We start from the raw sequence: 133,646 nt of genomic DNA on the forward strand, positions 1-133,646 counted from the left end.
CACTGATTTCATAAATGCAAACACACTATAGTTTTTTTATACATAGCATAAAGGTAAAACACGATATATGCAGTGTTATCTTCATTTTAGATGTCAAAAGGGTTTTGTGGCTCCCGGTGTTTTCTTTTCTGTGGGAAAACGGTCCAAATGGCTCTTTGAGTGTTTAATGTTGCCAATCCCTGCCCTAGGCGATACTAATTCTCATTTTAAGTAGGTTTAATTGCTCAGTGCCCTCCCATGTGGAGATTTGAGCAACTCAAAATCTGCAATATTTAACTTACAATACTATTGAAAGAGTAAGTCACACAAGGAGCATAAAACGTTAATGCGACCTTTATTATACAGCACAACACTTCTGTGCATTCTATCGTCTATTAAAACAGACCTTCATTATGGCACTAAATGAAGTCTTGACTCACAGTCGCGTCTCTTAAAATACATATAATGGAGGGGGGTACTGAAGTAGAGAGGGAATTAGTATTACAGAATACAAGAGAAATATTCTTATTTGCATTTCCATGTTATTGCACTTTTCCTATACAGTTGGTAAGTTTGTTATCTTTGCCTTTAATACTAATATACATCAGGTTTTTTTAAGTAGTACAAACTCAATAGGCATTACAATGGAACTGTACAACTCTCTCATGTTTCTCCCTCCCCCAACAGCTAAGTGTAACAGTGGACCATCAGTTTAACAGAACCAAAACAAAGGAAGCATTAAGAAGTTTAAGAAATGCAGTGCTATGTATGACCCTGAGGGAGTTTCACATATAGATGTGCTCCTATTCTCCCCGGAGGAAAAAAATCATAATATTAAGAGTTTTAAAATAAGGATGACAACTAGGTAAGAGACCAGTGGATACAGAGGAAGCATTATGTACATCTCTATACATGAAAGGAGCTCAACCCAGAACCACATTAAATAAATAGGGATGCAGCACTGATGTTCCGCCCATTAATATGTCACCCTGCAAAAGCCAACATTCAAGCATCTCATGACCCTCCGAACAATGTCATTGGGAGTGGAGGGCAGGGCAGAGAGAAAGACTAACAAAACAGAAGTGCTAAAAGAAGTAAATGGAATAGCTTCCTACTTCATTAGGCTAACTAGACAAGCTTGTATTGTAAAGTCAAGTCACCATTAATAAAAGAAGTGGAAGAAAAAAACCTGTCAGTTGCCAAATAAAAACTTGTACAATCCACTTGACTAGGCAGCAATGTGATAGGCAACAGTAATGCACCAGTAAGCTGAAGGCAACACTCCAGCACCCACAACATGACAGTCGTACATTGCATTCAAGCCTTGCATTAGCAGCTAAAGTTTAGCTCATGCAGCTCCTATGTAGTGTTTGTCCAGAGCCAAAATGGCCAGTTTCCAAAGCAGAAATAAGCAGTACCCTGGTAATTGATCAATTTTGAACAACTCCATCTTTGAACTATCAGCTGCTAGCACCAACATGGACACTTTGATCCTTTCAGCTCTAATTTCTGCAGGTATACTTACTTTGTAAACAAGCTCAATTTATATTTCCAGCTCTAAGGAAACCTCTTTTGGAGCACCTGTTTCAGCCAACAATAGGTGGCAACATGTAAACCTTGAACAATTCAGTAAACAGTTTCCTTCTAGATATAAAACATAGTGGGTGATGAAGAATGAATTCTAGTAAACTGTGGTTCTGAGAGAAGGAAAAACTTGTATTTTAAAGTATAACATTTTACATGGACACAACAATAATTTTTAAAGAAATATCTGTTGTTATGCCTTCAACAGATCTCTTGGTTAATGCATTTGCAGTCACTAAATTAAGATGACAGCAGCGATAGTTGCTCTGCATTCACCGATGGCCATCATTTCCACCACAATATCTATGGTGACTCCTTAGCTTCTCCCTATAGCTTTATGTGAACGTATTTAGTGTGTTTACTTAAATGCTTCATTCTTAGGCCACAAGGGTAGTACTATTATAAGGAAAATATATAGCATTGCTAATATGGCATGGGTTTTATTTTAAGGAGTAGAACCTTTAAACAGCACAAAACTCACCTGTTCTTGTTGAGCATTTCAGGAGCTATGGATTCTGCTTTAGGATTGATCAAAGTAACAAAATGTATGTCCAACAAAGAAGTGCATGCATGGTTGTACACTGCAGGAGGTGTATGGAGCCAGTTTTGTGAAACTGAGGAATAACTTTTGACTCAGGTTTTTTGTTTTTGTGTTTTTTCAAAGGCACAGGGCAAAAGATGTAGGAAGTAGCTGCTTGGGAAAAGCTATACAACTCATTTTCAAATAGTTTTATTTATTTTATTTTACATAAACTATGTCTATACTTGCAAAAATACTGACCTAGACCCTAATTCTAAACAAGGTCATTAACCACTGTAACACAGAGTGAATGGATATGAAATGAATAATACTGTCAAGTGACTGGAATGGTGGTCCAGAATAATTTACATAAGTGACATTTCTATGACTTCCTAGTTGAGAATGTGTGCTTTTCAGTGAGGATAGTTGGCAGCTATTGCTGCTCATTTCAGTTCAAGATGCCAAATGCTACAATTTGTGGAAAGAAGTGCCGATACAGGTTAAACCACCATGTAACAATGAATGCCCATTCAGTAAAAGCAATCATTTTAAAATCATGATTTCAATTTTATTGCACACACAAAAAGGGTTTGTTTAGGCTAATGAGCAACTTTGCGGGGTTACTTTTGTCTCTAGTGATTTATGTAAACAGGCAAAAGGCTGCATTTCTGCTCTTTACAACAGAAGCAACCCCAGAAGCAAAGTATTATATGTTGTAGGTTTGATTGGCTTAGCAGAGTAGATTATCCTATGAATATGGAACTGGTGCATGTCTCATTGCATGAAAGATGGAGAATGTGGTTACACATCTCACTCTTCAAACATCTGAAGAAACATTCACAATTGGTCCTTTTCCTTACCCATGCCAGGTTCGTTCTCCATTTCAGACTACACCCCCATCAAAACTTTGTTATGCTAAGAAGCTAGTTCTTGCACTGGCAAATGCAAAGAATACTTATGAAGGGTATGTAGACTTCATTGGAAAGAGTCCTTCATTTAATATGTATCTGAACTTTCTTCTGCATGGGTTCCCTGCAATGTACTCCTAGATTAAATACAGCCATATGACAAACCCCAAGGAAGTAAATGATGGTCAGACATAGCAACCATGCATATCTATGGAATAAAGGCAAGTTTCTTAGATACTTTTCAAGGGAATGGCTTAAAAATAAACAGCTGAAGAAATCTTTTAAAATGACCTGTCAATATTAGAGTTTAAAACAGTCATTGCCTTTATACTTAGTACAAAACAAAAAAGAAATTCTGTAGTTAAAAACAGGATCTACTAATTTCCATTGGGTAGCAACAGTAGTTACTAATAACCTGTGTTTCTATTTCTGTATGTGCAAAGTCTTTTGGTGGAGTACCCATCTTGCTATAAGATTGTAATTAATACAAAATGTCATCTTCAGTTGGATGTCTGACGACTTGCTATTAAGCATTTACCAAAAAGAGCTTGGTTCACATGACAGATAGCTTATACCTTTGGGTATACCATTGCAGTGCGGCTTTCCCCTTATGAGTTTGGATGCTTTGATCCATCCATGTAAACATACCAAGTATTATCGGAAGTCAACATTAGCTCATTCCCCTCAGAGTCCATGTTGCTAAAATTAGCAGGATTGCCCTCTCTGTGAAAGGGATACAAACTTATTTCTTCCAAAAACCACATTCATGTGTGAGAAATTCAGGGAAGCCGATAAACAGACTGCTAGCAGACTGTAGCTGAAGATGCAAATGTGCTGGCTGCCAGAATTCTGAAACACACAGTGCTTTTTCCTTTAGTGCAACCTGAATGGGATAAGCAAAATTCCTTCCAGACAAAGAGGACTGAATTCCCCATCTTTTGATTTGCTTTTTAATAAAGGAAGGAAGCACTGGCAACTTGCATTAGTAGTGTGTACTGGGAATCAATGTCTCTGCCTGCTGTGTATGAGGTGGAATTATGATATTCTCTTGCATAAGAGCACAACTTTTTTTGGCTGGTCTCTTCCAAAGAGATACGTCTTGAGTTGCCAGTGGCAAGATGGGGAGCAGAGTTATCATCTAGTAAAACAGTTCCTACAAAACTTCATTTTCAAGTAGAATCATCTAACCCTTTGTTTAACTGTTCCGAGTTCAACTTGCAAAGTCTGTCCATTATACCCTGCAACATGGGCTGGACTATACCTAGGAGTGGGCGCTGGGAAGGATCCCCATCCCAGCAGGCTTCCATCAGCTGCCAACATTCCTCATCAAAAATGGGAAGGCGTTCAGGGCGTACTCCTGGGAAAAGAGAACAAGAACATTTATTTGATGAAAGGAGAAACATGTCTTGATCTCAACTTTTCCAGTTTTGCTCTTGCAATGATCCAAGTAGTTTCATCTGGCCACTGGGATATCTGTTCCAATTTGGACAAAGGCTCTGAGCAGCATTAGGAAACATCTCCAATATGCATGAGTAGTACTTGCATAAGTAATCTGTTCAGATGTAGTAGGAAGATAAGGCTCCCCCTACTTATAGAAGTTGCTGTTGACAGTAAGCTTTTCCAGCACTGTTCACATGAGCAGACCGTGAGCCTATTTTCATACATTAAGTATCAGCTCTTAGAAATACAAAAACTGCAGCCCTGAGCAAGTTCCAATGAAGTCAGTAGACATGCATAGGATGGTGCAGTAAATTGTTAAATTGCATATTTTTGCTAGTTTATCTATTACATCAGAGGAGGTCAACTTTGCTGCATTGGAGGCTCACATTCACCTCCCTGAAACCCTCCATGGTCCACAGCTTGTCCCAACTATTGGAAAAGGCTACACAATAAGATTCCTAGCAATTCTGCTATGAAACAAGGCATGTGGGGAGTGTGCATCCATTATCCCAGAAGAATCACATTCCCTACTGCTGCCAAACACATGTTCTGTAGGCTGGAAGAAGCATGTTTCTCCTGCAAAACAATCTGTGCATTTCCCATGCATCTGGTATTACAGTAGAATAGATAGGGATCCAACAGTGCGGTAGCAGAGGATTTAGTGGGGGGACAGACCATGATTTGCCCGCCCCTGCATTACATGTTATGTTCTGTAACTGATTTTCACAGCTGTGACTATCCATATGGTAGATTTCCTAGGAAAAGTGAAGAGATGGGAAATCATGGGAGATTAAAGCATGTAGAAACGATGAGTGATTAATACCATATTTTAATACCAGATGCTGCTATGCAGCAGGCCACAGTAATTCTGCGAACATCTAATATAATTTTCACACAGACCATATTGCAGTCCCAAATGATGTGCAGACTTTACATTTTATATTCTCCACTCCAAGCAACAAGTTCTTAAATACTTTAAAGGTGAATGAACATACTGCTGGATTTTTTAAAGGATCATTCAAACATTTTTTTCAAACTCATGCATGACTAAATTATCATTGCCTTGCTTCAAGTAAGCTTTAAGCTTGTTCTAACTAGCTTAAAAGTGGTATCCTATGTTCTTATAAAAGTGAAGTCTAATCCTAAACTCTGAAATCCTAGTTCTTAAAAGCTGTCATCTGAAAAGAGCAGATGGAATTAAATACAGGGGTGTTTGTTTATATTTTGAACTTATATCCTGCTTTTCCATCACAGCCATCAAAGCAACTTACAATTTAGTAGCAAGAACACACTAGCAGTTTTTTGTGCATAGCACAGCAGGACTACTGGAAAAACAGAAATGCTCACTGTGCTATAATGAAATTAAGTCACAAAAGCAATGGTTTAGAGTACAATTTTACTCAGAAATAAGTTTATTCATACTCAGTGGAACTTACTCTTAGGCTGTGTGTGTACAGGATTGCAGCCTCAGTTTTACAAGCTATAAGCCAGTGAGGTACGGAGCATGTTTTACCATTAGAGCCGTATTTCCAAGCAGGTTTCCTTCCAGGTGCAGCATACCAGTTACAGGGATATCAAAGGCATATACAATCCCCTCTCACATTCACACACACATTTAATCTTTATCCCTCCACTTTTTTACACACACTTCCCCTTTTCTCTCCCTCTGGAGCTAGTTTTATTTTTATTTTTTTATTTATATTGTGATTTATATCCTGCCTTTTTCCTACAAAGGGCTCAAGGCAGCTTACATCATTCTCCTCCTCCTTCTTATCCCCATAACAACAACCCTGTGAGGTAGCACTTACCTGAAAAAGACTAGACAAGAACCTCTTCCCCTTTGGGAAATCATACTTTAGTTTTGAGATGGGCAGGAAACAAAAGCGATTTGAGAGGAACAGGGATGAAGAGGAAATCAGAGCAAATCTTCACAAGGATAGAGCTACTGCAGCAGCAACTCTTGGACGGACAAAGAATCTGAGTGGCTTCTATTTGAACTCCAAGATGTTTACAAATTTCAGTCTCTCAATTTCAATTTCTATGTTGAAGCTGCTGCAGTATGACACAGCAAGCTAGCATAAAAGTGCCAAAAAGAAATAGATGTACAGAGTGGCAGAAGTTTGCAAAAGCCAAATTTGATATCTTGCCAGTGCTGCAGCACAGAATACCAGTCTCCTTATTCTTCAGCCAGCGTGAGTCCTGACTTCAGAGGAGTAGAAAGACCCAGCATTCTCCCTGCTCCACTTCGGCTCCCCTGACCCTCAAGTTGCTTAGCCACATTGAGTCTCAAACAAGAAGTCTCTATCATATTATAGGAGCATTTTTCTTTAGCTCCACAGTGCAGCTTTCACACAAGGGAAGGTGGCAAGCAGAAGCGAGATACACAAGGACAGAACGAGGTATATTTCACCGTTGAGGGGATGTGGCCTGTTGAAAGCACTGGCAGGTTGGTCTGAAAGGTCTTTTGTTCCTACTCTGGTGCAAAGGCTGGAGATCCCCCACTACAACTGTTAGCCTTCAAGAAAAGCCTGAAATTATATGTGAACACAGCAGAATATAGGAGCTATTCCTCTTCCTTCTGTTTCTCTCATCCACCATATCTGCTTCAGTTTTCGCAGCTATTCTGAACAGCAGCAGCAGCAGCAAGAGATGCAAGGACATTGCTACCACTTCCATACTACCTTATTTAGGTTCTTCTGAAAACTACCACAAAGCACTTCACCCATGGAAAGCCTCATTGCAATGGAAATCTGTGCTCCATCTTCAGTTTTGCAGAATTAGCACCCACTAACATGCCTTTAAGGTATAATCCTATGCATATTTGGACAGAAAAATGTCCTGCAATTCCCAGCGTATGCCAGTGAGCCATGCTGCCTGGGGCATACAAGGAATTGTAGAGCTTTTTCCATCTAAACAAGCATTGGATTGCTCCCCTAGCATATCACGGAATATGAGAAGATACTGGGTGCTTCCAAAGTTTTCTTCAGGAAGGGATACCATCTGTACTGCATTGAAGGAGGTGTTGGACATTGTCCTGAGTTTCAACAGCTGGCTCATCAAGCAGCACAGAGGACTGCAAGTCAAAAACTTTAGCCTCATCATCTGAGAACAACTTGAAATGGAGTCATTTTTCAATACCTCTCAACTTTATATCATGCCTTTGTGTTGCAGCCATGCCTACCTTTTCGTACATTGTTCCAAAGGTGGTCCTTGCTTGCACATCTCTCAAAGGCTTCTGGTAACTTTACATGTCCTGAACAGATGTACCAGAACAAGATGCCAAATGCATACACATCTACAGAGTTATCATATTTCCCTGTGACAAATGAACAACAAATATTGGTTGAATACTTTCATGGGCATCATTTCCATTATGTATTAGTCTGAAGTATGGAAATATTAACACACTACATAACTGGGACCTCTGGCAACAAGTGAAGGTCCAATTTACGCTCCTTTTTCAGGACTACTTCCCATTGAACACTATAGTCTGGGACCACATGAATTCTTAACTACCCTTCCCACAAGAGACCGATGGATCATGCTGTAAATGAGGTCAGTGATGCCCCTTCCTGGGAACTGATGGCATCAACCATTACTTTCCTATGATCTAGTGGATCTGCATGGAAAGAGTGCCTAAAATGTTCTGTGGTACATGTGGCACTCTGGAGCATAAAGCTAGAATAGACTTCTGTAACGCGCTTTACGTGGGGCTTCCCCTGAAGACGGTCCGAACACTTCAATTGGTGCAAAATAGAGCTGCCAGGTTGCTGACGGGGACGGAGTGTTATGCTCACATGACTCCAGTCCTCTGTCAGCTTCACTGGCTTCCCATTGAAGCCCGGGCCCAATTCAAGGTGTTGGTTATAACCTATAAAGCCCTAAACGGCTTGGGTCCTGGCTACCTGAACGAGCGCTTATGTCCATATATGCCCGACCGCCCCTTGAGATCTGCGGGAGAGTCCCTTCTCCGGGAACCCTCCATGAAAGAAATTAGGAGAGTAAGTACTCGGAGGAGGGCTTTCTCTGCAGTGGCACCCAACCTATGGAATTCACTCCCCAAAGAGGTCCGCCTGGCACCGTTGTTACTGGTTTTTCGGCGCCAGGTAAAGACCTTTTTATTTAAACATCATTTTAATTGTTAAAATATATGATCTGGCCAGGGCAACTTCTTCTTCCTTCTCTTTCCTCCTCCTATATTCTTTATTTACTTATTTTATACTGTTAATTTTAATTTTATATTATTGTATCTCAATGTATTTTTTGTATTTTTGTATTTATTGGTAATTTATTATGTTCTATTGTATTTCAATGTATCTCATTGTGTTGTAAGCCGCCCCGAGGCTTCAGCAAGGGGCGGCACAGAAATGTTATAATAATAATAATAATAATAATAATAATAATAATAATAATAATAATATTCAGAAGCATCAGCTAAGCAGAAAAGTGTTTGAATCAGGACTTTGCTACAGTTTGTACAAGGATGAAAGTGACTGCAGTTCCAAATTCAATATATTGCTTCCACTAAATTAAGTAATTTCTTAGAGTGCCCTAACACAATAACGAATTATCAACCAAGGGCACCTTCAATAACACCACTTTTCTGTCAGTTTCAGGCTGCAAGGACATGAAAAGGTAATTTCTGTGGCTGCCTCCACCAACTTCCCTTCCAATTTACCCAAGTCCATCTCCAAGCAGTTTTTGGAAAGTTTGCAAAACCCGCTTCTTAGAGCTGTTCTTTGGGTCTCATGATAGGGAACCTTTAATTTCATCAAGTGTGGTGTTGCCACAGAATTATGTTTCTTGTCCGTACCAACCCTGCATTTTCACATTGAGGCAAGCTATAGAATGAGGGCTCTGCTTAACCATTCTTTTAGTGAAAAATTATCTGGTAAAAGATATACTGCAGCAGTATCCATCTATTAAAGGAGCAATCCAAAGTTGTTTTTTATAAGGGAGATCCACAAGTTCACCTGTGAAGAGTTCAGGAGCCATATGGATAGGTGTTCCAACAATACTGCCAGACATCATTGCTTCAGGTTTGCAGAATCCCAGGTCTGTGATTTTAGCTCTATTGTTTTTATCAAGCTGTCAAGGATACAAAATAAATCTCATATCATACTCGAGAATTACCTTAGCAGCCTAACATATCATCACTTTCACTGTAATATCTTTTGCAAGCAATCCCAATTATAAAAACCTGTCATAAATGCCTTTGCCAAACCAAGTTGAAGGACATACATATGCTCCAAAAATTTATTGTCAGACACAAAAGGAACAGCTAACCCCCACTGGTTGGTCCTAGTATAATTTCAAATTAGAAGATGCTATCTTGGAAATTCAACTTTTAGCTACCCCAATAGTCACGAACATAGATGTCCTCCTTGATAATTGTTGTAATATCTGAACTAGCAGCCATCCCACTCCCAAACTGATGGTATGTTCTTTTGTCTATCCTGAACTTGTCAGTTTCATTCAATGGATCAGATTTCTGTTGTCAGACAGAATAGGATTGTCTCTATCTACCCCAGGCAATTTCAAGTTGCAGTGAACTACTTTTTAGATGTAAGCTCAGTTTAGGATCTTTTCTCTCGGTTTAGAAAAAAAATGTCAATTCCATGTAAATCTGATGTGATTCAGTTTATTTTTTTAAAAGACAACTAATCTAGTCATACAGAGACAAAATATTCCCCAGGTTCTTCTGAAATACTGTTCTCCCTAGTCTTGGGAAGTTCTGTCTCTGCTGTTCTTTAGTTTTCTATATACAGAAAAAGTCTCTGTTTTACGCTTCAGAATGGCAGAGACCACTATGCTCATGGTCTTCCTCTCACTTCCCAACATAGTGCTTTTTGTTTTATGTAATAGCATTTTCAGGAAATAGCTTGAACAATGCCACTATTTTATTGACTGATGTCTCACTCCATTTCAGCAAGGAGTACAAAGCTACAGGCAGAAAGCTATTCCTTACCAATACATTTTTAAGCTTGATGTCTCTGTGAACAAGCCCCTGGCTATGAAGAAATCGAATCCCTTCAACTACATCCAATGCAATCTGCAACCGTGTTTCCAGTGTCAACCCAGCCTGAAGAAAAAAGAAAAAAAAATCTTAGTACCATTTCCTTAATAGGATTGACCTCCCTAGTAATTATGCAGTGCTTCTTGCATTAGATGGGAGTCACTCTAATGAAAAGGATCCTTTAGGAAAATTGTTTCTTCCTAGAGTATTAGCTTAAAGGGGTCTGCTTGCGCTGTCCTACCTCATTTTACTGAAATGCACTGCTCTGCTCCCACATGGCTAGCCAGAACCAGATGCACTGCATTCATTCTTGTCAGCCCCCCTCTCCCACAACTGCAGCTGATTTAGATCTCTAGGCATGGGTGCCTCTGGTTGTAGGTTGAGAGAAAAGTGAAAGAGGAAAGATGAAGGAGCAGAGGGAAGAAGCGATAACCCTAGGGTTTCCCTTTACTGGCTTCATCTCCATCCACCATGAAGGTGTGACCTCCTACAGATCACCCTTGAGGAAATGCTAGAAAATGAATCACTGTGCTAGAATCGTCAAAGAGAGACAGAAGAATGTAGCAAGATGGAGCCAAGCCAATTATAAAATATATCATTGATGTGTTGTTTTACTTGAGATCCAAATATTAATATTAAATATTGTTTATTGCTGGTCAAAAATGTGCGCTCTCTCTCTCTCTCTCTCTGTGTGTGTGTGTGTGTGTGTGTGTGTGTGAGGGTGCAGGGGAGAAAGAGTAAGAACAACCTGAATAGATTGGCCTCGGTTATCTTAGCGAGTGCCTGCACTCATATGTGCCTACCCGGCCTTTGAGATCTACGCAGGTGACCCTCCTGTGTGAGCCATCTCCTAAGGAGGTGAAAGGGATGGCCGCTAGGAGGAGGGCCTTTTCTGCAGCTGCTTCCCATATTTGGAATGCTCTCCCCAAGGAGATTCGCCTGGCACCTTCCTTGCTTTCTTTTCGGTGTCAGGTGAAAACCATTTTTAAAAAAATACTTTTAAATAACTAATTGCCATAGACTCTTGTTTTGTATGTTTTGCTGTAGTTTATTGTTGTTTTTATGTGTAATGTGTTATGGTTTTTATTGTGTTTTTATTTCATTTTGTGAGCCATCCAGAGGTGCTGTGGCACAATTGGGCAGCATACAAGTGTGTGAGTGTGTGAGTATGTGAGAGAGAGAGAGAGAGAGAGAGAGAGGGAGGGAGGGAGGGAGGGAGGGAGGGAGGGAGGGGTGGGGGGAGGCGCACTTCAGAGTCACGTCATCATAAATTCTAATATAGAACTTAAGTTGGTCCTGGTGGTTATCAGTTTGTCAGTGTATGGCCTCATTTCACTACTCAGGAGATTCCAAGTTTGCTGAAGAATATGGTTTTGAAAGTTAAAAGAACTTTCACACACACACAGAGCAAGAGTGAGCACCCCATGAGGACTGAGCATGTTCAATTGGCTTTGGAAGCCATGGAATATAAAGGGTGTCAGCTGGGATAAAAATAAAGGGAACCGGTTTGTTTGAACACTGTAACAGATTATTGTGGCCTGAGGGAGAACAGGATCAGGGGATGTGCTCTTGGAGGTAAAACATTTTCTTCCCAGCACTACACAGAAGGTGATTTCAGAAGGGAAGGAAAGACATGGTGTCCCTTTTTCATTCCCAAGAAGCTTTCCCCACATCAGTTTATAGCAATAGTAATTCCAGAGCTGGTTGGCACCAACTGCCACATGGCGAGAGGGTTCAAGAAGTCAGAAAGGTCTAAAAAGCTGTTGTCTCCCCCACAACCTTCCACCATCCCCAGAGCCCTAAAGCAGCTTTACAAGGCTCCTAAATTCAGACTCACTGGAGTGCTGAAAAGGATATTGGAGATGTGAATGCTCACAGTTACACTTGAAACACACCTGTGAGTAATACATCTCTGGCTAGCAATGGTTACATGAATGTAAGAGCTACTGGAGCTGGTAAATATTTACACTGCCAAATTTCCTATTAAACATTTCTGTTCCTCACCTTTAATCCTGTATAGAGGTCTCTGTGCAATTGTTCCATTATCAGTAGAACAGCGATGCTGGAACCTCCCCCATATCCATAATCTATCACTGATCCGTGTAAGTCTACCAATCGCTCATGCTTTGGTAAAGACCTAGAGAAAGATGTAACACAAGTGTCAAGAACAAGAGTAATTCTGCCTGGTTTACCTCTTAGAGGAAAAAGAAGTAACAAAACAAGAGAATATAATATAAGCCATTTTTATTAATGTAAAGGTCCAAGATGATTTTCCTTTAGCTTTCAATTCTAGAAATACATATATAACAAAATCCATTTTTGGATGAATATTCTTTTTATCTTAGCATCCTAAGTAAGCATTCTAAGCTATGGCATATCAGTCAATTACAACATGCTGTCTCAAACTATAGCATAGAAAAATTCATAGTAGATTTACCATGAAGCCAAAGTTTTGTGGCCAAAGTTATTTCCAATTCTATCAGGATAGCAGTTTGTTCATTTGTCTATTAAACAGAATGAAGCTCCACTAGACTACCATTCATTTAGAGCCAAAGTTAGGGGCATTGCTTAACAGGCTGGGGCCTAATCCTGCCTGCAAAGGTTTGAGCACACTCTTGCCCTCCCTAAGTGCCTGCACCTTTGCAGCAAAGCAGGGAATCCCTTTGTTAGCTCCAGAGATTAGAGATAACCTGGGACATACTCATGCCACTCAGCCAGGGCTTGCTTCTTCCCACCCAATTATGCCCCAGTCAGTGCACTTCCTAACTTGAAATTAAGATGGAGCTGCTAGATCTACTGCAAATGCCAGCCAATTCCCTTGCCATTCTCCTAGCACTGCAGTTTGGTCATAAGCAGGGCTGGAAGGGGCAGGCTGACCCAACCATTACTTGCAGAAAACAACTCCTGTATGCACTAACAGAGCTTTTTTGTGTTTAGTCATGCTGGCCACATGACCATGGAGACTGTCCACAGACAAACGCTGGCTCCCTCAGCTAGGAAACGGAGATGAGCACCACCCCCTAGAGTCAGTCATGACTGGACTTTAATGTCAAGGGGAAACCTTTACCTTTTTATGCCTCTCTCTGCATAGAAAAAAGCAGGCCTGAATGCAGATGACATAGCAAGAGAGGGAGAGACTTTAAATGGGTCTCCATCCACCTGATGTCATTTGGCCTGATAGGATTGGACTGGGAAACAATCCAGCCCTTGGATAAAAGGGCCTCCCATTCCCATTTCTGTTCCCTTTCCCAAGGTCTATGAGCCTATTTCCTGCTCATTACAGAAGAGCGTTTAATACTACATACCTCATATAGTGAAACTCAAGTGCAAGATCATTCCAGTGCTTTTCATCTGGTGGAACAACAGATTTGAGTGCACATGGGAAGTGGCCACCCCAGGCATTACACAAATACACTACACCATACTGTCCTCGGCCCAGCTCATGACCTAGTTTTGGTTTACCTGAAACATAAAGAACTACATTATCAAATAGAGTATTTTCTATTTACCTCCTTAGTTGCATTCCTCAGATTTCATTCATTCAAGTGATGTGTGTCTGGAATAGTACCGAATCAGCATTTTGGGAAGTGTCTCAACACTTAGAGCAATAATAGCACTATGCCAAATCGGTAGTACTTGAATCTAATGTTAATTTTTGTTCCTTTCTGCCATGTTTATTAGCTTCTGATTTGACTTTTATGGATCCTACAATTCACTTCCGTTTTCATTTTTTAATCATGCTTTTACTGTTTTATTTAGACGGTTAGCCACTTTTAAACTTTGTACAAAGAAAGTACATAAATCCATAAATAAAATTTCAGTTCCTGTTCTATAAAATTTTCACTAGTGTTCTTTTTAGGAATGAATCTAAAGTTGGACTCCAACAAACAGAAGGGTTCCTTCAGTTTGCTAAATGGATTACAATGCAGCCATAGTTTCAGCTAGAATGAGAGAAAATGTTTTGCAGTCTACCTCCATACAGGTCCAGAGGGTCCTTAAGCCCTTTAGAACAGTTTCAGGGGAGACTGGATACATCAGGAGAGACCATAGCATGGAGGAACAGACCTAAAGTCACGCCACAGCCCTGATCTGTATAACTGTGTTTCCCCACTACTAGAGGTAGTCCCCAAATTACAAATGCCCAAGTTATAAACAACCCAACTTATGAATAAACTGCCACAAAACCTGTTAATTTTTTAAAATTACTACAGAAAATTATCATCAAAATAGAGAGAGAGGAAGGCCTCCAAAGCATGCCTTACTGCCCCACACATCTGGAGAGGGAAATCTCTCCAGCATTTCCTTGCTGCAAAGAGGCAGCACTGGTGAGTTGCGGTGTGGGAGCTAGAAATATTTGCAGTTTTCCACTATCATGAGGTCTTGTACCCCAAACCCCCATAAATGTGGAGGGCCAACTATATGTGATCCATACATGCAAGTTCATACATGCATCCTTACATACACATTCAACTTAAAGATACATTTCCATTTTCTCAAGAATGAAACTCATTTGTAACCCTGGGACTGCCTGTACCCCATTCCTGAGATGTTATTTGTATCAGTAGGGAAGTTCACATTGGTGCCAGCTGGAAGCTTCCATCCTGATGAGAATGGGAAGAATTATCCAGATTGAGGCAGTGGTGTAGGGTTAAAGCTGCCACTCCACCATATGCAATAGTTAATTGCATGAACAAGGGGTCTAAGTGCTGTTGTCTATACAATATAACCAAAATACAGCATCCATTTGTATTCTTACAAAAGTAAATTCAGGAGAAATTTCAGAAAAGCCATCACTGAGTGAGAGAAACAACCAGGGCAAAGCTCACCATGTAACAAAACATCTTGCAGGGACCTGCTTTCCAATGAGAGACGAGCAAGCCGAGGAGCATGGTCCTTTCGTACCTTCAACCAAAGATCTTCTGTTTTCTCCAGCCTCCCCGAATGGCCAGCCTCTAGCTAATGAGACATAAAATGTTAAGTACGGCTTTGCCATCAGGTTTTCTTTTTGATGGCAAATAGACTGAATAGGCAGACTTTGTCTTTCAAGTTATTTGAAAAATGTGAGAGAGTTTTCTATTCTTTTCAGTTCCCTTTATGTAACACTGACCTGTCGCAAGGAGGCTGCAAAAGCTTCATGAGAACTGTTTAATCTTGTCCGGAACTGGCTGCAGATATTCTTGGCCAGCCTGGATGCACTAAGACTCTCTATAGCATCCTGAGCTACTTTTCTTTTCCACTCCATAGTGATAGCTGGTGGGCTTACCCAGGTAATCCGTTGTATTATCTAAAGAAACAAAATACATTGTCTCAGAGTCAAAGCTTGACCTATTAAAAAGGACAGGTTGCTTACGTGTAACTGTATTTCTTGAAGGGGTAATCTATGTACTTGCATAGCTACAAAAACTCATTTAGAACATTCTAGTAGAAATGAACTTTTGGCAGACTTAATCTATCCCCTACGCAAGAGTGTTACTGCTGCTCTTTACGCTCAGTTCCGTGGACTGCCGCAGCAGAGAAATACTGAGCAAGACAGTAACATGTCAAGGATGAATGCCTGCAGTGGGGAAAGAGGACAGGTTGTGCAAATACAAAAACGGCCATCAAAGAAGAACTAGTTACAGGTAAGCAGTTCTGTAAAGTTCTTCATGGTTTCAGTGGCTCAGTGGGTTGTTAACTAGCCTGCCAGAGGCAGGGCAGGCACATCATATTAATCAGTGAAAACAGATCTCATACAAACACAGAATCTGTCCTGGTTTTCATATCTACTTTATAACAGTGGACAAATGGGGATGACCATCCTGAGCACCTGCTCTGTATAAAGCCATGCACCATCAGTAGTTTAAAAAAGAGCTTAGTCCCCTGTTGCCACATTAGGTGACAATGTAGAGCCAAAAGGGGATACTTAAGCAATTTGGTAATGCTCCAGTTCTGATATTGGGTGAAGAGCTTGGCTAAAGCAAGAATAGTGGTGTCTCTTGAGGATACCCTTGCAGATGCAAGCAATGTCAGATGCCAACAATTCCACCAATGCCAGAGCTTGGACGTGGTATATGAGAGGACTACTGCTGAATCCAGAGCCAAGTCAGTTGTTATAGCTGAGGGTGATCAGTATAAGAGCTGATACAATGACTGTCAGTTGAAGCAGTCAGGACTACAGCTACTATTGGAAACATCAGTACCAAGGACACTATTGGATCTGATATCAATGGTATTATAAGTAACAGCAAGAAGAGCAAAGGCAAAAGAAGCAGGAGACAACAAGGGAGAGAGAGAAGGAAGGGGGCAAATAATAAAGCAAGATAAGGCGGGACTCAGCCCAGTATCCAATTAAAAAATGCTTGAAAGAAGACTACTGACAATGGTGCAGCCATGGTGGCCAAAAAGCATCTGAGCAGGAGGAGCCACTGAGCATGCGTGCTGACCAGGGGAATGGGCACTCAGCTCTAGAATGTTTTCTATGAGGCTCTGCAAAGGCACAGAACTGTGTCTGAGTCACAGAGATTACGAAAAAGAAATGCTGTTTTCATATTAATCTGCACTGGAACTACAGTGTTGGCCAGGCATACAGCAATTAGGAGGATGGGGAGAGAAAGCGTACAAGAATGGAAGCAATCTTGCAATCGATCTGTCATATTTTAACAGTGACAACATACCTGCAATATTTTTAACAATGTGCCTTTCCACACAAACTAGCTTTTGTTCTACCATGGGATGTGTGTGGACGTTAGTAAATAAAGAAGTTTGCATTTGACAAAGTAGATTACTGTATACAGATTTGAATTAATGGATGATACACACTAAGGGCACAGTCCCATGGCCACTAGACACTGTCTAGAAGGCTACAGGTAAATTTAGAACCCTAGCTCTAACCTCAGAAAAGCATTATAAGGTTAAAGCTAGGGTTCGGGGTTCAGAGCACCCTTCCGCTGCCATCATGGCCTGCACAGTTCTTTCTGCAAATGTGACTTCTCAGTGGGGGGGGGGCTGCTCTGTGGGGTGGGGAGAAGCAAGGTTCCATCAGGATACGAAGTGGCTTAGTTCCTCCTTCTCATGAACTGGAATAAACACTTAGGTTTTGAAGGGCAAGGAACGCGCAGAGGCAATCCTCCTTTCGGTGTTCCTCCCACCCCACAAAGGAAATCCATAAACTTCTGAGTGCAAAGCATTATGGGCAGCCACACTAAGTTTAATTAAGGTTGCTATGGGTGAACTTTTATTAACAAAAGATTTAATACCTGCTTGATCTGTTCCCACAGCATTCTGGATACTGTTGAACCAGAGTGAAAGGTGACTTCAACATTGTAGGCTGCATTCAGTATCTGTGAGCAAATGTATGTGTTAATCATGCATTTCACAAACTGAAATTGCTGTTCTCATGGATGAAGGAACAAACTGAACACATTAGAAAGAGTCTTGTAATTTATCTAGAGGCAGAGTTGCCATGATCTTGGGTACATTCTTCCAAATATAAGTTAAGGAACCATCTGTTTAGACCCATATCATTCCAAAGAATTAAACAACCTTTCTCCAATTTACTTCAATATCTGTGAAAGTATAGCCAACCACCATCCTCAAAACAAATCTCTAAAATTACTTAGTGCTACTTTACCTGTTTTAAATAATTGCTTGTAATATGCACTGAAACATCTTGCTGAGATTTCTCCAAACTCTTCAGGCATCTTTCCAGAGTTCCAACAAAGCTATCACGCAGGTAGTCCACAGAACTTATCAACTTGTTGGCAACTGCTTGGTTTAACCGGGAAATTATCAATTCCTGGATTTGCTTAATGCAACATTTAATGTCTTTGGAACTAATGGGCTCACCATTCTCAGGAATTATGATATCTAGACAAGGTGGGAGAGAGAAGAACCAACACTGAAAGGGTAACATAATCCCAATACAAGTAGCCACACAGAACAAGTGGAACACTAAATTCAGTTAACCAAGTATGATGAAAAGCCCAGCTAGATTGGGTTATACCAAAACATCCTCCCACCTGAAAAGCCCATAATTCAGACACATTAAGTACTTTGCCACCAGGATATCATTGGGGAGTATTAAGCATTTGCTTGACTCATCCCTTTTATTTCAGTATTCCAACAGATCATTGGGTTCAATGGGGCTTGCTTCTAAGTAGATTAGTATGCAACCTTATTGTAAAACTGTATATAAGAAACTTTTATAGTCTCTACAATGTACAAATTTTGTTCACCTGGATATAAATATCCACAAAGCTTAACATTTCAGCTGAACCCATTAAGTCACTTGATGCTAACATTATTAAAAGATTGTGAAAAACAATCTGGTGCAGAATTTTACTGCATGAGAGTCAACAAACATGCACATAGCAGTTAGAAGCAGACCAGATTGGGAAAAGATAGCTGATTTGGAAGTACTGTACTACTTCATCTTTTAAGATACACTTTTTCTTAGAAAAGGTAATATATTACTGTTGCAAAATCACAAAAATATGTGATAAATCACTCCAGGCTGCAGTTTGCAAACAGAGCAGCAAGTCCCACTGAATTCAGCAGGGCTTATTTCTGTGTAAGTATGTTTGGCATCATGCTGTGTTTCTCTTTTGATGTTAATATCAGCTTTTCTAGTTAGCTTGCTGTATTGCAAACCTACCAGTATGTAAACAGGGAACTAATTTGTCTCATATTTGGAGGCACCTTAACCCTTCTGTAAAATCAGTGACTGGGGTTGCGCAATCACAGAGGAGGGAATAGGCACACATACATGTGCATGTCAGTTGAGTGCAGGGAAGATTTGGGTAAGTATCCTTGGCAGCAGAGTTTGTTATATTGCACAAACCTAACTAGAACTTTCTTGTTGCAATGGGTAACAAGAACCCACCCAGACCCCATGGGCTGTTTGAGGTGGTTTGTTAACCATGGCAACAAGCCATCCTGACCAGGTTCCCATGACAAACTGCTTCAGATAATTTGTGTCAATTATCCAAATCCCCCTGGTACATGACCACCTACATGGCAAAGAAAATAAGCTACCATGGCTGATTTTTCTTGCTACAATGAGGCAAACTGGCCCACTGTCTTTGCAGCTGCCTTATGTTTATAACTGCCTTGTGTTTAAAGAGCTGAACACAGAAGATAGGTCTCATCTTTGATTTCTTTTTCAAGAAAGGAATGAATCCAGAAACTCAAAAACCTGTTTGTAGCGCTACTGCTGAAAAATGGAATGCCCCATAAACTATTTAAGCCACTGCATGCAAATAACTGCTCCTCTCTTCCCCCAAGCAAAGTTATACCTGTATAGGATAACCTCTTTAAGAAACACAGAGAAATTTAGATTCTACCCAAAAATCTCTCTGCCAAGGCTCTTGTAGAAATAAATAGCTCATAAGACCTTGTTTAAAAAGATATACCTCTTAGATTCTTACACAACCTTCACATATACTAATATCTTTACTCAGCTCATTCAGATGGATACAAAGTTGTTACCCGTGTACTTCATTCTGCAGATACGTTCACTTGGTCCTTCTTAAATAATGCACCCAAGAACAAGTAGATTGCTTGCATGTGATATAAACATGTTACATAAACATATGTGGATGGATTATTTTCCTCCTGGATCATTGTGGGAACAACCATGAAGGAGGTGACAACCATGCAAGTATAAATAAGCACTGTAGCATTCCAAACTAATATTCCCTTTTCAGGTGAATTTTGTTTAGAAACATAACAGAAATTTTGGTACTTGTTAACCCTTTTTTGTCTGTCTGGAAATTACCTTTGAATTCCATATTAGCAGCATCTTCCAGTAGCTCTTCTTTCATGTTATTAAGAGTCTCAATGATCATCTCCTTCATTTCCTCTTGTTTCCGGTTGGCTATGTTCATCAGAGACTCATACAACTCATTCTCCTTTTTCCGGGTATACTCTAGACGCTTTGGAGTGATCTGTAGGTCTCGTTGCATGTCAAAGGCTTGGTTGATGAAGATGTCCAGGCAACGGCAGTGAACTATGTTCAAGATGGTGGCTGCATCCACCAAGCGCTTCTGCAGCACCTGTTTGGAGAAAGTGCTAAGCAGACGGATCTTGTCTGATTGTTCCACCAGCATGCTCTGGGCTTTGGCATCAGAGCTAGGAGCTCCACAGCTGCAGTGGTTGGTACTAAGATAGTCTAGATCAAGCAGCTGTCGATAAAGAGAGGACTTCTCATTCTCTGCATTCTGAGGAGATATTAGTTCATCTCCCAAATCTGGCACTTTGAAAAAGAAGACAGGCAGAGAGAATTTCTCTTTTATCTCTTGCAGTTCACTCACATCCAGTGCTGAGAGTTCTGCCTCACAGATGGCAAATGTGATGACTGGAAGGACACTGTTCATGTATTCTCCCAGAGTGACTTCTGCTGGCTGGAATCCTCGACAAGGAGCAACTACAATGTCCACTTCCTGAAAAAAGCAAAGCAAATTTTTTTAACATAAAGGTAAAATGATTTGATATAAGATTACAGTCAGCATGCTGCCTTCACCGCCACCTCCTCCTGCACAGCAAACCTAACACTCCTACATTCAATGGAAATCTGAGGATACAAACAAAAGTCAGAGATATGAAACTTGCTTCTGTGCAAGCATACACCTCTCCCCTATCTTTAACCTATTTTTCCTCCCCAAGAAGTCCCACTAGTGCAAATACAAAATGCTAAAGGTATACAAAGGGAACAAAAAACCAGCAACAAGGATGTGACCATATGCCAGCAAAATCAATAGGAGGTATGGCTTCTTAATCTATCCAGCAAAATAAAAGCTAATCTAGTGTTTAATAAGGTGAAATGTACATATGGTCCACAGATAAGGAATCCTAATGGGATGTTCCTTCTACAAAATATTCCTTAAAACTTCTACCATGCCACAGAGAACCATTCTCTCCAGCTATCTAAATTTCTATATGGAGCAGCATCAATTTGAGCTTCTAAACCTGTTGTCCAAATGATACTGAAATGGTAAGCCTGTCTCTGGGCTGTAAGAATTAGGCCTTTTACTCTCCTTGAATTCAAGCATTGACTCTCTACACCCACTGTTGACTAAATCTCTAACTTCTGAAAGCCACACCAATTACTCTTGTTCAATTAAAACTTATTATCTCATATACTGTATATTCTGAAAACTGCAATGTTCCTTTGATTGTTTTACAAGTATATGAACAATAGCATTGCTGTGATACTGTTAGAAGTGTCCTTCCTAAGTCAATATTAGCTTGAGCTTTTGATATTTACCAATTCATTTTATAATGTTCAGTGTTACAGTATTTTTAGCAAAATCTAAGAACACACTAGCTATTTTTCAACATTTACTTTACAATCACCATCCTAAATATTATCAGGAGGATTGAAATATAAAGTAATAATAAAATTGCTAAAAATAAAATCGATGTTAAGAATTACACAGCCATTCTTGATGTAAAATGCTAAGTACCCATGAGGTAGTATATGTTTTTAGAGAACTGACACTCTTGTGCCTTCATGTACTATACAGTGCAAGTTCAGGCTCAGATACCATCATTACTTCTTTGGCTGGCTTGCAGCCTCATATTACTCTTATGGAAACTAAATAGCAGGGGTATTGGCAAAGTCATTAGAATATTAACAGCTATTTTGGAGGAAAGCTTTTTTTCAGCACTTATTATTTGGAGAATTGATATTTCCACTAATTAACAAATACCTGGATTCCCTAGAAAACCCTTCAGCTGAAGCCAAAAACTTTCAACTGCTTGACAAAATTGCTCTGATCTAAGTTAAACTCAGTGAAATTAAAAGAATTCTAGCAGGTTTTAATGCTTTAACACTTCTCTAAGTTTTCCCAAAGTCCCTTTTCACAATTCCCAAAATATTACTGCAGCATTTTTTGGTAACTCAAGTATGGAAACACATGAAAAAGTTGTAGCTAGACAAGAGTGCAAGTTGAGAGTTGGATGTGCAACTCAACATTCACCATGAGAGATGACTCACACTGATGGCAGTAAGCAAAGGAGGAAGCCAATGATGTCTCCAAGAGACATAAAGAAAAAAGATTTAGAAAAAGATAACTTTTCGTATGAACAAGTAATCTTGCTTAGGCAATGATAGATCTGCTGCTGTTCTCACTAGATAGCTTTTATCAGTGGTTTCCTTCTAGTTTCTGCATCTCATCACAGAGGACAGCAGAGATGTTAAGCAAGAAGCTTCACCTTTAAGAACAAGTCCTCCCCTGTTGGAAATATGTTTTTGCAACTGGCCTTTGTGATTTTCTTCATTTCACTGAAGCAATATTCAGGTTTAAATATGGATTTTAGGAAAATTTCATATGCAATTCACTGTAACACACATTCACAGTGAATGAATTCTTCAAACCAACATATGCAAGTTTTAAGTACAAGGAGTTTTAATTAACTGTGAGCAAGCCCTTGATTAATAGAATAGCTTATTTTAGATACAACATTTATTCTATTAACAGCACACAGTATCTTGAGGAATTTCTCACTTTTCTATTACAAAAGTAGGCCTTTAATATAGTGCCTGCTGCGACATGTACACATCTAAAACAAAGTTTGAGCCTTGCATCAGAATACTGTTTTCAACCATATGCAAATATATATTAATTTGAAAGGTCATATTAGTTTTAAAGTCAGGCAGCAAGCCTACTATTTGCATTTTTAAGTGCTACATTTTTAGAAAGTCAAATGTATGGTATGGACATAACAACCTATCATTTTAAAAAATGATGAGTTGTCAGAGGAAAGAAGGAGCATTACCTGCAGTGCACCAGCTTCTTTTGCTTTGCTCACATCCCATGATGAGCTTCTTCATGGCTTCAGTATGATGTGCAAACCTGGACAGTTGGATTGGCTAACTGATGGTTTGTTTTGGGCTGACTACTACGTTTTTTTTAATTCCTGGACATCCTAGTGGTCCAAATTTGCACACCACATTGCAAACCTATGAAGTAGCCAATTATGGGTTGTGCGGTAAAATGGAAGAGGCAGCAAGCAGTGTGCCCCCAGCAACCTGTCCTGATGGGTTGCCATTATATAGCAACAGCTTTGCAATGTAATAAATGGTACTACTATGGTATGCTCTGAAAACAATTCTATATAAGTAGGAATAAACGATAACTGCAGAAGCAGGGAGGGTTATAGGAGATGATCATTCACCTGCCTCTTCACCTTCAACACACATACATGGATAGTCACATGAATTTTCACATACATTGGTTGATGAGTCGGATGGGGCAGAAGGAGGGAGTCCCTGTGCCTTTCTCAAATACTGATAGTCAGGGGAGGATGGTGACTCCTATGTCAGTGGGGTTCCTGATCTATTGCAGCTTTTATTTTAAGCTTTATTAATAAGCCCCACTGGCATAGGAGTCACCAGCCTCCCTGCCAATCGAAATACCCACCCTGACTATCAACTCCCTTTATTTTTTTTATTTTTTTGTTCTCCCTGTCCTTACCTTCCTAGCAGTCTCTCCAACATGTAAAAACAGAAATGTCAAAACCAGGAGATGGCACAGTTTTTTGATCCTTGAATCTCCCCTTACCCCAATATCAAAATTATTTGCTCTGCTAGAGTCTAGAATTAGAGAACTTTCTGGGTTCAAATAACAGTGGGTGTGCCCAATTTGGGTATTATCTTCAGGAAAAGTTTCTGATGCAGGGATTACTTTCTGCATGCATTGAGAAAGAATCCATTTAATAGTCAGCAAATTCTCTTTAAGAAATAGACTTGTAGTACAAGAAACTGTTTCCTTCTGTGCACATACCTTAGAGCATGTTTACAGACCTTCCAAATAACCTTGCAAAGAGTAGTTCAAACAAGCTATCTTTCCATTGTTCCTCTTCTTTCCAGAGAATTCTTACACAACACCTTGCAGGTGTGCTCTTTGCACCCAAATAACAGAAGCAGCACCCTAGCTTGCCAAGTGAAGTGAAATGGATGGCTCTAGTCTTAAAACAGAGCAGTTTGTCCATCTCCATAAGAATATTCTGTAAGACATTATTCAAGGTAGCTATCACAGGGAAGAAATATTCTCATTAGAAGAACTTAAGTTCTCTCTGTCAAGTAAGGTGCACTAAACTGGTGACTCCATTAGGTATGTAGTACATATTGTGCCAGCTGTCCCAAACATAAAGCTGCATCTTGCTTAATGTAGATTTTTAGTCCTCTGATGTTTAGATTTTGTGGTGTTATGTGCTGTTATCTCCACTCCACTGAAACCCTATAAATGAATGCCTTTCCAAATGTCCTGTCTTTGACAGACCTGCTTAGCTCTTCTAAATTTAGATTCTATAGAAATCATAAATAAACAGAGGCTAAAACAAGATCTGCCTTACTTGTCCTACCTATTTTGACTTGTCAGGTGAAGTTTATTACATTTCAGAAATCAACTGTTGCCCCAAAACACCCCAAGATTGTTTTTTTTTTTTAATCTGGAGGTTTACCAAAGATCTAGCACCTTCAGCACACTTGACAATAAAGATATGTTTCCTTGAAGCTAATCCAGTTTGCAGCAGCAATACTCAAAAGTCTATCATTATGTTTTGTTCTTCAAGCCTGCCAAAATATACCATTCTTCTGCTCAATGTTTCACTATGTCATCATATCCTGAGCAATTCACTTTAATTCAGATCTATCAAATTTTTCTACATAAGTATATCATACATGTAGGTGTACCCTGTCATGTCCGAATCTCATATAAACAGTTTTGCTTATGTATATGTTTGGAAGGAGCAACTGGATAGTCAGGCTCACAACATTACCCTTGTTAGTCAAAAATCTGGTTGCCAAGGAGGTCATACAAATTCTTAGTGGTTTGGCTAAACTGGTTCCCTTCTCTTCCACCCCCCCCCCTTTTCCTGGCAAGATTGTACAAACAAATGCACAATTGTTTAGAGGCCAGGCTACTTACCCATTTGATTTAACTCTGCTGAGAGCAGAAATGCAGAAGGGGAAAAGGGACTGACTCAGAAATTTCTGAGGAAGATGAGCAATTGCCTTCAGTGGGATGGAAGATGTCTCAAGGCTTTTCCTAAAAGTTGTGAAGTTGAGGCATGGCTTTTGGGGAGAATATCAAGGCCCTGGAAGGAGACCATAGCCTTTTCAGAAACCTATGTTAAAAGGTGCAGTGTATGTTCTGATTTCATTTTCTCTTGCAACTTGCAGCTTCCCCTTATTCCATTATACTGGGTTTGTGGGTTTTGGGTGTTGCTTTTTATCCCTTGAGTCACTAAACTCACTGCTAATGGGACTTGAGTAAATAAGGTCCAACCAGCTCAAGCTGCAAGGGGTGTCCTAACTCACTACAGAAACATTCACCCATTCTAATTCTTTGCAAGGGCCCTGAAAAGGATCCTGAAAAGAACCCCTGGATAGATTTTTTTTCCTTTTCCAGAGCAGCTAAAATCATAAGCTCAATGCCCAGATGAAAGCAAGTGAAGGCTATTATGGAAGAAAAGGAGGATGATGAAGGACTATTTGGAAATTCACTCTTTCCCACATGGATGTATGTATCAAGTGTCCCTTGGCTAAATTTAATTACACAAGGAACATGTAAACCTTAATGTACAAAAAACTGTGAAGTCACACAGGGCACGTGTATGTCTATAAGACTAAGTAGTGAACTATTATCTTCTTTTCTATTAACCAAAGCAGATCTAAAACAATTGGAGCTGTGCCAACAGTAAAAAAGAATCAACTATCTACAATAAAAGTCAAGAAAATTCAGTTTAGAGATAGCTGCTTATCATTTATAATAATTATTATCATGATAGGCAGCCTTAGAAGTTAGACCTGAACAGAAAAGAATGCATGTTTACTAAATAGTAGATTTTTAAAACAAGGTAGTAACTTTTAGTAAGATCTTCCAGTATAATATTAATAGGTTTTTTTTTTCAAATAATTATGCTCTTGCTACAAAGTATAAAAATCCATAAGGTGAAGAGGAAATTATCAAAATTTGAATACTTGCTTACTAAATGGACTGTGAAACACTTGCCTGGAGTGGTTACATATTAAAAGCATACCTGAACAAAAGACAGATAAAAAACCTGCAACAAGAGTTGAAGCTTAATTAGATATGCTTTAGGTTGCAATTTCACATAACAGTTCTCTGGCAGTATGTCCCACTGAACAGAGAAAACTATGCTTCCAAGTAGGCAAGGACAGAACTGCATTGTCAAACATACTACCATATGCTACAGAGAGTTGTGGACACATAAGTGATGACTCCAAATGGGGATGTGCATCTATTTGCTCAAAGATGAAACTACAGCCACTCAATATGTTGCAAAACATTTCCAAAATAATTGGCAAACACCCAAAATAGCAACAGCATGTATGTCAGTTGCACTGGAAAAAGACTGCTTCAAAACACTGGGTTTCCCAGCTGGATTAAGGGGAAGTATCTAAATATTTTAAAAGCAAAAATTTCAAAGAATTTCAAGGTGGTCACAGTAAAAACGGAGAAAGATACACTTTAAAATCAGGAAGCAAGGAAAGGCAAATATGGTAGGGTGTCTAATTATTAAAGTATTTTGAAAAATACTGTTAAAACATAGAAATGTTCTAATAATAATAATGCGATCATAGAATATAATATTTGCTACAGATAATATATATTTGCTATAAAGGTATTCTATTAATAACTATGGCTGCTAACTGGTAATGCAACAATGAAGTTGCAGAGAAAATTTTCGAACATGTTTTTGATGTCGAATAGAGGTGTGCATTCACTTTTATTAAGCAAATGAAAAACCATTCTCTCTCTCTCTACACACACACAGACATATATATAAACAACTTACTGACAAATAGGAGATGATATAAACAGAATATACATGTTTAGATTCTATGAAAACAATGTACTGCCTGGAAAAACATTTACTATTACCACTTGGAGGAGAACTGTGTAATTTTGGATAGTAACAATGTTAACTTTGTAAGAGCATTAGAGAGCACTAAAACTGGTTCAAAGCCAAGTAGTGTATTGCAAAAGAGTGAAAGGGTTAGCTGTCTGAGCTAGAAAAAAGAAAAATCATCTCCTTTGAGTATACAGTAAAACTCAAGTGGGCTAGCTTGTAAAATTTTTATTTGCTTCTTATATTGATATACATTAGATTTTTTTTTTTGTAGCTAGCTATTTTAACATTACTTCCCTTTTCAAAAAGTGCAGTATTCAAGAAGGAAAAAGGTACCAAAATGCAGGAACGGCCAGACCAGGTCTCTATACTTATACAGAAACCTTGTGACCTTGTGTAGCTGCCCTTCACTATTATTTAGTATTAATTTACTAGAAAAAAACTGTTATTTTATAGGTTCCAATACTTTGGTACAGGTGGATATGTAACAACTTACTGTCCTCTGAGTAGATTTGAAACAGCTGCATTAGATAATTCAACTTGGACAATACTAATGTTAACTGTTTATTACATTATGACCTGGGAGTTATCTTGCAATCTTGGGGCACTATCCTCTTGTGTTCATGTATGAGTAGAAGATACCTCCTGCATAACAGAGATTTTAGTGCTTCATACAGCAAACCAAAATGTACAGGCCTTGTTTTTTAGGACTAAAAATGAGTCTGAATACCATGGCAGGCAAAGGAAGATGGTAGCAGTTTTATCTTATCCATTAGACATACCAATGGCAATTTTCAGCAAAAACTACCCAATTTACTGGGGGAGTGGGAAAGTGTTTTTACTAGACAGTTATTTTTTAAATATTATATCGTGCAAAAAGGCTATCGGATGTGGAAATGAGAACTATCTGGTACAAACTAAATTTCCCTGGGTGTTTAGGAACTACAAGAAGACTAGTATTACTACAAAAAGTGTACTGCAGAAATTTACTTTAATCCATGTCTGTGTCACATAATAGAAATTCTTGGATCAAAATTGTGTTTTAAGAAGCACATTTGGCTCTTTTAGACATTCATTTAAGAATAAAGTCTTCTTTGTTAACTTACACATATAAACAATGAAGTTTGTAGTCTCAAATGTTATGCTTGCTTACAACTGAAGCTCCATAAACTCACACTTTACCATGTTTTTCAGCAAGGCAATCCTCTTTCTCTGCAAGCTGCAAGCAACACTAAAGATCAGGACTGCACAGGGGTAGTAGCCTGATTTTCTGGACTAGAATTCCCCACAGCACCAGTCAAAATGCCTAGAGATCAAGGTGAATGACAGTAGCAGTTCAAAACAGCTAGAGATCACCAGGATAACTACTCCTTGAATCAAGATCTCTGTAGAGTGAACTTAGTGGTTGCTATAGTGCTACATTAAAAAGCAGCAAAAAGAAGAATACATTGATAATGTGTCCTCATTCCTCATGAGCATTATTTGGGGAAAATAAAGGATAGCAGAAAACTTTGTGATCTACACTTCCGTTGCAGAAAATGGAAGATTCCAGAACCAAAAGGAGTAATCAAGAGTAAAGGTTATGAGATGTGTACTGACAGATAAGCCTAAGACCAAGGCTTTACCTGCATTAGTAAAGCAGGTGCACCATTTTCACTGCCATTTGCTTCCCAAACATTAAAGCTGCATACATTCCTGGCCCAAATCATTGTGCAAATATCCCCTACAGTTAATAAAAATCGCTCCTTTTTGGTGGTAGATTGGGATGGAAGAAATCAGGTCCCAACATAAGTGACACTTACACCCAGCTCCCAGTGTGTACCCAGTCAATTTGGCCTCCTTTCTAGGGCTTTTTGAAAGAATTGTCAGCAAACCACAGTACCTGGAGCAATTCCTGCTCCAAAAAGGAGATGAGAAAATTGTAGTGAAGGGAGTTAATATCTCCTCTTTCTGGAGCTGGGGAGTCAGGCAAGTATTCAAAAGGTAGAAAACAGTGATCAGTGTCAGTTCAGGACTTAAAAGTGAGATGATCACATCACCAAGGGGTGCACGCTTTTGGTTCCTCTAACCCCTTTGGTTCTTTCAGTCACTCACACACACACTTTTGTGTGCCTGACTTGTATTTCTAGGGCCCTCTTTTCCTTAATATTATTTACCTCTGGTTCTTTGCAACTAGTGCTTAAATTAGCAAGCAACCTCAAATTGTCAATTTCATATTCCACTTCAGTGCTACTTTTGACAGCTGCAACATACAAGGAAATTGACCAAGCATGATGGTCATTAAAAGCAAATTTGTGAAAGGCCTACAGAATGCTAATAAAAAGATCAACACCCAACTGCACATTGTTGAAGCTTTGAAAAATGAATTTTACAAAGCTGGGTAACAAATGAGGGTCTTTACAAACTACTGTTTTGCATCAGTGGAAGGGCAGCCTCAAAAATTAAAAGGGACAGGATTTTTTTGCCATCCCTGCCAAGCAGCTCAATAACTGATCATGGCAACCCACAATAAAATGGGTGAGGTAACATGCTGACTCATCATGGGTAAGAAGCACCCTACAACAAATCATAGATTCTTTGCATGACTTGTTCCCAATAAATAAGTAAACTCACAGAAAACATCATGGCTTGCTACCCCTGCTGGACTATCATGTAATCCTCTCTACTGCCTTCCTTATTCCATAAACCCCCTACAATCAACCTGGACACAGCCTCAAAGATGCAGCTTCACTCTTATTTGATAGTAATTTAATAGGACTAAATGACAATAGAATTTATTTCAAAATAGTCACTCATTTCTTTTAAAGCCTCCTGTCTTTTAATGTGAACATGTATGCAAACGCTTATGGAACTTTTATATGGCGTTTAGCTTTGTTGCCCTCAGATTATAAAAGAAGAGGATTGGTGCCAAAAGACTTGAACTACTTAGATGTTGTGCCTAACTTGTAAACTACCACATTGTGCAAAACTGTATAGTTTCTCAACATATGTGCCATGTAACTAGTTAAGAGAGGCTATAATTAACAATTTCAAAGCTTTTTTGAGAGTGGAAGTGAATCTGTACAAGTCTTGATGCTTTTCTTAAACAGATTTTTTAAAATTCTGTGTAGCATATGAATTTATTTTTAAAAAATATTTGCATCTTGCTTCTCCTTGCATTTTAAGTTGGCTTATAAATTCACCAAAGCCAGTTCTGAAATAGTGAGGTTCCCAGCACTACAACATTTTTTTTCACATATAAAAATGTAAAAAGTTAACTTCCATCATTTAAAATGCAGTTTGTAAGAAGAGGCTTCACAGTGTCTCCTAATTTGCCACTCCTTCTAAATTAATTTAAGTAGCTGTTTTCATTGAATTTGGTTCAGATGTTCCTAAAGACTAACAAAAAGATCTTTGTACAGGTTTGAAAAAAAATGTATGAAAGGACATATGAGCTGTCCTGTATTAGCTGACCTATATAAAGAAGATCAGACAGATACATTTAGACGAAGTACACAAAATTATTTTTAAAAACCTATACCAACTGCACTGCATATCAGAAACATTCAGAACAAAGATATACTCAAGGACAGACAGAGAAAGAGATTCTGTAGGAAAAGTGGTACCATGAACATGACATTCAGATAGGAGATGAGTATTCCAAGTGAAATGCATCCTTTATTAAATGTACCTATGGTATGTTAGCCTTCAATCAAAGAATATAGTAGTTAAACACTTTGACTTTGAAATGAAGGCTGAAGAAAAGAACACAGGAACCATTCTACATACTTTTATAAGGCTCCCTTCATGTTAATTAGAACACTTTATAAGATAGATTTTGGGTGAAGACAGAAGTAACTATGTAGGTTATGGTATGGTTCCATTCTTAGGCATATTTACAAATGGTCATATTTCTATTATGGTTTTACAGTAGATTTGCTCAACTACACTCAAAATGCAGAGGTACAGATATTAAACCGCTTCACTGAATTTCTCATAAAACTTCTCATTCAGTTAAGCAGGAAATGGCAAATACATACATACATGTTCTCATCAGTACCTGTAACAATGTGTGATTCAGTGTAACCTCCAGTTCCGCAATCTGGTGTGCCAGGTCCTCATTATCCCCATGGATTTCTAAGTCCACCTCTGGTATTGTTTCCCATCTACCTTGATGAGCTGCCAAGTTATGAACCAATTCATACTGTCCAGGTAGAGCTAAACTAATCCGCGTTTGTCTTCCATGGGTGAAGCGAATTCGACGCCTTTTACAGTTCTCTTCACTGCTAACTTTGGTGGTAGGTAGCAGTCTGTCTCCCAAGAGCATGTTGAGTAACTGGCACTTGGCATTACAGTTCTGACCAAAGATTAAAAGACATGGGTGACAGCTCACTGTCAGCTGCAGGTACTCTTCCTCATGTCGGGGAAAGGCAATTGAGCTCAGCTGCCCTAAAAAAAAAAAAGCACAAATATCTTGTTAGAATTGGAAATAGAAACAAATAGAATTGCTATTTCCATCCAACTATTCTATGGCTCTGTCAGTGCAGTTTAGCCACAGGAATGCTACTTGACCCTGAAATGGGTTCTTGGGTAGGGTATGGCAACTAGACCAGGAAGTATTACAAAGAAGACTGGATATGTCCTAGAGGGCACTGCTTCCAGACACTATGTTTTTTGCTTCCCCGGCCAGAAGACATGGAATTTAGGTAGCAGAGAGGAGGAGCAGCAGCTAGTAGTTGCTAACCCAGAATGTGCACTAGTAAAAGAAATTCAGCAAGTGTTCTGTGCACACATGCATATATGTGTACGTGTGCGTGCACACACACACGCACACACACAAAGAATGAGAATGGGCACACTGGAGTACTGCCGTATGAATTAATCCAATTACTTTGATAGTGAATTCAGAGGAGGAGAGGAAGCAACAGGCAAAAGCAACTGTACCCACTGTGCTGGGGCATAGCTGCAGCTGCAAGCCCACTTCCCTCCAGCTAGCAACTGTCATTGCCCAAGCCATTGGAAAGAAAATGCAGCACACTGCACTGTTTATTGATCCAGCTACATGATCAGCTGAAATACTCCTTCCCCACACTGCATATGTGAACTGAACAGAAAAGAAGAGAAAGCTGATATAGTCAAAACTATACCTGAATGAAAGTAATGTTCACATTTCAAAATCTTCCCACCACTAGAACAAAGTTTCACAGACTGATACATTAGGCTACCCAGAGAGGCAGCACAACAAAGGGTGAACCCACAAGGGCTGCAAACAACTCCGGTGGTTAGGCATGGCAAAATGGATCACAAGCATGTGAATAAAAGAGCCAAAGTCCTTAACTGGAAATGTTGCAAGTGGATTATATTATAAATCATATGAAAACATAAATTTCTTGATACATATGAGAAGCCATTTATCTTGCCTTTGCTACTTTGGAAGAGCTTTGCCATGAAATGCTTCATGTCAGTACTTGAAATTAAATTAAATTAAATTAAATTAAAAATTGCAGATTCTTCAACTGAGCACCCCAGCACCCAACTATGGATGCATTATCATGCACAAGTTCAGCTATTCAAAAAGTCAGGCAGTTGATCCCAAAGGAACCACTTTCCTCTTTCTTCAATAGCTATTTTTGATAGCTATTGCTTTCCTTCTTGCTATAAAAAGATATACTGGAAACATTAAAAAAGCAGCCTTTTTTTAAAAAAAAGTTTACTATACAACAGTACAACCTATATTGTTAACTGCAGCCATACCATCTGTATCTTGTTAGTTTCTCAATGCAGAAGAATTAAAATGTAGGCTACACTAAACAGCCACCTTGTATTTGCGGTTGCAGCTTCTCCCATAATAACACCTGTTGGGGGATCTGGTTCTACAAGCACACATTCTAGCACTTTGACACAGGAGAATCCAAATCTGTGAAATCCTTTATTGCAGAAAACCCCACAGGGTAAGTGCAACAGTAAAGAGCAAATTCCCTAAAAGGAAATGAAGTAAACTCTAGCTCTTGTAGAACGATGAGGCAAATTGCACAGCCAATATTCTGCCCACTTGTTCTATACAAAAAATGCTCTGTGCTGATCTTTCAAGTTTTTAGCCAATGAATGAAGTCATAGCAACATTTGGCACACCCATCCTTTGGACAGTGAACTTGCTGGTTCACTGTAAAGGCTTTTGAAGGGCTCCTTTTGGTGGGAAATGATTACTGTCTGAAAAAAAAAAAGCAATTTAGAAATTCAGGAATGTAGTGTAGTTCATATTGGGCAATAGTGTGTCTACCTGCAAAAAGCACAAAGACAGGAGTTTATGATCTTTCTAACTCAGATTTCCATAATAATATTTTTCCTGAGTTTGGAAACATTAAAAATACCCTAACAAAGCATATGGATAAACAAAACTTATTATATCTATATCACTTGAAACAGGACTCTGAATGAGAGTGTGTTTTATGCCAGTCAAGCAAAGCACAATTGATAAAGGTCTATAAAAGGGATTGTTAAAACGTATGTACATGTAGCTTTAGAAAAATACAGAAGTTTTAATTGTTACAGAAAGGCTGGCTGGGGGTATCTCCTTCTGTCTTTTAGTGCAGGCCTTGGAGCTGAGACAGTGTATCATATAGCATCACAGAAATTAGTGTTTTTGCATGTACTGTAATAATGAACCTGTTGTGAAGGTTCTTGGCTTTATTATGTTAAGTGGAAAGCAGAGCCTATGAATGGAGTGCAGGTGTGTCACTCACAGACACATAGACACACACACACATGGACACACACACAACAGAGAGAGAGCAAGAGTGTGAGAGCGAGAGCACACAACATTAACCATGACCAAGAGCCATTACATGGGTTAGGGGAGCCAAAGAAGAAATCGAGGGTTTCAAGTGGAAAGTGGAAAAACACTGCACCAGTTTGCATAATCACCATAGTCCATTGTAGCTTATTTAACTCATGCCATAAACCACAAGAGGCTATAGTGAACATGCAGGCCTAATCAAACTCTAGACATCAGGTCTATCTGCAAAGAAACAACAGAGGTCTCAAGAGGGAGATCTGCCATATGAATTACTACATGGCAAGTGTTGCCACTATCAGATTAAATCCAGCAATGCATTTTAGGAAGAAGCAAAAGCTGATTTGCTTTTCTAATAACTGGAAGGCTTCCCTCTTGCCTTTGGCAAAAAAACACAGGTTCCTGCAGCAGCATAAAGCCGAAGTGCACATTTTCTTCCTTATATTAACAAAGCCAGAAATTAATTCTACGTGGTGCACTAGGTAAAATAAGTCAATAGTCACTGGATTGTGAGCAGATCTAGTGGTTGGAAGGAATGAAACCTTTAGTGCATTTTTTTTCTTGAAGTGGTAGAGGAAATCTTCCATAGGTTCCAAGTTGTATCACTGACTAATTCAAATCCCCATTTTGAAACTAGGTCTATGTGAAAAGTGGACTTAATTGCAGGACAAAATTTTGGACTCTGTTTCTTGCCCCATCCTCAATTTTTCTAACATTTTGCCTGATGAACAGTTGTGAACAATATAAAGCTTGCACAATTGTAGGATTCTGACTTGTCCTAATAAAAGTATTGCCCAATTGTGAATTATGGATATTTTTCCTTGAACCATAATGAGTTTTTAAAATTTTCACTAACCTTAAGTGACAAATAACACTTTTTAAAGCTTTTAAATAATTAAAAAATTATTATCACAAGTAAATAGAGAAAAGAGTACTCGGGACATTTTTATTTATTCAAGATACATCTTAAAAGAGGAACTTGTGCAGTTTAACTGCAAAGATAGAGTGGTTTAGAAAGATACTGAATAGTCTGTATGTCTAAGCTGACTTGTATATTGGAAAGTAGGAGCAGATAACATTTATGGAAAATAGGCTGTTTATTAAATATTAAAATCTTAATTTTCAAGATAATGTTTCTCTGTACTCCTTGTTCTCCTGCCTTTAAATGTGGTATTTTCCCTCTAAGTGTGCAATTATATTGCTTTTGGATGGGGCATGAGGATTGTATTTTTAAGTCTGTATTTTAAAAAACCCATTCGGGTAATTTCAAGCTTAATGATCAGCCTTCTATTCGAAGTTTTTTTTTTCCTTGGACCATTAATAATATCACATAACCATTTATATATTTATTATTACATATCTGTATCACCCATTGGCCAAGGCTCTCTGGGCAGCTCAGAAAACAAATCTGTACACCATAAAATACAGTATCATAGTAAAAACACATTATAAAGCCATTATGTTAAAATAGAATAGAACCAAAATAGTAACCAAGTTAAAATCCTGCAGCAGTTCAAAGATGTAAAAACACATTACACATTTTACCGAACGTGTAAGATGCCTAGGAAAATAACAAGGTCTTCATCTGGCATGGGAAACACCACAATGTGGGCACCTGGTAAACTTCTCTAAGTCTGGGTTCCAATGCCATAGTTTACATAGCAATCATGGCTGTTATTCTAACTTGCATAATAGTAGTTTTACATTGATCCACTTCAGTAAGATGTCCTAAGTAAAAGCAGGTTGAGTGTCTTATCAATAGAGAGAGGTTTTCATCTGTGCTCCACTATTTTTCTGGTCAAACATAATTTTTTCCAAAAGGTGCAAGAAGTGTAAAAACATGCTATTGCACAGAAAACAGAACGTTTCTGTGTGTGAATTAATCCAGTGATCCAACACAGGTCAGTATGTTTTATACGTTTCTGTTTCAAACAAGTCTCCAAAGTGCTACATAGTGGAGTCTTTTATTTAGAGTATTAGAAAATGTTGTTTAATGGCAGAAAGTGTCCTGCTGAAAATAATTATGACAACACAGTTCAGTCATACCCACAGTTAGGTTAGAACTGTGCTTTCTGCAAAATACAATACCAATATTCAAAAAAAAAAAGAAAAGAAAACGCACTGAAATATAGCTTTAAAACCCTGCATATTCAAGTAGTACATGAACACTCTCTCTACACAGACCATGCCTAAAAGCACAGAGTATGCTTTTTCATTTATCTTTTTTCCTGTCTGGTATGTTAACTAATTGACCAAGTACTTCCAACTGATTGCCCATTTTCTTCTCAACAGATACAGTCAAATATGCTAGAAAACCAAGACTATACCTATTAGGTGGAATATCATCTTTATTTTTAATGGAGGGAAGTCATTTGTTAGCAAGGGCTACCTAGCCCTTGGCCCAGCAGCATTCATGGGCACACTGATGATGCAAATAGAAGTGAAAAACCAGGTGAAGTTGATCTAGGTAAACTGAAGAACTGCCCTACTGTCTACACACCTACCTTAAAAGTAGCCTTTTGGTTTTTAGGAATTACCAGTCATTGTGATTTTTTTCAAGTGTGTAGGCTGACACTGGTTTTCTAGGATAAAAGACAGAAAGAACTGTCCAGAGAACTGTTTGCATTAATAAAGAAACTTTAGCCAATGTTGCAGTTAAAAAATGTCCAAGAGTTGTTTCACAATTATTGTAACCAAATTGTTTTTGTAATTATTATTTAATCAGCAAAACACCCAATCCAGCTTCAGACAGAATTTCTGAACAACATTATGTCAGCATAGTATAACTAAGACATATTCAAGCATATATAACGTCTGGACATGTAGATTCTACATTACATAAAGAAACTATCCATGCTGCATCAAACAATCTAGTCTGCCTGCACAGCACTCTATCTTTGTACTGAATGCTTGTCTAACAGGAATGATAACACTGCCATCAAACAGGTCTCTAGACAGATGGTTGACGGAGACTAATTAATGCCCTTCATCAATATTTTAACTGCTTTTTATATATCTCTTAGCTCATCAACCTCAGACCTTAAGATCTACAGCACAGAAATAAAGTAATGCAATATGGCCCAAATGTTTACTAATGGAGTAAGATCTATTAGGATCTAATCTTATGTACATTTAGACAGGAAAAAAAATCCAAGAGTATGGCTGGGTGGGGAATGTTGGGAGTTGTACGGCTTTTTCTGTACAAAGATGCACAGGGTTATAACTTTATCTGTTTATTTCCGTTGACAAATTACTGAAAGGAACAACTAGTCCCACTATGGCAGCCAGGAAAAGGACCTATGTTGTGTTCAGCAGTCCAATAAACAAGAGTTCTTGTGCTAAACGGATGAGACGGAGAAACCATTTTGCATCAGTTGAAAAAACATGTGATCAACACTTCAAAAGAGAATATCCAAGCACGTGGGCCCCAGTTATGCTTTTCCCAAAAAGAAAAGACACTAACTGATCTCAAAATAACTTTATGATTAGAGCTACTCAATAGCTTACAATAACTCCCATTACAACAAACAGCAGCACATACAAATGTTTTTCAAAGTGCTTTACTATTCCATGTCTGTTTTCTCTGAAGGATGTATAAAATAATATCTTGCATAAATATGTTGTAAGTAAATATGGATATCTATTAAATGTTTGAATTCTGTAGGTATTAAAAAATTGTTCCTTACCCATCATGCTTTGATCTGTACATTTTTTTAAAGGGGAAAAGTCATGAACAAGGTTAAACCTAACAACAGTAATTATAATAATCTGAAGACCAATTTCTACCAAATCGGACACCATTTTTAATATCTCCACCAGCAAGCCACAAAACAATGTAACAGCATTAAATAGGTATTGGATCATCAATGCAAGAAAATTCCAGTTGTTACAAAGGGGATCATAATCTATAAGGTTGCTTTCTCTAACCCTGATGCCCTCCAGATGTGTTGACCAACATTCCCAGCTAGCCATTCTGGCTGGTGAATCCTAGGAGGTGTAGTTCAAGACATGGAGAAGGCACCAGATTGGGGAAGGCTGTTTTAAAGTATACTGAAGCCACTGGCATGCAACACAATTGAGCTGTAAACTTCTTCATCCTTATTTCCTAGCTGCACACCAAATATGTTTATATAAAAATGATGATGATAACCAAAGTATGCCCTACTTCAACTGTGCAACTTCACAGGTTTCTTTAATAATTCACCAATATATCTATTAAGAATTAACATTGCTAATACTGAACAACTCACACAGGCATGACCACAAGTATGCAGAGAATGTGCCTTAATGGCTCACACATCTAGCAGTGCATTCTTTAATAAGTTAAACAGCAAGGTTCAATTCATGTTCCAGTCCCCAAAGCAAAGGCTTTAAAAAAGAATGTTGAAATGGGAGGACTTTGCTAGGCAGAGTGAAATCAAAATATTTACAAGAGATATCTGAAACAACCATTTAGGTAAGTTACTTTTCTGAGAGGGTGGACTAGATTAATCAAACGGAGTAAAGAAAATCAGTGCATTCCAGAGGAATCTTGTGGTTTCTTTAAGATGTTTACACATTAAATTTAGGTGAGATTCCATAATTCAAATCCCATTTGACATCATTTGGGTTCATGACTTAATTATTCAGTGGCAAAGAAGCCTTTACTAGAGTGATACGAAAATTTAAGTATTTATTTATTTATTTATTTATTTATTAAAACGTGTATATGCCATCCTTTGCCACAGCCGCAGGACAGCTTGCAAAAATGTGTTATTAAAGTATACTCCAAAGTAAAATCCCACATACAGCAGTTATATCACTTTCAATTTCAATAGGAAATTCCAGTACAACGTCACTTCTTTGTTTTCTTCACCACATTATTTCATTTTACCAAGGGTGTGGACTACTAAGCATTGCCAAGATTTTCAGCCAGATGTCACAGGAGAGGCTGGGCTGTGCATCTGAGCTTGCGCAAGGCAGCAGCTCACAGCTAGTCTTGCAAGTACTCATTCTCTACAGTGACAGATATACTGGTATGAAGTTTTTTGTTCTGTATCCAGCACTGTCCTTTTACAAAAAGTCAGTTAAAAATAGAATATATAAAGCCACAGAGAGCACTTCATTTTGCGTATAGGCTCTGCACTGTGCAGGTCTGGACTAAGGCATATAGAGACCTAAGCTGTTTCAGACTGTGTAAATCAAAGAATACATGCACCCTAATCCAGAACCTAGAATCCTAATATAAAACACTCTCTATAACCTATATTCTATAACACTCTATAAAGAAATTTGCCAGGATGAGACAAATTCTGTTTGATTGCCTTTACAAGTCTCAAAGAAGTTAAACATATAGCATTGACTTTGATGTTGAATGTATAACCAAATACCATGACTGCAGGAGCAGGAATGTCCTGCTATTTCAGATTGGCCAGATATTTGGTGATGCTCCTTCTCTTGAAGTGTCTCTTGTTTAAGAAACCTTAACTTCATTTTATAACTTACTCATTGCTTTCACATTCTTTTTCTTATCAAATGACATTTTGACATGTACGTCCAGGAACATATCCTGCCTTAATGTTTAATTTGTAAGACGGGAAGATTAGTAAGATGTGTTTCTTACCTAGATGATAACCAGTAAATTATATTTTAATATATTTACTTCATCAGAATCTCATTTAACTTTAAGAACAAATTACTTCTTTTGTTCCCTTCTTCTTTCTCCCTCTCCATCCCCCTTTTTTTCCAAGTCACGTAAGCTTGGGAGCAGGGACTGCCTTTTTAAAATTGATCTGTAGCCTGCTCTGAGACTTTTTTGGCTTATGTGTGGGTTAAATGCTATAAATAAACCGAAGCCTTATTGCATTTGAAAAATACAAGGAAATACAGGAAAGTTTACAATTTAACTATGATGATTTTTCCTTTAGAAATCAATAACTTTTTTGCATAGCAACAAATGATTTGCTATTACATCTGAACTAAAATTGTGTAGTTAAGACAGCCCCCAAATATGGCACACCAATCTACTCAATCTTCCATATCATTATAGACCGTACTAAATATAGGCCATTAACAGAGTTTTCAATGTGACAACTGATATGGAAATAAGCATAAAGACATTTACCTTCTAGCTTTTCCCAGTCCAAGTGCAAAGAGTTCTACAGTAATCTATCTAGAAAGCCTCAAAATGGATTTTCTCCTGTTAATGGTTGAGATGAAGGTACTCCAAAACAATTTTCACTGCCAACAAAAATATTAATGGGTCTTTTATTTCCATTAACAGCACCAAATGCTCATAATGTTTTGCGGGGAAGGAAATTTGAGTCTCACAGAACTTTAAAAATTATGTTCTTAATAAAACAGATGTAAAACAGTCACAGTAGTACTAAAAATCTAGGTAGAGGGTTGTATATGAAAGGGGGAAATTTACTCATCAGATCAAAACCCACTTTCACTTTTCAGTCAACCCTGTCAAGTATGCACAAAGCAACCTGCATGTCCCCTCACTTGGTCAACATCTATGGACCGCAGACATTTGCCAGAGCATTGGCCAGGCATGCCCCCACATTACAATCCTTCACAGGCATGCACAAACAGAAGGATAGAAACACATAATTAAAACTTTACAAGCAAAATTGCACACATTAGTGTTGCCCCCCCCTTTTTTTTTTTTTAAGAAAAGGGCAGCATGTGCTACTTGAGAGGCACTGCAGCAGCCACCACTGGAGGTGGCACAGGCAATCACCAAGGAGCAGGGGTTTTGCCATTTTTACCAAACGCCTGACTCTCTGCTTTTTACAACCCATGATGGATGGATCTCTTGAGTTCAGATGACACAAGAATACAACATGGCTTCAACAACCCCTAGATCAAGTCATGGATTGTTGGGGCAGCTTGTTGCCCACAAACAGATCACCCTGGAGAGAACAGTCTGAGTTTAGATCTCACAACAACCTCTCTGGTTAGTTATCCACAATGGTTGCCATGTTATTTTTACCCAGCATCGAAACTTCATTTTATCATAAGAATATAAGAAATGTATTGCTGGATCAGACCAGTAGTCCATCCAGTCCAGCACTCTGTTCACACAGTGGCAAACTAGGTGTCTACAGGATTCCTCGAGCAGGTTGGGTACAAAAGCTCTGCCTGTCCAAGGTCCTGAGCAACGGGTGTATACGGGTATGCTGCCTCTGATAATGGATGCAGCTCATAGCCAGCAAGGCTAGTGGCTGCTGATAGCCTCCTCCATTGATTTGTCTAATCGCCATTTAAAGCCATCCAAACTGGTAGCAGCAATGAATTCCTTATGGGTTGGAATTCATGTGTGTTCATCATTTATTCTCACTGTCTGCCATATACTCATATTCATTAACCAGTTACTGATCCATAAGAAGATACCACTTTTTTATTCAAGGGTGGCCCGTAACATAAGGACTCACTAAACCACTAAACATTTTGAGTATTTATCAAACTCAAATCTGAAAAATAGTTGAACATATTAACTGTATGAATGCTGCCTCACCATCTTGTTCTCTGACTGTTATTTGAAATCTAAAGCTAGTAGTTCTTATCAAATGATAAGATGGTGACAGTGCTTTTTCTGGTGTCATACTCCAGTTGTAAACTTCCCAGAGGTTTGCCTAGTGCCTACAATGTACTGTTTTCAGGATGAGATGAAGACCTTTTACCAAGTATTTTACCAAGTATTTTAATCATTCATTTTCTGTTTTAAATCTGTTACTGTATTTTAAATCTTTGCACCACTGCCATTTTATTTTGTTTTTGTTTTTATTTTATGTTGTACTTCTAAACATTTAAATGTTTATATTTAATTTTATCATATTTTATTTTATGGTTTTAAGATCTGTGAACTGCCCAGAGAGTTTTGGCTATTGGGTGGCATAGAAAGATAATTAAATAAAATATTCTTCAGTCTTCTGGCTATGTGCTCATGATCAAACAGAGAAAGGACTGTAAGTACACCTGTGCATTTGATTATTGCTGTTCGCAAAAGTGCTACTTACAACCACAGGAATCATGCATTATAGTACAAGTCTGATTCATATTGTGTAATTGCAAATGCATAGAAACCATCATGTAAGACCTTTTTATTTAAATGTCATTTTAATTGTTAATATTATTTATTGATTTGACATCTTTGGCCAGGACATCTCCAATTATATTGTTTTTATATTGTTATTATGTTATTTATTTATTGTTGTGAGCCGCCCAGAGGCTTTGGCGAAAGGGGCGGCATAGAAGCTTCCTAAATAAATAAAGGACACCTAGCATTAGATGTGTGAACCAGTTTTGATTTTTTATAATAATTATAAAGCCAAAAGGAACCAAAGCTTCAGAAATCACCTACATTTGCACTATGATGCATATGCAAATCAAACATTTCAAGCATTATATATATTCAAATTGTTTAGCATAGAGCAGTGAGGCTGCTAACAGGCCACTGACAAGACCACATCACGCCAGTCCTCTATCAATTACATCAGTTACCAACTGAGCCATGTGGCTAATGGGGTGGGCTAGAAATCTAATGAATAAATAAGTCCTAACATCAACATTTGAGGCCCTAATTGGTTTGGGAACAGGTTATCTGAAGGAACACTTCCTTCCATACATGACTATCTGAACCCTGAACTCATCACTGGAGGTCCTTCACAGGGAGCGCTCTTCAAGGGAGACAAGGAGGGTGACTACTAAGAGAAGGGTGTTCTCAGTTACGGCACCCCATCTGTGAAATCATCTCCCCTTTGTTCCTTCTAGTACCAGGTGAAAACTTTTTTTTATTTTTGCAATATTTTAATAATTAGACTTCAATTTCATTTTTACTGTATTTTACTACTGTATTCTAGACTGATTTAGCTGCAGTTGTGGTGGATGGATCATTGTTTTTGTATTATTGTATTTTATACTAATTATATTACTGTGATTTTATAATGATTGTTACATATTAATTATCAAATCTTTTGATTTTGTGAGCCCAGGGAGCCTTCTGGCTGATGGGTGGTGCAGAAATAAATAAATAAATACAATCAGAACTTGCTAACTAGAATATGTCAAAGGAGCAAAAATATTTTAGCTTTAACTGGCTCACTAACAGGCTAATTCTATTAATTCTGTTCGATGGAATTCTTTTTAAAGATAGAGGAACAGCCTTATCTGAACCCTTCTTAGGTTCACACAAGCAGGACAGAAGGAAGGAAGTAGCAAGACTGCATCTCTGCCCCCTTACTTTCATAATTTTCTTCCATTGCTTGCAATGGAACATTATGTATATGGTAGAAGCCAAACCAGAAATATTTTTTTTTTTATCTCAGAAGGCAATGCAGGGGAATGGGAGGACTATGCCTCCTTCAGATACAATTCTTACCCCAGTATATCTCCACCCACAGTATGTCTCTGTTTGGCTTCTATGAGTATTGATCTCTAAGAGAGTGGAAAGGTCAGAAGAAATTTTCTTGTGCCTGGAGGAGTTTATGAAGCTGCATCTCTTTTTTAGAGGTTGAACCTCTCTATCCACCTTTGGCGAGGGAGATTCAAAACATTCTATGGCTATTGGGATGGCTTCTTGGAGACCACGACATTATAGACCTACATGTACGTTAGATTAGAACCTAACATTCACACTAGCTCCTTCCTAAACAATATTTTATTGCACATATGCTGCATTTTGTACAAAGCTTCCCAACAAAAAAGTGGCAGAACTTTCCTGTACCCTGAAATGTAACCTGTATGCTGAAGAGTTAGACAACCAAAACAACTCTTTTGTAAAGTATGCTTAAAAGCTAGGTCTTCTACTAGAACATCCTGATTTTAACTGGTTAATTAATTAAATGCTTATTAAGGTCACCATTTATTCCCTTAAGAGTCAGGCCATGTATTCTAGTCACACATCTATTCAGAACTGCATCCTATGATTTATCTTACATTATTTCATTCCTTTTTTTTACAAGTCTACATTGTGCATCTTGGCCATTACTATATCCATCTACACCAATGTCACTTCTAAAATCTTTAATTCACTGCTTCCCCCAACAGGGCTTCAAAATGTAATCTGACCGTCTGCTTTCTTCAGTCTCAGCAAACCTTTTCTTCCCATTACCACAGCATTCAATAAAGGTCAAAACTACTATGTTTCAGGGGGCAACAGGAAGGGAGGGGCAACAACTTCTGGCTACTTACAACTGCATTATCATATTAACATCACCACCAAGTCTCTGCCCTAAAGTACTGGAGTCTGCTGCCCACACAGAGCCATGCTGCAGAAAAACCACCTCAGTCAGTAGCAACACCTTTCATCTTCTCACTTACAAGCCTTCCTGTGTGTGTCTGTGTGTCTTTCTTTCTTCTCTTTTGGAGGGAGAAAGGAGAACGTCCTTACTAAAAATGATCACAAGATCTGTCCCAATTTTAAAGTGAAATCATAGTGCCTTGCTTTTATTTTATAAAGAAAAGCAGATATTACACTTTTCAAATAAAATGAGAGATCAGGTAGCAGTTCTATTTAGGACAGATATAACAGAAATATGCTGGTCATGCTTTTTCAAAGGTTAAAGCAAAGCACATATACATAAACACACAAAAACACTGTTGCCGTAACAAATGCCTAACTTGGCTGTAATCCAAATGAAGAACACAAAGAGAAACTCATGGCCTCTTAAAAAAATATATTATTGTTGTTGTTGTTCTGGTCAACTTCAAACAGCATTCACTTGTCAAAAATGCTATCCTTCCATCATCATGGAAACCTCCTATATGTTTTAAAATTCTGACCACCACCTTTCTCTTAATCTCCCACTTTGACTGGAAAGCCCAGACGATCTCCTCTTCCCAAGTATGGCAGCAAGACCTAGGTCAAAGGGCAATCTTTCCTCTCCTGGGCCCCTTCAAATGTATTGGAGGCAATTCTCATCATATCAAGCCAGGCTAATGAGATCATTCATTCATTACATTTCTATACCTCCTAATAGCCAAAGCATTCTGGATAGTTTACAGTGATTAGAATCCTTTAAAAAACAACATAATGTAAAACAAACAACATACAAAAATATAAAAACAATGGTGAACAACCCACAATAAAAAACCAGACCCCACTGAAAAGCCTTATCATATCCTGTCAAATGCTCCAGAGCAGAGGTAAATCTTAACCTGGTGCCCAAAAGATAATGTTGGTGCCAGGCAGACTTCATTGAAAGACCATTTTAAAATCTGGCGACTACCACCAAGAAGGCCCTCTGCCTTGCTGTCATTCTCTCAACCCCCCCTCTCACTTCCCTTCCCTCAGAAACAGGAAAGAGCCCTAGAGCACAGTGTAGTGTTTGTGGGTTCACAGCCAAACCAGATGTGCTGAAGTTTCAGTCTTGCACATGCAGCAGGTTCCAAATCAAGAAAGGCTGCCCTATGGATCTGGCTCCTATGTCAGATACGTAACCTCTCAAAAGACTCTCTCCCGTACCCTAAAACTATCCTTACACTTCCTTGGAGAGGAAGACTCATGAAATTCAGGGAGACTTGCTTCCTAAAAAAAACTACACAGCTTTGGGAACTGCATCTTGGAGAACTCCGCCAAGTGCGACCCTTTCTTTCACTAATCGATGAAAACCACGCATGGTGGGCTTCGCCTTCCATGCATAATACTTTAAAGAACTACATCTGTTAGGTCTTGGATCTAGAAGATATTTGAGAGAGATCCTCTTCTCCACCCTCCCGCCCCTCTGTTACCCATTTCCCCTGATATGGCCTCTCCACACACCCGAGTTCCTTACCGGCCTGCAGGAAAGCACCCCCACCAGTGGGGGCGCTATCGAGGACCGAGGGGGCGGGTTGTTGTTCAGGCGGCTCCTTCCCAACAGGCCCAGGAGGACTAGTGACGGGCAAAACAGCGGGCCCTTGCGAGTATCTGATGTCGCGGAAGAACTTCTTCGTCTCTCGCAGGTTGTGCTGTAACCGCGCCAGGTGCCGGTTGTAGTGGCCGAATGCGCGGCACAACTCGCGACATAATCCGCCGCCGCTGCCCCCCCGGGCTGAGGGCCCTCCCCATCCCCCAGACATCTCGTCTTCCGGGGCTTCCGTCTCAGAGTCGTCCTCCCCCCACCTCGGCGGAGATTCGGACGCTGCCAGGCTGTTAGCGGCGCCTGGCCCCACAGCTTTGGCCTCTTTCCCTGTCACCAGCGTCGCACCAAGCCGCACTGCGCACGGAACGGAACCTTTATCCCGACGCTCTGGCGGGGAGGGGGAGGCGGCCAGGGGCGGACCCCATTTGGTTCCCTTGGTCGCCATGCACTATGGGGAATGTAGTCAAACTAAGGTCCGTTCCCCGTCGTTGTGGAGTAGCGGAATTGCAACCCCTATGGGGCTCCAGAAAAACGCCTTTCCGAAATGAACTCTGGGACTTGAAGTCTTTTGGGAGAGGAATATTATGCCTCTCAGGACCTCAGGTTTTGGGGTTTTGGTGCAGAGTAGGATAGGGAAAGACCTCGAATTAAATCCAAACGAAATAATTGAAAAAACCTATATAGGAATATATATAGGAGGAGAGCACAAAAGTTGGCTTGAAACACAACATTAAGAAAACTAAGATCATGGCATCCGGTCCTCTCACTTCCTGCCAAATAGATGGGGAAGAAATGGAGGTATTAACAGACTTTATTTTCCTGGGCTCCAAGATCACCACAGACGGGGACTGCAGCCAAGAAATTAAAAGATGCTTGCTCCTGGGGAGGAAAGCTATGGCAAATCTAGATAGCATACTAAAAAGCAGAGACATCACCCTGCCAACCGAAGTGCGTATAGTCAAAGCTATGGTTTTCCCAGTTGCAACATATGGCTGTGAAAGTTGGACCATAAGGAAGGCTGAGTGCCAAAGAATTTGAATTGTGGTGCTGGCGGAGACTTCTGCGAGTCCCTTGGACAGCAAGGGGATCAAACTGGTCAGTCCTAGAGGAGATCAACCCTGACTGCTCCTTAGAAGACCAGATCCTGAAGATGAAACCCAAATACTTTGGCCACCTAATGAGAAGGAAGGACTCCCTGGAGAAGAGCTTAATGCTGGGAACAATAGATGGCAAAAGAAGAAGGGGACGGCAGAGGATGAGGTGGCTAGATGGAGTCACTGAAGCAGTTGGTGTGAGCTTGAATAGACTCCGGGGGATGGTGGAGGACAGGAAGTCCTGGAGGAATGTTGTCCATGGGGTCGCGATGGGTCAGACACGACTTCGGGACTAACAACAACAACATATAGGAATGTTTAAAGTGGCACTAGCTATTTAAGGAAATGACACCAAAGACTATTTTGGCTCTTTAAGCACTAACAAATGAGTTCTGTAATTAACTTTCGTGGATACTTTCCACTTCAGCAGAATATACGTCTCTGAAAGCTTGTACTAGAATAAATGCCTTAAATGTTAAGCTGTAGATTTTAAGCTACCGCAAGAATGCTGTCTTTGCTGCAAAAGAGTAACACGGCTGCCTGTTTGAGAATGGAGAAAATGAGAAATTATTGTGGGTGGAATGGGTTGCATTTTAAGCAGCTGGTTTATTCTTAAACCAAATGGATGTCTTTAAGGAGTTATCCTGTCTTTTTAGACAGGAAAAAGCCCTACAGCCCTCAATATAACTGGCTGGGATTTGTAGGACACTTCTGTCAGATCATGCATAAATTTGTGCCCACTGCACAGCTAATACGTTGACAGTTATCCTGCCTTTCCCTAGTTAATGAATTTTTGCATAAAAAGAAAAGATGGAGAAGTGATGGGAAGATTCAGGAAGATTACAAATAGAAGACAATGTCATCTGAGCCTCCTAAAATAATAACTCCATAATATAAGTCAGGGTAATAACAGCTTAAAAATCTAGTCAGAGGTTGTCTGACTAGAAACAGAAGTTGTCTGGTGGAACATCTGTAGAATTCCATAACTGAGGCAGGGCAACTGTAGGTTAACAACCTCGTGTGGGCTTCCTAGCACGACCCTTTGAATTGGAATTGTGCAGTTGTGCCAACTTTTCGTAACTTCCATGTGTGTTTATGTAGAAAGAAAAATGATGGAAAATCCAGCAGTAAAAGATAGGAAAGTTAGATGCTGCCAATGGGCATCCCATAAAATTAGGCAAATGAAGCAGATAATTGCATCAGAAATCATGCACACTTGCCTGAAAGCACCAAAACGGATACTTCTAGACAGAGGCTCCTAGTTATATCTATCTAAAAGCACTGATAAGCTATTCTGTCTTTTCCTTCTGAGCTGTTTTTTTCTAATAAGAAAAAAGATTAAACAAACCGTGGAAAAACACAGCAGGGTTACAAATGGAAGATCCACTAAATCTCCTAATATAATTCAGTAACTGAAGTAGGGCAGTTTCAGAATAAATGGCCCTTCTGGAAGCATTTGGTGCTTATTAGGATACAATCTAGTACATACTTAGACAAATTCCACAACACCTCGTGTCCCCCAACCAACACTTTTAATTGGTATTTTTAGGAGCCTAACATCTGGAAACATCTATATTGATCTATTCTGGCATAAGCTTTCCTGAGCTGGAAATCTTTCCTGTTATTTTTTGTTGCAAAAGTGGAATTATAAATGCCAATAAAGGTAAAGGTAAAGGTTTCTCCTTGACATTAAGTCCAGTCATGCCTGACTCTAGGGGGCGGTGCTCATCTCTGTTTCCTAGGAGCGTTTGTCCGCAGACAGTCTCCGTGGTCATGTAGCCGGCATGACTAAACACCAAAGTGCACGGAACGCTGTTATCTGCCCACCGAAGTGGTACCTTTTTATCTACTTGCAATTGCATGCTTTCAAACTGCAAGGTTGGCAGGAGCTGGGATGGAGCAACAGGAACTCATCCCATTGTGCAGATTCGAACCGGCGACCTTTCAATCAACCAGCCCAGCAGCAGAGCGGTTTAAACCACTGAGCCACCTGCAGTTCCAATATGTCAATACTCATAAATAAAACTGAATTCAATAGGTCTTATCCACAGGTTTCAACCTAACATAACAGACCCTCTGTGAAATTATTACAATAAGGATACTAGTTTATCAGCTATATATTTAAAATGTATTAACTATAATTTAAATCTCAAGATTAATTATTTTTCTGTTTTCCAGGAAACTCTGAAACACAGGTTTGTACATTCTATTCCATCTCTTGTATCTTATATCAAAATCTTATATCAAAAGTCTTCTTCTAACTATTTTAATTCATTTTCTGGGGTCAATTTGGCAACAGTTTTCAGTATCAAACTCAAGTATGAAGAACTTCCATTTTTTAGTCATTAAATAATGTTATTTGTGTTTCTAGTATTCTTTCTCTGCTTGATAACTCACATTAAACATCCAAAGAATTTTGAAAGGTCATTTAAAAGCTAGTCTGAGATATTTACTATTATATTGAATTGCTATTGTGAGGATGTCTTCCTTGCTCTATTTAGACGTGAATAAAGTCCAAAAGTGTATGGCAACTGATAGAGGAAAGAGGAAATGCATATGATTGATCTGCTTACATGACATGGCAGTCCTTCATGGGTTAATTTTCCCACAAAGAGCTCCGGCGTGTGCTGGCTGCCATTGTGAATATGTTAGCCCCAGGTAGGGGCTGCCATGGTTTACGTCATGTCATGCTAACCCAGCAAGTCAGAGTTATTTGAGGGTTGTCACATGGGTCTTTGTTATTTACACTTGATGCATCAGCCCATCAACTCATCTGTCAGAAAAATCACAACAGAGGAAGAAAGGTACAAAGGAAACTATAGAGCCAATAATTCAAAACAAGTTATTGATCTATGAGAGAAATTTTGGTGTCAAGAGAAACAGAAATCGGTTTGCAGGCATGCTGTTTTTTTCTTGCATTTGTATCACGCCCACAAAGGTGCTCAGATAGATTATTACAAACTAATAATCATAATTATTGTTGTGGTAATTTTGTATATCAGCAATGGTCCCAGAAATCACAGTAATTGATATGAACTGCACTGTTATTAATTGATGATATTCTTAAAACTAAGGAAGGTTGTGTGTGATTCTGATCCCTGAGTGTATACCCAGAACAATAACAGCAATATTATCTGCCTAGATGTATACTCATCTTCTGGTTTCTTGATGTGGATCTTAGCGTTTCCCATAAAATAAGAAATGTCCTTTAATTCCTGCTCCATTTTTAATGACCTTCTCCAATGCCTTTTGGCCATTATGATCTCAACAGAGCTGAAAGGATGATCTGTGTAAAAACTGACTACACCATTCAATTAGATTTTTATGCTCTGTTTTCTTTTTTCCTGCAGAAACCGCCATTTAGCTTCCAGCTCTCATATCTCCCATTTCATTAAAGTCATGAGATCAGCTCAACTGATTGGTTCAAATGCTGCAACCAATTCAAAAAGCAGTACCAAATCCTCAACACAGTTACTCAGAAGTAAGTCTCCCTGGTTTCAAGTAAGTGTGTGTAGGATTGTAATTTCACATCCCTAAAAGTGAATGATATTTAACAACAGTTGAAATAGTTGCCATTGCATACTGTGCTATATACCAGGAGTGAGAAATGCCTAAGGACTGAATTTAGTCTTCAAGAACCTCTCATGGAGAGACATTCCAGTGCAGATGGGGCTGAAGTCAAGGGGGCAAGACCAAAGGCAAAAGCAATAGAGCCATTTAAAAAAAATAATAAAGTGATGTAGATTAAAGCTGTCTTGAGATCCATTTCAGGAAAAGACAGGCTAAAATGTTAAAATAAAATTAAAAAAACAAAACAAAACAAGCTCATGCTGCCTCTAACTAAGCCATAGGAGAGCCATGCCAACCATTTAGAATGGGGGGAAAACTTCACAAAAGCTACTACCAGCTGAACAGTAGTTGGGAAGAAATAAAGTTGGCAAAGGGGCAGGGAGATGGACATCCAGGAAAACCCTGGAGCACCAGATTGGGACCCCAAGTGGGCTGGATTTGGCCCCCAAGACTAAATTTCCGCACCCCTACTATACCTACTACTTGTGAAACTAACATCCCAGCAAAGCATTATCACTCCAGAAGCTAAGAAGTAGCCCTGAACTCTGATTTCCCAGATACCCCAGCAAGTATTAACAAAGGTCTTCCCTTGCACAGTCACAGAATTTCTCAACAGGAGTGGTACTGTCATTGCTCGGCTCTTAAAAGATTTGGAATCCAGGTCCACAGGACTCAGACCTGTATAAAATTTTCATATGCTGAATGTAAAAGCTATAAATGAAAATTTAAAAATAATTAACATTATTCATTTACATTTCACAGAAGCAAAGCCACCTGGTTGTTCCTTTCCGTCTTCCTGGAGAAAAATTGCCCCACCTCATACAATTAAGCTTAGAAGAAAAGTTTTCATTAACACCAATAGACATTCCCTTTTTCTAAGCTTAATTGGCATGTGGTGGTGAGGGGGAGATGTTGAAGGTAGTTTCATCATGGAGGAAAGATTATCCTTTCCTCACTGTAACCACACTAGAAAATGTGCCTGCAAAGCAATTAAATTAAGAAAAAAATCTTTCAATGGGCACACAACACTCTTAGGAATGGTTCTGGTGCTATTGTTAAAAAAAAGTGAAGCCAGGCCTAGCAACACCCATGAAGATCAACATCAAGAATTAGCATCATGGTTGGGCACCTGCTGAGAGACGCCTGGATTTGTTCTCCTTCTTCACCAGTACAATCTGTTTATTCCTCTCTTCCCCAAACAGCATTGGCAGCAAGAAGATGGAGCTGTAAATGTCATTGCATGCTTGCTCAATGGCTCCCTCTCTGGCAAGCAAAGAAGTGGTGGCAATGATGAGAAGGATCATGAGGAGAAAAGGTGGTAGTGACAATAGCAATGGAAGGTGGACTCACTGAGGGAGAGGCCCATTGGCCAAACACCCACCAAAACCTGCAGCCAGCACTGATGATGCTTCTCTTGAAAGACTGCATTAAAATGTTTTGTAGGGTCTGTTTTTGAGGTTGAAAAGAAAATGTGATGGAAAGTGGCTTATTCATGCAGTAGCATCGGGGGGAGGGGGGGCTTGTCTTGTCTTGCTTGTGGGCTTACCAAAAAATATCTACATGGAGATAAGATGCTACATGAGACAGGCACTTTTTCTTGTCTAGGAATGATGTTATTCTTTCATACAGACTTTTAAAATACACCCAATGGAGCCTTCTTATCCCATTAAAAGTCTTATGAACATTCTATTTCAACATACATTTTTTCTGTATTCATGCTTACCAGATCATAGTAATGTTCAGGAACCTGAAAGGTGGTCTGCAAGTTTCATTGCCAGGCTATTTTTTGCACTGTAAAGTTTCATGCCCCAGGTGCGTTCTCACATTTTCTACATGACATGATGAAAACTCCTGTCCCCAGTACTGTGCATTCAGCTTGTACATCTAGAATCAGTTCAGATCACCTAATTCTCAATTTCTGAAGGCTTCTCCACAGAGGAAAAAAAGCTTCAATGGTTGTGATCTTCAAGTAGTTTCAAAGTTAAACTCGTGGACAGTAACCCCTGAAACAATTTCTGCCACTGTTTTCTTTATAGACTGTAGCTCTATGGATTGCATATATTATACTTTATAGACTACAGATACTATATAAACTGCAAGTCATCCTGCACCTACCAGAGATAAACCCTGCTATTGCTTAGGCAATCCAAGATGAAAGTGAGATAATACACATCTCTGATATTGCCAAAAATGTTGGAGGGTTTTTTTTTTTTTCAGTTCACTTTTTGTCCCTTATTCATTCTACCAATTTCTTAAAAATGAGAGAGTGGAGCAAGTTCAGAGATTGGTAGTCCAAGATAATTGGTTGTCTTGGTAACTGGTTGGTAACCCAAGGTTAGAGATCCTGTTTTGCTGTGCCCTTGTCCTTATATCGGTCCAGTCCAGTGAGTAGTTGGCATGGGAGTGAGCTAGTTGCAATTTGTTTCCATTTTTAGACCACGCTGTATGCCTTGCCATGTCCATCATTGGGTTTCTTATGCTCCTTTTTATCCTGCTGACAAGATGTTGCAGCATAAAAAAGGAAGTATCACTCTTCCATAACTTGGTGACCTCCAGATGTATTTGTCTGCAACTCCCATAATTTCCAGCTGTTGTTTTCTCCCAGTAGGCCCCTAGGCTGCTGACAACGTGAGAATATGTAACAACAACAAATCTCTTTAAAAGGCAGTTGTGAGTTATGAAGCCTTTGGAAGCAGGGGAAATAAAGGTGAAAAAGGTCTACTCTCCAAACCTTAGATCAGAGGTGGGCAACCTGTGGCCCTTCACATATTATTGGATGCAACTCCCATCAACCCTGGCCAGCGTAACCCTCTGCATGGCGAGAGTCATCATACCTCCTCAGTTGCAACAACACAAGTTGCCTATGCCATTCTTGCATGTTACCAAAGGTAGTTACTCATTGGCAACCAGCAGTACAGTCAATCAGACATGAGTCATGCCAGCCACTCCAGAAAAAAAAACAGGAGGCAAGAGGGTCTATGAAGCCTAGGGCTATTGTGATATGAGGTCCCCATTTTGTGTGGCGCTCAGGCGAACCAAGTGGTAGGACTGAGGTGGGAGCTCAGTGATATACACAGGAGGTGAGGCAGGGGCCTTGTGGCTTTGCAGGGGCAATTCGCCCTAGATGCTTCCCTCCCACACTCTTAACAGAACTGAAGCAACATATTATCTACAGTTGCCTGCACAATCACCCTAGACCCCATATGTCACAAAATCTATTCTAAGGGGCTCCAAGCCAAGACCACTTGTGTTCAGTTTAATGCAGTGAAAGTCCCCTAGGTCCTTTCACTGGAAGTTATCTTTGTCAATCTGGTAAAGTCTCCTGCTGTCTGAAGGCCATAAATTTAAAAGTGAATTATGCAGCAGAATCATTAAAGCTTTAGCCCACATGCAGACTAATGAATATGCTTATAAAGCTGCATTATAGTCATGTGGTGTCTTGTTTTTTAAAACCTCTTTACAGAAGTATTCCAATCATTGAGACCACCTACTGGAACACATCTGCTCTGTGCTGACATAACACGTACCCCTCAGCAATGGAAAATGCTTTCAAATTAGATAAGTCTATGTATTCATCTTGATCTAGTTTCATCGCTGCAATTTCCTTTGGAGGAAACAGGTCATCTGAGGTATCTTGACATAGTTTTGCCTAAATGAAACAAATCTATTTATTTGAAAACATTCGTATTATTGGTAAAGGGCTATGGTATGAGGCCCTGAATTCATTTTCCCCAGATCAAGTTGCTGCCAAAAGCATGACTTATACAGCAGAAGAAAATTAAGATAAACTGATAATCTTATAATCTGGCTGGAAACAGTTCATGCCAAGCTCTGGTGAGAAGGTAGATTATGTTGTAGCTTATTATAATTCAGAGTGCTAGAAAAACCTTGTGTATTTCAGTATCTAAAATCCTTAAAATATAAGAACTCAACACAAAACACCAACCTTATGGTTCTGTTTGCCTATCTTATAGTAAGGGCATATTTTTATATTCCAGGGTTTATGGACCTGTTTTCACGTAATGGTAGCTTTTGATGGAAAAATCAGGGTTAATTGATCTATAAATTGTAGTGATGCATGATGGACTTCGACTGCTTCCAGTTGCAATAACCTACAAATGCCTTGGACATAGCTTGTTATTGTGATGTCCAAATCCAGAACATGGTTAATTTTGGGTTGTTAGCACGTGAACAACCCAAAGTGCCTGAATTCAGAAGTCAAAGTACTAAACCATCAATGGGCCATTAATAGGTTTGTTCTTAGATTATCTTTGGTTTGTTTAACCCATGAACAACCTGAAGTTCCTGAGTTTGGACATCACAGTAGGAACCTATGAAAAAGACACTCATACATTGTTGCTGGAAACTAGAAGTATCTCACATCCAGTCTGTGTCCCCACAATTCATGGGTTAATTAACCCAGTATTTGCTGCTAAAGGCCACTGTTATGTGTGAACAAGTTTTATAAAGGTGAAATATAATCCAGATGCCCACAACCCTATGAACTTGAATGATTACCTGCATCCAATGCAACGAGGAAGAAATACAGAGATGAAGGTCACCTTGGAGATCCTCCTGCCCTGCAAATCACTTTGCCAATTTTGGCCATCTAAATGTTGCATCTCAAAGCATGAGAGAAGAAGGCTGAGGCATTACTAGGATACTTCCTGTTGTGGTTGTGGTTGTCTTCTCCCCTCCCCATCCCCAGAGCGCCCATTCAACTCCATTTCCAAGGTCTTTCTTCAACCTCCAGAATGAAACCTTTGTGACTTTTTCAATGCTGGGTGCATAGGAGCCATGCCTGGAGACCCAAGGATGATATCAACTTGTAGCCAGGCCTTCACAAAAATCGTATGGCTGTCTAGACTTTGTCCAGCAGCCATGGGTTTGTGCCACCCATTAATTAACGTTCAGTCAATTATGCTCTTCTGCAACCGCTCAGTTAAAATGAGATTATAGTTAAACAGGATAAAAGAGTGAGTGTAAGTAACATGATACCATTTATTTGGATCAGTTTTCACAGTCATATTTTCAAGCTTTACATTGCTCTTCTTGGATAGAAAGCAAGACCAGAAAAAAAACTGTGATGTTTAGAAGCTTCTGTCCTTTCACTGCAGAATTTAGCCTATTGGTATATCAAATTCACAAGGCATTTTGTTGTCTAACGAAGCAACAGCTGTTGTCCTAACACAATGCTAAACATTTAAGGCTGCAATCCTGCACCACTTATTTGGGAGTAAACCCTACTGAATTTAATGTTTTTTGTTAAATGTATGTAGGATTTTGTCATAAGGCGCATGCCCCATAAGGCACATGTCATAAGGCACATGTGTTCAATTAAAAAAAAAAGATTTTTAATTGATTTTTCTGGATAAAAGCAGGGGGATTGTTTTGTTCTTGTTTTCTGGTTTTCAATTCTAGATGGACATACTGCAAAGTCCTCTAGGACTGCACCATCTGTATTTCTAATAAAGTCTCTAGGCCTCATGTGGGGTCCCACAGGCGTTCTTGCAAAAGAAAAATGCACTAAATTGTTTTTGTGTTTTTATTATTGTAAACCATCTTTAGATTTTCTGAGAAAATGAGAGGGGGGGCTGTGACTCAGAACTTTGTTTTGACGAGTGCCCAACCTACAGAAAATGAAGAGAAGAGATGAGACGAGAAGAGACTTGGATGGTAGAGTATTTTGAGGTATAAAGAACTGGAGCATTCTTCATGGAGATGAAGGGTAGTGGGGAGTAATGGGGTATATTTTGTTTGCTTTTCTATCTGTGATGTGCATGTTTGTGCACGTGTATCTGTTGGGGTTACTTGTATATGCGTGTTTAAGTGGTCTGTGTATTACCTAGTTGCTTGTTGTGCTGTGGTGTGTATTTCACTTTGGTTATGTGTCTCTGTGTGATGTGTTTGCCTGGGTTTTGTTTCTATCGTTAGCCTGTTGTTTCTGAATGGTTTGCGTGGGTGCATGTCCATGCATGTGCATATTGCCGGACTTGGGATTTGTTGGGGAGGCGGATGTTTTGCCTGTATGCATGTTTATTTGAGTATTACTAGTTTGTCTTTGGTGAACCTGGTATTGTGATGTGATTCAGCATTTGGGATTCATATCTCACCTAACTTTCTAGTCAGGTTCTTGACTATGTTAGTAATCTTTCAGCCCCAGTTTTGTGTGTTGAAGTAGAAAGCTGTGGGCTCAAAAGAATAGTGTAATTTTTTGAAAAGTTGCCTGGGTTTGTGTGGGAATTTCTCTGAGCGTCACCCCACTTCTCCCTTTTAATAAGGTTCTTGGGCAAAGTTATTTCAGGCTTCTTTTGCCTTTTGGAAAATGCCATTTTGTGAATGGGCAAGACACTCTCCATGACAAATATTTTGTGATTGCATCTACAACACATTCTAAACATACAGGACCCTTGAAGGCCAGGCCCGATTCAGTCACTTACACACTTTGTCATCTGAAGACTGATTAAATAGCTTCCAGTGATTTTTGTGGGAGCAACCTGGCTTACATAAAAGCAACCTGGTTTAAATTATTTGTGCCTTTGCCTTTCTATGTGAGACCAATATGGCATAGTAACATATGTTGCTTTTAATCCCTCACCTGCGAACCAATTACATGTGTGAGGATGGCACGGGGGCCAGATTTGGCCCGCCATGCCCATTTGGACTCGCTGTGCGCACGCCCACCACCACCCACCTCATCCCGCACAGGAGGCAGCGGTTTGCTCACTCGGAGAAAGCGATCTCCAGGCAAGCAAGCAGCTGTCTTGTGCGCCCACCTCACGGCGCGTGCCCACCAGCACCTTGTCTCCCCTCGTCACATGCCCCGGCCCACTTCAGCCCGAGCGCCTGCACATGCCGCTCCCACCCTGCCCCCTCGCCGGCCCACACACACTGCTTTCCGGCCCATGCCCAGCACCAGCACCTTTCCACTGGCCCCCTGGTCAAAAAAGACCCCTGCTGTAAAGTATATTATTCTCAGAATCCCCTAACTCTTACTTTCAAAACTGTTTAATTCTAAGTCTATGGATACAGTTCTGTAGCCCATTTAAAAACAACAACAACCAAGTTGGGATTTATTTATTTATTTATTTATTTATTTATTTATTTATTAAAACATTTTTATGCCGCCCCATTCGCTGAAGCCTCGGGGCGGCTTACAACAATAAAATATATATAACATCAAATAAATAAACAAATAAATTCAGCTAGCATTATACAGATAAATATAACGTTGTTGCTGTTGTTAGTCACGAAGTCGTGTCCGACCCATTGCGACCCCATGGACAACATTCCTCCAGGTCTTCATGTATAGCCTCAAAAACAAAAAATGAGCATTTTGTTGCATCTTTGTTGTGATTAACTTGACAAATCATGTATCAAATAGGCACCAAATGTGTTTTGACCTTAAATATATTCTAAGAATGCCACAATTACCTTGCCTCAGACAAATTTACCAAATAAAATGAAGTATTAGTATAACAGTGGCATTCCCAAAACATTTGTTTCATTTGTAAACTACCCAGAGAGCCCTGTGGACTATGGGGTGGTATAAAAAGTATTCCCAACTAAAAACTACTCTCATAATTTGGATGACTTGTAGAGGACTGTCCTCTGTAGACATCTTGAATCTGCATGGTGGTCCAGTCCAACTCCAATAAAAAAATAAAGAATATCAGAAGAAGCAGGTCTTGAAGTTGCCCATCCACAGCATCTGAACAGAGCCAAAGCAAGGCACACAGGTCCCATGGTAACAGCCTTTCACAGTATGATGAGATATACTGTATTTTTATTGAAATTATGATAATTTCTAAATTTACCTGTATACATATAAATTAGCACATGCAAATGTGTTTGCACCTCTTTTTTAACCAATGCATGTCCTCTGTTCTGTTGGTGTACAAGTGACTGCCCTACTTGTGGACAAAGGTAACGGACATACCTACAGTTGCAGTGAGCATCACTGAGAGCTCCTGTTCTGCTTCTTCACAAGTGCCTCTTGTCAGCGTAGCTGCAGCACTGAATTACTGCAGAAAAGTGATGGCCCAGGAGGGTTCATTACACCAGTTACAAATTACGATTAGTCACAGTTCTGTAAGGAAGTGGCAGTTATTGCCACATCACAAAAGTCTCTTTTCCTGCGAGTGGCTCATAGGATCACATTGCTTCAAGGCTGTCACCTTCAAACTATTTGCTCTAAATGGATTCCATTACTTTTTGCTGTACCTTTTTTTAACCAGGTAGGCTCAGCCAATGTGACAGCACAACAGAGGACAGGGGAAGGGAATGTGTGATTCTCCAGTTATTAGACTGCAACTCTCATCCTATCTTACCGCTGCTATATTGTTTAAGGGTGATGGGAGTTGCAATCCATCAATATCTAAAGGATAGCACATCTCTTATGTTACTTCTAACATAGGAAGAAGTAAGCACTGGCCTTAATCTTCCATTTTGGGAGTCACTCCTGAGACTGAATATATGTACTCCTGAGATCTATTATCTATATCAGGACTACATATAGACTTAACATATCTATCTATAGCACTGTGTGGTACAGTGGATGTTGAGGAAATAGCAAATGGCTCCATCATAATTACTGCAGGTTTGGCAAAAAATAGAAATAAAATACATATATGCATTCAAAATATATCCACCAATAAACACTGTTATATGGCAGGTGACAAAAAGGCAATCCAAAGAGCTGTTCCAAGGGGCTGTTACAGACCGAATGCTGAGTCACATGATACAGCAGTGGTCAGCTTTTTTCTTATTTTAGCACTTCTTGCAAAACTATGCATTGGTTTTAAAATAATCAAAATGAGACTGTATCAAAGAGAAGGTGTAAAAATGTAGGAAGTAGTCAAAATTGGACAAAATCAGAGACTGTCCAGACCTCAAAGCAAAGGGGACATGCACCTCTTGGGATTCTTGCCAATTAGTTATAGCTGAGATAGTGATTAAAATGTCATGTTTAATTTGAAGATCCATTTTTGTTCTAGTGAAATAGACTAGTTATTTAATTTTGAAAGAGGAGAAAAATTTAGCAGAGTGAGATTCTTCTCTCTTGAAGAGCAATAGTTTGGAAAGAAAGCCTTTTTCTTTGGCTGAACTGAAAAAGTTATTTTTTTTCTTAACCAAAAACAGCTAATAATCCTATTTCACTTTTCTAGGGTAAGCTTCATTATATTCAATGGCACTGACTTTTGAGTAGATTGTGCTGTAAGATTGTGCAAAAAAGATCTTGGACTTTAGTCCAATACACCAGGCTTGGGGACCGGCTGGCTCTGTTGGGGCTCAACTTACTAATGCTTAGCCAGTATGTCCAGTGTTTAGGGTTGCCAGGAGCTGTAGTTAAATAACATCTGGACGGACACAGGCTTCCCAACCCTGATATACACACTTGCCCAGGAGTAACCCAACCTACCTTTCCTACTGGAGTTGATGAGAAGATAAAATGGGAGTAAATGCATGTAGGCCATCCTGAATATTCTGGAGGCTGTGTTTTTTATAGGATTAACTGGACATATATGTTTTTCTGAAATATACTGAAGGGCAATCAAATCGCTAAAGCCGCAACATATTCCTTTGGTAACGTTTTATCGCAAATAAATAAGGCAAAGCCAGCCTCGGTCAGCAGCTAGCCAGCTGGTTCCCATGGCGATCCGGAGGGATGGCATCCGTCTGACCAGCCAAGTCCCACGACCTGGGCTCCTGCGACGGGTCCAAGGCGAGAGGGGCCCTGGCCCCTGCTCCACGTCGCGCCGCCTTCGCGCCGCCGCCGCCCGCACTGCAAAGCCGCAGCCCAGTGCAGCACCATCCCCCTATTGACAGCTCCCGGGAAGCGGGCGGCCGCGGAGGCGGAGGCGGGAAGGCTGGGAGCCACGGGCCAACCAAGCCTGGAAAGCGCTCGAGGACAGGCCCTCCTCTTGCTCTCCAGATCGGGCGTCCACGAGGATTGGCCGGGCCTGGCTGTCAGTCAGACTAGGAACCCGGCTCGCGAGGTGGGTGGGTTAGGCTGGAAGGTTTGCTCTTGAGCTTCGGAAGGAGCGCCGGAAAGCGGGCTCTTTTTTGCAGGGGGAAGACGGAGCAACGGACGGAGCACAGTCGCCTGTCCATCATATTCAAAGAAAGAGAGAGAGAGAGAAAGCACGAAAGGGAAGAAAGACATGCACTCGCCGGAAGGGAATTTGCAGCCATGCAAGGCACCGAGGTCCGCATCGCTCGTTTGCTTTCCTAAACAGTGAGTAGTAGCATTACTTGCAGGGGGAGGGGGCTATTAGCAAATGCATCAGCATGCCATTTGTCCACGCATCTCCCCACACCGTCAAATTCCAGCCAGTTGCAATTGCAACTCATATAGCCAAAGTTTGGGAGGGGGCAGCGGTAGTGGTACCAGCCCTACTACCCAATGTTAGGAGTTGGGATGGAGGCATCTTCTCTTCAGCTCCTCCCTACGGCCTGCCTGCTCCCTTGCATCTCACAGGTGAAATGAACTTCAACCTTCTGGGTTAATCCAGCTGTTCTGATCCTCTCCTAACTGTCTCCCCTCCCGATTTTCATTTGTAATGTTTTCAAGAAGCAAGAGGCCGACCTCTCATCCAGCATGAAGAGGTGCAAATCGGATGAGCTGCAGCAGACAGACGACGATTCCCCTGCTGGGACTGAAGATGCTCCCATCCTGCCTACCATGGATTCCAAGCCTGTGGATTCAGCTGCTGCCCTGTCGGATTTGGGTGCTTCCAATCAAAATCCAGCATCCCATCCTGTTACCCGGAGTAAACCTCCTGATTTAAAGGTGAGCTTCTGAGGCTCTCTGTTGTGTAATGTGCAGCTTGAATTGTTTTTTTTTTTTTTTTTTGTTGCTGCCTGTAACTAGCAGCCCAGTTGTCAACTGGAAAATGTTGGCATTATTGTCAGTTGCAAAAATGATAGTTGCCACATTTATTGGCTGTTATTTTGAGGATATAGCAGTTAATCCAATATTTACCAAATGGTAACACAAACCAATTTGCACAACAAGTTATTTTTGTTAGGATTCATGCATTTACATATTGAATAATATTCCAATATTCCATCTTTTATTTACTGTCTTTATTGATATCTTCTGCACTCATAAAATACAGTCTCTAGCACTGGTACAAATCAACAGCATTTGGGGAATCTGATTCAATGATCTTTAAAACAATTCTTTCACAGTGCCATTGCCCCCACTGAACTCAGAGAGATTTTAACTAGATACGTGCAGAATTGTGCAGTTAGTTGAAAGCTGCCAATTAGAGTTGCCGGTTATAAGTGGTCCTAAATTCTGTCTAGGACAAAGTGATGCTCCGGTTAGGCAGAGTCAGGTAATCTCTTTGGACAGCAGATATTGGGGAGCAGCAGTGGCAGCCCACCCCCTCTTTTCCTCCCAGGCCATTTTTTTGTTTTGAAGGATGGAGCTATATATATCATGTGGTCTAAGCTGGGCTTCCTAAACTAAGCTTGGTATGGTGGAAGATGCTGTTCTCTGGAAGTAAGATCAAACTCCCAGTCTACTTGGCTTCTGTACATTGAATGGGTAGAAGTTTCCATGTTGTCCTTAGCTTCAGGAAGCAAAATCATTAAGGCTAGTCCTGATGATTGACTGCTCTGTGTGGAAATATAATGCCTCAGGTTGTTTGCCACGAGATAGTCAAAGCTAGTAGTAGAAGGGGATTTAATGAATAATTAGACAAATTTCACATGACTGATAGCCAAGATGGTTCAGAAATGTAGCTTTGTCCTCAGGTTTGCTAGGAGCTGGAAGACAATGTCAGGAGAAAATTCATTCTGTTTCAGTGGTTACATATATTATTCCTTCAAAGTCCCAAACATTAGATATGGTTACAGATAGGATACCAGAGCTTTCTTTTCCTATATACTCTACAAATATAGTCATGTAAAGAGTTCCCAAAGAATGCTTCATCAGTCACAAAACTTAATCAATGTTGACAATTCCAGTGGGTTTGTGATTCAGATTTGGGCAATCCTGAGCCATATCTCTTTATGTAATGATTACCAATAAAATCCAAAAAACAGTTTACCATTGGTGTCCTGTGTGCTGTATAGCTTGACAACTGCAAAAACCAGGGGATATAGCCTCAGGCCCATCAGCCAAATCTGGGCATCTGGAGTTTCCCAGAAGGCCTCAGTTAGGGAGATACGGGCATTGCAAACTCTTATTCTATCTATATTTCATGGATGGTCAGGCATCCTCTGTTCTATTGTCCATTCATTGACAAAATTGGATTGCATATGTATCCGTATACATTTGCGAAAATTCATACTTCCAAAAACGCTTGAATCCTCTCCTCAAAAACACAAACCCCAATTGAATGGGCATTTTCATGCTCTATCCTAGGGGGGAAATGCTCATTTTTGGTGGGTGCTTAAAGGTTTTTTTTTTTTTTTTTTGCAATGGTCTGCAAGTCGGAAGAATTCATTCACTTGGGAAAAGCTGATCCATGGCAGAATCTGTAGGATGGATTCTTAGATATCTGAACTCATTTGAGTTCAGTGCAGATTTCTTCAACATCCCCAGGCACAACTATTTATCCCAACTATTTGTCATTTTGTGTTTTTCTGAGTTTTGTGCAGTTATTTCCCCCCAATCTGAATGGTTGAAATGGTTCTTCCAGGGTTTAGTTACTGCCAGTAAGAGCTTTAAGCTAAAGGATGCTGGTATTTTTGATGTTTTGGCCTCTGTCTGTTTTGTCCTGTCAACCAGTGGAATCCAGTTCCTGAGAATTAATCTGACATTGTATTTGTCCTTTCGGCTGAATGGAGTTCAAACGTCCTGTTTTAAAGAGAAACATCATTAATCAGGTAACCTGAAATAATGGGGAGCTCTCGAAAAACAAATGTATTGCATTCAGAAGGTCCCAGGATCTATCCATAACATCTGCATCTAAAAGGATCCGGGAGCAGCTGATACAGAAGTCTCTCTACCTGAACCCTAGAGAGATGGGTCTGGTCTGGCACAGTGGCTTCTTGCTGTCCATCATGCTGTCTGAATCCTGCTGCGGTATTTTGGCATGCTATGTTTGGTTTTTAGAAAGCACGATAAGAAACAATGGTTTTTTTCTATGTTTTCTATGCTTCACTATGGTTTTTTGATCATCAAACCTGAGGTTGTGCTTCTATGGTGCTACCACAGAGTCCCCTGGTAAGAGTGAAAGTTAAACTTCAGGCATAGTGGCTGATGAGATACACGGCAAGAGGACTGAACAAGGAGGATGGAAACCATTGCTAGCATAGAAACCACTTTATCATCTGTCAGGCACATGTGGACAAAAAAACCACACACCATGGAAACCACAGAGGGCTGTTTGTCGTGATGTGTGCAGCCAACCATTGTCCATCAGAACAGACAGTACTGGGCGAGGTGGGCAAATTGTTTGACTTAAGATGCAATTCTGTGCATGTTTAGATAGGAAAAAGTTTTACAATACTCACTATTCCTTAGCCAGCTGTGCTGCTGTGAGAGTGCAGGGAATTTTAGGACTTTTCCCATCTAAACATGCATAGGATTGTTCTTTTAGTGTACTAAGAAATATAAAAAGATACTGGGTGCTTCTACACTTTTCTTCCAGAAGGAACACCATCTGCACTGCAGTGAAGGTGGTTTTGACCCCAGTCCTGATTTTCAACAGCTGGCAGATCAGGTAGTATAGAGGATAGCAAGTCAAATGAAATTTCAGCCTCATTGTGGACCACAGTTTGATATACAGTCATTTAAATCAGGAGCTTTAGTGTGCTCTCCATACCTCCACAATGTTACATCATGCCCTTTCATGCTGAGGCCATGTTTACCTCATTGTACATTGTTTCAAAGGTGATCCTTCCTCACACATCTCCCAACAGCTTCTGATAAGTTAACATGTCCAGAACAGAAGTACCAGAACTAGATGCCAAATGCATACCTATCTACAAAGTTATTATAGTCCCCATGACAGATGAACAACAAATATTGCCTTAAGACTAGTCATAGGCATCCATTTCCAGCTAGCTTGGTTGGCTGGGGCATGCTGGGAGCTGGAGGAATCTTTTCTGTCAACACACACACACAGGCCTGTGTCTTTCTCGTGACTAATAATACATTCTGCACCTATTCCATCTTTCTTTGCTTAATGGGTTTTCTTCAGTAAGGAAAAGTGGTGGGAAAACACAGGAAAGTAACAAGTGGATGACAGTGTCATCTGAAAACCTGTATGGGACCTCCCCTGAATGGGAGAATATGATGATATGTTGTTATTATTACATCCCACCTTTCTTCCTTTTGCAAGGAACACAAGGCGGCTTACAGATTTTTCTTCCTTTTGATTTTAGCCTCACAGCAACAACCCTGTAAAGAAAGTTAGACTGAGAGTGTATGACTGGCCCAAGGTAATCCTGTGAGCTTCATGGCTGAGCAGGGACTAGAACCTCAGTCAGACACCATACTACTTTGGCTTTGCATACCATATAAACCTCTTGCAGTGGATTCTCTGTAAAATTATGTATTCGTGGCTGGCCAACTCCAGAATAAAGGATCTGGATGAGGATCTGGAAGCATCTAGGAAATCTCTTAAGGAGGACGAGATGAAATGAGACCCTGGAGAAGTATCTATGGGGGCACACTTGGAGTTATGGGACTTTTATGGTCTGAACAGTCATAGGATTGCATCTTTAGCATAAGGCAACTTTCTGTGTCCCTGCTAATGTAAGTCATACTTAACAGAAATCTGCATGGAGCATAATTTGTTGAGTATCATACTACTTTCCAACCAGAAAAGTCTTCTGTTATCTGTTCCTAACAGAGGCTGCAGTGAGTCTTCCATGAAATGTGAAGGCACATTGAAGCAAGATCTATCCCCTGAGCATAACCTGTTGAACACCCTGTAGTAAGCTATTACAGCAGTCACTAAGGAGATCAACAAGGAATGTTTATCTTCTCTGATAGGATTAACTTCGTATGCAACCAGAAAACAACCCCTTTCTCACTCCCACAAGATGCTTTTGCGTGACTGCATAAGAACAAGTGAAAAGCTGATTCTCAAAAGCACCCGAAACAGTTATTCTGCCTAATGTATTTTGGAAATACAATTCCTTCTACAGGTGCTTTTGTTTTCCCACAAATCTGCAGCAGTGTGTTTTGGCTAATGAAGAAAAAGAAGGGCTTGTTGCTGCAGATTTGTGGCAAGGCAAAAAAGCCCCTGAAGAATTGTATTGCCAAAATGTGTTGTGTGGAATACACATCTCAGGAACTTTGACAATCACCTCTCCCTTGTTTTTGTCCAGCCTCACATTCCTTTCCCTTTTGTTGGCTTTCTGCTGGAAGAAGTATATCCACACATGCGGTGTGCATGTGCGTAAAGAAAAATATGCCATTTTAGAAGAGGCAATTTAGTTAGTTCTCCTACAGATCTTCCTTTGCTTCTAGGAAAGAGTGGTACAACATTCAGGAGACAGGAAATTTCAGTGGTGCACTAGATGTACTATCCTAGAAATACAAATAATTTCAGTGGCCTAAAAGAAAAGGAACAGCTTGCAATTTCAATTAACTGGAATGCTGAGCAAAGTGTGACCGGAAGGAAAATAGAATGCTAATGCTTTATTATCTCCTTCCTGAAAATAATAAGAGAAAAACCACAACTGGTGGTTTTCAAAAACTCATTATATGCTAAAATATGCAAAATGTTCTTCTCTGTTGTTGATGACACAATGGTCAGTAATAATAAGTAGCACTTAGCAATAACAACACTTAAGCATGTGTGCGTGTGTTTTCACTTTGATGCACCATTTTTCTCTTTTTCTTTTTGCCACACTTTGCAAAAACAAGGAGCATCTGTGAGTTCTATTTTATAGTATGAAACAGTAGTGTAGCAAAGTAAGATGGTTTAACTCATTGCTTTCAGAAGAACTATATTAATTTCTAGTAGCTAAAAGGTGAAGTGAAATAGCAAGGTCCCAGCTGCTTATTCCTAGAACTGCTTGTTAATGCTGAAGGTTAGCCTTGAAATAATGGTACATAAGAGCGTGCCTCCAAACGAATAGAGTGCTTTGTTTCACAGCTCTGGAGTGAGGAAAGCATTGCCTCTGGTCTATGTAGAGAGGAAGACTGGAGTCAAGAAAACACTGACTAGATGGTTAAAGTCAGAAAACAGCTACAGTTAAACAATAAGTTTCTCAGGCTGAGGAGCTCAGCAAAAATCTGAGGTTTTAGAGGGGCAGGTGTAAACCTACTGGTCCCTGCTATTTCCTGATTCTTGCTGAGCTATTGCCTGCAACACTGCTGGAACCGATGTGCAGTAGAAAGCAGGCAGGTTTCCCCTTTGCAGTAAGTTACCACAGTGGCACACGGAATTAGGGGCCTGGGCTGCCAGAGTCTTCAGCGTGAGACCCTGATTCCTTACAAAGTCAGACTTGAATCCTGCTTCCTTCATGTTTAGAAATTAACCTGTAGATCTCTGTCCACTGCCATTTCCTGATCTACTAATGCATTAGTTAATTTGTTTATACTTACAATATTCAGATGCCATCCAATTGCCAATGTTCTTTGAATGGATTACAGTTAAAAAAAACTTATCAAAGGAAGTACCCGTCATGAGCTGCATTTCTCCCCCCGCCCCGACAATCACCAGCCCTGAGACATTCTCAGCAAAACTCTCTTTGTTGTTTCTATACATAATCATCCAGTCAAGTCTCTGTGCATGTGCAAAGCAGCTTGTTGAACCCAACCAAGTGGTTATTTCCCAATCCTCTCCTTATGAACATACTTGTGATCCAACCCTTAGGGATGCTGTGAAAGCAAGAGTGCCTTTGTTCCGCACACTTCTGAACCAGTTGGGCCTCTCATCATGGCTACTGCCTAGCTTTGAGGAGAGTGGCTGATCTCCATTTAAAGATTCCGCGGTCTCAATGGCTACTCCTGCTTCCTGTACCTTAATACTGTTCCCAGGGTTGGTCTCTGCGTCTTCCCCCTCCTCTACCCTTCTGCTAATCTCTGGCATCTCCACTCCCTGAGCAAAGTCCTGCTCTGCAATCCCACTGACATGATCCTCTTCTGAATCAGCAAAATCGGTGTGGCCCACGTCTGGTGGGAATGCTTGCTTGAGCCAGCCATCATGCTCCTAATAGCACCAAAGGAAAATGCAGTGCACCCAAATGAGCATCTAGGCCCTAAATGTTTTCTCCTCCATTCCTTCCAGTCTGTCAAAGTTGGCAATCTGTGGAAACTTGTATATTGAATTTGCTTCTGCTTTGCTTAAGCGCTACCTATGCTGTAGGTCAGCTATTGGTCCAACAGCTGTCAGATGACACAAAGGGGGAAGTCAGCTTCCACCTGGCCCTTTGGATCTCCAGTGCTGGACTAAACTCCTCATCCCTGAGCAAATCAAGACTGAGTGCTGTCTGATTGTGCAGGCTCCCTTACTGTTTTCCTTGCCTCTGGATTGCCAAATCTCTGACTGCAAAACTTTTTTCTGTAGTCCCTAATAGATTTACATTGGCTTGACATGCACCTGTCACTACTCCTCGATAAAGGCCAATGGATGGTTCTGTAGAGAGCTATTTACAAAGTGCAGTATGCTGAAAGGAAATCTATATGTCTCCTGGGTACTGAATTGAGGAGGAGATTGGGGGTGTTGAGGGGGGAATTAGGGTGGACGCTTATACTCCACAAAAATAGGATGTACGTAGTGCAAACTCTTGCAGTGGTCGCAGCCTTCTTGGGTACACCATTGTGCAGTGGTTGGGCTTGGGTGGATGGCTGTGGCATATACCAGATGCAGGCTAGTCTTCTATGGGAAGTGTGCAAGTTCTCTTGAATTCCAGAACGTGTGACTCTCAAAATGGGAGCTCTCTTTTTCATTTGCTACAACTAACGGTGGAAAGAAATGTAGGCTCATTTGCTTTTCTTCTTCCAGGTGCAAGGTGCTAAGCAGCCTTGAGTCAATTCTACAACTAGAACTCACATTCTTTCTTTTATTTCCAAACTTTCGCCACCATGAACAAGTCACTTACATTACCCTCTAGTTATTTGGATAATGTCAGCTTAAAACATTCTGTCTGCTCACTGCAGATGCACCTTTTCCTCCTGTACTGCTCACTTTTTCTCCACCCATGATTCATGGAAAGGGGGAAAAAACCCTCCTAGACTCCATGGAAGGGCTCCACCTTATTACCTTACTGTGATTGGTTCTCCCAAACCAGTAAGGATACAGCAGTTTGTCTAAGTGGGACATTTCTTAGGAAAGCCCCCAACCAATCACATTAATTGTTGTTGATTTAGTCATCCATACCTTGAGGCTAGAGATGTGATCACAGGTGTATTGCAAGAGCAGATATTTGAGAACAGACCAAAGGGAAGCAGCAGGTACATTGCTTTGTGAAAGTTGTTATTTTAGTAATAGGGATAGTCTTTTTCCTCCTCCTCCTCTGTTTACTTTGTCCATTTCTTTCTGTCTCCCTTTCTATTTTTTCTTGTTCTGCACCCTTTTCTACCTTCCCTCTTGCTTTTTGTTTTTTTCGTTTTTATCCTTCTTTTTTACAGCCCCAGATGTTAGCTATAACAAGGTTGGAGTAATTGAGAGGACATAAGTATGTAGGTAAAAGAGGTATAGATGGGGTTGCAAAACAAGCCTGTGTTGAACAACTCAGGTGTAACTCACACCAAATTCTGTGGACTTGCTCCTATTTCAATGCCCATAGATGGCAACCTTAGGAAGGACGACACACAGATTAACAAAGGAATTAGGGTGTGTGAATGGGGAGAGAGAGAGAGAGAGAGGACAGTCAGATGAAAAGCAGGAAAGGGCTCTGCATCTTTAATACAGTATAGAAGTGGGAATTTCAGCAGGTATAACTTCCCATGCCTTGCTGCCTGCTTTTGCATCTGGACATCCTAGGAAGAAGTTTTCACGAATCTTGAGATTTTGTTAGGAGCCAATTTTATATTTGGTTAGCATGCCAAACTTCTGCATGCATTATTTCCCTTAGAGCCTCCTATAACTCATTTTAAAATGATGAGCTGAAAGCAAAAATGATAAAGCATTGTGGTGCAACAGTGTGATACTTTTAAATAGGCTGCAGTACTTACTGTCTGAATCAGAAAGTCCATTCACTCTGCCTTTCTGAGAAGTGGGTTTCTGTTTGAGCAGAAAAATGTGGGTTCAGAAAAGTGATCAAACCTCTCTGGATTGTACTCAGGATTGTGATCAAGTTACTTGTCATTTAAGCTTTCGTTGCCTTTCTATTAAATGGGTTTCTGTTACAGTGGGAGCCTTTGGGTTCAAAGGAGTTGTGCTCCGTTCAGCCCTTACCTCTGCTTATTGCTCCTGACAGAGCATACTGATAGCTCTGCCTGTTACCTCTGACTCCACCACCATTCACTGCCCTACCCTACCAGCAACAGTGCGTCTTTCTTACTCTTTCCAACTAACTGAAAACAGGTCAAGAACTCAGCAATCTAAGATGATCTCTTTTACTATCAATATTAAGGATTGAACCCTGACCCTCATACATAGTTGTAAGTCATCTGTAACTCAATTTATTAAAGCTGGATTGTCTGTTAAACTAATAACAGAAGGTGTTATTGTAAAGAGATGCAGCTTAGCATGCAGTCCCTTTTCTTGCAGAACGTTTAAGCTTTAACGGAGGTGAAGAAACTGTTCTTTCAGTGGGTGAGCAGGAAGGAGCACAATGGTGTGATTTATAAAGTGTGTCATGCTAGCTGGCTTTATGGGAAGCTGTTTGGGGTGCACATAAGTCTTTTCATGCAGAAAGTCCCAAAATCAAGTCTCAGTACTACCAGGTAGGGCTGAGAAAGACATACATGTGTCACCTCACACTGCAAGTTGGGTCTAAGCAAAACTTTTTACTACTTTGCTCTCTATAAAGGAAGCAGATTAACCTTACTTCCTTGGACAATGTTCTCTCCTCTTGGTCACTGCTCAGCAGCAATGACCTTTTACTTCTCATAGGAACCTAATCTCACCTACCTGCCCATCTATCTCAGGATTATGTCTCTCTCATCACCTGCTGCTTGATTTTGACCTGCTGTTGAGGTGTGAACCTTTCCTGAAGGCATGACTCTTCTGTTTGCATGGACATGTCTGGGTGCTTGTGTACTCATATACTGGAACACCAATTCTGGAGCTCCCCCTCCCTAGCCTCCAGTGTACACATAATTTTCTTTATAAGGTGTAGTCTTCATAAAGGTGTAGATCTTTGTAGACTTCTGAAGGAAAATGTAGTAAATTATAGCCTTGGATCTCATTTTGCTTTTTCTTGTATTTATGTAGGTTCTACCGTTGTAATAAATGAAGACCTGAATGCTTAAGCAGGCAAAATGTTTTCATTTGGGGGCATACTTCTCCAACATATTCTGTCCAGTGCAGTAAAATATAACATTGTCCTTGGTGAAGTCCAAACTGGATCCCTTACAAGCTTGAAATCCAGTGGGAACAGTCTTGCTAACCTTATCTAAGCTCAGTTGTGCAAAGGTCCTGTTCTTTTACATAACAGTGAACAGTATGTGACTGTTGTGTTTTGTAATATGCTGCCATAATTCTCTCCAAGCTGAGCCCTTAGACTTTGTGCTGGGGAGAAAAAATCTTTTCTACAGTTAAATCAAAGAATGAGATGTTTCCTTAGTATTGTAACAGTAAGGTCATTGATCCTATTTCCTATCACAGTTGAGGTGAGGTCTTAAGACCAAACTGGACAAGATGCTGAATGTGACATTAGGAAGTGAATCAGTTAGGTGTTTCTCAGAAACAACAACAAAAAATAGCCAAAAGTTTTGGGCTAGAGTTACATTGGGGAAAAAAGGGCTTTCAGTAACAATGGGAACATTTTTCCAGGGGCTAATATTGTGGCAGGATGGGGTGATTTTCAGTGGGGCTACAACAGAATATAGATAAGCCCTCACTCATGTGCCCTTGTTCCAGGGAAAATTGCCCTTCCACATGCCTACTGTTGTGAAGAGCAACAAGAAGGACAAGCTGAGTTTCATCCTGAGCATTTAATGTGATATATTCAGCCACAAGGAAGCAAATCCTTCTCTTGTTTATTTTTACTTAGCCACAGAAACACAAAATTCCTGTGTGGAAATCTCTGTTTCAAGCATGTAGAAAGGACCTAAAGATTGTCCAAATGTGGCAGTGTCACTGTATTTTTTCTACTCAGGTTAGACTGCATTGTCGGAAACAGGTGTTAGTGACTAAGGAACAGCCTTGTGAGGATCTAGTGGGTAGTTAGAGTCAGACTTGGATTTGTATGCATGACTTTCACAGAGTCACTCTTGGCCTGAATTCCCCATTTGTAAAAATGGAACAAGTGTTATACTTCATACATTTGATGTGATGTGGGAGTAAAGGTTAGATTTGGAGGGCTCAAAAGCTAATTTACTGGGTTTGACGCATGTGCGTGCACATGCGCACATGCATGCACACGTGAGCCAACCCAAATTTTGCCTAGTCTCTCCTGCAATCTAAGTACTCCTGCAGGCCATTGCATCATCTTCCTAAACTTTGTGGTGGTATCAGGAAAGACTTGTGACAGGTCCTCTGTGAGATCCTAGATGCTGGAATGGGCTTGGGTCCAGGGCTCTCAGAAGTTGTAACAAATGTAATTTCCATGGTTTTCCACATTGATTTATTTATTTTATTTATTAAAACATTTTTATGCCGCCCCATTCGCCGAAGCCTGGGGCGGCTCACATCATCAAGTTAAAATAATTATAATATAAATTAAAAATATAAATATTAAATTAAAATACAACAATACAGTATAAAATAAGCCGCCCTGGCCAAATAAAACCAATAATGTTAACAGTTAAAATGCCACTTGAATAAAAAGGTCTTTGCCTGGCGCCGAAAAACAAATAACGACGGCTCCAGGCGGACCTCTCTGGGGAGCGCGTTCCATAACTTAGGCGCCACCGCAGAGAAAGCCCTCCTCCGAGTACCCACCCTCCTAATTTCTTTCACAGAGGGTTCCCGGAGAAGGGCCTCCCCCGCCGATCTCAAGGGGCGGCTGGGCATATATGGATGCAAGTGCTCCATTTCTACTGCTGGGTTGATCAGTAACCATAAGAACATCATTTCCCATTATTCCTGGAAGTTCTGAAGAAAGTCACATGTAAGGAGAGCCTTGCTGGATCAGACCAAAGACCTTTCTAGTGTCACTTTCTGTTTCCCACAGTAGCCAAAAGAAGGCCAAGGCCTATGGAAAACCTACAAGCAGGATATGATGGCAGTGCCTCTCTCCCAGTATTCTTCCTCAGCAACTGGTATTCAGAGACAGGTTGGCACTGATGCTGAAGGTATATGTAGCCATCATGTCTAGTAGACTTCGATAGCCGTCTCCTCCATGGATTTGTCTGATTGCTTCCCATAGCTGTCCACATTGGTGATCATCCCCAGATCTTGTGGTAACACATCCCATAGTTCCACTTATGCACTGTGTAAAAAGCTGTGAACTGTCTATCCCAAATCTCACAGCATTCAGCTTGATTGGATAATCCTGTTTGCCAGCTTTATAAAAGAGGCTTTATACCCTATGCAGTTTCCTCATGTCATATATAATTCTATTTACTTAGGTCTAATCCCTCACCATTACTTGTCTTTTCTAAGACAAATAGCTCAAATTATAGGGGAGTTGCTCCAGCTTCTTTCCAAATCTTACATCTTTCATCTTTGCACATCTTCCAGCTCTGCAATACCATTTATGATATTCTGCTACTCAGAACTGTGCAGTTTTCCACACTCTCTCAGGGTTAACACAGATGCTGTGCCTGTTCAGTTTTGGAGGGGGCAGAGGATGGTAGGAATCCTGTGGGCACCAGGGGTTTCTGAGGTCATGATCCAGCATGCATCAGTGCCCAGGAATGAAATAAACATCATTTAGAATAATTTAATTTCAGGCACTTAGTGACTTCTTAGCAAATTGCATCATGCTACCTGAGGCCATTGTGAATCAGGGTGGGAGGAGTTTACACATAAGTACTATAAGGTTTTTGGAGCAATTAACATGCCATACAAGAGATGCTTGAAGGTCAGGGAGTGCCCTGTTTAACACAGTTCCTGATAATCTGAGTGAGAAATTTTATTTATTTATTTATTTATTTATTTATTTATTTATTTATTTATTTATAGTATTTTTACGCTGCCCCCATCGCAGAAAGCCTCAGGGCGGCTTACCAAAAAAGATAAACAACATAAGATAGAATAATCTTATGTTGCCCTGAAAGAAAAACGCTTGCAGTCCTCACATCATCTGAACAGGTAGAAATAGTCTCCATTCCTTAGAAAATAAGATCATTTGTGGGGGCCTTCATGCCTCTTTCAAAATTCTGTGTATTTCCATGAATATAAGTGGTTTGTTCCCCACAGACTCTTTCCTGAAGCTAACTTTACTGGGAAACTAAAGAAGCAAGTTTCTACTTCTCATGTTGCAGTGAGAAGCATTGCAAACCAGATAATGAAACATGCACAAAGACTTGAAGTAGATAAAAAGGAAGTGGGTTTTAAAAAAAAGTTTTCAGCTTCCACAATCTATGTATAAAGATTTTGCAGAGGCTGACTCACATTTTCGCAAATTTGAATGTTAATGTTTTAAAATAGAAGATTATACAAGTGCAGCATTTTCACCATCTGTAATTTGGCAGCTGCCCTGTGAGAATTATGTTAATTATCAGCAATCCTCGCAACTCATGCCACTTTCAGAATGTATTGCAACAATCTCCCACCATTTTTTATGAGAAGGGTGAACACTCCACCCTACCTTCTTCAAAATCTGAACAATGATGGAGGGAAATCCTTCCTAGGAGGCCATTCATAAAGCTCTAAATGTATTTATTTCATAAATTTTAAATTGCACACTTATGAGTGATACATTTATACATTAAAGTGTGGCATGGAATACCCATTGTTAACTGTGTGCACCTCAGTTTTAAAACCACATCTTTTTCTTTCTGTGGTCATTATAAAGAAACTTTTCCAGGGTTTTGTGTTGCAAAAGAATAAAAATCTATTTCTGTCAGCAGCCATTCATGTCTTGCCTTGTAAAATAGCTGGAATGGGTGGATGTGATACATTGCCTTTTTTTCCCTTTTGCCCACGAAGATTATAATATCCAGTGTCAGAGCTCTTGCATAGTATGGTTAAAATGTATGCCCCAAGGGAGAATAATCTCTTGCTTTTCCATCTCAAAAGGTCATTGTCAAGGTGAGCGAAGTTCCCTATGGGTTACCTGAATATATTTCCTTCAGGCTGTATGAGCAGTACCAGCTTGGGCTCTGGAATGGCATGATTAGTGACTACCCTGTAAAATCATTTATCAACACTGTCTGGCTTGTAGCAATGGATTTTGTCCCTTCTCTTGCATGCACATTTAGAGATTTGGTGCACAGAGGTATGTGCTGCATAGCTTCCTCAAAATGTTAACCCAATCCTCCAGGCATCATCAGGATAACATACGGCTTGGGAGCAGGCCTGCCGTGACAATTCACATTTGCTAGATATTGGAACCAGGCAGTGGTTCCAGTGTAAGCAAAGTTGCATTTTGACAGCTACTGTATTATGCCATTTTGGATAGAATAAGAGAAGAATGGTATCAGTATTGTAAATGAGTAAATTGAATAATGGTGTGCTAGATAGTTCTAGGACTGCAGATGGCGCAGTGGTTTAAACAGCTGTGCTGCTGGGCTGGTAGATCGAAAGGTCGCCGGTTCGAATCTGCACAACGGGGTGAGTTCCCGTTGCTCCATCCCAGCTCCTGCCAACCTTGCAGTTGGAAAGCATGCAAATGCAAGTAGATGAAAAGGTACCACTTTGGTGGGCAGGTAACAGCATTCTGTGCACTTCGGTGTTTAGTCATGCCGGCCACATGACCACAGAGACTGTCTGCGGACAAACGCTGGATTCCTCGGCTAGGAAATGGAGATGAGCACTGCCCCCTAGAGTCAGGCATGACTGGACTTAATGTCAAGGAAAAACCTTTACCTTTATATAGTTCTAACAGTTGTTTCTGAAAGCCAAAGGACTCATTGCTTACCACTCATAGTAACACAAGATTTCACCAGTGTTGGGAAGCTTTCTGTAGGGAGTCATGTGCAAAACACATTCATAGTGTTTTGTAAGGATTCCTAGTATATGGCAGCATTTTGCCACAGGTAGGCAGTGGTATAAGCATCCGTTGCAAACTGCTTATTTATATTATTTATCTTTAGCCAAACTTATTTGAAATTCAGATAAGATTACAAGAATTAGCATGCCGGTGGCTTGATGATCACATACATGCTGCAGGAACAAACGCGTGGTTCATATGTTCCCCCCTGCTTCATACAAATCATGTAAATCAGGGGGGTTCCCAACCTTCTTGGCCAGAAAGAATATATCTTATGCCAGATGGGAGACTGGAGGCTGCATCTCTCATTTATGCATGCACGCATAAACACATACTTTTATCCACACCCTTCCTGCACACATACATGCTGTTCATATGCACATGCACACTCTCTTCCTCCATAGACCCCTCCCCATGACTGCGGGGGCAGAACTTCCCTTGCCAGAAGGAATTTGAGGTTCCTTTCTTAGTGCTAGCAAGGGCAGCCTTTGCCTTATGGCTGATGTCTCATCTGAAGTCAGAGATGAGGGAAGGTTTTCCCTTGCATGTGTTAGCAGGAGAAATCACACAGATTGCAAATAAGAGGGGCTTCCTTGCCGTGCTTTTCTCCTTTCTCTGGGTGATATCCCCATGACTCTGTGGGCTGCATTAGGAATGGCTATGAGCCAGAAATAGGTGCTCATGTGAGATACTGGGCCATTGGCAGTCTAATATTGCTTAGATAGGAAGTCACAGGCCACTGAGATCAGAACCTGATGGGAATCTTGAAGCCCAGGAGAAAAACAGCCAGAGATAGGTGTCCACGTTGATTCTTGTCCAGGCAAAGCTTTGTAGTTTTACAAAGAACAAAGAACTGCCAGAATGGATAGAGTAATCCTGGAGCTGGAAAAGACTTCATAGCCCTTGCCTGAGAAGATTTCAGTTTTCAGGCCTGTGTTGCTGTCCATAAGGAGCAGAATTTGCAAAGATCTCGTTTTAACCACGACAGAGTCAAAACTCATCATGCATATATCTACATGCATAGGCCCATTAGCAATATTGATCCTGCAGCATTCTTTATGTAGTTGTAGTAGTGCATGCATGAGCCTAAGACTTACCCATGTGCCCTACAACTTATAAGTTATATCTACTGCAGGTTGAGTGAAGCAGACTCTTAAGCACTTCTGAATACCCCGTGTTTGGTGTTCTAGCTTAGTTCTCTAAATCTGTCAGTGCACGATCCCAATTTGAGTGACCTTCCAAATGAAATAAGCATCGCAACTATTTCTGCAACACGGTTGATTAATTGGTCAACTTTTACAGTGCAATCCTATAGCTATCTACCCTGAACTCACTGAGTTCAATAGGGCTTACTCCCAGGGAAGTCAATACAGTGTTGTGCTGCTAGTCAATTAATCTAGTTGTTGTTGTTACATTACATTTATATCCTGTCTTTCTTCCACTTGCAAAGAACCCAAGGTGGCTTACAAGGTTCTCCTCTTTTCCACTTTATCTTTTATTGGAATATCCCTGTGAGGTATGTTAAGGTAGGTTAGGTTGAAAGTCCAGGACTGACCCAAAGTGTTTCATGACTGTGTGGGGACTAGAACCCAAAAGTCCTGAGTCCCAGTTCAGTACTCTTAACCACTATATCCACTGCATTAAATTGTATAAATATGCACAGAAGTGTAGGCAATATTTTTGAAGCATGATTCATATTTTCTTTGCATTTAGATAATACAGTCATGTGATAGCAGACACCTTCACAAAGGAGGAATCTCTTCCTAAAAAGGGGCATTGCCCTGATTAAGATGGTGCTTGCCATCTGCAGATTGTAATTGTTTTTGCATTAAAATCATAAGTTGGACTTTTAATCAGGGCCACTTGTCTAGGACTTAATATTAATTGAACATTTAAAAATTGAATAATCTAACTGCTGATTGATTTATATGTTACAGCTTCTTTCATGGCAGGAATGTTATGGTGACTTTTGAAGCAAAACCATGTCATCCTTGTAGTTATGATGGTAATTGCTTTAAGTGGCAATGCATGGGGAATTATGAAAACCTGGCAGTGCCAAGTAAGGTCCCACTTAGATGGTGCCAAAAATGCATTGCCAAGAAAGGACGCAAGAGAACACAGACTTGCATATATTTCCGTGTGCACATACAAATGTATACTGGCCTTATGTGGCAGTTCAGTCCATTATCAAGGTGTTGCTGAGCAGCTCCAAGGCTCCTGCTGTCCAGGCTTTTTTTTTTTTTTTTTTTTGGTTCTTTATCTTCAACAAATCTTGGGCTGGACAACCCTTCAAATCAAAAGGGCAGATATATACAAGTTCTTGGTTAGTTTTGTGCACGTGCCAGACTAGATCACACAGTTCCCACAGTACTTTTTCACACTGTTTTAGGCTTTGTTTTAGGAGTTACCAGATCACAGAAACCTGTATACTGCACACTCCTTTCAGTTTTACCCAGGGTGATGTAACAGCTGTCTGGATAATGCCCTTCTAGGACAAGAACCCTGATTTCTCAAGACATACCCATTTCACCTTTTCCCCTCACCTGCTGCTTAAGCAAGAAAGAAACACATGTTTTTCTTGCTTAGTGGTTTCCTCCTTCAGAATAAAAAGAAAAAACTAGGGCAATGTCCTGCACCCTTGTGACAGAAAAGATCCAGATAGATAGATGTATAAACTGTGTTGCAGCCAAATTTTTCAAGGCTGGCATGTTTATTTGGCATTCACTTGCATAGGTTTATTTGGCATTCACTTGCATAGATTGCACCTTGGCAAATGAGGCATTTGATGGAGTGTGCTCAGGTTCATAAAACTTTGTGCACCAATATGTTTCTTGTTGTTTTTAAAAAATCTTTAAAGTTAATCCTTAAACAATATTTTTGCATTAAAAGTGAAAGATTTCAACTATTCGGTAATACTCAGCAAACGTTCAGGGGATTGGCATGCAGCGTTTCATCAAAACCACTTTTTCGAAGGGTGTTCATGTGGGTTTAGGATGTTCATGTAAATTAAACAAGGAAGCTAATTGCGTCGTGATTTTTCAGGATTTTAGGTGACAGATCTTACGTGCAATCTTTAAAAATCTTTGTCAGAGCCAACATTTAGAAAGGGTAAAAGAAAGCAATCTCCGGCCAGATTTGATTATGCTTTAGAAATATCTAGCCAACTTCCTGGGTTGGGTTTGGTTTGGTTTGGGGGATTTGTGTTTTTGTTTCTGGTGTTGAGTTGCTACTGTTATGAATAACTAACTCTGCAATTTAATCTTGAATGTATTCTAAGAACAGGTGGAAATCATAGCCATGTGTTCATCAGCAGCATTTCCTACCAGTCATTGCCAACTGACAAAGCAGTACTTAAACTCTGAGGGTGTGTGCGTGTGTTTCAGAACAATTTCCTGTAAGGTCAAAGGAAACAGATGCTGAATGTAGACTAATGAATAAACTTAAATGGATTCACATTGCCATCTGGGTGTGCATAACTGATTTCCTGGATTGCCCCATTTGCTCTTAATTGTATTTGTCACAGTCTAGCACATTGGTTCCACTCATAGTAAAAGATCTATATATGCAGAAAGTCTTCTTACTGGTGTTAAATCCTCATAAGTCCATGTTAGGACATCAGGAACAAGTTTCTGTGCGTGAAAGCTGCTCAGGCAAAAATGGCTTTTTTGAACCCCCTTCTCTGTATTTCCAAAGAATGCTGCCCATTTTCTCAATTGGCAGTTCTCATATGCCTGCTGCCAAGGAGACATATGAGAATTAAGCTGGAAAGTGCAAGAGAAAGGGCCTTTTTAGCAGTGCCCCCACACCTCTGGAATCTGCTTCCATCAGGGGTTTGTCAGGCATATTCTTTACAGGTCTTCAGGAAGGGGCACCTGTTTTTGCTGGCTTTCACACAATCTATGGGTTGCAGTGTTTTATAGTATTTTATTCTCCATATGTTTGCCTATTTTATACTTTTGTATGCTTATTTTTGTCCTGAATACTGCCTTGAAAGGTTTTTATCCTTAAAGGCAGCTTAATAATAATTTAAAATAATAAATAATGCTTTCCTACTCCTAATTTATTATGCTCCTCAAAGTGCAGAATGTTTCCTGCATCCAAGGTTCTCTGGGTTGCAGCCATAATGGGATACATCCTCTTCTCAGGATATGACAATACATCCAACTGTTTTTTCCAAGACCAGCTATATTCACAGTCTAGTGGCAATGTCAATACAGTCCTTTACATCATTACTCTTAAGTTCTGTTCATGTGTTTAATTTTAAGCAATTGTAATTCCATACCACTCAAATAAGTAGAGAATGTAGGTACACAAAATAGATAGCATGAGGCTGTTTGCTTCTTGTTGTTGCTTTGGTTAATTGCCACTGAGTCATCTCTGACTTATGGCAGCCCTATGAATGAAGCCCTTCAAAATGTCCTGTGACAGCTCTGTTCAGTTCTCCCAAGTTCAGGGCTGTGATTTCCATTAAAGAACTAATCCATCTCATATTCTGTCTTCCCTTTCATTTCTGCCTTTGACTTTCCTTAACATTATTGTCTTCTCCAGTGAGTCTTGCCTTCTCATGATGTGTCCAAAGTATGACAGCAAGGCATGTTCTGACTTGATTTGATCTAGGATCCACTTGTTCATCCTTCTGTTTGGCCAGGGTGTTTGCAAAGTAAACCCAGGGCTGTTTACATAGGGTTAGTAAACAAATGTATCTTTTAGCTTTTAGGACTAGCCCACAATACCTTCCTTAGTTTGTCTTGGGCATAATGTCATCTACATACTTCCCTCAAGCAGAGAACATTTTGTCATAATGACCTTTTCACTCTGGGTTGGTTGGTTGAGCTGGAAAATAGCAGGGCTGAGATTTTTAAAATTTAGCTTCCATACTAAGTCGTGCCTGCAGTACAGTTAAAGTTAAACACTCCCTCTTATTGGTATGAGTGACCATGAATACTGAACCTTGTATAGCCAAAATGACCCAACACACACAAGAGTGATGTATCAGCAAGCTCAAGAGAACCCCAAGGTTTGTGGAAATGCAAAAATGTTTATAGGGCGGGAGAAACCTATAATGGGACAAAACTCCAAACAAAATCACAGACAGCCCAGTGACAAGTGAACATGCTCAGGGGGCGTTTGGTGAGCTGGATGGGATGGACACATCAGGAAATGAAGTGGGGTGGAATGGAGTATCTTGGAAGAAGTGAAGGTTGGCTGGCATGAACAGGAACATTCTGCACTGCAACAGTTTGTTGCAGGTTCCCACTTCTGATAAATCACACTGAAAGCACTGGTTCTCAAATTACTTGCAACTCATTTGTTCCACCATCTTCAGTGGGATTTGATATCTTAGATTTCAGCCCATACCTTTTCTTCTTCGGCCTCCCCTTTTTGCAGAAACGGAAATGCTTTCCCTCCTTCAAAACAAGTTATTTGGGAATGGGGGGCAGGTTACTAATCAAGTTTGCATCCATGGCCAGCATTTCACTTTGGATGTAGCATGTTTTATTAATTTGTTTGCTTATTTATTTGCCAATTTCAGTTTTCTGCATTGAATTTTGCTTGCCTGACCCCCAGTGGTGAGAGGTGCTACTTGTATTTACTGTATCAGGTCAAATCCTGGATTGCTCTGCCATCATAAAAACTGGCTGTGGTATATGTGAGGGCTCATGTACATACACAATGGGTGAAAGTACTGTAATGAACACACTTCATTATGAGGATTTTATTATGTCAAAATGTATTGTGAACTACTTTTTAGATTTGCCTATTGGTTTGCTGCTGGTTTTGTTTTATTGCTCATTAGTTGCTTTATTCTGTTTATTTACTCCTGTTGTATTTATATGGTTGTATTTATATTGTATTTTTATTTTAATCTGTATTTTTATGATTGTGCTGTGAGCTGTCCAGAGAGCCTCTGGCTATGGGGCAGCATACAAATGCAATAAATAAATAAATAAATACGAGCACGTGCCTCAGCATTGGGAGGTTTTCTGCCCTGAAAAGAGCCTTGAAATAATAAATAAATGAATAGCTTGAGTTGTTGCCATTAAAATGTACCCATGTACCTTGAGATTAATCTTGGTTATTATTTTTAATTTGATTAGTTGGTTATGTGGGCTTTGTAATCCATTAAGAATTCTACTTCCAATTGCACCTGTTTGAGTAGAACTCTTTTATAGATGCTGCCAATATGATGTGGCAAGTTCTGACCTGAGCGGGTCAGGTCCAACATGCTTAAAGTTGTAGGGGCAGGGCCAACAAATGGGGGGGCCTAAATGGGAGAGCTGAAATACCTAGTGCAGGGGTCGGCAACCTTCAACACTCAAAGAGCCATTTGGACCCGTTTCCCACACAAAAGAAAACACTGGGAGCCGCAAAACCCTTTTGACAGCTAAAATGAAGATTACACTGCATATATCTTTTTTTACCTTAATGTTATGTATATTTTCATTATGATTTAGCGGCAGCTCTTGTTCAGTCACTAAAAACTGTTATTTTTAATCTTACATTATAAACTAGTAGGACTCCTACCATCTATTTTGAATAGGAGAACAGCTTCCTGAAGAGTCAAAGCCAGTGCTAAAGGGCTGCATGCGTTAAGCAGCAAACCCCATAAGTTCGTCAGAGTAAAAGCAAATGAATCTACCCACATATCATTAAATGTTTGGTTTGCTTCAGAAACTTTTCTTTTCTTCAGTTTATCCATGGTTGGCCTACCGGGGGAAGTCGTAGATATAGATGTGTTTAGTGACTGATTAGCAGATGAACAGTCAAGTGATGTGAATTGTGACAGGTCCAAAGTGCAGCTTTTATCATTCAGAGGAAGGAGATTAAATTTGGACAAAGAGAATCTTTTCAGCAGTGTTTTGTATAACATGAGAGCCTGCAGGAAGCTTGTTCCACTCTTTCCCTGCAGTGTCGCAATTTACTTAACCTGCTAGCTCAGCGTTCCTGAGTGGATGCCTCATCATCACCTACTGGTATTCTGTAGCTCGGAGCCTTGGTCGTAGATCAGCGGCTGTGAGGCATATTTTGGGTGACGGAGCCGCAGCGGAGGGATTCAAGAGCCACCTGCAGCTCCGGAGCCGTGGGTTGCCGACCCCTGGCCTAGTGATAAAGGAGAGACTAGATTTCTTGGGCCTTACAGAAATGTGGTAGGGTGGAGTTAACCAATGGGATACAGTCAAATCTCAGTATAAACTATATAGGAAAGACAGGAAAGGGTGTATAGGAGGAGGTATTGCCCTGTATGTTGAAGAAGGCCTAGATTCCAGCAGACTTGATAATCTAAAGTGTGAAGACTCCTTCACAGAAGCACTATGGGTGAAAATCTCTGGCTCCAAACCTAATTTAGTCATAGGAGTATGCTATTGTCTTCCAGACCAGAATGCTCAGGCTGATCTTGAGGTGTGGAAAATGAAATCAGGAAGGCCTCCAACAAAGGAGGTACTGTAATAATGAATGACTTCAGCTACCCACACATTGACTGAATAAATGTATTTTCCAGTTCTGACAGAGAAGTTAAATTTCTTGATGTTCTAAATGACTGTTCTCTAGAGGAGTTGGTCATGGAACCATCCTGAAGGGAGGCATTTGGAATTGCTTGGAGATTCCTTAAAAACACTAAAATAGAGGAACACATAGTATTCATACCACAAATGAGGAAAGTCAGCACAAAGTTCAGGAAATAATGCATAGAGTCAAGGAAGCTTTTAGAGAGAAGAAGTCTTCCTTCAAAAAACGGAAGCCTTGCCCAAATGAAAACAAAACAAAGAACGGAAGGGACAACAAGTTTGTAGATGGAAGATGGATACAGAGAAGGAAGGAAACAGTTTGAGAAGCCCATTGCTAACAGTATCAAGGCTAACCATAAAGAATTCTTTAAACATATCAAAAGAAAGTAAGTAGCTAAGGAAGCAGTTGGGCCTTTGGATGATAATGGAGTTAAAGGAGTACTAAAGGGGGATGAGACTGCAGAGAAGCTGAATTAATTCTTTTTATCATTCTGATTAGCCGAGGATGCAGAGCAGATACCTGTTCCTGAACTTAAGTATTCTGGGAGGGAACCAGAGGAATTAAGGCAGGTAGTAATGACCAAAGATGAAATTCTCAACTTTATTGACAAACTGAAATAAATCACCTGGCTCAGATGCTATCCATCCTAAAGTTCTTAAAGAACTCAAATTTGAAATTGCTGACCTTCTTACCAAAATATTTAATATGTCCCTAAAATCAGCCTTTGCACCAGAGGATTGGAAAACAACCAATGTAACACCAATTTTAAAAAAGAGATCCAGGAGGATCTGGATCCTGCCCTACACATCAGGTAACCTATCTTCTATTCTGGGTAAACTGCTTGAAAGCATTTTTAATAATAGAATCTGTAAGCATATAGACAGACAAGCCCTGCTGAAAAAAAAAATCAGCATGGCTTCCACAAAGGGAAGTCTTGTCTCATTAACCTATTGGAGTTCTTTGAGAGTGTCAGTAAGCAGGGGACATTAATAATAATAATAATAATAATAATAATAATAATAATAATAATAATAATATTTTACATAGCCAGAGCTCTCTGGGTGGTTAGGCAGGATCAGGCAAGTAAGGGGTGACATGACAAGAGATGCTTCAAACTATACGTGGTGTAGAGAAAATAGAGAGGGAGACATTTTCTTCTCCCATAACACTCAAACCTGGGGGCATCCTATGAAGCGGATCAGTGGGAGGTTTAGGACAGATAAAAGAAAGTACTTCTTCACACAACATTTGGTTAAACTATATGACTAGTAATCATTGGTTGCCTTATCTTTCATGGCAGAAATGTCATCCATTTTCAGCCTGAGGGCCAAGTTCAGTTTGCAGAAAGCTCTCAAGAGGCTTTGTGTCTGTGGTGGGTTGGGGTCAAAGATAAAAGAGTTGTGGCCAAAACACAACGATATTTTTAGTGTGAAGCACTTGTTGCTAGTAAATAAGCCTTAGACGGGGCATGCCAGTTTTTTAGAATGGGGCTAGAGGCTGCATTAGAACTGGCAACCACCAGCAGTGGTTTGGACAAAGGGATCTGGGAGAAGAGACAGGCATTGCCTTCTGGAGTCTCCTAGAGTTCATGGCTGAGGCTCCAGGATGGCCCAATTTGTCCCTTGGTCTGAGTTCTCCCTCCTCTGCCTTACATTTTGGCTTATAATAGGACCTGTTTCAGCCAAAAGGATATATTCCATTTTGGAGATGTGGTGGGCGACTTTGTTGAGTAGGGTCAGATGGGGAGGGACAAAAATATCAGCACATTTTCAGCTTAAAGTTGTTGCTGTCTGTAATTTAACCTTTGGAGAGGTATTGCAGTCTTAGAATGAAACAGAAAGATGCACAAAAGCCAGGAAAGAAGCAAAGAATTGATCATTTAGAGAAACATTCAGGCCAGGGGAAAGGGTTTTGGTCTCCAGACTTCACGCTTGCAGGAACAAAGCAAACTAATTTATATGAGCACAGGAGAGCCAGTGTGATGTAGTGGTTAAGTGTGCAGGACTGGGACTCAGATGACCTGGGTTCAAGTCCCTGCTCAGCCATGAAGCCAACTGGGTGATTTTGGACCAGTCACATACTCTCAGCCCAACCTAAATCACAGGCTTGTTGTTGTGGGAATAAGATTGAGAGTAGGAGGAGATGTCAGGCACTTTGAGTTCATAAGAAACTCAAGCGGGATATAACTCAAATAAATAAATAAGCAAGCAAGCAAGCCAGCCAGCCTATCAAATCCACTAACATTTTCTCTGCTTGGCAGCTTCCCCCTAAAATGTTAGCCAGGGAATGGCTTTTCCATCATCTGCTACCTTGTCCTTCTGAGTGGAGAGACCAAAGAGTAAATGTAGAACCTTCTGTATGCAGAATCGATGCTCCAACACAGTGGAGCTCCCAAGGGTCTTCTCTTTCAGGGTCTTATCCCTCTCTGGACCTTTCAGGTCTTCCACAATATATGTAGCAGCCTGTGCCCAGAGTTAGAGATACACTGCTCTACAGAGTATCGTATTAGGAACAGAAACATTTCCCGAGTGTGAAAGCAGCCATCACATTTATCTCATGGTTCAAAGCATCATGCATTAGAATTCCAGGATTTAAGTATAAACAAAGAAAATTTTACTCTGCAGCAATTATCTGTGTGAGCTATCCTCAAGTCATTCTAGTCCCACTAGGACACCAATTGCTAGTCTTCCCTTCTTCTCATTAAAAATAATTTACCAGCCCCTAAAGTTGCACTGAAGAAAGGCAAATGAACTCACTTTTTCCCATTAGACAGATTAAGATTCAAAGCAGTCTAGGGGCCCATACCTGTCAAAAATATTATCAGAGAACCCCCCCACCCCTCCTGTATTGAATTGCGTCGTCGTGCCATCGTGATTTAAAGTTTATTCTATTTATAGAGTCTCTATGGAAACAGTAGATGTAAGATAGGTAAGAACTACAAAACCAACAGATTTCTGCCATCAGGGTACAGGACAGATTTATATTCTCCGTTTGCCCTTTAAAAAGACTCATGGGAATCAAAATCATGGTTCCCACATTTTAAAAATAACTAAAATAAAACATATGAAAGGAGGCTGGGGACAGGGAAGGAAAAATAGGTTATTTTGACAGTATGAGGGTTTGTTTTTTCTCAGTGCTTCTATTTGGGGCAGGGACAGGGAGGGACAGCAAACAACCAAGTAACAAGGCCATGCAAATGTAAACTAGCTGACAATTGTCATCTGTAGATTCTCCAGCACAAGATAAGCAGAGCCCCATTCAATTAGACCAAATATCTATTTAGCTCAGCATCCCTGTTTCCCCACATTGGCCAAAGTGCTATTACTGGGAAGCCTACAAACAAGCAGCAGGGCAGTAATCCTCCCCTATTTATAGTTTCCAGTAAGTGGTATTCAGTGGCATGCTGCCTGAACATGGAGGAAGGAGAGCTGTTGAAAACTCTACCTGCATCAATCCTGGCTTGCACCCTGAGATCCTGCGTGCAAGCCAGGGGTAAATTTCACACCGTGCCTTGGAGAAGGGGTGTCAAACATCAGGCCTGGAGGCCAGTCCTGGCCTGCTTTGGAACCCAAGGAAAGAGCTGAGGTTCTCAGAGGATCATGCATCTTCCCCCTGGCCCCAGTTTCCTCCCTGACTGCATGGTGGCTCCCTAGCTTTTATATTCCCAATCTGCCTTCCCAGTTCCAGAAGATCCGGCTACTTTGCCTAAGGCTTAACTGCAGTTAGATGAGCTTTAAACTAGAAAATGCTGGTATTTTGGCTCCACTGACCAGTGGAATGTAGCTCCCTGAAAGCTTTCCCAAAATCGAACTTGCACCCCAAGTTGTAGTTGGTCTTCCACACTACAGTAAAAAGTACTGTATTTGTATTTAAATTAAAATAATTTCTAAATTTGCATCTTAGCCTATTAAACTGTACCTGTCAGTTTTACGCAAAGTTGTGCCCTCTTTGCTCTTTTTTTCTGGTTTCCTCTTTTTTTTTTTTTTTTTAGCAATGCATTAGTGGTCATCCTAATCTGGAGGGTTCTTGGAATAGCACTTAAACTTTTTGTATGTCCTTCAGAGTTGGAAGCAGGCAGAAGATCATTGGGTCCAGCGAATGTCCAGTTGCAGACTACCTGCCTTCATGCTAGTAGTCTATGCTTCCTGAGCTCTAGTAATTTAAGTAGCCCTTTATCTTGAGTCCCTCTACCTCTTCCTGTTCATGTTTGTCCCTGTGTCTCTTTCTGAAGAAAGTCGGTCTAACTTGTCCATTGGTTCTGGGCCTCATGCTGTGTTTCTCAGCATCTGCCTGTTTCCTGCTCTGTTTCCTGCCTTGGCTTTGACCCTGCTCGACTTATTTTCCTTCCTGCTCTTATGCTTGGCTTAGTGCTTGGACAGAATACATGATTTATTAGATAATGTGAGCTTGTTTCAGCTTAACATATTCAGGCAAATACAATTTTTAAGGAAGCCCTGATCATGCAAGGACACATCGGTCTCATCCACTGTCAGATCTGAATGCCCCTTCTTGCACTATCAGTGGACTCTTAAATCCTCCGATCTGTTCCTTGAGACAGATTCATGAATTCAATTAGAAGCGAGTGCTGGTGCAGGATTCTTGGCAGAGGGCTGCTTAGGTCAGATTTCCCTGAATTCTCTTCAGACTACAGCTCCTATTGTGTCACCATTTGTCAGATTCTTTCAGGAGAGCTCAGCATTGTTAGGGCTGTTACGTATTAATGACTCTATATAACCAGGGTCAATATGGCTTATTAATAATGAAACAGTATTACAGGTTAATCTTTCTACAGCGAAGAAACAAAAATGAGAAGTAACCCATTGTCAAATACCTTTAGCCCTTTGGAGAAACACATGTGCTAAATTTCCTTTGTCATCACTCTTCAAAGGAACTGATCCAAATGCGTATAAGGCAATTTGAATCCTTATCCCACAGCTTAGTTAATTCATGAGGAAATTACTTTACTTCTGTGTTAGCTAAATACTTTCTTTTTGTCCATGGGGAACATTTAGCATCTGAATTAGAAAGGACTTACAGTAACTGACTGTGATCCTGGGTGGAATTATCCTTTGATCCAGATTCCACGACTACCCAAAGCATGCTCAGAAACACCACAGATTGATGACCCGATTATGGCAACCCAGAGTTCACAACATACTGTAGCTTGGAAGTGACAAATTATGAGAATTACGGGGTGGGAACAACTATCTGAGTAGGTTGTCTGTCTCTCTTGAAGAAATCACTGTATGCTTCAAGTAGAGGCCCAGAGTGAACAAGATAGATCTTAGTAAGAGCTATGTGAAGGAGACACAGGTATGGGATAAATTTGTTCTTATTTTCAAATATCATTAGCAATTTAATTACCATTTCAACTAGCATGATAAGTTCCCCCAGTGTGGTGATTCTGCTGGAGCAATCATTTGTTTAACTGCTTTGATATATCACCTGATATGGCAGGACGAACAATTTGGGTGTTTCCAGGCTTCTATCATGAAATCTCTTTTAATCATTCACAGATTTTTCCTGGGGCTCCAAGCATTATTTTTCATGCATTTCTATTTTTCTACTTTCTGTAAAAATCCATCTGGTAGTTCCAAAAGGAAGCTTATTTTGGTTATAAGTAGCATATATAAAATTAAGAGCAGGAGAAGGGCCATGCTGAATCAAACCAAGGTTCATCTAATCTAGCATTCTGTTCGCAGAAAACCCACAAACAAGATACAATTGCAAAAGTGCCTTCCTGCCCATGTTCCCTAGCAACAACCATACATAGGCATATTGCTTCTGATACTGGAAATAATATAGCCATCAGGACTAGTAGCTATTGATAGCTTCATCCTCCCTTAATTTCCCTAATCTTTTAAAATCATCCAGATTGGTGGCTATCACTACAGCTTGTGGAATTGAATCCCATAGTTTAATTGTGTGATCTGTGAAGAAATGCTTCCTTTTATCTGTTCTGAATCCTCCACCAGTCAGCTTCATGGGATGACCCTGGCTTCTCATAGTATGAGAGAGGGAGAAAAATATTTCCCTACCTGCTTTATCTGCACCTTGCATAGTTTTGTACATCTCTATCATGTCTCCTTACTCAGCATTTTTTCTAAGCTAAAGATTCCCAGCAGTTGTAGTCTTTCCTTATACAGAAGTTGCTCTAGCGCCATGATATTAAGTGTCCTTTTCTATACTTTTCCTGACTCTGTGTCATGCTTTTTTAGGTGCAGTGACCAGAACTGTACACATTATTCCAAGTATGGTTACACCATATATTGATATATGGTATTATTATTTTGACAGGTTTACATTCAGTTCTTCCCCTAATTATCCCTAACATGGAATTTGCCATTTTCAGATCAGCTGTACACTGCATCTACCTTTTCATTAGGCTGTCTACAACAACCCAGATATCACCTTCTTGGCCATTCACTGCTAGCTCAGATCCTATCACCTTACACATTTATGCCTGCTTACTCTGAACCCACATTTGCCATTTTGATGCTCATTCTTTTAGTCTGGAATTATTCTTTTAGAGCTCCTCTCAATCCCTTTTTGTTTTAACCATCCAAAATAATTCAGCATCTTCAGCAAATTGGAAAACTTTACTCCTAATTCCACATCATTTATGAAAAGCATTAGTCCCAGTGCAGATCCTCATGGGACCCCACTGTTAAATTCTTTCATTGGGAGAATTTACCATTTATTCCCAGTCTCAGTTCTTACATGTATTAAATTTTTAGATGCCTGGGAGATAAATACTCAAGATTTTTGCACCTTATCCTATTCAACATTGTAAGACCACCATGCTCAGCATTTTTTCTGTAATTCTAGCAATTCTGCATGCCCCATATTACTTGGGGTGTGAGGTAATTGGCCTTAAAACATTTAACCTTTAAGATCCAGAAGAAAGGAAAATCTCCTGCTTCTCTGCTAAACCCTTTTAAACAATGTCTTTTGTAAAGTTAGTGATGGCCTGCTTATGTACTTGGCATTGGATTGGCTTACATTCCCCTTGCCTTGTATAAGTTGCATCCCAGTTAAGTTTGCCTTGAGTTTGTGTAACCTTAGCTTGTTTTGTAGTTCAGCAGAAGCAGCAGAACATGCTGCTGTTCTTTAGCCTAAGATGAAAGAAAAGCTAGTGAACCCCTAGCTTTAGCAAAGGTGTGTCCCTGGTAGAGCAAGGAGTACCTAGAGCTTGCAAGTTCAGTTTTGGGGGAATAGCTCTTCTTTAAACATATTTAAAGGAGGGATTTCTCCTATTTTGGGGAACACTATTGCAAATTGAACAGTTACCTGCAAAAAGTGAACATGGCTGAGTTCCCAAATCAGTTGCACTTTATTTATTTAATATCTACACCACTCAGTAGCCAAAGCTTTCTGGGTATTTCCCAACAATTCATAAAACACAGTACAGAAATATAAGAAAAACAGCATAAAATAGCTTTTTTCCCAATATGCAAAATTTAAAAAAAATAATTTTACAGAAGCAGCTGATATAAATGCCCCATCATTTGAGCGACCTTAAATGCCGTTAAATGCTTTGGAGAGAAGGCAGCTTTAACCTGGTGCTGAAAAGATGGCTGAGCTGGCAGCAGGCAAGTTTCAGTAGGGTGATCATTCCTTAAAAGGCAGGGTACCATTGAGAAGGCCCTTTTTCTTGATGGCACCCTCTTAGCTTCCCTTGGCTATGGCACTTGAAGGACGGCCAGCCTCAGATATGCACTGTTACGTTGGTCAACTTACACTTGGTGATTCTATGACGAGCTGCAGTGGTCACCTTTAGAGTAATGAGTCATGACAGTGGAGATTGCTTATAAGCTCATGTATTGAATAATACATCAGAATGATCTATATGCATCATTGCTATCCTGTAAGAAATGTGGCTCTGTAGAGGACAAACTATGGTATACATTGCAATAGTCCCTATGGTGTTAAGAGGCTGCACAATTAATCCCAGCTCTTCTAGTCATTAGGAGTTTTAAAACCATTATGATCCAAAGCCACAAGCCTTCCTCCCTGCCCTCATCAGTGGAGGTGCCCTTACAAAAGGCTAATTAAAGTAGGTGGTCTTAAGAGGATGGCTGAATAATAATACTTTTGCAGACAGAGCAATCCAGGCCTTCTTCAGTGTGAAGATGTGGCATAGTCCCAAGCTTCATGGTCTTCACATTTCAAATGTATACCAGATTGTAATGTGTGGGTGAGCCTGGACTTCAAAAGAGCTACACCAGTTGGCCTGCACAGAAAATGTGGTTGCAGGATTATGATGTTCTTACAAGCTCCTTTTTCCATCTGTGTTATGTGTTGCCTGCGTTCTTCAAGATAAACCTTGTGTAGCCCCTGCTGTAACACTTTTTTCCCAATATTTTGGTCTCTCTTCTTTCACGCAGAAGATACAACAGTTGTCTGAAGGATCTATGTTTGGCCATGGCCTCAAGCATCTTTTCCATAGCCGCAGACGTTCTCGAGAACGGGAGCACCAGAACTCCCAGGAGTCATCACAGCAGCACCATGGCATGTCTGACCATGACTCCCCTGATGAAAAAGAACGCTCTCCTGAGATGCACCGTGTCTCCTATGCCATGTCTCTCCATGATCTCCCAGCTCGACCCACTGCCTTCAACAGGGTGTTACAGCAGATCCGCTCCCGTCCTTCCATCAAGAGGGGAACCAGTTTGCACAGTGGCAGCCGACGAACCAAGAGTGGGTCCTTGGAACCCCAGAAAAGCAGCCCACATCTTGTCCGTAAGGCCCCTCAGGATAGTAGCCTGACAGCAATACTGCATCAGCACCAAGGCCGGCCAAGATCTTCATCCACCACGGACACTGCTATCCTTATGGCTGAAGGTGGGACCGTGTACCTCCTATCAGAAGAATCGGAATGTCTCAGTGACAAGGTAAGACTGAATGGTGAATCAGTCAAATCTGGAAGTGTCAAGTTCACTCTAACAGGGGAAACAATTTCACAGCACAGTATTCTATACAATGGTGATCCTCACCTTTGCTAAGAGACATAATCTTGGAATCCTATGGGTTCGAGCATCCTAGTTTTAGAGCGCAAGTAAGAGTGCTGAAGCAATTTGGCCAGATTGTGTAACCTGTGAGCAGTGCATTTATGCTAATGACAGAAACAGCTTCTTTCAGATGCACCTAAAACTGTAGTTCCTGTTGGGAAGTCAAGGCTCAGCTAGCCAGGGTTGTTCAACAACACTACAAAGCAATCTTCTGAAATAATCATTGGAAATGATCTACATAAGTCTACATGCATGGCCTTCTATTAATAGGTTACAGCTAGTCCACTTGTTCCAGGTCTGTGATTGTAAAGATTTGGATTCTACATGGACTGAAAATCATCTCTCCCCCCTCTCAGAATTCCTGCTCTCCCATCCATTTTGACTACATCATTTTAGAATTTAATTTAGGGTTCCATTCTGTGCACACTTACCTGGAAATAAGCCAGTTGAATAGAGTGGGAATTGCATAAACATTCACAGAATTATTCTTCTAATAGCCCATTAAGAGATATTTTTCAGGAGAGTCTCCCTGGAAGTACCCTTGTGATCTTCTTTTATATTTGTCTCTTCCATAAAAATGCAGGGCTGTGACATACTATGTTGCATGGCTGCATTCTCCTCATTTAGTTTTAAGTTTTATCTTCGTCAGTACAACTTAACGGTGGACAAGGTTGCTTCCCCCCGCCTCCATCCTAACTTGTTAACTTTCTTGGATTCTGAGCCCCATCCTAGGACTCCCTGAAGTGGTAAGTGGTGGATGCATGTCTAGGCCTTCTTTGTCTTCTTAATGAGGATTAGGCTGAAATGTCTATGTGTAAGTACGTGGTCTGAATCAGGAAAGTTTAATGTACCATAGATTTCCCATTCTCTTAGCACATTGTGGCCACATTTTTAATGTTACACAGCAGGCAGTTAACTGCTGGGTGCACATCTGCTTGGCGATGAAAGTAGTATCACATGCCCTGCATTGTTTCCTCCTTGCTAGTTTTCATGAAGTCTATTTTTAATGGTATGCCTCTTCATCTGCTCACAATGAGTTTGCTTTAAGGACTTCATTGGCTGGCACTATGGCCAGTTGTGGTGCCATTTAATGAGTTCTTCTGAATCATCTTCTTTATGATTTGCTGAGCGGAACTGTGCTAGGTTTTTATAACTAGGTTATAGGAGGAATCCATGAAAATGTATGACAAGACCAACATGTGAGTCTTAGCAGTGACTTTTATAGTTGATTTCCATACTCCAAAGAGGGTTAGCTGTAGATAGTGCAGAATCTGACACCCTCTCACCCGCTCAGTTCTCTGGAATAAAAGCTCAGGAGAAATAATAATGCACTTGCTTTACCACAGAGTCTGTATCTGTAACTAGATGCATTTATATATTCCTGCATGTGATCCTACTCCTTATTATAGAGAACTTAGAGGAGTTAGTCATTTTACTGTTCATTTTTTAAAAAGAGGCCAAGAGGAAGAACATTTCAAAGGAGGATAAAGAAGCAACTATTGTCTTCATTTCTCTCTTTGTCCTTCCTTTTAAGGAGAACAAAGTTCACAGATTGTGCTTCAACTGGTTTAACTGATGAACGGTTTCAAATTTGCTTGTGGTCTGTGCTGTGATTCTGAAACAAGTCACAGGAAAAAAGTAAACCAGAAAAACCTAGACCTTTGTCATCCTCTTTTATAATTATAAATGGCAATGAAAAATAAATGACATCCCTCACATTTCTGGTATAATGAAAGAGTGTTTCAGTTTGGTGCACAGGGAAATCTGAAGGATTTCTTTCTTCTTCCAACAGGAATAAATGCTGCCCGTCGTTATATCTCTTTGGTAATTGCAGTATTAAATGAAACTACAAATGTGCCTGATTGAGAAGCTGGTTAGTTCAGGCAAAGTTTGCTGGTGTTCAGGCCTCCGAGCTGAATCCCTGCAATGGATTTGGTCAGGATAGACAACTGTCTTCTTTTGCAGATGTCTATCTTCTCTTTAAGTGGCTGCCAAGGGATTGTACTTTATGTTGAAGGTCTCCTCTATTTGAGGGGCTGCCCAGACAAAGTCTGGTTTAATTTTTTGAAAAAAAATAGTAAGAGATGGACCCTGGAAATTGCCCACCAGTCACCCAGTCACCTGGACAGCTGACTGGGTAAGAAAAACAAGTAATCTGGTCACAGTCTTCCACTTGATGTTGTACTCTGTTTTTAAATTATAATAATATCAACATCTGTACCTAGATGGATAAATTAGCCTATGCAGAATTTATGCAGATTGGTATCTTTTGTCGAACACCTTTTCAGTGCATTTCCTTTCTTTTGGAAATTCATAAGTGGCCACCCTATTTGGAAGCTTCCAAAGGAACAAGCCTAATTGATAAAACTGAGCCATTCAGAGCAAAGTACATCTTAGCAAAGTACATCTTTTGGATGAAATAAGGCAGTTGCCTGAACTTGTGGGCTGAATTTTAATGCTAAATAAGTAGCCTATTGAACAAGCATGTCATTTTTGGTGACTGGAGAACTGTCTTTGGGTCGAATGAGGGTGGCTGTCATGAGCATGTCTCTCCCCTTTTTGCTTTCTAGCAGATCAAGGCAAAAGGCTTCAAACCACAGTGCTTTGCCATAGAGCATGAATAATGCAAAAGTCGTTAGCAGGAAGCATCTATCAAGTTAATGATTCCTCTAATTTATAGAGTTCTTGCCCATGTCAGAAGTTGATTCTGAACTGAATTCCTCTCCTCCCTTCCCCTCCAAACAAAGCTGGTAGGATCATGGAACCTGGATGGCAGAAATCCCAGGTGTTACAGAATTGATCCACTTGTTTAACTTGACAATGAACCATTGTGCTGATAAATTCACCCCCCTCTGACCTTCCCTGTTCTCCAGGGTCTCCTCCCAGATTAGAGGTAGTCTGGTTTTCACCAGTTACTTGGCTTCCTCCCTCCCCCATCTCATTAACCTTGCCACTTCTGCTACACATTCCCACCCCACCTCTTTCTCTAGCTTAGATTAAGAGTTTGACATCTCTATCTGGAAGTAAGTGAGCCCAGTCTCTGCTGTGATGAATGTGCCTTTGAATATCCCATATAAGGGGATCTGGAGTGAACTTCTGAGGAGCCTTGCAAATCTTGAGTAAGGGCTTTCACAGCTGCTGAAATCTTCCCGATAGGGAATGAGATATTGCCTGGTTCCTTTGGGGTCAGAAAGATCAGGCTAATTCTGTCCTAGAGCCCTGGCATTTTCTCTGTGTTCTGTAAGGGCACTGTTTGTAGTTCTGTGGGAAAGATTGCCTATCAAGTAACTGCCCTGCTCGAGGTAGAGGTCATGGATACTTCTTGTGCTTCTCACAGGAGAAAAATTTGAACATTTCTTGGTAGATAATCCAAACATTTCCTCTACAACATGAGTGAATTCCTGGATGGAGAACACAGACATTGAAGAAGTGCTGGGAAAGTGGTGCCAGGTGTCCCTTAACCAGATGTGGAACAGTTCTGGCTAAAATTAATGATTTTTTCCAAACTTGGAAAACTAGCTCACAATACTTTTGAGTCCATCCTATGACATAATCCTATGTCCTATGATACGAGGGTGGCAAAGTTTCTCTCCTAGATCTATTCTTCTGTCTTCCAGAACATTCCCTTCTCTTCCCCCAAATTTGCCTGGTACTGGTTGTGACAGCTTAAGGGAATTTGTGGCAAGGAGGACTTGTGCTGGGCCCCCCATTATATTGAAAAACAGTGCAACAGCTTTACAGGAATGAGGCCCCTGGAGCATAGTGCTTTCTGGGGTTTCTGAACATCTTTATAGCACCAGGATCCCTGGAAAATGCAGCCTCCCAGGACTCTTGGACCTGTGATAAGGACTTAGGTGCCATGGGAAGCTACTCATTGTTGCAGATGCAGCTGCCACCCAATAATTTTTTGTGTGAAAGGGAAGATGTGATGGTGGTGGTAGGAGGGTTGATTCTAAAGGTGGAGGCTATTGCAACATAGGCCCTTAACATGCTAGGGTCCAGGGATTCCAGTTCTCAAAATTGCCACTATCATGTATCAAGATCTAGATTACCAGGAATTAGTTACCTTGGTGCAACGTAAGGTGTGGGCTGGAAGCCTATTGAACTTGAATTGACATGCCATGTAATGCTGATTCATGCTGTACCTGTGCTGTCTTTCTCAATGCTCTGTATAAAATAGTAGCATATTAGGAAAGGGGCTGCTTCTTTCTTTAGGCTATGGCTGCATTTAAGATATTCTGATTATACTTGTGCATTCATTTTCTTTGCATTGCTCACAACTCATGTCTTATGCCATCCTCATACTATCTTCCTGTAACACACAATTTCTATCATTTATGTATGTGTGTCACATTGGTGTATGCTATGATAACTGACTGTTCTTTGAAAGGTTGTGTTGCATATATATGTCTATCATATTTTTAGATCCTATTATTATTTTGAACACATCAAAATAATTGCACTACTTTGGAATACCTGCACAGCTTAAAAGAGACACAGTGATACACATCCTGATATGTATACAAGCACATGCAGTTAAAGAAAACATTCCATAGGTGACAAGGGAACTGCATGTTTGTCAATAAGCCAATAAACGGCTTTGCAAAATAACACTGTATTACGCTGCCATAAGCACTTCACTGTGATTTATTACCTAAAGACAGTTTGCGACATGGTTCTGAGTTTTATCTTCTAGTCTGCCTATAGGATTGGATCACTGGAGAAGGTTTTATACCAAGCAGTACAGTTCTGAAATTTTCTTTTCTTTTTTATCTGACTTTGGCCCGCAGGCTGTTCAGCTTCCATGCAACCAGCTAGTCATCAGTTTCTCTCTTCAGTAGCCCCTTGCACTCCATACACCTTGGCTATGGCTGCTGTCCTTCCTTCATAAGAGACAATATATTTTGTAATATCTTGATGAATGACAAGTGAGCCCTATGGATGTCTCTTTCAATAACTGCCAGTGTTCTTCAAACACCACAAAATCCTGAACTGTTTGTGGGCTTGGCTGTGAGCTTGGGAAAGATCCTGAAGCAAGGTTTGCCGGCAACAGAGGAAAAAACAGCTCACTAACACAGGGGAAGTCTGCTCACTGTTCTGACTGCAGGTGTTGTTTCTGACTGCAACCTATTTTAAAGGGGTCTTTTAATGCAACCTGCTTTACAAATGCAAGTGCCTGCAATGAGGAATAGTCCACAAACATTTTGCCTTATATTGCTGGTTCTACAAGGGTTAGACATTTGCTTGACTTTGTTTCTGGGCCATCTGAAGGTGCAAACTGGCACTAGATAGAGATCAGGTAACCCCTAATTCCTGTGAGTGGCAAAAGTAGTTTGAATTGCTGAAGACTTGTTGTTGTTTTAGTCCCAAGGGGGAAAAGGCAAATTCTGTAAACAAATGTAGAGGCAATGAAACCAGAAAGGAATACTACTTCTCATTTTGAGCTTGGCTGACTTCAGAACTCTTGTAAGAGTGATTTGCCCCTTCCACACACCACTGAAGAAAAGATTTCCCAACAGCAAATTGTGCTTGGGATATGATTTGATTGTTCATATAGAAAAGCTCTAAGTTGCCAAGCAGGTTTTTCTCATTTCATTTCCCTTTTCTAGTAAGTCAGCTCCACTTTTCCACTAGAACCTGAGTGACCAAACCAATTCACCACAGCTCTGCACTTGGGACTCTGTCCTTCTAGTATGGATTCCATGTTTCAATTCTTCTGGTTTGAAGACAACATGCTCCAAATACTTTAGCAGACAGATCTTGATTATTTTTTCTCCTGTTTCAGCGTGCCAAAAAGCATATCCCCCCTCCATGTCAGAAATAGACCTGTGAAGTCTTGAACCCCCAATTCTCTCTTGAATCTCTTTGAATCTCACAAAACCAACAGCTGTTTCTCCCAGCGAAAGGGGAGAGTGAGTTTGGGGACTGGAAAGCTGCAGACTCCTGCCAAAATGAATCTGTGCTTGGAAAGACATCAAGGGCAGCAGCTTGCTCATTTGACTGGGAGAGATAGAGCTAAGTGGGCGCCACAATTTTAGCTGATTGTTTTAAAGATGGAAAGCCAGTTGCCTGGCAGAGAGACAGACAGATACCTACTGACCCACACCCATAGGAGGAAAAATATACATTTGTTAAAGCAGTTAGGCATTTCTGTCAGAAACAGAGTGATTTATTTATTTGTTGTACTTACATCCCACATTTCTTACAAACAAACAAACAAACAAACAAACCAATCAATCAATGGAACACATGCCATTTTGTATGGTCCATCTCCTCTCCATTGCATTCTCACAACAACCCTTTGGGATAGATTAGTTTGAGAGAGAGTGAGCCAAGGTCATCCAGTGAACCTGGATCTCTCATTAAACCTGGATCTCTGCAGTCCAAGTCCAATAGTCTAAGCATTACACTGGCTATCTTCTGGTGTGATACAGTTTCTCAGGAGTCCATTCTCATTGCCATCTGTTTCTTTCTGGTTTATAGGCGTATGGTTGGTATACTCTCTTCCCCTCAGTGATTTATGGTTCACCTCATGTCCAGGCGTGTTTTGGAAGGAACTTATTGGCATTCATCCAAATATCAAACTACCCATTTTGGACAGAAGCAGGTGCCATAGTAGCAATCAGGCATAATTTACTCCTGTCCCTCAGAATTTATTTATCTGTATACAGTCAGAGTTCAGTATATATGTTTAAATGCCAAAAAGAAACTGCTCTCCTTGGAATAAAGTCTCTACCTAATCCAATCTAGCATTTGCCTAATGAGCATACAAAGGAATGGAGTCATCAAAAAGAAAAGCCAAGCCTGTCTTGACATCCCAGAGCAGCCCCAAATAAGAGAACATTTATTTCCTTGAGACCCTCCCACCATCACAATTTCAGTTATGGGGCTGGTTCCTATATCTGTTTCATCCCTTAGAGGAAACTGGTAATTTATTTATTATATCAGTTTCCCATGGGGTCATTGTGCTCCAAGGTCTCAGGTGGAGATATTTCAGCATAATTTGCTTATATATTTTTAACTCTATATTGGATGGTATAAACATGAAATAAATAATATTACCAGATTCTTTTGTCTTGCTGTCATTCTTGCAATTGTAGCTCAACAGTGGCTTTGAGTGCTCTTAGCCAAGGTTCTTCATCAGTGTTCAGCTTTTGCAAAGTAGATGGGCAGGCAGGCTAGAGGCTGCAGTGCAGAAATTACTATGAACCAGAGTGAATTGCTAAATTACTTTGCATGTGGCCAGTGAAGAGACTGAAATTCACCCAGCCTTATGGTGGACTGGTTTCCATGTCTGATTCCTCTACATGATACAGTGGCATGAGAGCAAATTAGTGTATGCTGAACTGCACAAGTGGCTGTGTTATGATTTATTGTTATGTTGTTGGATTGAAATCCATATTTAGTGAACTGCCTGAACACCGATTCTGCTAGGTAGTAAATAATGAATGAGGAAACTAACTCTGTGGCTTCCCAGCAACCACCCAGGGTTGCAGGCTGCCTTCCTTCCTTCAGCCTAGTTTGCATACTAGACTTTCTCTACATGGTTAAGTATTGGAATCTGGCAGCGTCCAGCAAGGTGGTATGCTGGGAAACAGTGGCTGTTGCAGAGAGCATTGGCTGAGGAAGAAGGGCCCTGACCCCTGCCTGAGAGGATGCTGTAAGGTGGCAGCTGAGGCATTAGAGGGACACTGTGCAGCTGCTGAGTGCAAGCGTGTCAGCAAAGTCCGGCACAGCCATCCGCAACTTGGTGCCCTTGAGATACGTTGAAGAGCAACTCCTGTCATTCGCAGCCGACTGTTATCTCACCTGAGTCAAAAGGTTCATGGTGAATAATGAAAGAGAACCAATTTAGCCAGTGGAGTGCATGCTGCCAACCTAACACAGGAGAATTCAAGAGCATCAGACCAGGGATGTAGAACCTCTTTCATGCTGAGGGCCAAATTTCATTGCAAAGAGGTTGTGGTAGCGGGGGGTGCATCCCAGTGGGGGTTAAAGCCAGAGAGGCAGGGGAAAATACCAGGATATTTCAGTTTAACATTCTTCTTGCCAGTAACTAAGCTTTAAAAGAGGCATTTTAATCTTTTAGGATAGGAAAGAAACTGTACAAAAGTCAGCAAATCAACAAACTGTGGATGGATGGAGGAAAGGGGTGATGCCAGGTGAAGGGGTAGGGCCTTTGCAGGACCCTGGAGGGTCAGATTGGGAATCCAGGAAGGCTGGATTTTGCCTCCAGGAGCTGAGGTTCTGCATTCCTGCCTTAGGCATTGAAATGAACCACAAGGGAGGAGATGTCCCTTCTGTTTAGGCAAACTTTTCTTTCTGTTTAGGCAAACTTTTCAGGGTGTGGGTAGTTTTTTTTAATAGTTGGGTTCATGTGTATCAATGTATATTGTGCTCACTTTATGATTTGATTGTGTAGTTTAATTTAGGTCTGACATTGTATTGCAAAGTTTTTTTCTTAACCACCTTGAATTATTTAAAGGATAAGGAAGGATATAAATGTGCTAAATGGATGTAATAATCAGCTTCAAACAACTGTCCATTAGAAAATATGCCAATGTGCAGCCTCTGGACAGTAATCAAAGGAAGATGCAGGAGAGTACATTACCATAATTTATCTAAGGGTATCTTCATGTTTTTGTATTTTAGGTGTGCAGCTGATTCTCCCCACTTTTATGTTTTTAAATACTCCGTTGTAGCAATATTTTAACTACAGTCACATATAGAACCTTAGTCATACCTCTGTAAATAATACAATTAGAATATAATGTCTGCTGTTAATTAGTTCTCTTGTAAGTAAAATAGAATGAGCTATTCAAGAAATCAAGCTGATTAAGCTTTATCATTCTGTTCCAGAGAATGTATTTTCTTAGTGTGTTTTCTTGTTTTTTATAGCATAATTTATTCTAGTATGTACTTTTCTTGCAAATTATTTCTCTTTCCTTAAACTTGATCCTCTGCTATACATCTCTCTTTCAAATGTGCTGTAATATTGCAGTTTGTACTGTATCCCATAATACTTTGCTTCATTTCATAAAATAATACCATTTTCATTCTTCCAATAACTTGCAAATTCATGAGCAAATTAGTACTTAAGCTTCCAGGTAGCTATTAGCCCATTATACTTTTATTGGCATATGATCAGATACTAAAATGGGGGAAAATTTATCCAAGACAATAGCAGTATGAGCAATTCTGAAACAAATATATGACTTATATTTGTGCTTGTTGAATATTTCTTTGAAAAAGAAGTATAATCTCTAGTATTAGGACGCGAAATGTCTGTCCATCCTTTAAAGCTTTTTGTAAAATCAGTCTTTTGACTCTTATACCTTGGATTTTTTTATCCACTTTTACATTTAAAACATAATTGGTATCTCCTCCTAAAATTATTCCTCCCCATACATATTGCCTAAACTTAACCAAGAGTTCTTGCATAAATTCATCTTGAGCCACATTAGGTACATAATAAGATTCAAATGGTTAATAATCTTTCTCCTTTTATTATTTTATACCTACCATCTCAGCCCTTCTCTTGGATGTACACTCTGATGTGGTGAGGGGGTTGAGGGGAAGAAATTAAAAAATAACAAAATTTTTCACCTTCAGACTCTGAAATTGTGAATTGTGTTTGAGATGAAGGCACATTCTAAACAGTATAATGGGGTTTTGGGAGGGGACTGCCTGGGTGCTTAAAATAAAAATGTGCATGTGCATACACAAACACAAACACATGAAAGCACCACTTACACATATCATTTTTTGTAAACTAGTCCAAATTTGGTGTTTAGAACAAGCTTTGAAGAATGAGCTGGAGAACACTGCCTCTGTTTAATAAATCTTTACCCCTTTCCTAAATTCACCTGAGCAATAGCTTGTTAGGACACGGAAAACAAGGAGGGAAATGGTAGTTTACTTCAGGCTCCCAGTGCTTTTGTGCCTCCGTGGCCTAATTGCCTTGGATGATGGACACCAACAGAGCTTTTCTTGCTTGAAAGGAAATGGACTCGGATGACAGGCTCCTGTTCCGCACTGATACCGTTCAGTAGCACCGTGACCTCTTAGCAACTTGATTTATACATTTGGAAGAAAAGGATCCAGAGGAGAGACACAGATGGATCATGACAGGCTGTAATTGTACTTTGAGTGCTTGAAATGAATTCTTTTCCACATTATGCCCAAGGTTGAAATGTGATCTTGCTCTTTTTGTTGCCTGATGAGGCAATGAAAACAATACTCCCAGCATTATTCCTCTCTGCACATGGCAGAGTTGCACACAGCAGACTCGCGCTAAAATGCAATACATGCAACCATAAGAATAAGAAAAAACCATACAGTTTTTATAAAACAACTGTTTTGCCCAGGGATGGGGAGCCTCCATCCTGTGCACATTCCCCATTGAGCTTGTGAGCATTTCTCACAGACCCTGTTCTTCCTCCAGCCCAGTGCAAGAGCCCCTGTTCTTATCTCCCGTCATGGATTGTGCATTGGTATTTCCCTGATAAGCACTGCAGAAAGGTTGTCTATCTTAAGCACAGGAACCCCTGCTAATATATATGATAAGTAACCAGAAATAAAAGAGAACTTAAAGCTGCCTGCAAGATCTGCAAAGATATGGTATGCAATGTTTTAACATTTTAATTAGAAATTGTAAGAGGTCATTATAAACAATTTTATATGATTTGTTTATTGTTATTTGGTCTTTTAATAGTTGGAATATTTTAATCTATGGTGTTATTTGTAAACTGTTTATTAAGAACTAGCTGGTCACTGACCATAATTTGTTGTTGTTGTTGTTGAATAGTTGAGCTGGAAGGGGCCTGTAAAATCAAGTTCAACCCTTGAAAGACTCTAAATTAAAGCATCCTGACAGAGGGCTTTGCAACTGCCTCTTGAATGCCTCCAATATGGCAGAGCCCAAGGCCTCCTTATGTGATTGGTTCCGTTGCCATGCTGCTCTAACAGTCAGGAAACTTTTCCTGATGCCCAGCCAGAATCTGGCTTTCTGTAACTTGAGCCCATTATTCTGTGTTTTCACTCTGGCATGACTGAAATAGATCCTGGCCCTCCTCTGTGTGACAGCTTTTCAAGTATTTCAAAAGCACTATCACATCTCCATGGCTAAACATGCCCAGTCCTTTCAATCTATCCGCAAAGGGCTTTGTTTTCAGTCCCCTGATCATCTTTGTTGCCTTCTTCTGACCCTTTCCAGTTTGTCAGCATCTTTCCTGAGGTCTGATGATCAGAACTGGGGCACCCTAACTACTACTGAAAAGAGGGGAACCAGTACCTCACAGGATTTGGCAGCTGTACTTCTGCTGATACAGTCCAAAATAATAGATGCAGACCAGGCCTACTCTGCTCTCAACCCGAGGGCAAGATGTCAGTAGAGGCGGGAGGCCCAACTTGTTGAGCAGTTTGCTGAGAGGAGGTGTGCTTACCCTCAGAAAGCACCTCCCAAGGGGTGGGTCCCAGACATGTTCATAAGGAAAGTTCCTGGAGGTAAACACTAGATTGTGTTCAACAAACTGCTTTGTGCATGCGCAGAGATCCATTCAAGGTGATTTGCACTTGGGAACAATGAAGAATGCGTTGCAAGGAAAACTGTGTGTGTTTTTTGACTGTTCAAAGGAGGAACCTTGGCTCATGACAATGGCTTTGTCTCTGAGATCTCTTTGTTGTGAGTGGAATCTGTATTGTGTTAGAGATTTGCAAGCAGCAGAAATTCTGTACAAGCAAGAACCTATCAGCATGATTAAAATGATTTGTTCTCTTCAACAAAGAAAAATTGATCATGAAACTACACTCTGCACTTTTTTTCTTAAAAAGCAACTAGTCTTGCTTTCTAAACTTAGAATCACAAATAAACATCTGTTCCCACAGGTTGATTGTCTTTAGTTAAAAGCCTACCTAAATGTGCTTTGTAGGGCTGACTGAATGAAACCAGTTTCTAGTACACAATGGCTAATGCACCTGGTGCATCACAGTGGGATTCTTTCCTTGTGGCACTGATGATCTACCAAAGGATGCGTTCTGACTCAGCAATGAATTCACTCATTATTAATGAATGCTCATTGTATACCACTTTGGTGACCTTTAGATAAGGAAGTCAAGAGAAAGAACTCAGATGAAGGCTACATGGAGAATTGCTGGAAGATGTGCTAAGACTGATCCATGTATCATGGAAATGTTGCAGATGAACTTCAAGGCTGTCAGCATTAGATAACAATAAGGGGATTCAGATTTTTATACATTTAAAGAATGTACAATGTGTGTTGCAAGGACACAAAGACTGGCTTTTCCTTAGTTTATCATGTTCCTCATGGCCACTCCCACCATGTGTTTGGAGTACATAAGAAAAGGCTCTCTGTTCATGCCAAGATGTATATGTTGAGTTCTTTCATGTACGAAAAGGCCATCCTGACTGGCTAAGGACCACATTGGTTGGTATGAATTCATTCTTTCTTATGGATGTGCAACTGGCAAGGGAAGTTGGAATTGGTTTGTGTGACTGTCCTTGAATGTCCTCAGGAAGGATGTCTGAATCCCCTACCAACAATGGAGCACCAAGGACTAATGGCTGGGTATGTCTCATGTCACCGGACAGTACTGAGAAGAGTTCTGGTCAAACCTAGAGCAGGTCAGACAGAGCTTCATCCTCTTTTATTTGTAACAACCCCCCTTGACCCAATTTTTGAAGAACCCAAGTGGACATGATTTAACTAAAGGTAGGGGGAGGCAGGATTAGGGCAATTAGTGTAAAAAATTGGGGGATGGGGAGAGTCATCACAATACACAGACATCAAAACTGGGTGACATATTTAATTCCAGAGAATGGCAGATTAAGATTAATCACTTATAGATGGTGTCTATGTGTGATAAACTAACAAAATCTATTTGACAACAGAGAAGAAATGTTGGAGGTGTAAGGGCCCTGATGGTAATTATTAGTGTATGTGGACAGCCTATCTACAGCTTTAAAATTCCAAGAGGATATTTTAAAGGCTGTTCCAGCCTACTAAGGACAAATGAATGGGTGTACAGAGAGGGCCAACACATGTTCATTTGAATATCTACATAGATTCTGTGAGTATGAGAGTGTATGCATTACTGATCATTCTCATGCCAAGTCTCTTGCTTTTACTGGTCGTGCTGAGAATTCTATGAGTATACAGAAACATAGAAACATAGAAGTAGAGCTGGTCAGAAGGGGTCTCCTGGGCCATCTAGTCTGACCCCCGGCTCCAGCCGGCTCTGCTCATGCCTCTGCTCATCTTCAGTATCTGACCTTCAAAACTGATTCCCTTTAATCATCCTTGCAATTGCATTCTTGCAATGAGAATCCAAGCAACCACTTGGATTCCACCCAACCTGACCTAGGACAGAAACAGGGTCTGGCCTGCAAGAGAGTGTTGCACACTATATTAGCAAAGGTAAAGTGCAAGGAAAGCGACTGCGGGCTTGCAGGGCATCTAGAAGGAACAGCTTCCTGCTGAAGTCGCCAAGGAGCAGAGCAAGCAGAGGGCTTCTACCCGAGGACCTGAGGAGCATCTTCCAGTCCTGCTTCAGGACAGAGCACCATTTGCCTGAATCAGCATGGGCAGTTTCTGAGTGGTGTCCCCAGTAGAGACAGATGTTCAGGGTTTGACCACATTCAGCCAGTGGTGTAGTGGTAGATTCTGAACTGCAAGTGTTCATTCATACAGTCCCCAACGCCATATCCCATTGCCAAAAGTCCAAATATTTAAGCAGCTCTATTGATCCATAGCAAAGGGATGCGGTGGCGCAGTGGTTTAAACTGCTGAGCTGCTGGGCTGGTTGATCAAAAAGTTGACAGTTCGAATCAGCATACCGGGTGAGCTCCCATGCTTTGTCTCAGCTCCTGCCAGCCTTGCAGTGCAAAAGCATACAAATGCAAGTAGATAAAAAGGTACCACTTTGGTGGGCAGGTAACAGCGTTCTGTGCACTTCGGTGTTTAGTGCTGGCCACATGACCACAGAAGCTATCTGCAGACAGATGCTGGCTCCTTCAACTAGGAAACGGAGATGAGCACCACCACCAAGGCTCAGACATGACTGGACTTTAATGTCTTGGGGAAACCTTTACCTTTACCTTTATTGATCCATATCAGCAAACCAGTTCTAACAGTTTTTGTTGTGTTTTCTATTGCCTATTCAAGATTAAGCCACCAAAATACATTACAGCAAGGAATAATACATAGTATCTGGAAAATTAATTTCTCTGCCAGTTACTGTGAGGATTGGAGTTAGGCTCAGAGGAAATGGGGGATTGGGAAGGGGAGTGGCAGATTATATTAATCTCCCAGCCAGTAAGAAACTGCTACTACTGCATTCCTCTAAGCTCTGGCTCTGCTATGCCACTGTGTTCAATTTAAATGTGCTCAGATTTGTGGTCAGTCTTGCTGCTGCAATCCTGCTTCCCTTTCTACATGTGCTTACTCCATCAGGATCTAGTCTGAGAATATGGCTCTTTTCACTGGAGATGCTAGCTAGCAATAGGACAATTCATGTGTTCACCTTCAATCTGTTGGGTGAATGGGTGAGGGTGAAGCAGGGTTCTGCCTGCTTGCTCCAAAGGAAGTGTCAAGGGCTGGCCCACTAAGGGTGAAGCTCCAAATCTTTCATTTGACACCCAGATCTCTAGGAGGCCATCTGCCCTACTGCTTTGCTGTCCATGGACACCTGATGATATAAAGGTTCATCTCTTTTGCATCTGATCCCTCTGAAGTAGCTCATTTTTGTTTTGTTTTTTGCCCACATGTGTTTGACCTTCTTGAATCTTTCTGCTTGTTTTCCCCCCCGAAATCCTCCTCCTCTGCCTATACATCCTTTTTGTAAATGAGGTTTTCTTTAGGAGATGGAGACCATTAAAGATGCACACACAATAATTAGGGCATAGATAAATGAACACATGTGAATATGTGGGCCCTTTCCATGTTAATACTAAGCATTCAGATCTTGAAGGTGAGTATGATCTTGCTCCACCTTTAAGTGATTAATATATGCACAGTGGAAATATCTGTGTAGGATTTGCATCAAGATGCTTGAGCAGTCCAGTAAACATAATTTGTATGGAATTGATCATAAATCTAATAATTATAACAAGAATTGAGATTGTATAAAAAGGGGAAGAAATGGAAGAATGTACAACTCTAGTTGACACTGAGGGGATACACTTTCACTTGGGCTCATGGCTGCTAAAAACCTCTTCATCCCAAGCCACCATAGTTTGCCTCCAGTTCTGTGAATAAAACACTCCCTCTGCTGGTAGCAAACAAAACACAACAAAAACACAACACCAACCCTATATAAAGTTACATTTGTACATTAATTCACTGAGAATCATACTGGACAGGCAGTTGGAGGAAAAACATGATTTGGCCTAATATTTGTTCTGGCAGGATTGTGTGTAGGATTTTAAAATTTTTAAGCCGAGATGCACTGGGTTTTAATATTTTTATTGTATAACTTTGTTTTTGTATAACTTTGTATAACTTTGTTTTTGTTGTAAGCCGCCCCGAGGCTTTGTTGCGATGGGGGCGGCATAAAAACGTTTTAAATAAATAAATAATAATAAACTAGTTTAATCAAGAACCTAATCAGAACTGTGTTGGATTACACTAATAGTCTAGACTAGTGTTCTGTTTACACAGTAGCCATCCAGCTTCCTGCAAGGAAACCAGCAAGAAAAACATGATCACAACAGCACCCTCACACCCATGTGCCCCAGAAACTGGTATACAAATGCATAGTACTGCAAGTGGCATATTGTCATCAGAGCTAGCAACTTTTAGTTACTAGCGTTACTGCCCATGAGTTTTTCCAGTCCCCTTTAAAGCCATCCAAATGGATGCCCATCCCTACGTCCTGTGCAAATGAATTCCAGAGTTTATGTGTTATATGAAGAAGTACATTTATCTGACCCGGATCTTCCATCAGTCAACTTTAAGGGATTACTCCAGATTTTAGTATTATGAGAGAAGAAGAAAAACATTTCACTCTCCTTTTTCTGTACACCATAAATCATTGTTATACACCGCTGCCATCATCTCTACAATCTTGTTTTATTCTTTGCAATAACAGGGTGAAATTAAGGAGTATGGGAGTTCTGTTGCAGCCTATGTTTTGGGGCCACACGAGATCATCCAAGAGTATCCTGGACAGGAAAGCACAAACACATTAAGCTTCATTCTGTAACATGGTTTTCCTCCAGCATATTAATTAATGTATTATTTGTTAATTCGTTCAGCATATTAATGTATTATTAGAAGAAAGGGGCAGGGTACAAATTTTGTCTCCCATGCTACCAAAAGTGTTCAAAATCAGATGTCAGATTATTAGATAGTAAGGTTCAGAGCCATTTCCCCTCTTGTTTTGCCTAGAGGGTCTTGGGTGAGGAACATTCAGTTTCCCAGCTTCAAGACCTCTTGGCCTGAAATTCAGAGCTGCAAGCCAGATGGAAAAGGGCAATCCTTCAGTCCTTTCTCATTCTGCTATCCCTTAGTACTTCCCAACCTTTGGCCTCCAGAAGTTAGACTATAGCTTCCATCATTCCCAGCCAGCATGGTTAATGGTGTGGGATGATGGAAGTAGTAGCATAACCATTCCTGAAGTTGGGAGCCACTGATCCAGTTTTTTCCAAGCTTTTATTTCCCTCCATCCCAGTAGGAAATGGGAACAGAACAGCTTAACAGAACACCTTATTTCCACTATTGGGTTCTTTGGCTGTGATCCTGTGTGTAGTTACTTGGGAGTTAGTCCTAGAATAGAATGGGAACATGAATGATCATGAAGGACTGTGATTCATGTCTAACAGGACTGTCAGAATCTTATACCCTGGTGTGCTTTGTCTTTGCTGATAATTGCCACATATTTAACATTCTGTCCTAATTCAAGCTCAAGATAGAATTGGTTAACATGAGAAATTCAATGACTGCTGGAATAGCTACAACTACTTCAATTACAGTATATTTGGAAGAGGTTCTGTGCCAAGCCTGTAGCATAAGTGAAATTAAAGAGAAGGGTTGAATCAAAGGGTTTCTGGATAAAGTGTATTATTCAATCTGGCTTCAGGCCTAGTTATGGGACAGAGACTGTTTTGGTCACCTTGGTGAATGCCTAGGACTAGCTGGGAAAATTTGTCTCTGTTGGTTCTGCCAGATCTCCTGGCTGCTTTTAATAGAACTGATCGTGGTATCCCTTTGAGGTGTCTGTCTGAGATGGGACTGGGAGATATTGTTGTATGGTGGTGTTTATACTTCATGCAAGAGTGATTTCAGAAGGTGGTGCTAGAAATGTATATTTCCTGCCATGACTCAGCCTGTGGTATTTCTCAGGGTCCTATGCTATGTAACATATACATGAAATAGCTGGGAGAGCTTTAAGGCAAGTGATGCTTAATTCTGACAAGATAGAGGTGGACCTTTTAGTTGCCTTCACTGTGTAGGGCTTCAGTGGTTGCCTTAATGTAAGATAACTGAGAGGTATGTGTGCACTATTTATTTTACTCCTTTCTGTCCTTTGAATCTCTCCTGCTTGTACAGTTTTCTGAAAAGACCCCTCTAGGAGTTAAGGAGGACTTCCTCCTATGGAATTTTCTAGTGCTGCTACCTGCCGAGTGCCTGAAAATTGAGCAAGAAGTTGAACTCCTCCTGGTTAAAAGGGCTTTGAGGAACAACCAAACCGTCCTTTCAGTATAATAGCTTTCCATACCCTGATGCCCTCCAGAGGTGTTATGCCATAACTCTGAGTTTCATCTAATGAATTAATGCTGGGTGAGGGTTCCTGGGATTTGTTGTCCAACAACTCCAGGTGCAACAGGTTGGAGAAGACTGCACAACAAACAACACAATGGGTGAATGCGCCATGTCACCCTAAGAACAAGCCACAGTGGATTGGTGGTTGTTTTATGAATTCTGATACACAATTGGTTGCTTTGTGCCTTGCAATGGCTTATTTCCTGCACAGTCCTTCTACTCATTCCTGGCAAATACAGTGGAACCTCGGCTCACAAACACCTTGGTTCACGAACAAATCGGGTCACGAACAAAAATTTCTGAAAAATTTTGACTTGGGTCACGAACACTGCTTTGAGCGGCGACCAAGATCACAGCCATCTTCCCCTCACTCCCGAGTGGGAAGATGGCCATGATGGCAGTTCCGTTAGTGCAGGGAACGCGTGCGTGATCAGAGGCGCACTGCTGCTGGAAAGACAGGAGCGGCAAAGCAGAGCTGCAGGGGAGATGGCCGAGCTTCCGCCTGTCTTTCCTGCAGGAGCACGCCTCTGATCAGGCATGCCTTCCCTGCACGAATGGAACTGCGATTGTGACCATCTCCCCATCCCCACCTCCCAAGTGGGGAGCTGGCCATGATTGCAGTGCTTTCGTGCAGGGAAGGCGTGCCTGATCAGAGGTGCACTCCTGCAGGAAAGACAGGCTCGATCTCGGCCATCTCCCCCTCCCCGCAACCAGCACTATCGCAGCCATCTCCCCACCCCACCCCTGAGTGGGGAGATGGCCATGATCGCTCTTGGGGTGGGGGGGAGATGGCCGAGATCACGCCCATCTCTTCCTCCTCCAGTGTGCCCGCGCTCACGCCCATCTCCCCCCCCCACCCCCCAGCGTGCCAGGATGATGGGCGCGTGCCGGGACGACGGTCACCTGCTAGGATGACGGGTGCGTGAAGGGATGACAGGTGCAATCTCAGTCGTGCTGGGGGGTGGGTGGGGAGCTGGCCATGCTTGTGCTTGGGGTTGAAGGGAGGAGATGGCCGTGATCTTTGTTGTTGTCACTTTGCTTCACATTTTTCTGATTTAAGAAATGGTTACAGAACGGATTAACCTTATTTACATTGAACCTGATGGGGAAATTTAACTTGGCTCACAACCAATTTGGGTCACGACCAGAGTCCTGGAACGGATTAAGTTCGTGAGCCAACATACCACTGTATCAGAGGTGTCTTCGTGGTACAAATAATAGCTTCCCAATTCACTGTGGCAGCACCTTTTCCGCAGTTGATTCTCTGTTGTTACTGTCTCATGAAGGGAACTTCTGCCTCATTTTGTATCAGATCACCAAATGCATAGAATTTTCTGAGCTCCTGTGAATGTGGTGACATGTGTGCAAACTTTTTTGAGGTCTTGGCAAGTGCACAGGAGCATGAGAATGCCTCTTTGTTAGTTAGGTCAGGATATCAACATTCCCTCTTGTCATTGGCCATGTCAATTTCATCCTCCACTTCAGGCCTGCTTTGCTAGCAAACATCTTTAAATTTAGTTGTTTTAGAGGTTGCTTCTGAATGTTTTAGATGTGCTACTGAAGTAATTACACTTGCTGGTAAAGCCCCTTTTCTGCTTTCACGTCCCCCACCTTCCACTTTGTACTTGTCGCTTCCCTCTGCAGGTCTTCATTGCTAGGTGTCAGATAGAGGTATAATTTACACTGCAGAGATCTGTAAATACATGCAAATTTTAGTGACCTGCATCAGTAAAGATACAATAATATCAAAGCATAGCAAAGATAGAAATAAGGTATGCAAATTTGACTGCAGAACAGTGACATGGATCAGTAGATTTCAAGGCAGAGCAATGAGTGGGATCAGTAACGATATACAAATATCATGGCAGAGCAGTAAAGCAATAAATTGTACCAGTGTTGTAACAATAGACTGCCAAATGTCAAGAGCAAAAATAAAATGGTTTCTGAACATAGTGTCTGGTATCCTTTCTTATCAGTTTTTAGGAGCAAGGGTTAAATGGATGAAGGCAGTTGCATTAGAAAGATTGTGAGGAGCAAGAAAGACTTTTGCTGCTCTTGCTGGATAGATTTGTAGTCATTCCAAACAACCCATGATATCATCCTGTGGGTTTGGACATCACAGGAAGCCACCCTACATAACCCAACAACAAATTGTATCAGGGCGTTACAACATGACAACCCATCATGGGTTGTTACCCATGATCTGTTGTTGTGCTATGCAAATCCTGACTGATTTCTGCCGGATAGCTTGTTCTTTGGCTACAAAGAGTGTGATGTAGTGATTAAGAGTGTAGGATTGGGACTCAGGTGATCTCAGCCATGGAGCTAACTGGGTGATTTTGGGCTAGTCACAGGCTCTCAGACCAACCTACCACATAGATTTGTTGCTGTGAGGATGAAACTGAGACCAGCAGGAGGAGAATGATGTAAGCCACTTTGATTTCTTTAAAAGAAAAAAGGCAGGATATAAATCTAAGAAATAAATAAAAGAACAAGCCAGCCTGACAACCCATGGGTTGTTCTACAGGTTGGTGTGCCTTTGATAGGTTGTCATGTTGTTTGCATCCAGGATTGACTAGTGAGCAGCTTAGCTAGTCTGACAAAGATCCCTTAGCACTCCTGTCAAACTTGTCTAGGCACCCAGCTTTGCCAGTCATGATTCAAGTGCTGAAGTAACACATGTAGGTGGCTGGCATTGGCCTGCTGCCTTCCATCTTGCTATTGTGATCCATTTGGGGCTTTCCATAGCTTTTTAACATCTTTTCTTTTTTTAAAGAGATTGCAAAAACAGTTTTATGATCCTTGCTTTGAAAGCAATGAGACTCCCTTCAGTGTGTCAATAGCATTTTGAAGACTGGCAAACCATTATGTTAAAGCAAAAAAGTGTATTATTTAATTCTTGTTTTAGCCACACTTGTGTAACTGTGGAGGCCTATTGTTCCTCTGCTGTGGAAAGTGAAAGCTTGGGTGGGTAAATATCCTAAGGGGGTGAACCTGACAAAGTCCATAGACCCAAACAGATTCCACACAGGGTTTTTTTAAAATTCCTTTTTTGTCTTTTGACAGCTGTTGAAAGACAAACTGTTAAGGGAAAGCAAAGGTGCAAAAAGGGAGTGGTGGGATATAAGCCCTGTTTGTGCTGAGGGCCTCTGGTTTTTGTTTTTTTTTAAATGGGGGTTTGCCCTGATGGTCCTCAGCGTGACACACATTTTATACATTTTCCCAAGAATCTGTCTGCTTGGAGATGTGCAACAGTGCAGCACATCCCATTTTTCTAGGAGAAAGCTGTTTTGACAGCTAGCGAGATATGTTCCTTACACTGATGTGTAAGTGGGACATAGTACATAAGAGAGCTGGTGGTATAGTGGTTAAGTGTGCAGGATTGGGAACTAAGAAATCTGGGTTCTAGTCCCCACTTGGCCATGGAGCTAACTGGATGACTTTGGGCCAGGCACAAACTGTCAGTCCAACCTTCCTCTCAGGGTTATTGTTAGAAGGACAAGATTGGGGGGAGGGGGGAGAATTATATAAGCCACTTTGAGTTTCTTGAAAGGAGAAAAGGTGGGATATAAATCTAATAAATGAGGTCAACCCACAGCCTCTCTGATTTCTAGTCAGTAGAACTGTATAGCTTGTATCTTAGAGCGTCCGGTAAGTAGACTTGGAGAATAAAGCATAAATCCACTGTTAATACATTCCAGCATTTGTGTTTCATAGCACATAGGGAGGGCTTTTAGATGTGTGTAGAATTCGCTGCAAGAGGAGGAGCAGGAGGCGGGAGGGAGGCTGGGTTTCATCAGTAACAGCTGTCTTGTCGATGGCGCTCTTTTCTTTGACGAGAGGGGTTGTGCCGCATTCCTGTCTGAGACCACCAGGTGATGCTGCAGCTCACAAGAAAAATTTGCATAGTGGTGTTGAGGAATATAGATTTCCCTTCGGTACATCATCAGACCATTGCAGGATGACCGAAGCATCTCCCTCGCATGGAGAGGGTGGCGCTGTGCAGACCCCAGCGATGGCAGCCTGCCCACTCTGAGGGTGGGGGGGCATTTTCATGATCTCACTAATCTCCCCTTTGGTGACCTGCCAGGCTTTCCTGGAAGGGAGTGACAGTCGGGGATTACTGAGACCGAATCGCCCATCTCTCTGGGTAGCAGCAGGGGGAGCTGGGCGGGAGGAGAATGATTGGTGTTCCACTCTCAGGCCTTAATCCCCACTGGCTGTCACTCAGGCAGCATGGCTTGCAGGCACGGTCGGATTAATGCAGAATGGAAGCATCCTGTCCTCTGGGGCTGGAGAAGCCTGTTTGTATGGCTGAAGTAGTATTTTCCCTTCCAACCCTCTGCCTTCCTGAGAAGGTCTGCTGCACGCTGGGACCCCAAGCAGGATTTGTACATGGTGCTACAGGAGGGACAAAGACAGAAGGTCACCTGAGATCATATGCCCTGCCTGATTCCACGAGATGGTTCATACCCAGGTGAGCATTCATTCTGGACTGCCACGCTGTCCTCCAGGTTGAAGTACATTGTTCTAGGTTTCAAATGTGGATGATGAAGGGTGCGGGAGGGCTATGAAATAGGCAACAATAGATCAGGGGGCTGAAAAGTGGAACAAAGAAGTGAGAGAGTATAATCTGTGAAATCAGTATAGAATACTTGGCAAGCAGGGTAAGAAGTTTGTGGCATTTTTCAAAACAGCATTTTAAAAATTAATTTTACAGAGTACTTGTGCTACTTCAAAAGTACAAGGTTTTCAGTGGTATTTGCTGGAGAATAGACAGTTATGGAGATGATGGGACAATTGAGCTGGAGGCAGATTGGCCCCTTGCTGCGATTTCAGCAGCTCATTGAAAGTGTGGGCAGAGTGATGTTGGCTGTGATTTGGGCTTGTTGGAGTGTAGGATGGTTGCACCTGTGATGAAGCAGGCTGACTATGCTCTCATGGGGGTGGAGGAGGCAGAGCAGCTGTGCTGATCTATTTACAGTATCTGGCTGGTTCTATCAGGAGAGCTGTGGCTTCATGTCCTAGATTAAAAAACACCACAAACCAAAGACAGCACCTTTCCCTTTTGCTCAATCTAAGAGGGCCTGGAGGATCCCTATATTGCAATGGCACTCACAATCTGCAGCAGGGATCTGCAGCATCCTTTGAACCCACTGGTCAGAGCTGTAGGGCAATCAGATACATAGGGTAGTATCTGGTAAAAACAGATGGGCATGTTGTGTCAGACCAAAGAGCTATCTAGCTCAGCATTCATCCCAGAGAGAAGCTGCTTAGATGCCCAAGGGAAACTTGTAAGCAGAGCAGGTCTGCAAAAGCCATCTCTTGTTATTTGTTCATAACATCTTGTGATTGGCAGTATACCACATACAGTATACTGTATGTGGCTGTTGCATCCTAGTTATCACATCACAGCCACCAGATGCCACCTTGTCAGCCATCTAATCTTAGTAAAGCCACTTATAGTAATGGTTATCCTAACACTCTGTGAAAATGATTTGCATGGGTTAATTATGATAGATGATGGGGTAATTGTGATGCTTTCTCTTTCATCTGTATTTATACCAGTTTTTAAGAGTTTCATCTCTGATTGTTTGTATCTCTGTTGACCAAGGACCACAGGGCACTGCCTTATACTGACTGAGGTGGTTGGTTCATCTAATCCAGTATTGTCTCCAGCAGCCTTCCCCAACCTGGTGGCCTCCAGATGTTTTGGACTCCAGGCCCCAATTCTTCTGACAATTACTTTTGCCTGCTGGGACTGGTGGGAATTGAGTCCAAATCCTCTGAAGGGGAAGGCTGCTCTACACTCTTTCTAGAAGTATCTCCTGTTGGTTTTAGAGAGGGTACTTTCCCATCCCCGTGTAAGGATGGCAAGGATTGAATCTGACATGCTTTGCATGCAAAGCATAGTCTCTACCACTGAGCTACAACCCTTTCTCAGTTAGCTAACTTCTGCTTCCATGCTGCAGTTTTGTTTCTTTGCCCATGTCCCCCAGGCAGTTGGTCAACTTGACCTCCCAGTGAGGGCAGAATAAATTTGCAGGCACCAGAATTACTTAGGTTGCTTTGATTCAGCCCTAATTTAATTCAGCTCTGAAACAGTATTTTTGGGTCAGAGGATGCAAGTGAATATTTGACCAAACATTTGAGGAACAACTGTGTGAGGGCAGGTATTGTGTCTTTTACATGGTTATATATGAGAAGGAGAGTTTTTTATGTATTCAACCTCATTTTTAGGGTACAGCATCAAAAAAAAAAAAAAAAGAAAAGAAAAGAAAAAAAAGGAAACCTTTTGCATCTTAGTGTGTTTTGTATGCTGTTAAGCATTTCCTACACGTGCATTGGCTGGTTAAAATCACTCCGCTGGGCAAAAAGGAATGAGAAATATATGTTTGATTTGTGGTTCTCCCTCCCTCCCTCCCTCCCTCCCTCCCTCTCTCTCTCTCTCTCTCTCTCTCTCTCTCTCTCTCTCGCACACACACACACACACACACACACACACACACACACAGATACACACACACTCCTGATTTGGCTGAAAATAGATTTCATAAGCTATTCTTTGCTGCATTTGTCTTTCCACTGAACAGTTCTGGATGCATTTGCTTTTAAACTATTTTTACATATTGATGGCCTGTGGACTTGCTCATTCTTTTGGCTTAGAGGATGTCTGAGGCCAGTAATTAGACTTTCAGAGTAGTGTGCTACCCAGAGTGAGATTTCTTGGTCTGAGAAAGAAATCTATTTTAGTTCATTATATGGTCAGGAAGCAAAAGTATAGGGGAGGGTTTGAGACTTGTCACTTTGATAGTTACTAATAGTTTTTCAGCAGCAGGGAGTTACACGATTAGATTTGTGACATCCATCTATTTAGCTATCATCCAGACATACCACCCTAATATTGTGTTGAAATGTGACACTTTAAAACAATGGCTTTAAGAGTATGATCTTGTTGGATGTCAAGTAATTGCCTGGACAGGTATAAACCTCTCCCTGATTCTTCCTAACATATGCCTTGAGCCTTTGATAGAGTTTCACTGCCAGCTCACCTGAGACCTACTCATTTATATTGTGTTGATTGAGAGGGTCCTAATAGTAGGTCCATGATATCATATGGTATGAAATTAAAGTATAGATTCTGCCCATTCATGTCTGCTGATATGAATATGATTCTGCAGCTGCCACCTTAACATTCTTGGAATGTTCACTAGTAATGACATTCTCTCTTAGCTCTGTTTATTAGCTTAGAAGGGCTGAGCTACATGGATGATGCATGGAAGATGTGGAGGTAGTTGTATTGGAGAGATAAGGAATCTTGAGCCTGCGGGGTCCCACTGTGGCCTCTGATAACATATTCAGCTCTCAGGCTGAATGCAGTTCTGCAATCCTGCTGTAACACACATGGAGTAGATGATTAATGATTGCTTCCAGTGGCAAACTTCCCCTCACAGATGGGGTGATTTTTATCAGATCTACAACATGGTGGGGAAAGGCTAAACTTCCTTTTCCTGGCGATTTCTATAATGATTTCCCCCTCACCAATGCTGCTGCTTAATTAAGTCGTTATTTTTTTTCAAAAACAGGTGCATGACATGTTTGGATGCATTTACCATTTCATCTAGTCTGGTCTGCCTAAAACATTTTAGTTCCTTTTTCTGCATTGCTGAGTTAACCTCGTCACACTTTGCAGTGTGTAAAGTTGCTCTGACAAAATTATTCTTCCTTTCTTCAAAGCATTGCCATCGTGCTTTAAAGATTCTTCAGTCATTAAGAATACTAGTGGCACAGCTGTTTCAAACTCTGGTCAGCATCAGTATAGTTTCAAGCCTTGGTTGCCTGATGGGAAATCGGCCAGATTTAAAATAGACCAACTGGATGGATGTCATCAATGTTACCTCATGGGGAAGAAAAACTGGCCTGATTTCAACTATCGCCTTCTTTCCAAAATGTTTCACAAAAACATGCAGTGATTGCCACATATATGTGCTCATCGACTAGCAGTGAAATGCAATCACTTTGCCAGTGGAGTGAAGTCTGAGTGTTTTATTTTGGCCTGTTCAATAGGAGAGTGCTTTCTTTGTTTATTCCAACCAAGTTTGTTTATGAAGCCCTCTGTAGGGAAACTAGGCTAGAAAGGCCAAACTAGAAACAATATGTGTACGTGTATGCATTAAATCCTATAATAGGGTTCATTAGACACCTTTGATGCCTGTGGGGTTTGCTTTGTCCACTGACTTTACTTACCCTTTCTGGGTTCTCTATTTTTCCCTGTTTACTTTCCAATTCATTTATTTTGTAACAAATATGCAGAAATAGGTTTTGATTTGGCTTCCTACACAAGAAGTCTTATACATAGAATTTTACATAATAATATGTTTCTTTATTTGAAGCATTTTTATCCTTTCTGTAACTGAAAAAGGCTCCTGGAATGGCAGATACATTTTAAGACTATGCTTTTAGGTTTATCGTCAAAAAGATACCACACAAATGAAAATGGGCTGGAACTGAGGAAGGGGAAAAACACAAGTCCAAACACTGATTTTTGGTTATGGAGCCTTTTGAACAACCATCTGGGAGAGAAACAGTTTGAGGAAAGGAGTAGCCAAATACTGCTGGTGTCCCAGCAATGCTGAGGGAGTGACCTCTGCTCCCAGCTCTCTCTCTTTTGCAACCTGATGAAATGGCTGCTGCAAAGCCTACCTACCCCAGGGTCCTTGCACAAATGCATTCAGCACCTGACAAGAAAACACCAAGCTTTTTCCATCTTTATGCAGATGCCCGTGATGCTTTTGTAACAGGGGCTTGGACCAGATTGTAGTCCCTTGAGTTCAGAAACTCATTTTGCCTTGGTGTCCTCATTCCAAGTCCATCCTGAGTAGCTGCCTAAGGTGGGCTTCTGAGAAGAGGAAGTAGGCCTGGTTTTCTGTCCTGCCAATTACTAAATCATGACCTTTGCCCAAATTTGTTATAGGGTTTAACACAGTAGCCTGAGGTGGCGGTTACATGCGCGTGTGTGTTTTAAATAGAAAAGTGCCAACTGGCTCCATAAATTTGCAAGGACTGGGTGCTTCTCATCCCTGAAAGTCCTGGCATTCCTTCAGTGAGCTGTCTGAGTTTCAGACTGGAGTTTGTTGTTCTGGAAGGTCTGGCAAAGTTGCCACTTCTGATGAAGCATTTTCTTGTTGGCTGGGATTTGGGTGCAGTGGTGTCCCCACCCGCCGTGCCAGCTGGCTTTTGCCCGTGTTGGATTTCAGGTCTTTGCCTCCCCTTGCCCTTTTAAAGATTGAGTTACTTAAAACTTTCAGAGCTAACAACTGTCAGCAGAATGAAAAACTGCCCAGAGAGCTGACATGCTGGGAGAGAAACTCTTCAGATACTCAGAAACCAGAGCAAGTAAATGAGAGAAGCAAAGTCTGTTGCAGGCTTGTAGGGAAGACTCTGGTGAAGCCAAAAGACCAACCTTGGGAGATATTTTGAAGAATAAGCAGAAGTTCCCTAGCAATGTGACCTATTGGATGAAGGACGCTAGAAATCAAGTTTGGTTTCACAGCGACTCAAAGTGTATCCTTTGTGTTTTCAAGCTGTGACTGAATTGTATTTTTTTCTCCAAGGCAGTGGACATTGCTTCGGCATACCCGGACGATGAGGCCGTGCTGGGAATAAGATAATTATTAATTAGTATGCTGATATATCCCAGTATTCATAATATCATATTTGTTTCCTAATATTAGGAGATACTAGTGTAAGTTCAGCTGGATCAGTTAGTGAGGTGGTAAATGTGTGCAAGGGTAACCGCTCTGAGATTTGAGAGACACAGACAACTTCTTTAGAAGCAATATTTGTCATTGACCTTGGGCTTCTCACAGAATGCCTCTATTTTCATCCATAAAATGGGAATAATGGCTGCCTTCATTCTTGTGTGCTGAAGAAACTCAGATGCTGCAGCTATACTTCCTGCTGTGTGATTCAGCCCTAATTCTCTTTTCTTTCCCTTAAGCTAGTTCCAAGATATATAAGTTCGAAGAAAACCTTTGCTTTTCACACAGTTTTGGGTAATAATCCTGATAGAGCGCACACGTAGAAATGGCAATCCTAGTTTTTAGCAAATTAATAAGTGTTCTTTTGCATATTTTATCAATGAAGTTCTTCGCTATGCCAACAAGAAAGAAAGTTTTGAATTCAAGGTATGAGTGGAAAGAATAGAGAGTGTGTGTTTGTTTATTGCATGTTTGTACCACCCCATAGCCAAGGGGTCTCTGGGCAGTCTACAAAGTTATATCCCTTTTTCAAGATGAATCTCTGAAATAAATCTCCCTGATTTTGTCTCACAAAAAGTAGAATTTCATTAGTTGCATTAGTAGAATTTCAAGTTAGTATTTCAAATTTCATTAGTAGAATTTCAAGTTACATTACTTCAGTAAGAATGAATTTGATGGCTGGGGGTAAGACACCATTTTATTAAGCTTTGTGTATAAACCTTTTTGAGGATCAGTAAAGGTCTATACTGATGTACTGAAGGTGGGTACTGAAGCATTTTTCTAAATGTAATAGATTGATCTATGGAATGCGCTCCCCAGAGAGGTCCGCCTGGCGCCGTCGTTATTTGTTTTTCGGCGCCAGGTGAAGACCTTTTTATTTAAACGTCACTTTAATTGTTAACAATATTTGCTTATTTATCTGGCCAGGGCGACTTCTTTTATATTGTTTATTTATTTTATATTGTTAATTTTAATTTTATATTGTTATTTTTGTATTTTTTTGTATTTTATTGTGTTGTAAGCCTCCCAGAGGCTTCAGCAAGGGGCGGCATAGAAATGTTTTAATAAATAAATAAATAATCCTTTTATTGTTCAGGAGTTAGAGGTGGTGGTGAGGGGGAGAGCTGTAGTCCATAACAGTGAGAAAATATTGCAATGCATGAAGAACAGTGTGTGTGTTGTGTGTGGGGGGGAGGAGATAGTGCGGAAACATTCAGCATTGGCTCAACATCATTGTAGAGCTGTAATTCCAAGTATAAGGAAACACAAGGCAACTACTACTACAATAACTATCCAGCACAGACAAAACCTAGATTATACAAGGAATCAAATTGGATGCCTGTACTCAAAATGTAGAACAGGCCCCTCACTTCCAAAGTCTCTTGCACCTTATATTGGTAGCCTCTAATCTGGTGCCCACCAGATGTTTTGGACTATAGTTCCCATCAGCCTCAGCCAACGTGACTTGAGAAAACCCTGTTAATTCTTTGCTTAGTGCTAACGTGAGGCAAGACTTCTGTTTCCTTAACCTGGAAGGACCGGATTGACAAGTAAGGGAAGAAGGAATAATAGTGTTTCCTGATGTTAACTTATTTTCTCACAGAGACAGGTCATTAGATTGGAGGAAATGGCGTGTCTTTCTTTTAATACTATTAATGGTAATACTACTTAGTATGTATTTAGTGCATTCAGATTTCCAGAATGCTTCATATATATTGTAGTATCAATTTGCTTTATTTACATTGGTTTATTGAAAATACTGAACAGTCAATATAAAGAACTGAATACAAAGGTACAAAAGGAAGTTTCCAGTGAATGTAAAGTCCAAAATAAGATGCTTGTACTTCTGGCATCTGTATAGCAACCCTGTGAGGTAGGCAAACAGTATTATGCCTAGTTGATGTTGAACTGGAGTCAGGCTCAGTGGGAATGAGGACTCAGAACATGGCTTGCCCAAAGTACCTAATAAAATTTAAATCAAGGACTTTAAAACATTTGCAGGTTTAAACCATGGTGCTCTTTGAAATAGATAAATAATATCAATTGTCAAAAGATATAATTTCACTAAAAACATTGAAAGATAAGCCCCATTCCATATTAATAACTGTGTGGATCTGATTAGAATTGTAGACTTGAGCTCTGGAGTTCCATCTTCTATACCCTTGCTGCTATAATCATGTTTGGGATTGACCAGGTACCTGCAAATATTGTTGAAGTCATTTTCAAATCTGACTCCTTTTCACTTGTACCTTACTTAGTGTGTGTAGGAATATTTCCTTCCCCTCACAACAGAATTTGACAGAGAAGGCCATGTATTATAGTAGTAATGGAGACTTTGATTTTAAGGTTGGGTTTGACCTACATTTGGTGTAGGACTTTGCATAATTTGTTAACCCTCTTTTGCAGGTTCAGAGAAAGGCTTGCCAAAAGCTCTGAGTCAGGTGGCCAGGAAAGCTCAAAAACACTTGGCTGGTAAAAGTAAAACACTGGCTTATTAGACAATGATGGCAAAATTGTCTCTAACTTATATGAGAATGGGGAAGAAGGCAGGATCAAGGGACAGAATTGTTTTAGTTTATATTTTTAAATTGTGGGGCTGAGAGACATTGCCTGTGCATTGCAGGAAAGGGGACCATAAGGAATATGGTACAGTCTTTACATTTATACCATTTTCTCCTTTAAACAGACCAACTTGTAAAAAGCAGTTCATTTTGGCTGCATCAATTAATTGTGATCCAGAACAAGCTCACATTTTGTTCATTGTTTCGTAATAGCTGCGGATCTTGACAATGTTTTTATGTTGATCCAACTAGAGAAAGAGTTGTGATATTTCACTTTTTTTAGTATTAAGAATAGCAGGATAGTAGGCTGGATTCTCATGCAATGTACTTGTGGGAGAATACCTGTTTAAAAGAGGTTACACTGTAATGAGGAATCCCCATAGATTTTGTAAGAAAGCATCATGGGAGGGCAAAGGATTTCCAGTGAACTGCTTCTCTTTTATTTTCACTGTTTATTCCCCAGATACTCATCTATGCAGAGTCAGTAAAACTGAAGGGGAGGGTAAACGGATGAATTATAGATTAAAAACAGCGATCTAAATTCTGTTTGTTCATGGATATGCTGATCAAAAGCTTCATCTCCACAAGAGGGAAGATAGAGGCTAACTACCAGTGACAGTTTCATGAATCGTTTCTCCAATTTGTTTTTGTTTTTTTCATACATTGGTTTACAGACAAAATCAGTGGCTTAAGAAATACATCTCTTCACACTTACTAGCTCCGCAGTCATTCATTTAGGAGCAGTTTTCTAAATCAGCAGTTACCTACTCACCATTGCTGGTAAACTTTGTCAACAGTGAGCAAATAGAGGTTTATCTAAATTGAGAGTTCCTTTCCCACCCTTGCACATGTAGATGTGGCAAAAGTGACTTAGGGTCCAATCTTATGCATGTTTAGATGGAAATCCATTCCTAAAGTTCCTACTATTCCTGGCTGACCACAGACACAAGAATGTATCCTAGAAGAATGGTGACATACCTTTTGTGCTTTTGTTAACTGAACAATAACCATTGTCTTGCCCTTATACACATTTTTAGTGCAGCCGCACTTAGAAAATTGTGTACAGTTCTAGTCACCTTACCTGCAAAAGAACATTATTGAGTTGGAAAAGGTACAGAGAGGGGCAGTGAAAATGATCAAGGGGCTGGAGCAGTTCCTCTATGAAAACTTACTACAACAACTAGGACTGTTTGGTTTAAAAGAAATGTGTGTAAAGGGAGACATGATAGAAGTGTTTTAAATAATGCATGGTATTGGAGAAAGTGGCGCAAGAGACACTTTCTCCCTCTCCCATAACAGTAGAGCCCAAAGTCATTCCATGAAGCTGAATGGTGGGAGGTTTAGGAGAGATAAGAGGAAGTACTTTTTCACACAATAGAATGTGAGTTCACTGTCACAGGAAGTGGTGGTGGTCACCAATTTGGATGACTTTAAAAGGGAATCGGAGAGATTCATGGAGGAGAAGGAGGCTATCAATGGCTACTAGTCTTGCTGGCTGTGTGCTACCTCCTTTACCAGAGGCAGCATGCCTGCATACACCAGTGGCTGAGGAGCTTAGGCGGAAGAAGGTTTTGCACCCATCCTGGTTCAGGGCAGCTGGTTTGCCACTGTGTGTACAGAGTGCTGGATTAGATGGACCATTCGTCTGATCCACCGTGGCTTCTCATACGTTCTTATGTTCTCTCAGGGTCCCCTAAGTCCTTCCACCTCAGGCCTCTTATAGGCCTCCCCTTCCCCATTTGTTGGTATTTTCCCAAGAGATCAATTGTTTTATACATTTTTCCACAGAGTGGCTATTTTGAGTTGCCATTTATTGTGGAGTGGGTTGTGAACCTTCCACATATCAACCAGTAGGAATGAAATTTAAGGCTCCCCAAGAGAGCCACCATTTTTTTATTCCCCTAATGCGGGGCTGGGTTGAAGGTGCAAGTAATTATGGGTTGTGAGCCTGCTGTGCACTCCAGTCCAGCACATCTTCTAATTATACTGAGTCTGTTTTGGAGCCCTCATTGGTTGGTCTCTCCCCCATCCAAAGTCCTTAGCAAATTAGCACCTTGGAAGGCAGGGGACACCCTAGTGCTGCAGGTTATATGAGTTCTTTCCCCTTTGGCAAAGACTGTGTGGTACAACTTAACCACAGATTCCTGTGGTGACAGAACCTTGGTGGGGCCTCTGCAAAGGATCATGGGACCACTCATTTAAAATAGGAATCAATGAGAAGCCTTTATATGAGTGACTCAGAAGAAGGTAAGTGTCTATTTTCCTCACTCAGTAAAGCAGAAGTCCACTAATAAGAGTCAGTCTGTTCTAGTTTAGCCCCAAGATCATGTGGCTTTTACTTTCTCATAACACAAGGGTGAGAGGAGAGACCTAAGGAAAATAAGAGCTTTTGGGACTGGTACAAAAATGTTCTCACCATGAATAATTGACTTTGTGGAAGTTATTGCTTCAAAATGTTGCTTATAGCAGCCTTCTCCAACATGGTGGCTTCCGGATGTTTTGAACTCCACCACACATCAACCCCAGTCAGTACAGCCAATGGACAGGAATGATGGGAGTTGTAGTCCCAAACATCTGGTGAGTACTGGGTTAGAGAAAGCTGTGTAGAAAGTTCTAATAGTATGTTCTTTTAAGTGCTTTTAATATGTTTCAGATGAGGATCCAGCATGCAAAATTTCTTTGGAGACAGGTACAAAAAAAATCTTGGTGACATGTTGGGGCAGTGATTTGCACAATCAATTTCTTACTGAAATTTGCTAGGAGCTGTATGGTTACCTACCAAGAAGGATATTTCCAACCAGCATGGAAAAGAGAAAGCTGTTTCCATTTTACTCATGAAGAACAAAGAGAGTAACTGCAATAGCCAGTCCAAGGTCACTTATTTTTTTCTTGGCAGACCTTTGGATTGAGTTTCTGCCTTCTGTATTTTGATGGCAGGTCCTGCAGCAGTGGGGGTCCTGAAATAAACACAATCTAAGAACAGACTGCAGGAGGTTGTAGAGAAATATGTAGAAATCAGTAAAAAGATGGAGATGTGTGTGTAATTTTAAAAATGCAAATTAACATGCTACCCTGCTTAGAAACTCTGGTTAATGGGATGCTTATCAAGTTCAAAATTTTCACCTATCAATTGTGCTGGGTTTGCATCTTCCAATTCAATTGCTTTATTCCAAAGGATATAACCATGGACAGAGGAATAGCTAAATTCTCCTCCTCAGTTTTTACAAAGGAGGATGTGTTTCTGCAGTGTGCAAGAAGACAAATGTTCAGTTGCACATGGGAACATGCACAATAAGCTTGCAAAGTTTCAAATCAAGGTTTGGCAAAGCCTCTTTTGGGTTTTGCTACAGGTTATGCTTCTTTTTAGTTTTCTTTTGTTCAAATTTACAATAAAACATACACTTACAAAGTGTTTGCTTTAGAACCAGTTAGAGTCTCAGAAATAATTCTGACATATGGCTCCTAAGTGAAAATGTCAAGGGGCTTACTAATCAGTTTCAGATTCCCTACCAGGCCCCTCATTGTAGTCCATAAACTGAAGTTAGGGAATTCTCTCATCATTAGTGCCATGGCCTCTCTAATAAGTGCCCCCAACACAGATGCCAGCCGCATTCCAGATACTGTTCCAAATTGCAATAACCATTCTGACTTGGACAGTTTTTTACTTTCAGTTTGCTCCTGAAAAAACACGCTTAGGACTGTCATAAACTCTTAATTACACTTGGGTGAAAAATGCCAAATTGGCAAATTGACATATCGGCAGGGACATAAGATCTCCCTGGCAGGTACCTTGTTCTGTAACTTGGAGCTTTTGTTCTATTGTTCTCTGAACGCAGCTGGGAGAAAGTGGGCAGGCAAGCACTGAGGAGACAGAATAGTCCTAACTCTTGCATGTTCTTTCTGCCTCCGGGTTCACTCTGTTCTCCATGGTTCTATTCAGAGCTTATTGTACTTGGCTGTTGATTCAGAAGCTTCAGTTCTGCTGAAAGCAGCCCCAACACACATGCCTTCCTCTTTTCTTTTCTTTTTTTGCTATGGTTCACAAATGTCTCTCCCAATCTCTTGGCTTCTGTTCCTTAACTCAGCTCATAACAGGAGGGGGAGAATTTCCCAGTGCATAGCAGAGCTTGTTAGTGACACTGTTCCTCATGCCAGAAATGCATCCTTCTGAATCCGACTCGTATCCTGGGAAAAAGATATTGCTGCTCAACTCTCTGTTGGGGGTATTTGTAAGTACAGCCCTCTTATTTCTGCTCTGGCAAGACGTTTCAGGAGCATCATCAAGTGCTATAGCATGAGATTTGGGGCATCTCATGTGGGGTGATGAAGCAACTGGTTTCATAAGGAACTGCACAGTTCCTTATAACCTGAGAACACAATATTTATTAATATTTATTTACTGCACTTATATGCTGCATCTCTCTTAGCCAAAGGCTCTCAGGGCAGTTCATACAAACAACAATAAAACACCAATAAAACAGTACAATTTAAACAATAAAATAGGAAAAGAATAAGACAATAAAACAGTTAGAAATAAAATAACAATATACTTAAACAATTTCCAATAAAACCATTTAAAACAGTGATTAAAAATAATAAATATCATCTGGAGACTAGACACTCAACATGGTAGCAGCAACAGCAATTTACCAATTATAAAACCACTCACTCACCAAAGTGATTACAAAATATTAAATGTCTTCAGCTGGTTCCTAAAGTGAAGATGCCTGGTGGACTTCTTTGGTAAAGAATTCCAGTAGTGGGGTGCTACTACAGATAAGGCCCTTTTCATGGCCATCTCCCCCCTTACTTTGTTGGGGGGGGTGCTCAGAGAAGGGCCTCTGATGAAGACCTTAGTGATCAGGCAGGGACTTACGGAGATAGGCAGTCCCTCAGATATCCTGGCCTCAAGCCATTTAGGGCTTTGTATGTTAAAGTCAGCACTCTGAATTGGGTCTGGACAGCAACTGGCAGCCCATGCAACCTGTGAAGGATTGGTACAATGTGTTCACACCAGCCAGTCCTTGTCAGCAGGATGTGGCCTTATTATTTTGGATGTTGCAATATCCTGACTATTTTCAAAGGCAGCCCCACTTAGAGTGCATTACAGTAATCAGCTGTGAGGATAACTGTTGTGAGACTCTGCTCATTCAAGCAGGGGCACAGCTGAAACATCAGCCTAACCTGGTAAAAAGCACTCCTGGTTTCCGAGTCTACCTGAGAAATAAGTGACAAGTCAGGATCCAAGGCTGTGAACCTTGTCCTTTTGGGGGAATGCAACCCCATCCAGGACAGGTTGAATGTTCCCCAGTGGAATGAATGGACTTTCCACTAACAGTACCTTCATCTTGTCTGGATCGAGCTTCAGCCTTTTAAGTGGGGGAGGGGGGAGTGTAGTTGAGAATGGGGCGGCTGAAACATGCGGCCTTGGTTCTAAGGAACTACTTACCCTGCTTGGCAAAAGATGGCTGCATTCCCACTGCAGGCAGCACATTTCTCCTCCTCATTTTATTTAAGAATGCGAAGCAGTTTTGCAGCTGCTCTGGTTGAACTGAACAACATTGTCATTTTTGCTCCAGCAGTTGTCAGCTCAGGTCTCCTGCATGGGATGTGCTCATTCCAGACAGGGCTTTGCTCTAGCATTTGACAGTGTGCACATCAAATGGAATATTTTAAAGCTCCTGCATGCATCTGTGTGTAAGGTGACCTTTTGCTTATTTTAGACACTTGGGGTTGACATTTTTGAGCCCCCTTCAGTTTGGGCCATTTTTTTCTCTTTCCTTCCAAAACAGCTCTGTGTTTTAGAGTGTTTTTTCTTGTAATGGTGTGGGAAAGCATGACTTAATCATACTATTTTGAGCACAAGTCATTCAACCCTGTTCTTATGCTCTCCTGCTTTTAAACAAACTTGTTGTTGATGACCTGAATTGTATTCAGCACTGGCCTTTCATTCCCCAGCTTAAGCCATTGTGAAGCAAGGGTACTTAATATATAGCCCCTTGGCCCCATTCAAGACACAAAACTGCCTGTTGTTGCTTTGTTTTATCACTCACTGTTCAACAGCTATGTTGAATGAGGCCCAGAGTCATGTGTTCTCTAATTTGACTGGTTTTCAGCTTGGGAAAATTTTTATTCTAGTTCAGCCTTTAAGTTTTACTTTTAAAATTCCTCTTAACATCAGTCCAGCTGCTCTAAATGGAGGTCATGTCTGTAGACTCCCACCTTCTTTGTTTTCAATAATATGATATCAGGATGTTGCATTCTCATGCAAGCAGATAAAGCTTTATATCAAAGTATATCTATGCAGATCACCTTCTTCCTAATGGATCACCTTCTTCTTCATGAATCTTGTCTGAAGATGATTTTCTTCCTTGGAAATCCTTCTCTGAGTTCCTCTGCTTACTGAAGTGCTTGGAGAGAGGGCCTTTAATTGTGATGTAGTTTGAAATGCTCTCTCCAGAGAACCTAGCTGGCACTGACAGTGATGCTTTTTCAGTGCCAAGTGCATACTTTTTTTGTTAATTAATCCAGGCCCTCCTGCCTAGGGCAAAGGTGGGCAGAGGCAGATTGAAATCAATTGGTAAATCTCTAGGTGACTTGCAGTAGGTCAGCAACAGTTTCCAAGTTCCAGTGGTTTAAGGATAGCAACAACAAAAAGCCCTCTTCTCTTGAATTAGGTTGCTCTAGTCAAGGAAGCCTGGGGTGGGGGAACAGGAGTAAATTTGCGTGTGAAACGTTTTCTGTGTTCCGGTACCAGAAAACAAAATTCTAAGCTAAGCATGTGCTCAGAAAAAACCTTATTTTGCAATTTGGTGTCCACCTTCTTGAGTCATCATTCTGCATTTGGCTCTCCACTTCTTAGATGCTCAAGGTTCAGTTGAAAATCAAAGCAGATCCCCAAAACCGATAATCTGCCCATCCATGATCTAGCTTGTTTCAGGTTGCACCACTGTACACACCTGTCTGGGAATCAGTTCCATAACAGGTGGGATAGACATTTGATAAATAAAATAATAAATAAGCAATAGGCCTCAGTCCTGAATAGATAGTTATAGGATTGTATTGTTCATCTGTTGGCTTTTATTTCTATGAATAGCTTTCATCATTGTGTGTGATGATAACTCCCTTGTTTTTAATGGACATTGTTTTTGTGCCATCACTAGTGTGTGTGTTTTAAATTGAAAGGCAGTGTTAAAATGTTTCAAATGAATATAGTATAATCATCCTCTCCTGAGACTGAGGGTGCCCAAATGAAGCATTTATTTATTTATTTATTTTCTTAACTGCTTGTTAGCCGAAGCCTTTTTTTTTTTTTACTGTAATATCCCTCTGTCTCAAACATGAAGTTGAAAGTGGGGAGACAGTAGCAGACAATGCCATGTTCCATATGTGACCTTCCAGTGTTTTCCCTTGGTTTCTCCCATCCTTCTTAACACAAGCCATCTATTAACGACAAAAACCGAATGACTGCACAATACATTTTATTAATAGTACTTAAGATCTTCCTTCTTGGAGGGAGGGGTGTACATATGATTTCTATTTATTTATTTATATATATTTATAGGCTGCCTATAATTGCTGAGGCCTTCCTAGGCAGCTGATTGTGTTGATCCATTAGGCAGCTGCTTGGGTTGGAAAGAAGACCCAAACATATCTTTGCAGGAACATTGCATCTGATAGTTGGTCCAGGACCTGGATATGAAGTGTTCATATGAGTTTTGTAAACCTAGGACAGTAACGGTGAACCTTTAATAGACCAAGTGCCCAATCTGCAACTCCAAAACCACTTACATATCGCAAAGTGCCAACACTACAATAAACCCTGAAAACTGAGCTATTAGTTTAGAAAAATCAACTCACAGCCAGTCCAAACGCATATACATGTGCATGAACTGGCCATGCAAATGCTCGGACAAGTAGCAGCTAATGAGTCAAGACTCATGACATCGTCACCTGGCGCTCAAACTACTTTCCAAACATATACATGGTCCCTATGTGTGATGTTATCTGATGTTGAGCTCCTCTGGCAAAGCTGGGGTGACTTGGCCCACGTGCTGACACAGAGGGCTCTACACATGCCATAGGTCCACAACCACTGCACTGACCTTTCCTGGTGAACACTGCTAACCATAATGTAGGGCTAAAGTTCCACTGAAAAGACGGGGATTTTGAAAAAGCTTTCCTTGAGTAGCTTTTTCTTCACAGCTCCACCTTTCAGCCCATTCTGAACACATTCCAAACATCAATATCGTTCTAGAACACCTCATTTTTCTAACCCTAACCCTAGCCTGGGGCAGACCCCTAACCCTAATATAGGGGTAAAATAAGATTAACATTTGAGTGATTTTGAAAAGGCCTTCCTTGAGTAGCCTTTTCTGCACAGCTCCACCTTTCTGCCCATTCTGAACACATTCCAACCATCAAAATCATGCCAGGACACCTCGTTTTTCTAACCCTAACCCTAGCCTGGTGCACACCCCTAACCCTAACATACTGGTAAAACACCATTGAAAATAGGGCGATTTTGAAAAGGCCTTCCTTGAGTAGCCTTTTCTGCACAGCTCCACCTTTCTGCCCATTCTGAACACATTCCAACCATCAATATCATGCCAGGACATCTCGCTTTTCTAACCCTAACCCTAGCCTGGTGCGGACCCCTAATATAGGGGTTAAGTAAATTTGAAAATACGGTGGGTTTGAACAGGCTTTTTTTGAGTAAGTTTTTGTGCACAGTTTGTCATTTCTGCCCTTCTATACTCATTCCAACCATCAAAATCCTGCCTGGACACCCCATTTTTCTAACCCATACCCTAGCCTGGTGCACACTCCTAACTGTAATATAGTGGTAAAATACCATTGAAAATAGGGCGATTTTGAAATGGCCTTCCTTGAGTAAGTTTTTCTGCCCAGCTCAACGTTTCTGCCCAATTTAAAAGCATTCCAAGCATCAAAATCATGCCAGGACACCTCGTTTGTACAACCCAACCCAGTGATGGTGAACCTTTTAGAGGCTCAGTGCCAAAACTGCAATCCAAAACCCACTTATTTATCACAAAGGTCCAGCATTGCAATAAAATCTAAAAATTGAGGGTTTTGTTTGGAAAACACAACTCACAGCCAATTCAAGTAAATATAGATATATTCTTGGCAACTGACTGACTTGCTATGCGAAGGCACGGATGAGTCATGGCTAATGAGTTGCAGCCCGTGACATCATCACCTGGTGCCTCTACTCCTTTTCAAGTGTGCTCATCACCCCTGTGTGCACTGTTTTTCGATGCTCAGCTCCTGGAGCAATCGTGTGGTGACTTGGCTCACATGCCAACTGTGGCACGCTTGGCATAGATTCGCCGCCACTGACCTAGGACATCTTTGGACATCGAAATGTTAGGGGTACCTCCTCAGAGATTAATCAAATGCTTTCTAAATAAATTAATCCTGATAGTCGAATAAGGGTGTCTCCACTTTTGAAATGTCTCAATAAATGCTTTTCACATCAAATAAAGGATGAATTCCATTTTTCTTCCTATTTCACAAAAGATGTCCTCTGGATTCCTGTAAAAGATAACTGTATTTTTCTTGAACTGTGGTAAAGCTTTTTGACTCTTTCCATGCAAGAACCTAAAAATTCACTATTGCCACTGTCAATCCATTGCACAGACATTTCAGGTTTGCTGGGAATATTAAACAGCATTCCCTTTTTAACACTTCTGACCTCCAGATTGCCCTATTTTTGCTGAAAAAAATAAAATGGATTGATTTCCTTTTGGGGGTTGCTGCAAGTTCGACAGAAAATCAAGATTTACATTTGCAAATGATGCACTCCACTTAGACGGGCTTGAAACATAATCCAAAGGATTGAAGGCTCAAGATGAGGTACTGCTGCTGGAGATGACCAGTTTCCATGGCAAGTGTGTAAAGTTGATTTTTTCCTTATCTAATTCATTATTTTATCTGAATTTGCCAACAGTGGCACTGATGATAAACTCTTGTGAAGTGTTCACCCATTCACACTGATCTCTTTTGCACATTTTCATATTGCAACACCAGCTGTGTTTAATGCAGTCTATGTGATAGACCGGCAGGGACTGATGGGAATCCAGACCAGGTTCAAACAGCTAGAGCATATGAATCATGGTGGGAAAGAATGTACACTGAATGCACTTCTGTTCCTTTTGAACACTGACTTCCAAAGGTGTCTAAATTACTGGCTGCCCTATCAACTTTCCCCTAGTTTTCACTTTGTTAAATTGCTGTCTTGCTTTGAGTTGTGTAACAAAAGGATAAAAGTTATAGCCATTCATGGGCAATGAACTATTTAGTGCACTGTTCTGGAGTGCTTTTGACATAGCTAGATGATTGAATTCCTGTGTGTGCTCTCTCTCTTGGGCTATGCTAAGAAAATATTTTCTATTTTCTATGTTTTATTTTGAATATTCACTATATTTTATTTTTTAAGCACTTTCTATTAGCTGCCTTCAGGATATTGTTCTCTGCTTCGTAGAACTTCTCCAAATAATCATGTGGCACACAGAAGCATTTGTTAGGAGGGTAAAACACTGCTTCTTATTTGCTTGTGAGATTTACCCTCAAATCTACTCTGTGGAATTCACTTATCTCAGGTTGGTTGGGTTTCCTCAGACAATTGAATCTTATTTCTGCTGTCAACAAGCTTGCTTTGACTGGGTTTTAGAATGCATCTCCTATCAGGTATTGCTACTGGAACATGCTAAGAGTTCAGGCAGCCTGGGCCAGTAAGGGTGAATAAACTGTTTCTTTTGCTTGTGCTAATTGAGCAAGAATATAACCTCCCTGTGGGATTTTGTCTGCTTAATAGAAGAGGAAAACTTATTTTTGGCTATTTCCAAGGTCTTCTTACTAATTTGTGTATTCATATTCAAAGCTTCAGTCATCCATGTTTTGTCTCCATTCAAACAAATGATCCCACTTTCATGATAAGGATATTTATGTTTCTTCCCAGATAACTTTCTGAATTCCTAGTACAACAGAATGGTCCATTGTGTTGGATACGCTATATGGATCCAACTATTGGTATGTAAAAAGATTTGGTGGACAAAGATGTCAGCAACAGATGGCCTTCTCTGGGAACCATCTGTGAATGATATTAGGAGGGTGAGCACCGGAGGAGGGCTTTGTCTGCGGTGGCGCCCCATCTATGGAATGCGCTCCCCAGAGAGGTCCGCCTGGTGCCGTCGTTATTTGTTTTTCGGTGCCAGGCTGAGACCTTTTTATTTAAAACTTATTTTAATTGTTAATTTATTGGTATTTAAAATCCTATAAATACCAATAAATTAACAATTAAAATAAGTT

At 40.6% G+C, this 133,646-nt stretch overlaps 3 protein-coding genes across 6 annotated transcripts in view; 2 read left to right on the top strand and 1 right to left on the bottom strand.

Moving 5' to 3' along the window:
• Positions 1-315: 315 nt before the first annotated feature.
• DSTYK (dual serine/threonine and tyrosine protein kinase) lies at positions 316-46,301 on the bottom strand. Of its 4 annotated transcripts, XM_044445831.1 has the most exons (14): positions 45,836-45,896; positions 36,581-36,658; positions 31,344-31,732; positions 20,202-20,865; positions 18,057-18,292; positions 17,683-17,766; positions 15,555-15,731; positions 15,274-15,403; positions 13,753-13,909; positions 12,452-12,584; positions 10,400-10,513; positions 9,405-9,519; positions 7,613-7,747; positions 316-4,348 (listed from the first exon to the last, which is right to left on the bottom strand). In XM_044445831.1, exons 3-14 carry the CDS (start codon positions 31,608-31,610, stop codon positions 4,161-4,163), a joined length of 2,400 nt encoding a protein of 799 aa, XP_044301766.1. In that variant the 5' UTR covers positions 31,611-31,732; positions 36,581-36,658; positions 45,836-45,896; the 3' UTR covers positions 316-4,160. The 4 variants fall into 4 exon arrangements, with proteins under 4 accessions (XP_044301766.1, XP_044301757.1, XP_044301748.1 ...); XM_044445822.1 differs by lacking the exon at positions 36,581-36,658 and having other exon boundaries at positions 13,753-13,798; positions 45,836-46,301; XM_044445813.1 differs by lacking the exon at positions 36,581-36,658 and having other exon boundaries at positions 45,836-46,301.
• Positions 46,302-60,633: 14,332 nt separating this feature from the next.
• Positions 60,634-94,837, top strand: LOC123024351 (transmembrane and coiled-coil domains protein 2-like). Its single transcript, XM_044431981.1, has 4 exons — positions 60,634-60,805; positions 61,142-61,360; positions 91,590-92,096; positions 94,784-94,837. Exons 2-4 carry the CDS (start codon positions 61,169-61,171, stop codon positions 94,835-94,837), a joined length of 753 nt encoding a protein of 250 aa, XP_044287916.1. The 5' UTR covers positions 60,634-60,805; positions 61,142-61,168.
• A 19,392-nt stretch (positions 94,838-114,229) lies between these two features.
• The window catches only part of LOC123031209 (transmembrane and coiled-coil domains protein 2-like), a 41,633-nt gene continuing 22,216 nt past the window's right edge, over positions 114,230-133,646 (top strand). The window contains exon 1 of the mRNA XM_044445862.1: positions 114,230-114,470. Coding sequence (XP_044301797.1) covers positions 114,456-114,470 — 15 coding nt within the window. The 5' untranslated portion in view covers positions 114,230-114,455. The remainder of the gene's footprint in view (positions 114,471-133,646) is intronic.

Source organism: Varanus komodoensis, unplaced genomic scaffold, assembly GCF_004798865.1.
Source record: "Varanus komodoensis strain SLA01 unplaced genomic scaffold, ASM479886v1 scaffold1, whole genome shotgun sequence".
NCBI classification, from domain to species: domain Eukaryota; kingdom Metazoa; phylum Chordata; class Lepidosauria; order Squamata; family Varanidae; genus Varanus; species Varanus komodoensis.

What these genes read in the sequence shown, in the direction of transcription:
- DSTYK (XM_044445813.1), bottom strand. Translation starts at nt 46,121, where the DNA reads ATGTCTGGGGGATGGGGAGGGCCCTCAGCCCGGGGGGGCAGCGGCGGC. An exon ending in TGTGGGAACAGATCAAGCAG is followed by an intron (nt 15,732 to 17,682) that starts GTATTAAATCTT and finishes TTGTTTCTTTAG; the next exon opens with ATAATACAACGGATTACCTG. An exon ending in TCAAGCTTAAAAATGTATTG is followed by an intron (nt 9,520 to 10,399) that starts GTAAGGAATAGC and finishes TATCCTTGACAG; the next exon opens with CTTGATAAAAACAATAGAGC.
- LOC123024351 (XM_044431981.1), top strand. Translation starts at nt 61,169, where the DNA reads ATGAAGAGGTGCAAATCGGATGAGCTGCAGCAGACAGACGACGATTCC. An exon ending in GTAAACCTCCTGATTTAAAG is followed by an intron (nt 61,361 to 91,589) that starts GTGAGCTTCTGA and finishes TCTTTCACGCAG; the next exon opens with AAGATACAACAGTTGTCTGA. An exon ending in CGGAATGTCTCAGTGACAAG is followed by an intron (nt 92,097 to 94,783) that starts GTAAGACTGAAT and finishes TTTGCTTTCTAG; the next exon opens with CAGATCAAGGCAAAAGGCTT.